Below are 121,896 nucleotides of genomic sequence, written 5' to 3' on the forward strand. Positions count from 1 at the left end.
CATTTTGGTAAAAGCATTCAGAGATAAAGATATGTCACACTTATAAAGTACACACATACATACCTAGAGATCTCACACCTTCATTTAAAAACTTAGTCATGAATTAGGTATTAGTATAAAGCAGTTTGTAAAACAACGACAGAAACAAAAAAGTTGGAATAAGTTCTGTTTCCTCCGTTGAGTTTAAAAGACCTCTTCATTCCTCCACCCCTCTTTCTTTGTCCAGATTTAGGTTCTACTAATTAATCTAAAGTTGTAATCTATGGCTTTCTTATCTCTCCTTGCTATTCTTTGGAACTCAGCATTCAAATGGGTATATCTTTCCTTTTCTCCTTTGCCTTTCACTTCTGTTCTTTTCACAGCTATTTGTAAGGCCTCCTCAGACCACCATTTTGCCTTTTTGCAGTTCTTTTTCTTGGGAATGGTCTTGATCACTCCCTCCTGTATAATGTCATGCATTTCTGTCCATAGTTCTTCAGGCACTCTGTTTATCAGGTCTAATCCCTTGAATCTATTTGTCACTTTCACTGTATAATCATAAGTGATTTGATTTAGGTCATACCTGAATGGTCTACTGGTTTTCCCTACTTTCTTCAATTTAAGTCTGAATTTGGCAATAAGGAGTTCATGATCCGAGCCACAGTCAGCTCCCAGCCTTATTTTTGCTGAATGTATAGAGCTTCTGCATCTCTGGCTGCAAAGAATATAATCAATCTGATTTTGGTATTGACCATCTGGTGATGTCCATGTGGAGAGTCGTCTTTTGTGTTGTTGGAAGAGGGTTTTTGCTATGACCAATGCATTCTCTTGGCAAAACTTTATTAGCCTTTGCCCTGCTTCATTCTGTACTCCAAGGCCAAGTTTGCCTGTTACTCCAGTATTTCTTTACTTCCTACTTTTGCATTCCAGTCCCTTATAATGAAAATGACATCTTTTTTGGGTGTTAGTTCTAGAGGGTCTTGTGGGTATTCATAGAACCATTCAACTTCAGCTTCTTCAGCATTACTGGTCAGGGCAAAGGCTTGGATTACTGTAATATTGAATGGTTTGCCTTCGAAACGAACAGAGATCATTCTGTCATTTTTGAGATTGCATCCAAATATTGCATTTTGGACTCTTTTGTTGACCATGTTGGCTACTCCATTTCTTCTAAGGCATTCTTGCCCACAGTGTAGATATAATGGTCATCTGAGTTAAATTCACCCATTCCAGTCCATTTTAGTTCACCAATTCCTAAAATGTCAATGTTCACTCTTGCCATCTCCTGTTTGACCACTTCCAATTTGCCTTGATTCATGAACCTAACATTCCAGGTTCTTATGCAGTATTACTCTTTACAGCATCAGACTTTACTTCCATCACCCGTCACATCCACAACTGGGTGTTGTTTTTGCTTTGGCTCTGTCTTTTCATTCTTTCTGGATTAATTTCTCCACTCTTCTCCAGTAGCATATGGGGCACCTACTGACCTGGGGAGTTCATTTTTCAGTGTCATACCTTTTTGCCTTTTCATACTGTTCATGGGGTTCTCAAGGCAAGAATAATGAAGTGGTTTGTCATTCCTTCTCCAGTGGACCACATTTTGTCAGAACTCTCTGCCATGACCTGTCTGTCTTGGGTGGCCCTTACAAGGCATGGCTCATAGTTTCCTTGAGCTAGGCAAGGCTGTGGTCTATGTGATCAGATTGGTTAGTTTTCTGTGACTGTGGTTTTCATTCTCTCTACCCTCTGATGGATAAGGATAGATGAATTTAAAACTGCTTTCCTTTTTTTTTTTTTCAAGCTGAAATACAGTTGACATTGAATATTATGTTAGTTTTAGGTATGCTTCATAGTTATTTGACATTTTCATACATTATGAAATTATCACCATGATAAGTCTAGTAACTATCTTTCCTCTTACAGTATTATTGACCATATTCCTTATCCCCCTGGCTTGTACACTTTATAAATGGACCTCTTATTCCCCTTTACCTATTTCCTCCACCAAGTACCAAAGCATCCAAGTACTGCTTTTTGGACTCTTCTGTTGACTATGATGGCTACTCCATTTCTTATAAGAGATTCTTGCCCACATTAGTAGATATAATGGTCATCTGAATTAAATACACCTATTCCAGTTCAAGAAAATTAGAGATTCCAAGGGAACATTTCATGCAAAGATGGGCACAATAAAGAGAAATGGTATGAACCTAACAAGCAGAAGATGTTAAGAAGAGGTGGCAAGAATACGATAAAGATCTTCAGAACGCAGATAACCATGATGGTGTGATCACTCATGTAGAGCCAGACATCCTGGAATGAGAAGTCAAGTGGGCCTTAGGAAGCATCACTACAAACAAAGCTAGGGAGGTGATGGAATTCCAGTTGAGCTATTTCATATCCTAAAAGATGATGCTGTGAAAATGCTGCACTCGATATGTCAGCAAATTTGGAAAACTCAGCAGTGGCCGCAGGACTGGAAAAGGTCAGATTGCATTCCAATCCCAAAGAAAGGCAATGCCAAAGAATGCTCAAACTACCGCACAATTGCACTCATCTCACACACTAGCAAAGTAATGCTCAAAATTCTCCGAGCCAGGCTTCAACAGTAAGTGAACCGTGAACTTGCAGATGTTCAAGCTGGATTTAGAAAAGGCAGAGGAACCAGAGATCAAATTGCTAACACCTGTTGGACCATCGAAAAAGCAAGAGAGTTCCAGAAAAACACCTCAGTTCAGTCCAGTCGCTCAGTCGTGTCCGACTCTTTGCAGCCCCATGGACTGCAGCACGCCAGGCTTCCCATCCATCACCAACTCCCAGAGTTTACTCAAACTCATGTCCATTGAGTTGGTGATGACATCCAACCATCTCATCCTCTGTCATCCCCTTCTCCTCCTGCCTTCAATCTTTTCCAGCATCAGCGTCTTTTCAGATGAGTGAAAAGTGGCCAAAGTATTGGAGTTTCAGCTTCAACATCAGTGGCCAAAGTATTGGAGTTTCAGCTTCAACATCAGTCCTTCCAGTGAATATTCAGGACTGATTTCCTTTAGGATGGACTGGTTGGATCTCCTTGCAGTCCAAGGGTTTCTCTCAAGAGTCTTATCCAACACCACAGTTCAAAAGCATCAATTCTTTGGCACTCAGATTTCTTTATAGTCCAACTCTCACATCCATACATGACTACTGGAAAAACCTTGACTAGACATACCTTTGTTGACAAAGTAATGTTTCTGCTTTTTAATATGCTGTCTAGGTTGGTCAAGTTGAATGGTTCTATGAAGACCTACAAGACCTTTTAGAACTAACACCCCCCAAAAATGTCCTTTTCATTGTAGGGGATTGGAATACAAAAGTAGGAAGTCAGGAAACACCTGGAGTAACAGGCAAATTTGGCCTTGGAGTACAGAATGAAGCAGGGCAAAGACTAATAGAGTTTTGCCAAGAAAATGCACTAGTCATAACAAACACCCTCTTCCAACAACACAAGAGAAGACTCTACACATGGACATCACCAGATGGTCAACACCGAAATCAGATCGATTACATTCTTTGCAGCCAAAGATGGAGAAGCTCTATACAGTCAACAAAAACGACCAGGAGCTGACTGTGGCTCAGATCATGAACTCCTTATTACCAAATTCAGACTTAAATTGAAGAAAGTAGGGAAAACCACTAGACTATTTAGGTACGACCTAAATCAAATCCCTTATGATTATACAGTGGAAGTGAGAAATAGATCTAAGGGCCTAGATCTGATCGATAGAGTGCCTGATGAATTATGGAATGAGGTTCATGACATTGTACAGGAGACAGGGATCAAAACCATCCCCATGGAAAAGAAATGCAAAAAAGCAAAATGGCTGTCTGGGGAGGCCTTACAAATAGCTGTGAAAAGAAGAGAAGCAAAAAGCAAAGGATAAAAGGAAAGATATAAACATCTGATTGCAGAGTTCCGAAGAATAGCAAGAAGAGATAAGAAAGCCTTCTTCAGCAATCAATGCAAAGAAATAGAGGAAAACAACAGAATGGGAAAGACTAGAGATCTCTTCAAGAAAATCAGAGATACCAAGGGAACATTTCATGCAAAGATAGGCTCGATAAAGGACAGAAATGGTATGGACCTAACAGAAGCAGAAGATATTAAGAAGAGGTGGCAAGAATACACAGAAGAACTGTACAAAAAAGATCTTCAAGACCCAGATAATCACGATGGTGTGATCCCTGACCTAGAGCCAGACATCCTGGAATGTGAAGTCAAGTGGGCCTTAGGAAGCATCACTATGAACAAAGCTAGTGAAGGTTATGGAATTCCAGTTGAGCTATTCAAAATCCTGAAAGATGATGCTGTGAAAGTGCTGCACTCAATATGCCAGCAAATTTGGAAAAGTCAGCAGTGGCCACAGGACTGGAAAATGTCAGTTTTCATTCCAATCCCAAAGAAAGGCAATGCCAAAGAATGCTCAAACTACCGCACAATTGCACTCATCTCACTTGCTAGGAAAGTAATGCTCAAAATTCTCCAAGCCAGGCTTCAGCAATATGTGAACCGTGAACTTCGTGATGTTCAAGCTGGTTTTAGAAAAGGCAGAGGAACCAGAGATCAAATTTCCAACATCCACTGGATCATGGAAAAAGCAAGAGAGTTCCAGAAAAACATCTATTTCTGCTTTATTGCTTATGCCAAAGCCTTTGACTGTGTAGATCACAATAAACTGTGGAGAATTTTCAAGCGATGGGAATACCTGACCACCTGACCGGCCTCCTGAGAGATCTGTGTGCAGGTCAAGAAGCAACAGTTAGAACTGGACATGGAACAATGGACTGGTTCCATATTGGGAAAGAAGTATATCAAGGCTGTATATTGTCACTCTGCTTATTTAACTTATATGCAGAGCACATCATGAGGAATGCTGGATTGGATGAAGCACAACTGGAATCAAGATCACTGGGAAGAATATCAGTAACTTCAGATATGCAGAAGACACCACCCTTATGGAAGAAAGCTAAGAACTAAAGAGCTCTTGTTGAAAGTGAAAGAAGAGAGTGAAAAAGTTGGCTTAAAACTCAACATTCAGAAAACTAAAATCATGGCATCTGGTCTCATCACTTCATGGCAAATAGGTAGGGAAACAGTGGAAACAGTGACAGACTGTATTTTGGAGGGCTCCAAAATCACTGCAGATGGTGACTGCAGCCTTGAAATGAAAAGACACTTGCTGTTTGAAAGTAAGTTATGACCAACCTAGATAGCATATTAGAAAGCAGAGACATTACTTTGCCAACAGAGGTCCATCTAGTCAAGGCTATGGTTTTTCCAGTGTTCATGTACAGATGTGAGAGTTGGACTATAAAGAAAGCTGAGCACTGAAGAATTGATGCTTTTGAGCTTTAGTGTTGGAGAAGACTCTTGAGAGTCCCTTGGAAAGCAGAGAGATCCAACCAGTCCATCCTAAAGGAAATCAGTCCTGAATATTCATTGGAAGGACTGTTGCTGAAGCTTTGGCCACCTGATGGGAAGAACTGTCTCATTAGAAAAGACCCTGATTCTTGGAAAGATTGAAGGCAGGCAGAGAAGGGGAAAACAGAGGATGAGATGTTTGGATGGCATCATCGACTCAATGGGCATGAATTTGAGTAAACTCTGGGAAGTGATGGACATGGAGGCCTGGAGTGCTGCAGTCCATGGAGTTGCAAAGAGTCAGACTAGACTGAGCAACTGAATTGAACTGAATCTCTGGCTTTGTGGAGTGTGTTTGCATTTCAAGAACAGGATAGGGTGATAACTTTAAGCCTTTTCCTAGGAATGTTTTTGTTCCTTCAGGATCAGAATTTTAAAAAGATATTTTATCAAGGTAGCTTCTTTAATGGCATATGCAAAAAATCCCAGTATTTAAATGTCAAAAGTTACCTTCCCATCTTGGCCATTTTAGGGTAAGATTTCTTGCAGTTCTCAAGTAAGTACTTGCAAATATTGGCTCCATACCAATTGGCTCCATGTTCATGAATCAACTGGAATTCCAGTAGGTCACTGCCTGTCTGAGAGACGATAGGCTTTAGAAACCAAATTTCCCATTTTCTTTTGGCTTTATTTTAGCATACAATGCAAATCTTTCCAATTTCTTAGCCCCTATATTAACAAATAAGGTGGTGAGACATAGACAAGACAGATAGGGCCAAAAATAAAACTAGAAGCCAGAACCCCAGGATATTAACCCAGGTTTAGGTTATCTCAGTACCTAAAACATTTTGTATTGTATCTATTAGTGTGGGCCTCTATCCCGTGATTCTGCCGAATTCCCACCAGCAGGACCTCTAACCCATGATTTAGACAATTTAGGCATAGGTAATTTTTAATGGGGCTTCCCTGGTAATTTTTAGTGAACTTACTCACCCAAAAGTGTCTTCCAGACCCAGAAACTATTTCTTAGTTGCAGAGCAAAATTATGTGCCAAAGGTCAATGGCCCCATGCCCAGGGAAGTCCAGGGAGTGGTCCCTGGACCCAATGGACTAGGCAGCTGCTTGGGCTTATCCAGCTGTTGGGCTCATTGAGCTTGCTTGCTCGATACCAGAAAGCCACTAATAAACCATCAGCAAAAAGTCCATCTGCACTTACCTCCTAACTGACTACCAAATTTGTTACAGAATTAGGTTTATTTGCCTGATACATAGGAAACCAAACACTAAGATGCTGAGGTTTGTAACAGAGACTAAATCTCAGAGCTGGGAAAATAAATCTCAAATCCAGCTTCCTGAAAGTATGGGGCTTCAGATGTTTATGGGATAAAGAAGTAGGGTGGTCTTGCATAGGAAAAGGTGATCAGAGGTGTGGAAAAGGTGAGGTAACTGGTATTCTGTATAGATGTATCTGAGTTACATTCTTCATGGGATACATGTTCATAAATGGAGGCAGTTTAGCATGATCATATGGTTGTTTGTGGCCTTTTGAAGTCAAAAGGTCACCCACTGGACACTTTTACATGTGTAGTTTTAGGGTTGGTGGTCCTAAATAGTCAAGCTGGCTCAAATTGGACAAGAGCTGACTCTTAAGTTCCTAAGCTATGTGAAACTTGAAGAGTATCCATTCTGCAAGAAATAATTAAGGAGACTTGCTCATTGAAGGCAGGCTATTAAGCAGAGAGTTTTTAAAAATAAGATGTTCCCTTATCTGCTGATCTGTAAGACAAGCTTAAGAATTTCTGTTACTCACCAGTTTCTGGTAATCTTATGGTGCATAGTTTCAGGGTGGTTTTTTTTTTTTTTTTTTTTAACCCTACGGGACATGGTTTCAATTTCAATTCTTAGATGTTTACCACAATCAGTTGTGTGGCTCAAAATGTGATCACTGTTGATAAATGCTCCATTTTCATTGGAAAAGAATATACATACTGCAAATATTAAGTACTTCTGCTGCTGCTGCTAAGTCGCTTCAGTCGTGTCCGAATCTGTGCGACCCCATAGACGGCAGCCCAGCAGGCTTGCCCATCCCTGGGATTCCCCAGGCAAGAACACTGGAGTGGGTTGCCATTTCCTTCTCCAATGCATGAAAATGAAAAGTGAAAGTGAAGTCGCTCAGTCGTGTCCGACACTAGCGACCCCATGGACTGCAGCTTACCAGTCTCCTCCATCCATGAGATTTTCTAGGCAAAAGTACTGGAGTGGGGTACCATTGCCTTCTCCGAATATTAAGTACAGTATTCTATAAATGGTAAAACTAGCTTATTAGTAGAGTTGTTAAATGTTCAGAATTCTTACAGAATTTTTGTCTGCTTATTATATCCTTTATTGAGAGAAGTGTGCTAAATCTCCCAGTATTATTGTGAACTTGGGTATATTTCCTCTAGAGGCTAGGTGATTGGATGCATATATATGAAAAATGATTTTTTTAAAAATCATTTTTCATCATTATGTCCTTCTTTGTCTCTACTAATGTTTCTTTCCCTCAAGGTTTTTTGCTATGCTGGTAAACCAGTGAGATATATGATGTCATTTGTCCCCAGTTCTCACCCTTTAGTTACAGCCTTTTCTCCATACCCTTTACCAGTCAAGTTTACATTTGCTTCCTACCATAAGTTGATATGCTTTGCTTTTGACTTTGACATGAAGTTATCCCTTAGAGCAAAAGATTGAATTTGGCTTGTACCTTGGGACTTGTTCTCTTGGACAAGTTTCATCACCATTAGAATATACTCAGGCCACCTGGAGCAGAGTTGTCTGGTCATATTAGCTGAGGCCAGTCTAGACAAGCAGGATGAATAGTCAGTCAACTCAAATGTATGAGCAATAAATTCTTACGGTTGTATATGGCTGGGGTTTTTGTCCTTGATTGGTACATGACATTGTCCTGGTGATGAAGCACTGATACATATACAAGTTTTATGTTTTTTTTTTTTTTTTAATCTCCTATCTCAACAAACCAAGCTCTTTTAAAGTATATATGATTATTGTTCTTTTAATCCAGTTAGACTGTTGTTGTTGTTATTTGGAGCTTTTACTTCATTACATTAAATGGCATTACTGATAACCTTTAGGTTTAAATCTGGCATTTATTATTTTTAGGTTTAAATTTGGCATTTGCTTCACTTATGACTTAATTTTATCTCCTTTGTTGGATTATTATATTATGTCAGTTCAGCTCAATCATTCAGTCATGTCTGACTCTTTGCAACCCCATGGACTGCAGCACGCCAGGCTTCCCTGTCCACCAACATCTCCCAAAGCTTGCTCAAACTCATGTCCATTGAGTCGGTGATGCCATCCAACATCTCATCTTCTGTCGTCCCCTTCTCTTGCCTTCAGTCTTTCCCAGCATAAGGGTCTTTTCCAATGAGTCAGTTCTTTGCATCAGGTGGCCAGACCTTTTTGACGTTTATAATGTATATCTTTAATGCCTGCAATGCGGGAGACCCAGGTTCGATCCCTGGGTTGGAAAGATCTCCTGGAAAAGGAAATGGCAACCCACTCAAGTACTCTTACCTGGAAAATCCCATGGACAGAGGAGCCTGGTAGGCTACAGTCCATGGGGTCGCAAAGAGTCAGACACGACTGAGCAAATTCGCTTTCACTTTTAACTTATCCAAGTCTACCTTCAAGTAACATTATACCACTTCACATGTAGTAGAGAACTGTACAACAAACAGTACACTTTCATTTCCTTACTTCTGGCCTTTGAAGTATTACTGTCATACTTTTTTTTTAAATTTAATTTTATTTTTAAACTTTACAATATTGTATTAGTTTTGCCAAATATCAAAATGAATCCGCCACAGGTATACCTGTGTTCCCCATCCTGAACCCTCCTCTCTCCTCCCTCCCCATACCCTCCCTCTGGGTCGTCCCAGTGCACCAGCCCCAAGCATCCAGTATCGTGCATCGAACCTGGACTGGCGACTCGTTTCATACATGATATTTTACATGTTTCAATGCCATTCTCCCAAATCTCCCCACCCTCTCCCTCTCCCACAGAGTCCATAAGACTGATCTATACATCAGTGTCTCTTTTGCTGTCTCGTACACAGGGTTATTGTTACCATCTTTCTAAATTCCATATATATGCGTTAGTATACTGTACTGGTGTTTTTCTTTCTGGCTTACTTCACTCTGTATAATAGGCTCCAGTTTCATCCACCTCATTAGAACTGATTCAAATGTATTCTTTTTAATGGCTGAGTAATACTCCATTGTGTATATGTACCACAGCTTTCTTATCCATTCATCTGCTGATGGGCATCTAGGTTGCTTCCATGTCCTGGCTATTATAAACAGTGCTGCGATGAACATTGGGGTACACGTGTCTCTTTCCCTTTGACAAAATTCAACATCCGTTTATGATCAAAACTCTCCAGAAAGCAGGAATAGAAGGAACATACATTTTATTTCTACAGTTGTTTTAAGCTGAAGGATTCATTGTTTATACTTTTTCCTTCAAACATTGTTATCTTCTAAATAGATTTTATAAATAAAATCATTTTTGTATACTACTTATATATTAAATACTTCCAGTGCACCCCATTCCTTTCTTTTTTTTTAAATTTAAATTTATTTATTTTAATTGGAGGCTAATTACTTTACAGTATTTTATTGGTTCTGCCACACATCAACATGAATCTGCCATGGGTGTACATGCGTTCCCCATCCTGAACCCCCCTCCCACCTCCTTCCCCATACCATCCCTCCGGGTCATCCCAGTGCACCAGCCCCAAGGATCCTGTATCAAACCTGGACTGGTGATTCATTTCTTGTATGATATTATACATGTTTCCATGAGGTGGATGAAACTGGAGCCCTTTCCTTTCTTTAAATGTGCATTTCCATCTGGTATCTTTTTCATTCTTACTGAAAGACTTTCTTTAACTACTGGAAGTCTTCCTTAAAGACTTTAGTTGAAAGTCTTTAAGACTTTCTATTTCTTTTAATAGAAGTTACCTGTCTTTCTACTTTTGAATAGCTGAAAAGATATTTATTTCACTATCTTTTTTAGAACTGTTTTTGCAGAGTGCTAAATTCTGTTTAAACATTTTATAAAAATGTTTATAAAAGAATTTTATAAAAGAATTTCTTCAGTTCTTTAAATATGTTACTCTACTGTTTTCTGGATTCACTTTTTTTTTTTTTTTTAAGAACTCATTTTTTTTTTTTCTTGAAAGAATGTACAAGAGTCATTCTTTGAGATTTTCTTTTTATCAGTGTTTTTAAGCATCTTGATTCGGATGTATTTTATTTTTTGTATGTGCCTTTTCTATGGGGTTTGTGGTGCTTCTTGGTCTGTGGGTTTATAATTTTCTTCAATTTTGGAAGATAGTAATTTGCTCTTCAAATATTTTTTGTCCCTTACTTTGTCCCTCCTCTCTTTCAGCAACTCCAGTCACATTTATATTAGAATGCTTAAAGTTGTTCTGCAAGTCACAGTGTCTCTTCTTTTTTTCAAATTCTCAAGCTTCTAATCTTTTTTCTACAGTCCCCTCTTAATCTTAGCAGTGCATTTTTCATCTCACATGTTATATCTTTCATTTCTAGAAGTTCAGTCTACATCTTTTTAAAGAATTATTTTTCAAAGAATAAGTATTATAAATATAAGTGAAATAAATAACACTTGTTGAAATTTGCAAAAAAATATTATGTATTTCCTTCAAATATACACCTTCTTCTGCTGTCTTGAACATGGGATACAATTGTAATGACACTTTAATGTCCTTGCCTACTAAGTCTGTCATTTGAGATGTTTCTGAGTTGTTGTTGATTGATTTTTTTCTTATTTATGGATTGTGAATTTTTGCTTTTTTATTTTTTACATTATTTATTTATTTTTGGCTCTACTGGGTCTTTGTTGTTGCCTGGGCTTTTCTATAGTTGTGACAAGCAGGGGCTACTCTCTTGTTGCAGCATGCATGTTTCTCACTCTCTCTCTCCTTTTTTTTTTTTTTTTTTTTTTTGTGGTGGCCTCTCTTGTTGCAAAAAATGGACTGTAGGTTGTGTGGGCTTCACTGCTTGTGGCTCCTGGACTCTAGAGCACTGGTTCAATAGTTGTGGCATACAGGCTTTGTTGCTTGATGGCATGTGGGATCTTCCTGGTTCAGGGATCAAACCCATATCACCTGTAATAGCAGGTGGATTCTTTACACTGAGCCAGCGTGGAAGCCTCTATCAGGAAAAATCCTGATAATTTTCATTGGGTGCTAGGCATTGTGAATTTTGCTTTGTTGTCTGCATTTTATATTAAAAAAGTATTCTTGATCTTGTTCCGTAACTTATGTAACCTGGAAATATTTTCATTATTTTGAAACTTACCTTTAAGGTTGTCTGGTTAGACCATAGCAGCCTTTAATGTAGGCTTAATTTTTTTCCCCACCACCCAGGCAATACCCATCTGAGTATGCTACGTGGTGCTGTAGGTATTACAAGGTTTTGCTTCTCTGGTGGCAATAACAACTCTTCTCAGAGTTGGTACTGTGACCCTTTGGAGATTTTCTCATCACCTCCTTTTCTGCAGTTCTCTCCCTGTCCTCAGATAATTTCTTTGCAAGTGTGTATTGATTAGTATACAGCCAGAGACTCTGGAGACACCCAGGAGGTACCCTTATTTCCACCAATTCCCATTTCTTTCTGCTCATTTCTAGAATATTGCCAGACTTCACTATATTCTCACACCCTGTGCTTCATCCTGGAAGCTCAATAGAGATTGTAAATGGAGCATTAAAACACGTACTTCCTGTTTCCCCTCTCAAGGATTGCTGTCCTTCACTGTCTACTATATACTATATGAAACATTTTGTTACATATTTTGCCTAGTTTTTAAATCACTTAATGTGAGAGTATTACCCTAGGCCCTCTTACGTCATTTTAACCTGAAGTGGACGTTCAGACTATTTGCTTTTTGCTACAACACTGGAGTGCCTTTCCGAAAAAACAAAATGGAGCACAAAGAAAGATTCCAGGGGCAGAGATAATTGCCTGGGATAAGATCTCTAAGACTATTTTTGTTTCATTAAAGGAAAGTGAAAGTGAAGTTGCTCAGTCATGTCCAGCTCTTTGCAACCACATGGACTGTAGCCTAACCACACTCCTCTGTCCATGGAATTATCCAGGCAAGAGTATTGGAGTGGGTTTCCATTTTCTTCTCCAGGTGGTCTTCCCAACCCAGGGATCAAACCCGGATCTCCCACATTGTAGGCAGATACTTTACCATATAAGCCACCAGGGAAGCCATGTTTCATTAAAAATTTTCCCCAAATCCATACATTCTCTGAAAGTTCATATGTCTGAGAGCCTTATCTGAGCACAGAAGGATGAGAAAATGCAGTACTGATGTCTAGATGTCCTTAATATCTGGTTATTGTTGTTTTGCTGGTAAGAAAGCCCTTGTTAGTGAAATGCCATCTCCAACTTCTTGAAACATCATTAAAATAAGGGGAAGCGCCCTTCTTTGTTCTTTTCTTCTTGGTAGTTGGATTGGAATGATAGACACACCTTTAGCAGCCATTTTGTACCCTGAGGAGCCATGTGTTGTAGTGGAATAGCAAACTGAAAGATGTCTGGGTTCTAAAGACATTGTAAAGCAACATACCAAATAATTTCTTCTTTAAACCTTTGAATTTTTTTTGTTGGCAAAAGCAAAAATAAACTTATTTCAGCCATTGCTATTCTGAATATTCCATAATTCTTGATTGAAGCTCACTCTAGAAAAGCCACATGTGGGAGGAAAAAGAAGGGGCAGATACTTGTGTGTCTGAGGAACTCATTAGTCAAGGGTGATATTTTTTCATATACTTCAACCATGTCTCTAAGATCTCAGGTTATATCAAGATCATTGTTGTTGTTTTTCAGTTGCTAGGTTGTGTCTGACTCTTTGTGACCCCAGGGACTGCAGCACGCCAGGCTTCTCTGTCCTTCACTATCTCCTGGAGTTGGCTCAAGTCATGTCCTTTGAGTTGGTGATGCCATCCAACCATCTTGTCCTCTGTTGCCCAGTTCTCCTTCTGCCCTCTAACTTTCCCAACATCAGGGTCTGTTTGAATGACTCGGCTTTTCACATCAGGTGGCCAAAGTATTGGAGCTCCAGCTTCAGGATCAGTCCTTCCAATGAATAGTTTAGGATTGGCTGGTTTGATCTCCTTTCAATCAAGGGACTCTCAAGAGTCTTCTCCAGCACCACAGTTTGAAATCATCAATTCTTCCTTGCTCAGCCTTTGTTATGGTCCAGCTATCACATCCGTACATGACTACTGGAAAAACTGTAGCTTTGACCGTATGGACCTTTGTCAGCAAAGTGATGTCTCTGCTTTTTAATAGACTGTCTAGGTTGGTCATAGCTTTCTTTCCAAGGTGGAAGTGTGTTAATTTCATGGCTGCAGTCACTGTCCCTGGTGATTTTGGAGCCCAAGAAAATAAAATCTGTCACCATTTCCACTTTTCCCCCTTCTGTTTGCCGTGGAGTGATGGGATTAGGTGCCATGATTTTAATTTTCCGACTGTTGAGTTTTAAGCCAGTGTTTTCACTCTCCTCTTTCAAGAGGCTCTTTAGTTCCTCTTAACTTTCTGCCATTAGTATGGTAACATCTGCGTATCTGAGGTTGTTGATATTTCTTCTGGCAATCTTGATTCCAGCTTGTATTTCATCCAGCCTGGCATTTCTCATGATGTACTCTGCATATAAACTAAATAAACAGGGTGACAATATGCAGCCTTAATGTACTCCTTTCAAGAGCATACTACTGTTTTAATAACACATTCATATATATTATCTAGTTTGAATTTTTTCAGCATCTATTAGTTAGCTAGGGTAGAGAACATGGTACCATTATAACAGTGAAAAAGCTAAACTTTTAATGGTGCAGTATCTGCAATAAATACTCACCTAGTTAGTAGGAAAGATAGGATGAAACTCTGCTCTTCTACATCAAATCCAGTTCATCTTCCTAGATTATGATCTTTTGAAAGATCTCTCCATTACAGATGGAATTTTCTGTAGAATAGTGGGGGTATGAAACATGAAGAAGCTACTGGATTCTGACTATTTTATTTACCATTTCAGCAAAAGGGTGAACCATGGATGATATTAACAGGACTGAGACTGGAAATGAAGAGACAGGAAGATGGAAAAACTTTAATTCTTGGATTAAATACTACTTCAACTATGAATGCTATATGACTTTCCTTAATGGCTGCTACAGTTGCAAATGGGAAGCCCGACAGAAGAAAAAAGCTAGACGTCCACTCTGCTGCTGCTCTTTGGTATATGAATCGGGAGGGAGACGGACCACACTTTCTTAGATATGGGAAAGTGTGTATTCTCTCCTTGAGAGAAGTGCTATATAGTGTGCATGTCTCTGTGTGTGTATGTCTACATACACAGTCATGCATCATGTTTAATGGGTCAAAGATAACTTTATTTAGAAGGTGTAAAATGATCAGAATTAGATAGGGAAAGAATGGAGGATTGCAGAAGAAATGATATTGGAGGAGTCAAAGGGCTTAGTATATTTTAGGTGGAGTGGAGGATATGAATGGAGAAGTGATGGGAAGTGAATGTAGAGAGAGAATGGAACAGATGTTGTGTGGTTTTAAGAATTTGACGTCTGCCATGTAGGAAATAGTCCCTAAATTAAGGTCGGGGTAAAAAAGAATCCCTAAAGATTTTAAGCTTCTAATGTTGCCCATGCTGTGTTTTGGAATGGTTTCATATGGAAGATGCAAAAAGAGGTACAAGAGTAACGCAGATGTCTTTGCCTTCAAAGAGAAAGCAACAGCAATATTCAAGGTAAAGCTGATGGTGTCCTGGATTAGCATAGTAATGGCAAAAGCGGAGAAGAGCAAATCAATTGAACAGATACTTATTACTTAAGGATGATGTACTAAGTGATAAGAGAGCTATACAGAAGGACATAGAGTGAAAGAAGGGAGGCTTCCTGGGAAGGATGCCATTGGAAGAGGAAGTGTGGTATAATGGAAAAAATCCCTGAACCAGAGCCTGAGACAATGTTTTAGTCCTTGTTCCATCTCTGCCCTTGGGCTGGTTTTGTGCTATCTCTGAGACCTTCTACAGATAGGGAATTAAACTACATAATTCTCAAAGTCCTTAGATAATTCTCAAAGCCCTATTTCTGCTCAGGAGAAGGAGTCTAGCATACAGCAAAAGAGAAAATTCCTTGTGTTCTAGGGAAAGACTGCCTGGATTAAACTTATGGCTTCATCACTGACTATCTCCAAACTAGAGCTTAACTACTGTGGGACCTTGGGCCAGTTGCCTAACATTCCAGGGATTGGTTCCTCACTTGAATAATAGAGATGGTAGCAACAGTAACCACCAATTGGGTTTGTTGTGAGGAGAGAAGTGTTATGTGGAAACTTAAAACTGGGCTCAACACAATACTTAAAACTGGGCTCAGCACACAATTAGCACTCAATAAATGTTAGCTATCATTTTGCTGTTCTTGGAGTCACTGACTTGTGAAGTCATCTTCCACTTATAGGAATGATGGTGTAGGGGATTCTAGGTGGAGGAATTCAGGTGGTCAGAAGTCCAGAGATAGAGAAATATAGTGGTGTTTAGGGAAACATGAATTTCCAGTGTTGAATTTATGAGCAGATAAGGTGATAAATGGTAAGTGATTAGGTCAGAAAGGAATGTTTTAATAAAATTTTGAGGCATCTTTGTGTCAAGTTAAAATGTTTGAACTTTGTTCTGTAAACAGTAGGGAGCCTTTGAACATTTTTGAGCAAGTGTGGCAACAGTGAGAATCAAAATAAGGAAATTTGTTTATGCAACAAGAACAAGTTCATTGAATGTGCTCCACAGTGAGTAAGACCACTAAGGCTTCTGGACTTCCTTGGCTTGTACTGTAGTGGGATGAGTTAGGTAAAAAACAGTAATGAAGAAAGATGGTTTCATATAGTGATAAGAGCTTTGAAGATAATACATAGGAAAATGGGAGCATGGTTGAGAAGACTGCTTTGAAGCAATGTCATGTGAACAATCTCTTAAATGTAAAAATCAAATCAGCCTTGTATACACGTGGGGGCAGAAATATTCCAGGCAGAGGAACCAGGAAGTGCAAAACTCTTAGGAATTAAGGAGCCTCCTGATGAGGGTGAAAGAGGAGAATGAAAAAGCTGGCTTAAAACTCAACATTCAAAAAAAGAAGATTATGGCATGTGGTCCCATCACTTCGTGGCAAATAGATGGGGGAAAAATGGAAACAGTGACAGACTTGATTTTCTTGGGTTCCAAAATTACTGCAGATGGTGACTGCAACCTTGAAATTAAAAAGCACCTGCTCCTTGGAAAAAAAAGCTATGACAAACCTACACAGTATATTAAAAAAGCGGAGACATCTCTTTGCCGACAAAGGTCTGTATAGTCAAAACTGTTTTTCCAGTAGTCTTGGATGGATGTGAGATTTGGACCATAAAGATGGCTGGGCACTGAAGAATTGATACTTCTGAACTGTGGTACTGGAGAAGACTCTTGAGAGTCCCTTGGACAGCAGGGAAATCAAACCAGTCAATCCTAAAGGAAATCAACCTTGAATATTCATTAGAGGGACTTATGCTGATGCTCCGATACTTGGTCACCTGATGCAAAGACCCAAGTAAATGCAAAAGACCCTGGTGTTGGGAAAGATTGAGGGCAGGAGGAGAAGGGAACAACAGAGGATGAGATGGTTGGATGGCATCATCAACTTGATGGACTTGAGTTTGCACAAACTCCAGGAGATAGTGAAGCACAGGGAAGCCTGGTGTACTGCAGTCCAAGAAGTCACAAAGAGTAGGACATGACTGAGCAACTGAACAACAAAGGAACAGATCTGATCGTGTTCTAGAAACATAAAGAAGACCAGTATGTCTGGAGTTCAATAATGGAGTTAGTATGTAGAATGGGATGAGGTCAGGGATGGGCAAGACTTGATCATGTAAGACCTTTGGGCCATGGCAGGCAGTTGGGATGATATTCTTGTACAGTGGGCTGCTCTGGGAGGGTTGTAAGTAGGGGAGTGACTATGTGATACATATTTTTAGAAGTCCACACATGATTTGTGTAGAAGGTGAGTATAATCCGAGTCAAAACCTGTTCTCTTCATATTTTTACTTCAGAAGTGGTGGTTTAGTGCCTTGTTACCTATAATATCTCTCACCATTTTGAAGAACTCTGTTTTCCATTTTGTTTCCTTATTCTCAGTGCTCACAATAACTGTATAATTTGTACAGGGCAGGGATTATTCTATACATTTTTAATAGTTTGGATGCAGTGTCCCAATGAGGCAAGATTTCTCATTCTTCTGGTACAGTCATAGTCCTGGGAAGAGTTTGACAGTGTATTGTTCGGCTAGTCTGTGATACAATTTTCAGTGCAGGGGTTGTCTTCAAGGTTCAGTTTGTATACGTTTGCAGAAAGATCATTTCCATCTTGGTTTTGAGCTCACAGATCCAGGCTGTTTCCCTGCTTGGTTGTATGACCTTGAGTCATTTAACCTAACCTCTCTGAGTTTTAACTCTTTATTCTACAAAATGAGATCAACAATACCTAACTCGTATATGAGAATTAAAGTAAATGTAAGTAATTTGTGAAGTCCCTAGCATTATAGCTACTGGAAAAAAAATGATTTATTCCCTAATCTAATGCTCTTCTCCCCCAAATGTGGGTAGATAAGTGACTATTCATTAGTGAACTGATGAATAATGAATGAATGAATTACTCAGTGAATGAACATACATTTGGTACATGGAGAGGTAGATGAATCAACAGATGATTGTTGAGAGACCATGATTGGAAATACATAGAAGTGTAATGAAATTTCCTTTTCCTCAAAGAAGAAACTGTGACATCAGATATAAACATATACACACAAAACTTCAGTTCAGGATAATGTTATAAATAAAGTTTTGTAAAATTCCATAGGGTTAAAAGAATACAGTGGTCTCTCCAGTCAGGGGAGGGTAATGCTACACTATAACTATGTAGACCTTTGAGGAGTATAAACAGATGTTGCAGAAGTACCATAAATAAATGGAGTTAAATAAGATTTCCTTCTGTCTCTTCCCAGAGAGAGCGATTATTTTACCCATGGCTGATTATGTCATTTTGCTTGTCTGTGCTTTTATTTTTCACATGGATAGAAACTTCAAATGAATTCAATGGCTTTGACTGGTGAGTTTCACTTTTTGTATTTTCATTTGTGTAAGGCTCTTTGGCATAATTACCACATGGATCTTACTTCAGGCTGAAAAGATCTGGTGACATAAGAGGGAGGGTGGACAAAGTTGGATTTTCTGCATCTTGTGGATGGGAGGCCTGACTCTGGGGAAGGGTAAGCATGCTCAGCACCCTTAGCTACTATACTTCCCTTCCACCTGTGCTCACTCTCACTCTTAGACCAAATCTGGCTCAGGGGGAAGCTTTCTCTGTGCTCCCAGTGTCCCCAGTCCTTCTATTCAGATGACCCTCTGATACCTTGTTCCTCAACTTCTTGATCTGGGTTACCGATGCCTACACTAGTTGGTCTTCATGATCTCTGTCCATGAACCCTGATATCTGTCTTACCTCCAGCCTCTTACTCTTTCTCTGTCCTTACAGGGCTTCCTGAAACTCTAAAAACAGGTATGATGTGTGATCTGAGCACCCTTCTGGCCCAACTCTTACTCCAAGACAACTCTCAGTTCTTCCAGCTTCTCTAGCCTTGATTGTTATATATCTTACCCATTATTTGGTGTTTGATGGGGAAAGGAGTCTGTTTAAGTATGAGGCTTTTTAAAAATGTAATTTATTGTTTTTGTTCAGTTGCTAAGTCATGTCTGATTCTTTGTGACCCCATGGACTGCAGCATGCCAGGATTCCCTGTCCTTCACTATATCTCAGAGTTTGCTCAAACTCATGTCCACTGAGTCAGTGATACCATCCAACCATCTCATCCCCTGTCACTCATTTCTCCTCCTACCCTCAACCTTTCCCAGCATCAGAGTTTTTTTTCAATGAGTTGACTCTTCGCATCAGGTTGTCAAAGTATTAGAGCTTCAACATAAATCCTTCCATTGAATATTCAGGGTTGATTTCCTTTAGGATATCTGGTTTGAGCTCCTTGTTTTCCAGGGGACTCTCAAGATTCTTCTCCAACACCACAGTTCAAAAGCATCAATTCTTTGGTGCTCAGCCTTATTTATTGTCCAACTCTCAAATCCATACATGACTGCTGGAAAAACCCTAGCTCTGACTATATGGATCTTTGTCTGTGAAGTGATGTCTCTGCTTTTTAATATACTGTCTAGGTTTGTCATGACAATTCTTCCAAGAAGCTAGTATCTTTTAATTTCATGGTTGTAGTCACTATCCACATTGATTTTGGAACCCAAGAAAATGAAATCTGACACAAATTTCCACATTTTCCTCATCTATTTGCCAAGAAGTGATAAGACCAGATGCCATGATCTTCATTTTTTGAACGTTGAGTTTTAAGCCAGCTTTTTCACTCTCCTCTTTTGCCCTCATCAAGAGACTCTTTAGTTCCTCTTCACTTTTTGCCATTAAAATGGTCATCTGCATATCTGAGGTTGTTGATATTTTTCCCAGCAATCTTGATTCTTGGGTCTGTTTAAGGCTGTTTTTTGCTGCTGTTGTTTTTTTTTTTTTGGCGTTTCTTTTGGTTAGTCTTGTTAAAGGTTTGTCATTTTGCTTATCTTTTTGAAAAACTAAATTTTAGTTTTGTTGATTTTGTCATTGTTTTCCTGTTCTTTATTTCACTTATTTACCAAGTGAATTGACCCTTGAATGGAGCAAAGGCATTGACAAAAGATGGAAGACATTGCTGCGCAGCCAGAACTGTATGCTATCAATCTTACTCCTAGTTTTCTCCTAGAAGAACTTTTAATAATTTACCAGATTTCTTGTCATTGGGGAAGAAGAAATACTTTTATGGGATTCCTGGACACTGACTGTGAACTTTCTGAAATGTATAACTGGAGATATAAAATCTTGCTATGATTCCTTAGTAAGAGTAGGAACTTTTGAGTATTAGGTGGTCAATAGAATTCTGGTTCAGACCCATATCTTCTTTGGGCATAGTGGGTCCCTAGACCACCCTGTGGTTATTTCTCTAGTTCTGCAATGCATACTCCAATAAACATACTCAAAATCATTCATAATCCCCACAGCAATGCTCCATCATCAAATAGATGTCAATATAAGAGTGAGCTCCCCCTGATCCTAAAGCCACAGTACATTTCATAGGTAGTTCCATGGCTACCATGGCAAATTACCACAAATTGAGTGATACCAAAGAATACCATTTCTTATCTCACAGTTTTGTTGGTCAGAAGTGAGGTATGACCTGAGTACTCAAGGTGCTTAGCTGGCCTGTGCTTTTAACTGGGGCTCTGAGTGAGACTCACTCCCAGGTTTATTTAAGTTGTTGGCAGAATCCAGTTTCTTCTGGTTGTTGAAATGAAGTGCTCATTCATTAGTGATTGTCAGATGGGGGTTCTCAGCTTCTAGCTTGTGACCTTCTCTATCTTCAAATCTAACAGTGGTGTTTTAGCTCCTTCTCATGCTTCAGATTTCTCTGATTTCTCCTTTCTCATGTCTCTGACATCCTTTTCTGCCTTCTTTACTTATTTTAAGAGCTCATGTGACTACACTGGATTCAATCTGATAATCCAGAATAATCTTTCTACTTTAAAGGCAGCTGAATAGTAACCTTAATTGAAAATGTTCCTCTTATAGTCTAACATAACATCATCACTAGTGACACCAGAGGACAAAGATATATATATTATGTGTATATATATATATATATATATATATATATATATTTCCCAGACCCTGATGCAGGGAAAGATTGAAGGCAGAAGAAGAGGGGGACAAGAGGATGAGGTGGTTGGATGGCATCACCAACTCAATGGACATGAATTGGGCAAACTCCAGGAGATAGTGAAGGATAGAGAGGCCTGGCATGTTGCAGTCTGTGGGGTTGCAAGAGCTGGACATGACTTAGAGACTGAACAACAACCTACAGATGTATGTGTGTATATATACACACATATATATGTATTTAAATGATATATATATATGAATAAAATATATAACATATATATAACATATATAACATATATGATATATAAGGATATATATATATGAATTTTTTCTTATCCCATTTCTCTGGCATTGAAAATAAGATGTGTGACTAGTAGTTAATCTTATATACTAGTACTTAAATTACAGGCATAAACATCATCCAGTGATCAACTGTCAGAGCATATGTAACAACCTTTTCTAGCATTTTCTGTGATAGCATAAGGTCTAATCCCAACAGTGAATACTTCTCTGAATCATCCCAGAACAATCCAATATTTTTAATCATTTTGAAAATTCTTAGGCTTTACCTTGGAGAAGGAAATGGCACCCCACTCCAGTACTCTTGCCTGGAAAATCCCATGGACAGGGGAGCCTGGTGGGCTGCCGTCTATGGGGTTGCACAGAGTTGGACACGACTGAGCGCCTTCACTTTCATGCATTGGAGAAGGAAATGGCAACCCACTCCAGTGTTCTTGCCTGGAGAATCCTAAGGACAGGGGAGCCTGGTAGGCTGCCGTCTATGGGGTCGCACAGAGTTGGACATGACTGAGGCAACTTAGCAGCAGCAGGCTTTATCTTTCATTTTTCTTTTTAAACTATTTTTAAAGTATCTGCTTATTTATTTTTGGCTTTGTTGAGTCTTTGTTGCTGCATGTGGGCTTTTTTCTAGTTGTGATGAGCAGGGGCTACTCACAGTAGTTTCAGTGCACAGACTTCTCATTGTGGTGCTTCTCTTATTGTGGAACATAGACTCTAGGATGTGTGGGTTTTAATAGTTGCAGCATGTGGGCTCAGTAGTGTGGCTCATGGGCTTAGCTGCCCCATCGCCTGTGGGATCTTCCTGGATAAAGTGTTGAACCCGTGTCTTCTGCATTGGCAGGTGGATCTTTACCACTGAGCCACCAGCAAAGCCTTCATCCCATTTTCAACTGCTTCTCCTTTTGAAACGTTAGTTTCATGTGTGTTAGGCCTTTTCTCTTCTTCCCATAAGTGTCATATTCTTTCTTCTGTACTTTTCATGTTTTTTGTGTGTCTCTGTTTCCTTCTTGATATTTGTCTCCTGACTTGGTTTTTTGCTAAACAAATTATTTTGGCTGTGTTTTACCTGATATTAAATTTGTTTACTGCATTCTTAATTTTTGTTGCTGTATTTTCCTTTGTAGAATTCTTAATTGGTTCTCTTTTTAATAGGTCTCTGTGTTTTGTCGCTCAGTCCAACTCTTTGTGACCCCATGAACTCTAGCCCGCCAGGCTCCTCTGTCCATGGGATCCTCCAGGCAAGAATATTGAAGTGGGTTGCCATGCCCTCCTCCAGGGGATCTTCTCAACCCAGGGATCGAACCCAGGTCTCCCACATTGCAGGTCTCCCACAATTTTTCCTTTGCCAGCAGTACTCAGCAGGTAGATGGGACCTTCACCTGTTTGGTGGGAGAATTTGGAAATGACCTAATATTAAATATTTACATGTGAATGAAAATAGATAAGAAGGCCATTATGTTGATGAGGGGAGAAAATAATGTGGCTAGAGAAATTATTAGAAAATATAGAGGTACTATTGAAGGCAAAACCAAACTTTTCTTTCTCATTTGGAATATAAAGTCAATATTGCTGCTGGATAAGTCATGTAATTAATTCTTTGGCTGTCTTTAGACTGCTTTATGTCTATCCTACATGTTTTTTTCCCCCTGTATTTCATTTTTTGATTATTACTCTGCTTGTATATAAACATTCTATTCTTGTTATATGGATATGAGTCCTTTATCTCTCTGAAGATCTTGAATATATTTTTTATTGTTCTTTTCTGATTGTTATCTTAATTATATTTTTGTGCAAGTTATTGTATTAGTTGGCATTATTAGGTTAATTTGGTAACATCACTTACACATTTTCTGATTCCTGGCTGTGAGATCATATTTTACAGGATACTCTTCCCAGTGTCTTGATCTGGGATCAGCCTTGCTAGGTTGACTGCTTGTCTAACTTTTTCTCTTGGCATGTCTTCTAACCCCTGACCAAAGAGAATTTTTTCTTATATTTAATGTAGTAATATGTTCAATAATCTATATTTTATATCATTAAAACATAATTTCTCTAGGTCTCATAAGGAGAGGAAATAATTTCTGTTATCTTGAAATGAAAAATCTAAATTCTATGACATATAATATTTAGAGTAATTATAACATTGTTTAACTTAAATCAGTTTATTAGCAATTTTAACTTATAAACTACTTTAGTAACAAGGAGGACTATAAATCTCTTACACAAGATATAGATGTTAATATAGTAGCTTGTTATTATGTAAGAGAACATATTTATAAGGACAAGGAATCTGCAAAATTGGCATGTATTAGCTATATGAAGGCAGTGAACTTATGGATGACTTTTTCTCTTTTGATATTCCATAATTTCTGCATTTTATTGTTTTTTTTAAAGAGTATATATATTTTTTGAGTCTTTATTCTAAATAACTTTAAAAAGCATACAAGTTGTACAGAATAATATTAATGTACCTGATTGTAGAGCAAAATTAAAACTTCTCAACTAAATACCTGCAAAGGGTAACTGTTCCCAAATTGCTCCTCTTCTTATTCCCCTGTTTTCTTATGCCTCATCTAGTCCAGTCTTATCCCCTATCCTTGGCAGAGGTACTACTAACTTCTTTATTTTAGAAATTGAAACACATTTTTGCAGGGTTGTTTTCCTAGGTACAGGAGTCTGGTTCTTTTGGTCCATTGTCTTGCTGAGTTTCCTTGGGATCCTGGCTGCCTACACAACATTGCTACTGGTGAGTAATGTTTCCCATTTTCCCCCCTCCCTTCCTGAGTAGTCTCATGAGGTGCTCTGTCTGTGGTATGGTTCCCAATTGGTGCTGGGAGCCCTCAGATCACTCTTCGCAGAGTCTGGGTTTTCATCAGCCATTAGGCAGGAGGGATAGAGGGGTAAAAAGGCTTGTGCTGTTAGAGGGTGTGTCTTTTCACTTTGATCCTTTGAAAGGGCGGCAGAACATCCTTTTTCTCTTTCTGTGTTTCATGGCTTATTTTCTGATTCATTCAGTGTTGTCATTTTAGACACCTGCATCTTCACATGGCAATACACTTATTCATTGGACTACTCATTTCATAGCCCATTTCTTGAGGATCTTTCTGGACCTTACAAATTATCTAGTGAGTTAAACCTGTTCTGCTTTTCAAATGCTAATCCCCTAATCTGGTGCAAATTACATTTTAGCAAATGTATTTAGGTAATAGAGACCCTGCCTGTTTCCTGACATAGTAGTGTTGTGTAGTGTGGAAAATTCACACCAGATAGAGTAGTGTCATGTAATGTGAGAAATGTAGGCCAGGCAGCAGAGGAGTCTTCAGAACTGGAAAGCTTATGGGAGACTAACTTTTAGGTAACTAGAGTTTTTCAGTGCCCACTTACACATAGGACATGTATATCTTTCTCTGGTTTCATAATTTCTTGTCTCCACTGATTTCCTCTCTGATACTAAAGAACCCAACTCGCACAAGAGTTGACATTTGCATTAATTTTTCTTTCAGCAAAATATATTATATGAGTGATAAGTGCTTAGGTTACAGAGATCAAAAACGTTTGGTTTCTGTTTTCATACAGGGCACTTCAGAGATAAGTTTGAGAAATAAAGTTACAGTTGTCCTTAATTCAATGAGTATAGAATCTAGCAGGGAACTAGGACATAGACACCACTCCAGTACTCTTGCTTGGAAAATCCCATGGGTGGAGGAGCCTGGTAGGCTGCAGTCCGTGGGGTCGCTGAGGGTTGGACACGACTGAGCGACTTCACTTTTACTTTTCACTTTCATGCATTGGAGAAGGAAATGGCAACCCACTCCAGTGTTCTTGCCTGGAGAATCCCAGGGACGGGGGAGCCTGGTGGGCTACCGTCTATGGGGTCGCACAGAGTCAGACACGACTGAAGTGACTTAGCAGCAGCAGCAGCAGCAGGACATAGACAAAAGTAAGTAACAAAGAGCATTATAATTGTCATTCAGTTCAGTTCACTTCAGTCGCTCAGTTGTGTCCGACTCTTTGCAACCCCATGAATCATAGCACGCCAGGCCTCCCTGTCCATCACCAACTCCCGGAGTTCACTCAGACTCATGTCCATCGAGTCGGTGATGCCATCCAGCCATCTCATCCTTTGTCGTCCCCTTTTCCTCCTGCCCCTAATCCCTCCCAGCATCAGGGTCTTTTCCAATGAGTCAACTCTTCACATGAGGTGGCCAAAGTATTGGAGTTTCAGCTTCAGCATCAGTCCTTCCAATGAACACCCAGGACTGATCTCCTTTACGATGGACTGGTTGGATCTCCTTGCAGTCCAAGGGACTCTCAAGAGTCTTCTCCAACACCACAGTTCAAAAGCATCAATTCTTCGGCTCTCAGCCTTCTTCACAGTCCAACTCTCACATCCATACATGACCACTGAAAAAACCATAACCTTGACTAGACGGACCTTTGTTGGCAAAGTAATGTCTCTGCTTTTCAATATGCTATCTAGGTTACTCATAGCTTTCCTTCCAAGGAGTAAGCATCTTTTAATTTCATGGCTGCAATCACCATCTGAAGTGATTTTGGAGCCCTAAAAAAATCAAGTCTGACACTGTTTCCACCGTTTCCCCATCTATCTGCCATGAAGTGATGGGACCAGATGCCATGATCTTCATTTTCTGAATGTTGAGCTTTAAGCCAACTTTTTCACTCTCCTCTTTCACTTTCATCAAGAGGCTTTTTAGTTCTTCTTCACTTTCTGCCATAAGGGTGGTGTCATCTGCATATCTGAGGTTATTGATATTTCTCTCGGCAATCTTGATTCCAGCTTGTGCTTCTTCTGGCGCAGCGTTTCTCATGATATACTCTGCATGTAAGTTAAATAAGCAGGGTGACAATATACAACCTTGACGTACTCCTTTTCCTATTTGGAACCAGTCTGTTGTTCCATGTCCAGTTCTAACTGTTGCTTCCTGAACTGCATATAGGTTTCTCAAGAGGCAAGTCAGGTGGTCTGGTATTCCCATCTCTTTCAGAATTTTCCACAGTTTATGTGATCCATACAGTCAAAGGCTTTGCCATTAGAGGGTCCTAAATAAAGTTCTACCTGGATACTGAGAAGGAAGAGTTAACTTCCAGCCAGGAAGATTAAGTGAGGCTTCTTGGAAGAGGTGGCACAGGAGGGGGATCTTGAAGAGATGTTAGATTTAGAGGTGTTTACGGGGATGGAGGAAAAAAGTTCCAGAACATGGGGGTATCATGACAAAGTCAGGAAAACAGACATACATAGTTTGACTAGATAAGATGGAGGAATCAGTGATGGTGGTGGTTTAGTCGCTAAGTTGTGTTTGACTCTGGCAACCCCATGGACTGTAGCCTGCCAGGCTCCTTTGTCCATCGGGTTCTCCAGGCAATAATACTGGAGTAGGTTGCCATTTCCTTCTCCAGAAGAATCAGTACTGTTAACATATAAGATGTAATGAAGAATAATGTGGAATATGGATAAAGCGATAGGATTTTCAAAGATTTTGGAAGGCCTGAAAAATAGGCCAAGACATTTAGCATAAATCAGATTTCTAGTTAGGATAATCATTCTCAAAGTCACTGTATGGAGGATGTAAGTAGACAGAGATTAGTAAGAAACTTTTTAATGAGGAAGATGTGGATGAATGATGTGCTTGGGTCCACCAAACTATACTTCACTCATACACAATAAACATAAAATGGTATAGGTAACTTCTAAGATGGACTTGCAGTGTCTAGTAAGCTATGTATTTTAACAAGCTTCTACTCTATCCTACCTCTTTTTGGATATAGTGGTAGCAACAGAGGATACCAGGTTTCTATTTCTTTATCTTTCAGTTATTTGTAACCTTAACCAAGTCACATAACTCTTCTAATTCTCAGTTTCTTTTCTTTCAATTGAGAGTGATAATAATATTTAATAAAGTGGTATTTTATAGGGCCTACAAGTGAAAGTGTTAGTTCTTTAGTCATGTTCAACTCTTTGCAACCCCATGGACTGTAGCCCTCCAGGCACCTCTGTCCATTGGGATTCTCCAGGCAAGAATACTGGAGTGTATTGCCTCGTCCTCCTCCAGGGCCTCTTCTCAACCCAGGGATTGAACCCACGTCTCCCACATTGCAGGCAGGTTCTTTACTGTCTGCGCCACTAGGGAAGCCCAAGGTCTTGTCTGGGACCTAAACTCAGGACGTCTTGTGCTGGAGGCAAGAACCATACTCCACAGATCAACCAGCTCGCCTGTATTGTACATTGGTAAAGTACAAATAAAATCATATCCATAAAATTATTTTGATAAAAAGGTGAGTGCCTTATGCACTCAAACTCTCTTTAATATCCTTAGCATCTAAAGACTCCAGTTTTCAGTCTCCATCTGCACACTGACTTGATGATTGCATAGATTTGGATTCAAATCTAATTAAGATTTATTGACTAATACCAATGTTAACAACTGTGGTTAACAATTGTAACAATGGCACTGGTTCCTCAAAGAAGAGCCTTTTTTTTTTTTTTTTAACATTTCAGTATTATTATTATTTTATTGTTGGCACATTTATAGGAGAAACTTGATTAGATGAGAAGAGGAAGCAAAATTTAAGGAAATTCAATGAGACTATCAAAGAGCTGGCCCCTCATTCTTATTACTAGTTCTGCATAATACTAGGAATAAGCTCCATCACAGGGAAAAGAAGTTGGTAGGAACTCTGGAAGAATATCAGTGTGGTGATTGTTACAAATTTGCAGAGAAGATAATAAACTCTCTCTGGGTTGCTGGTGAAAGTTACAAGTAGGAGGTCACATGGAGCACTGTTTGAAGGGTTGGTCGCATGGAAAGGGAGAGCTTTTTAGGCAGAGGAATAGTGTGACAAACCCTTGATGCTGAAAAGGGCAGGTGTAGCGAGAAGTGAATGTAATGCTGGATTGAAAGGAATGTTGAGTTAACAACAGTGTTTTGGGTACCATCATGGTGATTTCATTTCAAATTATTCTCCTCTTTTTTTGTTGTTGTTGTTTCAGATACTTGGATTTTTGTTGTGTTGGGAAAAACAGCGACTGTACCTGCACTGGTATCATAAGGTAGGACATCTGAATCTTCAAATAGGAGACCTGAGACCAGCACTAAATGTGCCTCTTTGGCACTAAGTATTTAATACAGAGCTTCACTTTCTTTGTCTCCTTTAGAAAAAAGAAATCTGCTTACACTATTTCAACTGAAATGATTCAGTTTCTAACAGGTGGAACTGGCTTACTGACCATGATGAACCCAAACTTTATTTTTTCTCACTACTCTGTGTTAAACTTACTATGTGTGTTTGTTATTCCCATCCCCATAAAATCTTGAGCAAGCTCCATTAATTTCCCAGTCCTTCATTGTTACAAGGGCATTCCATTTCAATTATTAAATATTTCAGTTCATTGTAATGAATTCCAACTTTATGAGACATTTCTCTTACTCTATTTCACATGACCCAGGCCTGGAAACCAACAGTGGTGAAGAGAACATGATTGTCCTTTTACCTTTCTTCCAGAGTAAGGCTCAGGGAAAGGAGAGATAGGGTAAAGAACACAGTCCCACAGGGAGGGTTTTGGTTCCATTAGGACCAAGAAATCGCAATTTTTGGCTCTTTACCGCATGGATTTTTCCATGTGTGTTTTCAGAGACCCTTCTGCTGAGATCTTGACTGCAACTCTAGGTGGATTCAATGCCTGTATTCCTGTACCCTCTAAAATTTCTCTGCTGATGTCCTTTTTATTCTCCCTGAGTTTGGAGCCCTTTAAAAATACACAAGAAAGTACAAAGGATCTGTTTTTGTTTTGAGGAGACAGACATTACTGACCCAGCATCTGAAGACATGCAGCTCTTTTCCATCATTGCCTCCCTTGTCTTGTTTTGCTATGGGCTTGAGCATCTCCAGCACAGCCTCTTGGTATTTATAGACTTTTTCAGGCATGGTTTTCCTTGTATTTCCTCAAATCCAGAAACATGTCAAACCCCCTGAGTGGTCCCCTTAAATATCCTCTTACTCAAAAGGAAAGTATGAATTGAAAGTATACATTTAAGGTTAGAAAGAATGGAAATTGAAGTAATAAGATCATGCAGGGAAAGAGGAAATTGAAGGATGAACATATAGGTGTTACTGAGATTCCCATAGGTTTTGGAGTTTGGATATCATGAGCAATTTGTTGCTACAAAGGGTCCCTGTGGGTTAAACCATTCTGATTACTATTCCAGAAACCATGCTTACCTTGCCTCTGGCAGTGAGCGCTGCTACTTGGCCTCTGCCACAGCAGAATCTCATCATTGCCTTTGAACTCAGGAAGCCAGTTTTTGTGGCAGCATCTCTCACCTTTATCCAGGCATAAAGCATGGCCGCTATGGTGCTTTTCAAGGATGCTGACACTCTACTCACCAATGTGTTTCTCAGTGTCCTCTGAGACCGCCTGTAGGGCACAATATGGAGTGGGTTAGCTGACCATAGGTGATAGCATTCCAACAACATTTTCTCTTTAAGAATTATTCTCAGTTTGTTGTAATCCATACAGTCAAAGGCTGTGCCATAGTCAATGAAGTGGAAGAGATGGGAATACTAGACCACCTTATCTGACCCCTGAGAAACCTGAGTGCAGGTCAAGAAGCAACAGTTATAACTGGAAGTGGAACAACAGACTGGTTCAAAATTGGGAAAGGAGTACATCAAGACTGTATATTGTCACCTTGCTTATTTAACTTATATGCAAAGTACATAATGCAAAATGCTGGGCTGGATGAATCAAGCTGAAATCAAGATTGCTGGGAGAAATATCAACAACCTCAGATATGCAGATGATATCACTTCAATGATAAAAAGTGAAGAGGAACTAAAGAGCTTCTTGATGAAGGCAAAAGAGAGTGAAAAACCTGGCTTAAAACTCAACATTCGAAAAATGAAGAACATGGCTTCTGGTCCCATCACTGCATGGCAAATAGATGGGGAAACAGTGGAAACAGGCAGATTTTATTTTCTTGGGCTCCAAAATCACTGTGGATGGTGACTGCAGCCACAAAATTAAAAGATGCTTGCTCCTTGGAAGGAAAGCTGTGACAAACCTAGACAGCATGTTAAAAAGCAGAGGTATCACTTTGCTGACTAAGGTCCATATAGTCAAAGCTATGGAACAACAGACTGGTTCCAAATAGGAAAAGGAGTACGTGAAGGCTGTATATTGTCACCCTGTTTATTTAACTTATATGCAGAGTACATCATGAGAAACGCTGGACTGGAAGAAACACAAGCTGGAATCAAGATTGCCGGGAGAAATATCAATAACCTCAGATATGCAGATGACGCTACCCTTATGGCAGAAAGTAAAGAGGAACTCAAAAGCCTCTTGATGAAGGTGAAAGTGGAGAGTGAAAAAGTTGGCTTAACGCTCAACATTCAGAAAACGAAGATCATGGCATCCGGTCCCATCACTTCATGGGAAATAGATGAGGAAACAGTGGAAACAGTGTCAGACTTTATTTTTCTGGGCTGCAAAATCACTGCAGATGGTGACTGCAGCCATGAAATTAAAAGACGCTTACTCCTTGGAAGGAAAGTTATGACCAACCTAGATAGCATATTCAAAAGCAGAGACATTACTTTGCCAACAAAGGTTCGTCTAGTCAAGGCAATGTTTTTCCTGTGGTCATGTATGGATGTGAGAGTTGGACTGTGAAGAAGGCTGAGGGCCGAAGAATTGATGCTTTTGAACTGTGGTGTTGGAGAAGACTCTTGAGAGTCCCTTGGACTGCAAGGAGATCCAACCAGTCCATTCTAAAGGAGATCAGCCCTGGGATTTCTTTGGAAGGAATGATGCTAAAGCTGAAACTCCAGTACTTTGGCCACCTCATGCGAAGAGTTGACTCATTGGAAAAGACTCTGATGCTGAGAGGGATTGGGGGCAAGAGGAGAAGGGGATGACAGAGGATGAGATGGCTGGATGGCATCACTGACTCGATGGACATGAGTCTGGGTGAACTCCGGGAGTTGGTGATGGACAGGGAGGCCTGGCATGCTGCGATTCATGGGGTTGCAAAGAGTTGGACACGACTGAGCGGCTGATCTGATCTGATCTGATGGTTTTTCCAGTAGTCATATATGGATGTGAGAGTTGGACCATAAACAAAGCTGAGTTCTGAAGAATTGATGCCTTTGAATTGTGGTGTTGGAGAAGACTCGGGAGTCTCTTGGACAGCACGGAGAGCAAACCAGTCAATCCCAAGAAATCAACCCTGAATATTCTTTGGAAGGACTGATAGTTAACCTGAAGCTCCATATTTTGGCCACCTGATATGAAGAGCTGACTCTTTGGAAATGACCCTTATACTGGGAACTATTAAAGGCATACAGAGAGGGTGGCAGCAGAGGATGAGATGGTTGGATGGCATCACTGACTCAATGGACGTGAGTTTGAACAAACTCCTCGAGATAGAGAAGGATAGAGACAAGTCTGGTGTGCTGCATTCCATGCGGTTACAAAGTTTTGGACATGACTTAGTGACTGAGTAACATCAACAACGATAACCTTTTGTCAATAAATTATTGGGTTTTTTCTTCCATACTTTTTTTAAAAGGGAACAATGTTAAAAAAATTTTTTTTAATTTACACCACATTAACAAATTGAAAGATAAAAACCATATGATTATCTCACCATATGATTATCTCAGTAGATGCAGAGAAGCCTTTGACAAAATTCAACATCCATTTATGATAAAAACCCTCCAGAAAGCAGAAATAGAAGGAACATACCCAAACATAATAAAAGCTATATATGACAAACCCACAGCAAACATTATCCTCAATGGTGAAAAATTGAAAGCATTTCCCCTAATGTCAGGAACAAGACAAGGGTGCCCACTCTCACCACTACTATTGAACACAGTTTTGGAAGTTTTGGCCATAGCGATCAGAGCAGAAAAAGAAATAAAAATAATCCAGATTGGAAAAGAAGAAGTAAAACTCTCACTGTTTGCAGATGACATGATCCTCTACATAGAAAACCCTGAAGACTCCACCAGAAAATTACTAGAGCTAACCAATGAATATAGTAAAGTTGCAGGATATAAAATTAACACACAGAAACCCCTTGCATTCCTATATACTAACAATGAGAAAACAGAAAGAGAAATTAAGGAAACAATTCCATTCACTATTGCAACAAAAATAATAAAATACTTAGGAATATATCTACCTAAAGAAACAAAAGACCTATATATAGAAAACTATAGAACACTGGTGAAAAAATCAAAGAGGACACAAATAGATGGAGAAATATACCATGTTCATGCACTGGAAGAATCAATATAGTGAAAATGAGTATAATACCCAAAGCAATCTATAGATTCAATGCAATCCCTATCAAGCTACCAACAGTATTTTTCAGAGAACTAGAACAAATAATTTCACAATTTGTATGGAAATACAAAAAAGCCTTGAATAGCCAAAGCAATCTTGAAAAAGAAGAATGGAACTGGAGGAATCAGCCTGCCTGACTTCAGGCTCTACTACAAAGCCACAGTCATCAAGACAGTATGGTACTGGCACAAAGACAAAAATAAATTTAATTTTCTTTCTTTATTATTTTTGGCTCCACTGAGTCTTATTTGCTGTACACTGGCTTTATCTAGTTGTGGCAAGCAGGGGCTACTCTTCGTTGTTGTACACAGACTTCTCATTGAGAGTGGCTTCTGTTTTTGTGGAGCACAGACTCTAGGCACATAGGCTTAACTAGTTGCACCACATGGACTCTGAACTTGTGGCTTATGGGCTATAGAGCATTGGTTAGTAGTTGTGGCTCACTGGCTCTAGAACACTGATTTATTAGTTGTGGCACATGAACTTAGTTGCTCTGTGACATGTGGAATCTTTCTGGATGAAGCACTGAACCCATGTCCCCCTGCATTGGTAGGCAGATTCTCATCCACTGTGCTGCATTAAGTTTCCTTTCTTTCATACAATACAGAGAAATTGCTGGCATCCCAGTTTATTAAACATGGGTTACTATTGAGTGAAGTTTTCAAATAAACAATTAGAGATGAATAATACCTGGATACTTATATATTGATCTTATATATAACTATAATATATACACAATAATATATAACTATATATATATACACACACTTTATATATTGAACTTAGAATTGCTGGTTACTGCACAGTGAGTGGAAGTTGCTCAGTCGTGTCTGACTCTTTGCGACCCTGTGGACTGTATATGTATAGCCCATGGATTTTTCTAGGCTAGAATACTGGAGTGGGTAGCCTTTCCCTTCTCCAGGGGATCTTCCTAACCCAGGGATCGAACCCAGGTCTCCTGCATTGCAGATGGATTCTTTACCAGCTGAGCCACAAGGGAAGCCTGTATCAATAAATTCAGCCTGATTTAATATTATGTTCCTTTCTCCTTGTATAGTGAGCACCTCAAGAATTCATTACCACACAAAGGGTTTTTTGATCAATATATTTAACGAAGCCTTCATCTCTCAAGGTATTCTGTGATCTAATTCCAGTTATGAATCCATAGCCAATGAGAAGTGGTGGAGCTGGGTATTAGAAGAGTTGGAATACTCTTCGAAGATGACTAACTTGGTTGGGCCTTTAAACCCTTGGCTTTCAAATCTCCCTGGCAAGGGAATTTCTTTAGGGCTTGGAGTTTCAATGTGCAAAGAACAAACCTAGATGGAAAGAACACCAGGTCTATAGTGCATTGTCTTCCACCTAGGCATGCTCAGAGAGCAATGAATGACCTCAATCAAAACTTTTTAAGTAGCAAATAACCCAACCATCTTATAAATGTACTGAAGATTTTAATTAGCCAAAAGATAATGGTGAGTCCTTATCTATGAAAATTTCTAGCAGCTTCTAATCTGTATATCTAGGTTGCTTATAATAAATAAACCTGGAAGTTATAGATTTATAGGGTGAGAGACATGGCTGGCTGGAGTTGTATAGTTAATGGAATATATAAGAAAAGGATGCACATTTCAGGCAGATGCTTTAACTTCTGAGCCATCGGGGAAGCCCAAGAAAAGGATGCACCATAATGCAAAAGACTTCTTCTGTAGAAAAATGTTTTCTCATACTTTGCTCAAAACACTCCTCACACTTTAAGTCCCAGACCAGAGCATGTATCCTAATACAGGAAAGGAAAGACTTTTTCATGCATAGCTGCTTTTGAAAGTCAGATTTATCCAAAAGAAACTGTTTGTACCTTATAATTGTCAGTTGCCTTAAATCATAGTAAAGCTTGGTGTTGAGTAAGATCACAGAATCACATGAGATTCATGTGAGTCTGATTTGTCTATTAAATGTTTGTGTTATGAGGCATTTGGTCTGCTAACAGTGTTTTTTTTTTTTTTTTCAGATTTTCACATCTGTTTGTGTCTTTGTATAGAAGAGATTGGACTATAGGTTATTTTCCCTGTAATTGTCTTGTTCAGTTTGAGTACCAATGTTTTTGTTAGCTTCAAAAAACAAGTTAGAGAGAATTCCCTCTTATTCTCAGGAAGAATTGGTTAAAATTGAAATATTTCTTCCTTTGTTGTTGTTCAGTTGCAACCCCATGGACTGCCACACACCAGGCTTCCCTGTCTTTTACTATCTCCCAGAATTTGCTCAAACTCATCTTGATTGAGTCAGTTAGGCCATCCAACAATCTCATCCTCTGTAGCCAAATTCTCCTCTGACCTCAATCTTTCCCAGCATCAGAGTATTTTCCAATGAGTTGACTCTTTGTATTAGGTGACCAAAGTATCGGACCTTCAGCTTCGGCATCAGTCCTTCCAAAGAATATTCAGGGTTGATTTCCTTGAGGATTGACTGGTTTGATTTCCTTGCTGTTCAAGGGGCTCTCAAGAGTCCTTTCCAGTACCACAGTTGAAAAGCATCAATACTTGGTCCTCAGCCTTGTTTATGGTCCAACTCTCATATCCATATATGACTACTGGAAAAACCATAGCTTTAGCTAGACAGACCTTTGTCAACAAAGTGATGCCTCTGCTTTTTATAGGTTTGTCATAGCTTTCCTTCCAAGGAGCAAGTGTCTTTTGATTTGGTGGCTGCAGTCACCATCTGCAGTAATTTTGGAGCCCAGGAAAGTAAAGTCTGTCACTGTTTCCTCCCCCCCCCCGTCTATTTGGCATGAAGTGATGGGACCAGATGCCAAGAAGTTAGTTTTTTGAATGCTGAGTTTTAAGCCTACTTTTTCAATCTCCTCTTTCACTCTCTTCAAGAGGCTCTATAGTTTGTCTTGGCTTTCTTCTATTAGAGTTGTGTCATCTGTGTATCTGAGGTTGTTCATATTTCTCCCTGCAACCTTGACTCCAGCTTGAGCTTCATCAAGCCTGGCATTTTGCATGATGTACTCTGCACATAAGTTAAATAAGCAGGGTGACAATATACAGTGTTGACGTACTCCTTTCCCAGTTTGGAACCAGTCTGTTGTTCCATGTCCAGTTCTAACTGCTGCTTCTCGACCTGCATACAGGTTTCTCAGGAGGCAGGTAAGGTGGTCTGGTATTCCCATCTCTTTAAAAATTTTCCACAGTTAGTTATAATCCACACAGTCAAAGGCTTTAGTGTAGTCAATGAAGCAGAAGTAGATGTTTTTCTGGAATTCCCTTGCTTTTTCTATGATCCAAGAGATGTTGGCAATTTGATCTCTGCTTCCTCTGCCTTTTCTAAATCCAGCTTGTACATCTGGAAGTTCTCAGGTCACATACTGTTGAAGCCTAGCTAAAAGGATTTTGAGCTTTACCTTGCTAGCATGTGAAATGAGTGCAGTTGTGCGGTAGTTTGAGTATTCGTTTGCATTGCCCTTTTTTGAGATTGGAATGAAAACTGACTTTTTCTAGTCCTGTGCCACTGCTGTGTTTTCCAAATTTGCTGGCATATTGATTGTAGCACTTTAACAACATCATCTTTCAGGATTTGAAATAGCTCAGCTGGAATTTTGAAAATTAACCATTTAAGTTAGCAAGGCCTGGAATTATTTTGTGAGGTTTGATCATGAATTCAGTTGCTTTCATAGGTACAGAAGTCTCTAGAAGGCACCACAGATGTAGGAAAACTACATTTGAAGGGGAACAAGTTAAAATTGTGTCTTCTTGGTTTCAGTGTTCTTTCAATATAAAATGAATAGTAAATTTTTAAAATCTGTCCCCGTATTCTTTTTAATGGCTGAGTAATACTCCATTGTGTATATATACCACAGCTTTCTTATCCATTCATCAGCTGATGGACATCTAGGTTGCTTCCATGTCCTGGCTATTATAAACAGTGCTGTGATGAACACTGGGGTACACGTGTCTCTTTCAATTCTGGTTTCCTCAGTGTATATGCCCAGCAGTGGGATTTCTGGGTCAGCAGTTCAGTTCAGTTCAGTCACTCAGTCGTGTCCGACTCTTTGTGACCCCATGAATCGCAACACACCAGGCCTCCCTGTTCATCACCAACTCCCGGAGTTCACCCAGACTCACATCCATTGAGTCAGTGATGCCACCCAGCCATCTCATCCTCTGTTGTCCCCTTCTCCTCCTGCCCCCAATCCCTCCCAGCATCAGAGTCTTTTCCAATGAGTCAACTCTTCGCATGAGGTGGCCAAAGTACTGGAGTTTCAGCTTTAGCATCATTCCTTCCAAGGAAATCCCAGGGCTGATCTCCTTCAGAATGGACTGGTTGGATCTCCTTGCAGTCCAAGGGACTCTCAAGAGTCTTCTCCAACACCACAGTTCAAAAGCATCAATTCTTCGGCCCTCAGCCTTCTTCACAGTCCAACTCTCACATCCATACATGACCACAGGAAAAACCATAGCCTTGAGTAGACAGACCTTTATTGGCAAGTAATGTCTCTGCTTTTGAATATGCTATCTAGGTTGGTCATAACTTTCCTTCCAAGGAGTAAGCGTCTTTTAATTTCATGGCTGCAATCACCATCTGCAGTGATTTTGCAGCCCAGAAAAATAAAGTCTGACACTGTTTCCACTGTTTCCCCATCTATTTCCCATGAAGTGATGGGACTGGATGCTCGTTTTCTGAATGTTGAGCGTTAAGCCAACTTTTTCACTCTCCACTTTCACCTTCATCAAGAGGCTTTTGAGTTCCTCTTCACTTTCTGCCATAAGGGTGGTGTCATCTGCATATCTGAGGTTATTGATATTTCTCCCGGCAATCTTGATTCCAGCTTGTGTTTCTTCCAGTCCAGCGTTTCTCATGATGTACTCTGCATAGAAGTTAAATAAACAGGGTGACAATATACAGCCTTCACGTACTCCTTTTTTCCTATTTGGAACCAGTCTGTTGTTCCATGTCCAGTTCTAACTGTTGCTTCCTGACCTGCATACAAATTTCTCAAGAGGCATGGCAGGTGGTCTGGTATTCCCATATCTTTCGGAATTTTCCACAGTTTATTGTGAGCCACACAGTCAAAGGCTTTGTCATAGTCAATAAAGCAGAAATAGATGTTTTTCTGGAACTCTCTTGCTTTTTTCATGACCCAGCAGATGTTGGGAATTTGATCTCTGGTTCCTCTGCCTTTTATAAATCCAGCTTGAACATCTGGAAGTTCATGGTTCACATATTGCTGAAGCCTGGCTTGGAGAATTTTGAGCATTACTTTACTAGCGTGTGAGATGAGTGCAATTGTGCAGTAGTTTGAGCATTCTTTGGCATTGCCTTTCTTTGGGATTGGAAGGAAAACTGACCTTTTCCAGTCCTGAGGCCACTGCTGAGTTTTCCAAATTTGCTGGCATATTGAATGCAGCACTTTCACAGCATCATCTTTCAGGATTTGAAAGAGCTTAACTGGAATTCCATCACCTCCACTAGCTTTGTTCGTAGTGATGCTTTCTAAGGCCCACTGGACTTCACATTCCAGGATGTCTGGCTCTAGGTGAGTGATCACACCATCGTGATTATCTGGGTTGTGCAGATCTTTTTTGTATAGTTCTTCTGTGTATTCTTGCCACCTCTTCTTAATATCTTCTGCTTCTGTTAGGTCCATACAATTTCTGTCGTTTATGGAGCCCATCTTTGCATGAAATGTTCCCTTGGTATCTCTAATTTTCTTGAAGAGATCTCTAGTCCTTCCCATTCTGTTGTTTTCCTCTATTTCTTTGCATTGATTGCTGAAAAAGGCTTTATTATCTCTTCTTGCTATTCTTTGGAACTCTGCATTCAGATGCTTATATCTTTCCTTTTCTCCTTTGCTTTTCGTTTCTCTTCTTTTCACAGCTATTTGTAAGGCTTCCCCAGACAGCCATTTTGCTTTTTTGCATTTCTTTTCCATAGGGATGGTCTTGATCCCTGTCTTCTGTACATTGTCACGAACCCCATTCCATAGTTCATCAGGCACTCTATCAGATCTAGGCCCTTAAATCTATTTCTCACTTCCACTGTATAATCAGAAGGGATTTGATTTAGGTCATACCTGAATGGTCTAGTGGTTTTCCCTACTTTCTTTAATTTAAGTCTGAATTTGGCAATAAGGAGTTCATGGTCTGAGCCACAGTCACCTCCTGGTCTTGTTTTTGCTGACTGTATAGAGCTTCTCCATCTTTGGCTGCAAAGAATATAATCAATCTGACTTCAATATTGACCATCTGGTGATGTCCATGTGGGGAGTCATCTCCTGTGTGTTGGAAGAGGGTGTTTGCTATGACCAGTGCATTTTCTTGGCATAACTCTATTAGTCTTTGCCCTGCTTCATTCTGTATTCCAAGGCCAAATTTGCCTGTTAGTCCAGGTGTTTCTTGACTTCCTACTTTTGCATTCCAGTCCCCTATAATGAAAAGGACATCTTTTTTGGGTGCTAGTTCTAAAAGATCTTGTAGGTCTTCATAGAACTGTTCAACTTCAGCTTCTTCAGCATTACTGTTGGGGCATAGATTTGGATTACTGTGATATTGAATGGTTTGCCTTGGAAACGAACAGAGATCATTCTGTCGTTTTTGAGATTGCATCCAAGTACTGCATTTCAGACTCTTTTGTTGACCATGGTGGCTACTCCATTTCTTCTGAGGGATTCCTGCCTGCAGTAGTAGATATAATGGTCATCTGAGTTAAATTCACCCATTCCAGTCCACTTTAGTTCTCTGATTCCTAGAATGTCGACATTCAGTCTTGCCATCTCTTGTTTGACCACTTCCAATTTGCCTTGATTCATGGACCTGACATTCCAGGTTCCTATGCAATATTGCTGTTTACAGCATCAGACCTTGCTTCTATCATCAGTCACATCCACAGCTGGGTATTGTTTCTGCTTTGGCTCCATCCCTTCATTCTTTCTGGAGTTATTTCTCCACTCTTCTCCAGTAGCATATTGGGCACCTACTGACCTGGGGAGTTCCTCTTTCAGTATCCTATCATTTTGCCTTTTCATACTGTTCATGGGGTTCTCAAGGCAAGAATACTGAAGTGGCTTGCCATTCCCTTCTTGTGGACCACATACTGTCAGATCTCTCCACCATTACCTGCCCGTCTTGGGTTGCCCCATGGGCATGGCTTAGTTTCATTGAGTTAGACAAGGCTGTGGTCCTAGTGTGATTAGATTGACTAGTTTTCTGTGAGTATGGTTTCAGTGTGTCTGCCCTCTGATGCCCTCTTGCAACAACTACCATCTTACTTGGGTTTCTCTTACCCTGGGCGTGGGGTATCTTTTCACGGCTGTTCCAGCAACGCGCAGCCGCTGCTCCTTACCTTGGACGAGGGGTATCTCCTCACTGCCGCCCTTCCTGACCTTCAACGTGGGATAGCTCCTTTAGGCCCTCCTGCGCCCGAGCAGCCACGGCTCCTTGGATGTGGGGTTGGTCCTCCCTGCCACCGCCCCTGGCCTCGGGCGTGTGGTTACTCCTCCCTGCTGCCATCCCTGGCCTCAGGCGTGGGGGCGTGGAGTAGCTCCTAAGGCAGTTCTATTTCCAGTATTTTAAGGAATCTCCACACTGTTCTCCATAGTGCCTGTACTAGTTTACATTCCCACCAGCAGTGTAAGAGGGTTCCCTTTTCTGCACACCCTCTCCAGCATTTATTGCTTATAGACTTTTGGATTGCAGCCATTCTGACTGGTGTGAAATGGTACCTCATTGTGGTTTTGATTTGCATTTCTCTGATAATGAGTGATGTTGAGCATCTTTTCATGTGTTTGTTAGCCATCTGTATGTCTTCTTTGGAGAAATGTCTATTTAGTTCTTTGGCCCATTTTTTGATTGGGTTGTTTATTTTTCTGGAATTGAGCTGTAGGAGTTGCTTGTATATTTTTGAGATTAGTTGTTTGTCAGTTGCTTCATTTGCTATTATTTTCTCCCATTCTGAAGGCTGTCTTCTCACCTTGCTTATAGTTTCCTTTGTTGTGCAGACATTAAAAAGAATACATTTGAATCAGTTCCAATGAGGTGGATTAAACTGGAGCCTATTATACAGAGTGAAGTAAGCTAGAAAGAAAAACACCAATACAGTATACTAATGCTTATATATGGAATTTAGAAAGTTGGTAACCATAACCCTGTATGTGAGACAGCAAAAGAGACACAGATGTATAGAACAGTCTTTTGGACTCTGTGGGAGAGGGAGGGGGGGATGATTTGGAAGAATGGCATTGAAACATGTATAATATCATATAAGAAATGAATCTCCAGTCCAGGTTCGATGCAGGATACAGGAAGCTTGGGGCTGGTGCACTGGGATGACCCAGAGGGATGGGATGGGGAGGGAGGTGGGAGGGGGGTTCAGGATTGGGAACACGTGTACACCCGTGAAGGATTCATGTTGATGCATGGCAAAACCAATACAATATTGTAAAGTAATTAGCCTCTAATTAAAATAAATACATTTAAATTAAAAAAAGTCACCATGTAGAAAAGTAAGAAACTGCATTAGAGATCAGAATATTTAATATTAAGTCCTATGATTATTCAGTGTGGTATTAAACTTGGTTTAAAATATCAAAAAAAAAAAAAAAAAGAAAGAAAGAAAGATGGTAACAATAACCCTGTATGCGAGACAGCAAAAGAGATACAGATGTATACAACAGTCTTTTGGACTCTGTGGGAGAGGGCGAGGTGGGATGATTTGGGAGAATGGCATTGAAACATGTATAATATTATATATGAAATGAGTCGCCAGTCCAGGTTCGATGCATGATACTGGATGCTTGGGGCTGGTGCACTGGGATGACCCAGAGGGATGGGATGGGGAGGGAGGAGGGAGCGGGTTTCAGGATGGGGAACACGTGTATACCTGTGGCGGATTCATGTTGATGTATGACAAAACCAATACAATATTGTAAAGTAATTAACCTCCAATTAAAATAAATAAATTTATATTAAAAAAATAAAATCTGTCCAACAGATATTTGCTGAATAATTACTATGTCAGGCAGTGAGACTGTCTCTTAAAGGCAGTGAGAATATGATCTTACCCAAATATTGTCCTTGACTTCATAAGCTTATAGTCTATTAGAGAAAAACATATATTGAAAAAGCAATTGCAAATACTGTTGACTTGTGGTTATATTGAGTCACTTTAAGTGGTATTGAATATTTAAAATGGCCATTGTTGAAACTTGGTGAGATATGCCAAGCAGTATTGAAGACCCAGCTGAGGTGGAAAAAATTAATTAGTAAAGACATCAGACCATATAGCTGTATAATTTTTTTCCAGCCATGCTACATAACTTAGACTTGGCAGCAATAAGATTAAATCCAAGTAGTACTGGAGGTCTCAGGGGTGGTTAGATTAAGGAGATGAGGAATAAGGTCACTGAAACTGTGAGAACAAATACGTTTCTCAAGGACAGTTATGATCAAAGCCTACTGCATGGAAGTCAGAACATTCTTTTTGTTTCCCCAGATCCTGGTTCTGATAATGATTCCGTTTTTCTCACTTTTGTTATGGATTTTATTAACTTACTGGAAAGACAGGTGGCTTACCATCGGGCTGTCACTTCAGGTAGGCACCATACTTAGTTGTAGCCCTGTCTGTCCAGATGAGTTCAGGCTGACTTTTCAATTTCCTCACAGGTCTTAGCTCCCTACATACACCTGAGCAGCATATCTGTGATGGTTTTGCTTTCATGGCCTGTGGCCTTCTACTTGATCCATTTGGAAGGAGAAGGTATGTCCTGTGGGTGGAACCTTCCTTGATTCTTCCAGCTCTGGCTTTAACTTCTGTACTTTACTCAGCAGAACAAGCAAAACACCACTGAATCTTTTTGAAACTCATTTATCTTGTTATTCAAGCATGCTCCTTGTGATCAAACTCACAACCCTACATGGTCTGTCATAACATCCTGTCATAGCATTTCCCAGGCTAAGCAGTCCATCTTCTAAAGAGACATTCTCCTTTTAGAAAAATTAGTATTTTCTCTCATTAACTTTGAGGGAATAGATTGGAGTAGTTTTAGGGAGGGTAGAGGGTGTTTTATTTTTATTTGGCCAGTGATGGTACACGTCATAGTTCTTTTAGTTTGTATTCAGATATTACTATTTTCAACTCAAGAACCAGGTGCAGATATCCCCTGGATACATCTTAGTCCTTCAAAGCAGTCCATGGTGAGTCTCTGTCACATCTGAGGACTTCCACAGAAGCAGAAATCTGCCTCTGCCACTGCTTTTCTCTTCATTCTTTGTCCTAATATCATGGAAGCAAATAAGAATCAGAGCTGTACATGAAGCTGTTTTGAGAATGGAGTTAACTCTCAGCACCCTTACTGAGAAACCAGGAGAACCTGCTTCTGTCTATATCTCTTTTTATTATTACTGGTTAAACAAGGAGTGCTTGCTTCCTGACGTGTCCAAGGATGCAGGAAAGAGAAAAACAGGATTGGTAGTGTTGCCATTATGTATGTGTGTATGTGTATGTGTCTGGTGAATTTTAGGAAATGTTTCTGGGGGCAGGAACTTTAAGGGGACAATAATGAACTCTTTTCTTTTTTATTTCCTGAATTTTAGCTAGAATGAGACGTTACCGGATTACAAGTAATGAAAGAAGAAGAAATACATGCTGTAGTATGCTCACGAAATTGAGAGGTTAGAGCTGGAGAGCTAGATTTGAAAGTGACATGGATGGTAATTTTAAAATGTACAAATAGGTTAGATCCTCAAAGGTATAAAATAGTAAATGTTGAGGTATTGCCAGTGATAACAGGTATTGTGATTAGTCTGTGTGTTTGTGTATGTGTGTGTGTTTAAGAGAGGAGTGGGGGAGAGAGAGAGATACAGCTATTTATTGAGGGTCTATGATGAGTCAATAGTGTCATATCAATTGCATGAGGTAATACTAGTAGTAGAATAGCTCCATTTTTCAGAATGAAGAAAATGAATACCCAGAGAGGTTAAACAATAAGTCTGAGTCACAAAATTAGAAAGGAGTAAAGCCTGCTTTGTATTTGGATTTCTTTCAACTAGTATCCCTTCCACTATTCCTCTCTGCCATCAATACCTGGGCATTTTAGGCTGATCTTTAAGGGCTTGAGAGCTTTCTCAGAACCAATCAAACTCCTCCTCTTTCTGAGAAGCTGCTCCTTAACATTCCCTCTCCTTCCTGCCTCCTGTACAATTTATTCCCTTGTTAATTTGTATTTGTAAGTTTTTGTTGTTGTTCAGTTGCCAAGTCATGTCCGATTTTTTGTGACCTCATGGACTGTAGCACGCCAGGCCTCCCTGTCCGTCACCATCTCCTCGAGTTCACCCAAGTTCATGTCCATTGAATTGGTGATGCCATCCAACCATCTCATCCTTGGTCTCCCCCATCTCCTCCTGTCCTCATCCTTTCCCAGTAACAAGGTCTTTTTCAGTGAGTCGGCTCTTTGCATCAGGTGGCCAAAGTATTGGAGCTTCAGCATAAATCCTTCCAACCAATATTCAGGGTTGATTTCCTTTAGTATTGATTGTTTTGATCTCCTTACTGTCCAAGGGACTCTCAGGAGTCTTCTTCAGCACCACAATTCGCAAACAAATTCTTCAGTGTTCAGCCTTCTTTATTGTCCAATTGTCACATCTTGACTATTGGAAAGACCATATTTTTGACTATATGGACCTTTGTCAGCAAAGTAATGTCTTTGCTTTTAATATGCTGTCTAGGTTTGTTATAAAGCCTTCCTTCCAAGAAGCAAGTGTCTTTTAATTTCATGGCTGCAGTCAGCATCCCCAGTGATTTTGGAGCCCAAGAAGAGAAAATCTGTCACAACTTTCACTTTTCCCCATGAAGTGATATGACCAGATGCCATGATCTTAGTTCTTTTAATGTTGAGTTTTAAGCCAGCTTTTTCACTCTTCTCTTTCACCCTCACCAAGCAGCTGTTTAGTTTGTCTTCACTTTTTCCTATTAGAGTGGTATCATCTAAATATTTGAGATTGTTAATGTTATTCCCAACAGTCTTGATTCCAGTTTGTAACTCATCCAGCCTGGCATTTTGCATGATATACTCTGCATATAAGTTAAATAAACAAGGTGACAGTATATAGCTTTGTTGTACTCCTTTCCAATTTGGAACCAGTCCTTGTTCAATGTAAGGTTCTAACTGTTGCTTCCTGACTTGCATACAGGTTTCTTAGGAGATAGGTAAGATGGTCTGGTATTTCCATCTCTTTAAGAATTTTCAAGAGTTTGTTCCAATCCACACAGTCAAAGACTTTCTTGTAGTCAATGAGGCAGCAGTGGATGTTTTTCTGGAATTTCCTTGGTTTCTCTGTGATCCAACAGATGTTGGCAATTTGATCTCTGGTTCCACTGCTTTTTCAAAACCCTGCTTGTTCATCTGGAAGTTCTTGATTCAAGTACTACTGAAACCTTGCTTGAAGGATTTTGAGCATAACCTTACTAGCATGGAAAGTGAGCGTCCAGTAGTTTGAACATCCTTTAGCACGATCCTTCTTTGGAATTTGGATGAACACTTACCTTTTCTAGTCCTGTGGCCATTGCTGGGTTTTCTAAATTTGCTGATATATTGAGTGCAACACTTTAACACCATCATCTTTTAGTATTTTAATTAGCTCAGCTGGAATTCCTTCATTTCCATTAGCTTTATTGGTAGTAATGCTTCCTGAAGCCCATTTGACTTCACACTCCAAGAGGCATTTGCAATAATTTTAACTTAATAATCATGCTTGTATTTGGGTAGCCTTTTGCTTTCAAATAATTGAAATGTGGGGGACCTGAGAGAAATAGTAAATCTGTGAGTTCACAGAGTCAGTGAACCCATGGATTCATTATTTACTATAACTATTTAGGGGGGATACTTATTTGCTTGGGATGGTTCTCCATTCCTCTTTTCTTTTTCATCACTTTTTCATTCCAACTTTTTCAGCTCTACAAGTGGCTGTTGGAGTGCCATTTTTTTAAATCCTTTTATGTCTCTATGTGGTGCCATTTGGGACTTACTCTCCCTGCCTTCAGGAGAAGGAGAAATTGGCACCTAAGCCAAACTTCTTTGGACATAGAGGTGCACCCATGGTAAGTCTGAGCTAGATGGATGTGGGTGTGCATGGGTGTGGATGAGACAAGGGCAGATCAGATCCTAAGAAACCCCTGGAGAAATAAAGAGGTTGGCTTGAGATGACAAGATAAGTAATTAATTGTAGAGGTTGGACTTAATTCTCCTAATTCTCAGTCCATTTCTCTTTATTATGTCCAGTGACATTGTCTCAGATGAGCAGAATTCCCAAACCAGATTCAGAAGAGTATAATGTAGGCAGGTTCTTAGAACATAGAACCAAGAGAACCAAACTCTGCTTCCTAAAGTCCTTTCATTACTGTGCCCCTTTCCTTGGGATTTCCCTGGTAGCTCAGACGGTAAAGCATCTGCCTGCAATGCAGGAGACCTGGGTTCGATCCCTGGGTCAGGAAGACCCCCTGGAGAAGAAAATGGCCACCCACTCCAGTATTCTTGCCTGGAAAATTCCATGGGCAGAGGAGCCTGGTAGGCTAGAGTCTATGGGATCGCAAAGAGTTGGACACGACTGAGCGACTTCACTTCACTTCACTTCACTTTTTCCTATGCTAAAATGGATGTTGGCAGAAATGACTGTGAGATTAAAGGCCTGATGTCCTTTTCTTCCACAGCTGGGGCCTGAGAATACCATAATGTCCTTTGAGAAAGCTGTTGAATATGGGGCCCATGGACTGGAGAGTGATGTACAAATAAGGTAGGAAAGAAGGGACCAGAGTGGGAGGAGAAAAGACCAGTGGATGACTCCAGCCTGGCCCAAGCTGTAGAGAGGGCAAGCCCTGGGAGTTCCTCCCTTATTCTCCTGGCACATCTGCACATAACACAATACACGAATCACTTCTCCTTTACAAACCACATCTCTGCATCTCTACATTCTCAATCACAGGCTTATAAATCACACACTCTATATAGTCTCCACACATAGCTCAAATCTATCCTCCCTGCAAACATGCTTGCAGCTTACCTCTGTGCCCTACCTTAGCATTCTAACTAACATTTCCTAAGCATCGCCTGTATTCCTACTATATCCTTCTTCTGAGTGCTAGTGAGAGGCAGATGAGTGAGACAGAGTCGTGCCTAAGAGCTGTTTGCAACTGGTGAAGGAGACATGGCATGTTTACAAATAAACACAGTATAGGACCATTTGTGGTGAGTGCCTTTCAGAGCCAGGGAAAAAAAAATGAAGTCACTCAGTCATGTCTGACTGTGACCAGGCTCCTCTGTCCATGGGATTTTCCAGGCAAGAGTACTGGAGTGGGTTGCCATTTCCTTCTCCAGAGTATCTTCCCGACTCAGGGATTGAACTCAGGTCTCCCTCATTGTAAGCAGACACTTTTACCATCTGAGCCACCAGGGAAGTCTCTGGAAGCCTTCCAGAGAAGAGTAAGGCAAATGCAATGGGACCTCAGTGGAGGAGGAAGAGGCCACCTCTTTTGTGAAAAATGATCTGTGTGCTCAGAACAGTGTTTGGGTTGAGCCTTGAAGGAAAAATAGTATTTTTCCCAAGCAGAGATGGAGAACGAGAATATTCTGGGCAGAGGCAACAGCTTAGTCAAAGACATCCAAAGGAGGAATAGCAAGTTTGTAGATCCGTGAGCTGGTCTGTATGAATGCCAAAAGTAGTCCACTTTGGGGACGTGAGGGGCCTATGTGAGGGTGAAGGTATGGCTGCAAGGCTTGCTGAGACTGGATCACAGAGATCCCTAAATGTGTACTGGGCAGCCATGGTAGGTTTTAGAGAACACATTAGCTTATTGTTTTAGAAGGACTTATTTGAGAATCTGTGAGGGAGAATCATCATGGCTTTGGGCAGTAGGCTCTAGCAATGTCCAAGGGACAACAAAGGAAGACTTGGATCCTATCAGGGACGAGGACAAATCCCATGCTTTTCTGTAGAATGTATGTCCTTGGGCAGCCGAAAGTAGAGACAAACCGTCGGATGGTTATATTAGAGAATGTGGCATGCATTACTCCCTTCCCAGCCTTCTGTGAGGCAAACAGAAAAGAAATGAACATCCTATTTCACAGTGAAGAACTGTGGTTTGAGCCTGAATTCAAAGAAGATAAATGTATTGCTGAGGACAGAAGGCTAGAATGTACATGATAAAGCCAGAATTCGAACTAGATTTCCTGACCCCAGACTAGGGTTCTTATCAATGGTGACAACTATTCCATGCAGAATATTTGAATCAGGATTGAAACTGAATGCTCTTTCAGAGCTTCCCTTTCATTGTGCAAGTTCCTCATGGTCATGGCCTATTGTGGTAATGGTGCTGAGACAGTGAGCTCCTGGCACACTGTCCTTTTCTCTTCTGTGACTTTAACTTCATTGTAGATGATCTTCCCAACTGCTCAGTTTCTCTGTTGACATCTTCATTTCCCATGACCACCATCCACATATCTCCACCATCCACATTGATGGCTACAGTCTATACTCATCATTAATAAATATTGCCTATCAGTCATAGTCTAGTCAGGACATGAATACCACAAAAGTATCTAGAACAGGAAAAATCATATTATAATTACTAAGTAGTAAAAATGGCTACTGAAAAGTGGGACATAGGACTCTGGGGAGTGCACAAATTGCAACTACTACTGTGTATTCCACCATATTCTCTCCATTAATTACCAAAAAAATTAAAAAAAATTAGATACTGGACAAAATTCACAAAGCAACTAACAGAAGACTGAACGGTGAAGAATAGAATGTGGACTGGGTTGGTTCATAAGACCAAAGGAACTTCATAATAGGGAGCGAGTTTCCACTTGCTAATTTCTGTTTCTCCTCATGTATCCTGACATGAGCTCTGAAGAAAGCTGACCTGGAAACACCTATAGCTGCAGACAGAAAAAAGCTCCACAAAAATCTGTTATATCTAGCCCAATAACTGGTAGAAGGGTCATCCAATATGATATAAATGATTTGCTCATACCAGTCCTACTCAGGGGAACACCACACAGAAACCACTCCCCACCCTGTTGCAGCTTGTGGCTGTGGCTCTGGAGACTACGAGCGGATCCCTGCAACTATTTCTGTCCTGATGTAAGCGGTGGTACCCATTTCCTTTCTTCTTCAGCTATAGAGTGAGCAGAGAATTACTGAGAAAAGTTTTCCAGAAAAGAAGATTTTTTTTATTGTAAAATATTCTTAACATAAAATTTACCACTTAAACTATTTTTAGGGTACAGTTTAATGGCATTAAGTACCCCCACCTTCTTTTAACCATCACCACATAGATCTCTAGCACTTTTCATCTTCTCAGACTAAAACTATTTGTTAGATGTTAATAATAATTCCACCCAAGCCTTTGCAACTATCATTCTTTTTTATCTTTCTATGTGTTTGACTGTTCTGTGAAATCGTGCAGTATTTGTTATTTTGTGTTAAGCTCATTTCACATTAGCATGATGTCAGTATAGCTCATTTCACTTAAGCATGTCAAGATTCACCTATATTGTAGCATCTGTCAGAATTTCCTTCCTTTTAAAAGTTCTCTTAAAAAGCACATAACAAAATTTGCCATCATATCTATCTTTTAAGTGTACAAGTTAGTAGTATCAAATATATTCACATTGTTTTGAAACAAATCTATAGAACTTGTTCATCTTGCAAATCTGAAACTTGATACCTGTTAAATAACAATTCCACCTTTCCTTCTGCCCTCAGCCCCTGCTTACCACCATTCTACTTTTCGCTCCTATGAATCTGACTACTTAAATAACACCCATAGTGGAATCATACAGTATTTGTCTTTTCGTGACTATCTTGTTTGATTTAGCATAATGTCCTCAGATTTCATCTATATTGTGGCATGTGACAGGATTTCCTTCCCTTTTTAGATTGAATGATATCCCACTATGTATAGATATCACATTTTGCTTCTTCATTTATCCTCTGATAGACATTTGGCTTGCTTCTGCCTCTTGACTGTTTTGAAAAATGCTGCTATGAACATTAGAGTACAAGTATATTTTCAAGAACTTGTTTTCAGTGCTTTTAAGTGTGTACCCCAAAGTGGAATTACTGTATCACGTGGTAAATCTATGTTTAGTTTTCTGAGGAATTGCCATGCTAGAGAAAGGGAATTTAAAAACCTGTTCATAACATTCTGGGCAGATCTTTGTATAACCTATGCATGAAACCACACAGACACAACACAGCAGAAGGCTTGAGAATCAATTGGAACACTATCTGTGTTGTAGATTGACTTCTGCAGAGCCTTTGAAAACTAACTTGGCGTTAAAACTGTATCTTACGAATGTGGTCCAGGACATGTTTTCTGAACCTAGACATCTTGAATCTCTGTTAAAATAGATTTTAATGAGATTTCAAATCTCCAAATACTCAAAATGCTCAGGATACAATCCAGAGTTTTCCATACCAGGATCTAGAAAAAACTCAGCTTCAGTGAGGAAAGGTAATCAATCAATAGACGCCAACAGCAGGAGAAACAGATGTTGGAATTATTCCTAAGAATTTTAAAGCAGCTATCATAAAATGTCTCCAGCAAACAGTTGTGAACACTTGTTAATTTAAAAAGTAGAAGGTGTTAGCAGAGAAAGAGAAGTAAAGAAGAATCAAATGGAAATGAAAAATTCTTTAGACAAAAGATAATGATGTTAAAATTTACTCCTATGCATACATCAAATCATGCTGTACACCTAAAAATAATACAATGCTATATGTCAGTTATAGCTCAATAAAACAAGGGTAAGGAAAACAATTTGGAACATGAGGAATAAAATAAAGCAAAGGAAAGGGTAAAAAATACATAGGTGGGGACTGCTCTGGTGGTCTAGTGGTTAAGGAGCCACTTGCCACTGCAGGGGACACAGTTTGATCCCTGGTCTGAGAAGACCACAGAAACTGTGGAAAACTAAGCCTGCGCACCAGAACTATTGAGTCCACATGCTACAACTAATGAACTATACATGCCTAGAGCTTGTGCTCTGGAACAACAGACTCCGCCACAATGAGAAGCATGCCCACCACAAAGAAAAGTAAGCCCACTCCTGAAACTAGAGAAAGCCTGTGTGCAGCAACTGAGACCCAGCCCAGCCAAAATAATAAATGTATTTTTAAAAAGATAAATATTAATAGGTGATTCTTCTATTCCAGAGTTTAAAAATTGTATTCAGTGGTTAAAGAGAAAAGTGATAATATTGTTTCATGTATGGGTCTCAATATATTTTTAGATATTTAAGACATGTATATTGTAATGGGAGGAGGATGGGTAAAGGGACCTAAAAAGTATTCAGTTTTCTACACAATACTTGAAGTGGTAGACTAGTAGAATGTGATCTATGGGGCATATTTGGAATCTTTGGGGCAACAACAAAATTATACAGAGATACACAGATGACCCTTGAACAACAGGAGATTGAAGTGCTCTTCAACTCATTACATTCACTCAGTCATGTCCGACTCTTTGGAACCCATAGACTGCAGCACGCCAGGCTTCCCTGTCCATCACCAACTCCAGGAGCTTGCTCAAACTCATGTCCATCAAATCCATCTTATCCTCTGTTGTCCCCTTTTCCTCCTGCCTTCAGTCTTTCTCAGCATCAGGGTCTTTTCCAGTGAGTCAGTTCTTCCCATCAGGTGACCAAAGTATTGGAGTTTCAGCTTCAGCATTAGTCCTTCCAATGAATATTCAGGACTGATTTCATTTAGGATTTACAGGTTTGATCTCCTTGCAGTCCAAGGGACTCTCAAGAGTCTTCTATAACACCACAGTTCAAAAACATAGGTTCCTTGGTGGTCAACTTTCTTTATGGTCCAACTCTCACATCCATAGATGACTACTGGAAAAACCATAGCTTTGATGGACCTTTGTCAGCAAAGTGATGTCTCTGCTTTATAATATGCTGTCTAGGTTTGGCACAGCTTTTCTTGGAAAAGAAAAGCTTTTCTTCACAGCTCCTTGGAAAAGCTCCACAGCTTTTAATTTCCTGGCTTCAGTCACATTCCACAGTGATTTTGAGCCCAAGATATTCTTTAATATGCTGTCTAGGTTTGGCACAGCTTTTCTTCCAAGGAGCAAGAAAAGCTCCTTAGAAAATCTCCACAGCTTTTAATTTCCTGGCTTCAGTCACATTCCACAGTGATTTTGAGCCCAAGAAAATAAAGTCTCTCACTGTTTCCATTGTTTCCCCATCTATTTGCCATGGAGTGATGGGACCAGATGCCATGATCTTTGTTTTTTGAGTTTTAAGCCAACTTTTTCACTCTCCTCTTCTACTTTCATCAAGAGGCTCTTTAGTTCTTTGCTTTCTGCCATAAGGGTGCTGTCATATGCATATCTGAGATTATTGATATTTATCCTGGCAATCATGATTCCAGCTTGTGTTTCATCCAGCTTGGCATTTCACATAATGTACTCTGCATATAAGTTAAATAATCAGGGTGATAATATACAGCCTTCACATAGTCCTTCCTCAACTTGTAACCAGTTTGTTGTTCCATGTCTGGCTTTAACTTGCTTCTTGACCTGCTTACAGATTTCTCAGCAGTCAGGTAAGGTGGTACAGAATGAAGCAGGGAAAAGGCTAATAGAGCTTTGCCAAGAGAATGCACTGGTCATAGCAAACACCCTCTTCCAACACACAGGAGATGACTCCCCACATGGACATCACCAGATGGTCAATATTGAAGTCAGATTGATTATATTCTTTGCAGCCAAAGATGGAGAAGCTCTATACAGTCAGCAAAAACAAGACTTGGAGCTGACTGTGGCTCAGATCATGAACTCTTTATTGTGAAATTCAGACTTAAATTGAAGAAAGTAGGGAAACCCAGTAGACCATTCAGGGATGACCTAAATCAAATCATGTATGATTATACAGTGGAATTGACAAATAGATTCAAGGTATTAGATCTGATAGAACTATGCCTGAAGAACTATGGACAGAGGTTCGTGACATTGCACAGGAAGGACTGATCAAGATCATCCACAAGAAAAAGAAATGGAAGAAGGGAAAATGGTTGTCTGAGGAAGCCTTACAAATAGCTGAGAAAAGAAGAGAAGCTACAGGCAAAGAAGAAAAGGAAAGATATATCCATTTGAATGCAGAGTTCCAAAGAATAGCAAGGAAAGATAAGAAAGCCTTCCTTAGTGATCAATGCAAAGAAATAGAGGAAAATAACAGAATGGGAAAGACGAGAGACCTCTTCAGGAAAATTAGAGATACCAAGGGAACATTTCATGCAAAGATGGGCACAATAAAGGACAGAATTGGTATGGACCTACCAGAAGCAGAAGTTATTAAGAAAAGGTGGCAAAAATACACAGAAGAACTATACAGAAAACATCTTTATGACCCAGATAACCATGATGGTATGGTCACTCGCCTAGAGCCAGACATCCTGGAATGTGAAGTCAAGTGGACCTCAGGAAACGTCACTATGAACAAAGCTAGTGGAGGTGATGGAATTCCAGTTGAGCTATTTCAAATCCTAAAAGATGATGCTGTTGAAGTGCTGCACTCAATATGCCAGCAAATTTGGAAAACTCAGCAGTGTCCATAGGACTGGTAAGGGTCAGTTTTCATTCCAATCCCAAAGAAAGGCAATGACAAAGAATGTTCAAACTAATGCACAGTTGCACTCATCTCACACACTAGCAAAGTAATGCTCAAAATTCTCCAAGCGAGGCTTCAACAGTACCCGAACCGAGAACTTCCAGATGAACAAGCTGGATTTAGAAAAGGCAGAGGAACCAGAGATCAAATTGCTAACATCCGTTGGTTCATTGAAAAAGCAAGGGAGTTCCAGAAAAACATCTACTTCTGCTTTATTGACTATGCCAAAGCCTTTGACTGTGTGGATCATAACAAACTGTGGAAAATTCTTTAAGAGATGGGCATACCAGGCCACCTTACCTGCCTCCTGAGAAATCTGTATGCAAGTCAAGAAGCAGCAGTTAGAACTGGACATGGAACAACAGACTGGTTCCAAATAGGTAAAGGAGTAAATCAAGGCTGTATATTCTCACCCCACTCATTTAAATTATATGCAGAGTACATCATGCAAAATGCCGAGCTGGATGAGACACAAGCTGGAATCAAGATTGCCAGGAAAGATATCAATAACCTCAGATACACAGATGACACCACCCTTACGGCAGAAAGCAAAGAAGAACTAAAGAGCCTCTTGATGAAAGTGAAAGAGGACAGTGAAAAAGTTGGCTTTAAACTCAACACTCGTATTTTGATTTCTTTTTTGATTTCTTCTGTGATTTGTTGGTTATTCAGCAGCGTGTTTTTCAGCCTCCATATGTTGGAATTTTTAATAGTTTTTCTCCTGTAGTTGAGATCTAATCTTACTGCATTGTGGTCTGAGAAGTTGCTTGGAATGATTTCAATTTTTTTAAATTTACCAAGGCTAGATTTATGGCCCAGGATGTGATCTATCCTGGAGAAAGTTCCGAGTGCACTTGAGAAAAAGGTGAAATTTATTGTTTTGGGATGAAATGCCCTATAGATATCAGAAACAAATGAAAATGAAAACACAACAACCCAAAACCTGTGGGACACCATAAAAGCAGTGCTAAGGGGAAGGTTCATAGCAATACAGGCATATCTCAAGAAACATGAAAAAGTTCAAATAAATAACCTAACTCTACACCTAAAGCAATTAGAAAAGGAAGAAATGAAGTACATCAGGGTTAGTAGAAGGAAAGAAATCTTAAAAATTAGGGCAGAAATAAATGCAAAGGAAACAAAAGACACCATAGCAAAAATCAACAAAGCCAAAAGCTGGTTCTTTGAGAGGATAAATAAAATTAACAAACCATTAGCCAGACTCATCAAGAAACAAGGGGAGAAAAATCAAATCAATAAAATTAGAAATGAAAGTGGAGAGATCACAACAGACAACACAGGAATACAAAGGATCATAAGAGACTACTATCAGCAATTTTATGCCAATAAAATGGACAACGTGGAAGAAATGGACAAATTCTTAGAAAAGTACAACTTTCCAAAACTGAACCAGGAAGAAATAGAAAATCTTAACAGACCCATCACAAGCACGGTAATTGAAACTGTAATCAGAAATCTTCCAGCAAACAAAAGCCCAGGTCCAGAAAGCTTCACAGCTGAATTCTACCAAAAATTTAGAGAAGAGCTAACACCTATCCTACTCAAACTCTTCCAGAAAGTTGCAGAGGAAGGTAAACTTCCAAACACATTTTATGAGGCCACCATCACCCTAATACCAAAACCTGACAAAGATCCCACAAAAAAAGAAAACTACAGGCCAATATCACTGATGAACATAGATGCAAAAATCCATAACAAAATTCTAGCAATCAGAATCCAACAACACATTAAAAAGATCATACATCTTGACTAAGTGGGCTTTATCCCAGGGATGCAAGTATTCTTCAATATCCGGAAATCAATCAATGTAATACACCACATTAACAAATTGAAAAATAAAAGCCATATGATTATCTCAATAGATGCAGAGAAAGCCTTTGACAAAATTCAACATCCATTTATGATAAAAACCCTCCAGAAAGCAGGAATAGAAGGAACATACCTCAACATCATCAAAGCTATATATGACAAACCCACAGCAAACTTTATCCTCAATGGTGAAAAATTGAAAGCATTTCCCCTAACGTCAGGAACAAGACAAGGGTGGCCACTCTCACCACTACTATTGAACATAGTTTTGGAAGTTTTGGCCACAGCCATCAGAGCAGAAAAAAAAAAATAAAAGGAATCCAGATTGGAAAAGAAGAAGTAAAACTCTCACTGTTTGCAGATGGCATGATCTTCTACATAGAAAACCCTGAAGACTCCACCAGAAAATTACTAGAGCTAATCAATGAATATAGTAAAGTTGCAGGATATAAAATTAACACATGGAAACCCCTTGCATTCCTATACACTAACAATGAGAAAACAGAAAGAGAAATTAAGGAAACAATTCCATTCACCACTGCAACGAAAAGAATAAAGTACTTAGGAATATATCTACCTAGAGAAACAAAAGACCTATATATAGAAAACTATAAAACACTGGTGAAAGAAATCAAAGAGGACACAAATAGATGAAGAAATATACCATATTCATGGATCAGAAGAATCAAAGTAGTGAAAATGAGTATACTACCCAAAGCAATCTATAGATTCAATGCAATCCCTATCAAGCTACCAATGGTATTTTTCACAAAGCTAGAACAAATAATTTCACAATTTGTATGAAAATACAAAAAACCTCAAATAGCCAAAGCAATCTTGAGAAAGAAGAATGGAACTGGAGGAATCAACCTGCCTGACTTCAGGCTCTACTACAAAGCCACAGTCATCAAGACTGTATGGTACTGGCACAAAGACAGAAATACAGATCAATGGAGCAAAATAGCAAGCCCAGAGATAAATCCACGCACCTATGGACACCTTATCTTTGACAAAAGAGCAAGAATATACAATGGAGAGAAGACAATCTCTTTAACAAGTGGTACTGGGAAAACTGGTCAACCACTTGTAAAAGAATGAAACTAGAACACTTTCTAATACCATACACAAAAATAAACTCAAAATGGATTAAAGATCTAAACATAAGAACAGAAACTATTAAATTCCTAGAGGAAAACATAGGCAAAACACTCTCCAACATAAATCATAGCAGGATCCTCTATGACCCACTTCCCAGAATATTGGAAATAAAAGCAAAAATAAACCAAATGGGACCTAATTAAACTTAAAAGCTTCTGCACAACAAAGGAAACTATAAGCAAGGTTTAAAGACAGCCTTCAGAATGGGAGAAAATCATAGCAAATGAAGCAACTGACAAACAGCTAATCTCAAAAATATACAAGCAACTCCTACAGTTCAATTTTAGAAAAGTAAACGACCCAGTCAAAAAATGGGCCAAAGAACTAAATAGACATTTCTCCAAAGAAGACATACAGATGGCTAACAAACACATGAAAAGATGCTCAACATCACTCATTATCAGAGAAATGCAAATCAGAACCACAATGAGGTACCATTTCACGCCAGTCAGAATGGCTGGGATCAAAAAGTCTGTAAGTAATAAATGCTGGAGAGGGTGTGGAGAAAAGGGAACCCTCTTACACTATTGGTGGGAATGCAAACTAGTACAGCCACTATGGAGAACAGTGTGGAGATTCCTTAAAAAACTGGAAATAGAACTGCCATACGACCCAGCAGTCCCACTGCTGGGCATACACACTGAGGAAACCAGATTTGAAAAAGACATGTGTACCCCAGTGTTCATCGCAACACTGTTTATAATAGCCAGGACATGGAAGCAACCTAGAAGTCCATCAGCAGACGAATGGATAAGAAAGCTGTGGTACATATACACAATGGAGTATTACTCAGCCATTTAAAAGAGTACATTTGAATCAGTTCTAATGAGGATGAAACTGGAGTCTATTATACAGAGTGAAGTAAGCCAGAAAGAAAAACACCAATACAGTATAATAACACTTATATATAAAATTTAAAAAGATGGTAATGATAACCCTGTATGTGAGACAGCAAAATAGACACAGATCTATAGAACAGTCTTTTGGACTCTATGGGAGAGAGTGAGGGTGGGATGATTTGGAAGAATGGCATTGAAACATGTGTATTATCATATGTGAAATGAATCGCCAGTCCAGGTTCAAAGCATGATACAGGATGCTCAGGGCTGGTGCACTGGGATGACCCAGAGGGATGGGATGGGGAGGGAGGTGGGAGGGATGTTTAGGATGGGGAACACATGTACACCTGTAGTGAATTCATGTCAATGTATGGCAAAATCAATATAATATTGTAAAGTAATAGCTACCAATTGTAATAAATAAATTTATATTTAAAAAGAAAATACAGAAAAATTCAACATTCAGAAGCGTAAGGTCACGGCATCCGGTCCCATCACTTCATAGCAAATAGATGGGGAAATAATGGACACTGTGACAGACTTTATTTTTTGGGGCTCCAAAATCACTGGAGATGGTGACTGCAGCCATGAAATTAAAAGATGCTTGCTCCTTGGAAGAAAAGCTATGACTATCCTAGAGAGCATATTAAAAAGCAGAGATATTACTTTGCCAACAAAGGTCCATCTAGTCAAAGCTATGGTTTTTCCAGTAGTCATCTATGGATGTGAGAGTTGGACTATAAAGAAAACTGAGTGCCAAAGAATTGATGATTTTGAACTGTGGTGTTGGAGAAGACTCTGAGAGTCCCTTGGACTGCAAGGAGATCCAACCAGTCCATCCTAAAGGAAATCAGTCTTGAATATTCATTGGAAGGACTGATGCTGAAGCTGAAACTCTAATACTTTGGTCACCTGATGTGAAAAACTGACTCACTGAAAAAGACCCTGATGCTGGGAAAGATTGAAGGTGGGAGGAGAAGGGGACGACAGAGGATGAGATGGTTGGATGGCATCACTGACTGGATGGACATGAGTTTGAGTTAATTCCAGGAGTTTGTGATGGACAGGGAGGCCTGGAATGCTGCAGTCCGTGGGGTTGCTAGAGTCAGACAGGACTGAGCGACTGAACTGAACTGGTCATGTGGCCCCAGGGAGCACAGGGCCTTACCTCATCACTATCCTAGTCACCTTACTGTCAGGTCATTACTTTTTTCTTCATTCGAAAAATCCCTGGATGGGGAGCTACACTTTCACCGTAAATAATATGATATTTACAAACCCCCCAAAGAGATCCCTAGGGCAGAAAAATACTGATATCATGTAAATTATTGGCACTTCATCCTTTGTTGTGATATGGGAGGGAGTAAGGAACCTTAGTTAGACTTCTTACCTTGATGGGCTTTCTGAGAACCCTGTCTGTCAAGTTGACTGTATTCTGCCAATTCTCGCATTTTCCTTTTCTCCCCATGCCTACAGTTTTGATGGGGTGCCTTTTCTCATGCATGACTATGACTTGACAAGAACAACCAATATAAAGGAGGTCTTGCCAGATGCTGCCCGTAAACACCCTTCCTTGTTTCAATGGAGTTTCCTGACGACTCTGAATGCAGGCAAATGGTTTTCAGATGCATGGGTAAGATGCATTTCCCAGGTCAAAAAACTGAATCCTTTGTTATGCATGGTCACACACTCTCCTAGAAATAAATACACTATGCACAGTATAATTTTGATGCCCTCGTGAGGTGGTACTACCTGAGAGAATTGGAGAAGTTCATGCAAAGGTATCATTTGATCTGAAAGAAGATTATTGCTGAGGGGAACTATGGGCAATAATGGTGGTTTGTTTCATATATTACAGTAGACTGGAGCAAGAAGATATGTAGTGTGTGTGTGTGTGTGTTCATGAAAGAAAGAGGAAAGGAAGGGTGAAGGGAAGGAGAGAGAGACAAAAGGAGAGGTACAGAGGAGACGGGATATACACTGGAAAAAGAATCAGAAAAACGTTATGAGGAGAATATAGCAGTGTGTAAATAAGACAGTTTAGAATTATCCTGAATATTTTAAAGTGGGTAAAAAATCAAGCCTGTATTTTCAAGATAGTTTAAGAAAAAACAACTGACATTTTCCAGGTTATCATATGTTTACAGGGAATCCATGCAACCTAGGTTTTACCAATCAGATATACTCATTTTGAGTCTTTGATTTTGACAACAAATATCTGAGCAGGACAGACAGCAGACATTCGTATTGCTAGCACCTATGACAACAGAGCTACAATACTTGGGGGTCAGCTGTGGTAATAGCTCTCTTATTACATAATTGTGTAATTAGGAAAATAAATCTTCAGATAATTTTGTTTATGTTCTAGGTGGAATGGAATTTTATTTATGTTACATGTTAATCCTGAAGATTGATTTGATCCTTTTTCATGTTAAAAAAGTGACAAGTTAAGACTTAGGTAAAGAGAGAATTATCCACCTCAAATTCATTCTGTTAACAAGTATTACTATAAGGGACAGCTAAATGTTGGTTTATAATGACTGTATCACCTCAGAATACTTATTCTTATATGAGTATATAGCCTACAAACGCTGTTTGCATGTGTAAAATAGTGGTATCCATCTGATATTCCAGGTTTCTGTGTGTGTGTAGGCTCTGTATATAAATCTCATCATACATAAATAAATAGAACATACAGACTTGAGAGGCTTCTTTAGTATGTATAATGTATATAGGCTTAGTTTGCCATATAGCAAACTCTTCTCTTGTAACTTAGCTGGTAAAGAATCCACCCACAATGTGAGAGACCTGGGTTCAATCCCTGGGTTAGGAAGATTTCCTGGAGAAGGGAAAGGCTGCCCCTGGAGAATTCCATGGACTGTATAGACCATGGTTCGCAAAGAGTCGGACATGACTGAGCGACTTTCACTTTCACTAGTTTGCCATAGGTAATATTTTAACAAACATGTATTCCAAATGAAAAGGTCATTATTAATCTGATGTGTAATGTATGTTTTGTGAAAGTCTTATTGTAAGTGATGAAATTGGATATGTTGTTATAAAGTTTTGTTTATTTTATAGGATTAATAGTTTTATTTTAGCTTGTTTAGATGGTAAGTTTACAGTGTTTAGTTTTTCAATTATTCTGGTTACTGAAGGGTATCTGAAAGCTTGACTTCAAATCTGATTATCTAGGAGGCTTTAATTTTAGGTTTCATAGTAGATCTTTCTTTGATTCCATGTTGTGCAGGCAGGAAATCAAAGTGGTGTTGGCACATGATTTAAAAGATTTGGATGTTTGGATAATTTTTCGTAGTAAAGAAATTGGTTTTGTTTGTGAAGGTTTTTCTGGGTGCTCTTTTTGGTTGGGTATAGTTATGGATTGATGGTAGTGGTGAGTTGATTATTATTTGTCAGTATAATTACTATTCTTGAGATTACTTGTGAAAATTAAATACCTAATCTGATCTATAATGAAATAAAAATAGATACTGAAGTTCTGAGAGTTGTCCCTGGAAGCTCAGCTGAGTTCCTATTTTTTAGTAAAACCAACCTTTGTGTGGAACATTTTCATATCCTTTTGTGAAAGTATAAATCTCAAGATTACAGAGGAATTACTTGAGAAATTTATCTCATGCATAAAGATAATGAACCAGGTACAAGTTTTATTTAGCACATTAATATGGGAACAAACAGGATGACGAAACCCAGTCAATAGAAAAGTGAGAAACCAACATGCAAAATTCTCAGTGCAACAAAGAAATGCTAAGAATTGCATAAGTTGGATACAAGTCTAGTGTATTATTTCAGTTAATACACTCTGTGACAATAAAAATTTTAGAGTTTTCTTCTCTATGAAAACTCATTTGCATCTCTACTAGAAAAAAATCCTGTCCTATTTTATCAGTTTTCTAGAAGTCAACATCTAACTTTACATCGTACATCAGTTCAGTTCAGTTCAGTTGCTCAGTCATGTCTGACTCTTCGCAACCCCATGAACTGCAGCATGCCAGGCCTGCCTGTCCATCACCAACTCCCAGAGTTTACTCAGAGTCATGTCCATTGAGTTGGTGATGCCATTCAACCATCTCATCCTCTGTCGTCCCCTTCTCCTCCTGCCTTCAATCTTTCCCAGCATCAGGGTCTTTTCCAATGAGTCAGTTCTGTGCATCAGGTGGCCAAAGTATTGGACATAGCAATTCAAAGAAAGGTACATTCCCATAAGAGTCAGATGATCTTTAGGTGTGCTTGTTAAACAGTGTGCTACAATGATACTGGAGGATTCAATGATGAACTTATGCTTCATTTCTGAGTTTTGAATAATTTAGGTTCCCTCTTGTGCTCATAAATAACCTCTGTAGATTATTTAGAGGAGGGTCTTATTGTGATTTTGTGTTATTTAACCTTATTAATTTGCATCCAGTGCAGTTTAAAGGATCAGTTAATACACATAAGGTTTATTGTTGTATAATCAGCAAATCTTGATTCAGATTGTGTTAAATAACTATTAAGCTTAATAAATTAGGTTCTGTCTAGAGCATGTATAGGGAATCTAGAATTTAATTTTAAATAGTCCCTACTGTTCCAGACTCTTATTCTTACTACGACTTGAGAAGTTCACTTGAATCAGGTTTCACACATATAGCTACAAATGTGGGCAAATTTCTCTCTCCTATTCCTGGTAATCAGTGATCTTTCTTCCTACTGTAATGCTGGGATAGAGTGCAACAAGGGACACCAAACTGTTTGCCTAGGAAAGCTGTAGGCTTTGATTCCAAATACCAATTATGCATGTGTCCTTAGTAGGGACTGGTGGCTTGTTCTTTCATATTGAATGACATGTATTCTCAAATATGATCCTTCAGTTATGACCTTGATGACACAATCAATTTTTCCAATGTGTCCAACTGGGAATTTCCAACTCCCAGTGTAAAGGAGTACATATTTTCAGCTTTTGCAAAAGACTGCATTGCCATGAAACATAGTGGCTCAGTAAAAACAAATTTTACCTGAATTCAGAGGGGTGGTGAGAACAAGTTACTAAATAAAAGAATGTTTGGCACAAGTGTAATAGGAAAAAAGTCAGAAGAGAATGGGTTTTCTCATACACCCATGAAGAAGTAGAATGTTTAAAAGAGTACTAACAGGGAATCCCCACCTGGTGGTACAGTAGTTAGAACTCAGCACTTTCACTGCTGAGGGCCTGGGTTCAATCCCTAGTCAGGGAACAAAGATCCCACAAGTCACACGATGTGGCCAAATAAGAAGAAATGAGTACCAACAATTTCCAAAAAGAAAAGAGGAATATGCATGATTAGATTGCCCTCATCAGTTTGTTCAATCTGGTGTAGGTAATGTCCTACTATATCTAGGGTTATCAATGTACTTCTGCGGAGTTATCTGCTCCTCTCTAAAATTTAATCTTGGAAATTCTGACTCCAGTCCACTGATCAGTTGGATTGGTATCTAATTGAGATGCAGTGTCAGCTTACACTAGGAAAGCTGTTTCCACGAGTTTCTTCCTTGCATATCAGTAGACAAGAGAGTATCTGTAAGGTCCTCTCAAACATGATTTTGAGGTTAACTTTTCCTATTTCTGTTCTGTATCATGTAGGAAAAACCTTCAGATGAACATGGGTATGAAGCAGAAATCACATGATAATTAAAATTAATTTGATTATTATATGATAGTAAATAGCAGTGTCAGAAAGGAGAATACAATAGTCTACTAATAGGCTATAATGCATAACTGTTTTCAAAAGATTTGGTCTGTTTCTCTTTCCCTTAAGTGTAAGAACATGTTGTGACTTCTGTTTTGGTTCAGTGGTTAAGACTTCATGCTTCCAATACAGGGGACACAGGTTCAGTCACTGGTCAAGGAACTAAGATCCTGCATTCCTCTCAGCACCCCCACCCACCCAAAAAGGAAGATCATATTCTGGGCATTGAACAGTTCTCCTGGTACTTCCAATCCATTCTTTATTACATTAAAAAAATTATCCATCTCTGAAATGTATTTCTATTATCATTTTACCTGCACAGTATTAACTAGGAATTTAAAATTTCCCTTTTTAACAACTCCTCCCATATTGAGGGCTTAATGCACAATGTTGAGCTATATATGAAGCATGGACATTTCTACTTCTAGCCATGACTATTTGCAGGTACTGGTTGTTTTCTCTTGCCTTAAACAACTAGAAAACTAAACCAAAGAGCTTAAATAGTCATTCTCAGATATTGGACAGCAATCAGTGCAGAACTGTGATCCATGAGAGAAGGGAATACTAGGAGAGCCTTATAATTGCCCTTGTGTTTCACTTGGATGTACTTTCCAGGTCTTATAGCAGGAGGACCCTAAGCAAAGCATAGCTGTCTTGTGGATTTGAGGAGAAAGAGATTGGATTTTTGGGAGATCAGAGTGTCTGGAATTTTGAGGGATGAAGTTCAAAAGTGAGAAAGCTTTCCAGAGAAAGGCCTCTAGAAATCTGCATGGGACTGGCTTGAGTATGTTGTTATCTATGAGACACAGAAGTAGGGTGACGTTCTACAAGGCTGGGCAAAGTACTAATAGGGAGCTTTTATTTGAACCATTCTAAGAACATATGGTTTTGAGAGCTGGACTGTAAAGAAGGCAGAACACCAAAGAAAATCTAATACAGTTATGTTAAGTTTAAAAATAAAATAAAATTAAAAATAAAATAAAATAAAAAAAAAAAAAAAAAAAAAAAAGAATTGATGCCTTTGAACTATGGTGCTGGAGAAGACTCCAGCAAGGAGATCAAACCAGTCGATCTTAAGGGAGATCTACCCTGAATATTCACTGGAATGACTGATGCTGAAGCTGAAGCTCCAGTATATTGGTCATCTGATGTGAATAGATGACTCATTGGAAAAGTCCCTGATATTGGGAAAGATCGAGGGCAGAAGGAGAAGAGGGCGTCAGAGGACGAGATGGCTGATGGCATCACCGATGCAATGAACATGAATTTGGGCAAACTCTGGGAGACAGTGAGGGATAGGGAGTCCTGATGTGCCTCAGTCCATGAGGTTGCAAAGAATCAGACACAACTAGGCGATTGAACTACAACAACAACAATGTCATCAAGAGCTCACATCCATTGCCAACATTGATTGGATCATAGAAGAAGCTAGAGAATTCCAGAAAAGCATCTAATTCTGCCTCATTAACTACGCTAAAGCCTTTGTGTGGAATAAAACAAACTGTGGAAAATTCTTAAAGAGATAGGAATATCAGACCACTTTATCTGCCTCCTGAGAAACCTGTATGCAGGTCAAAAAGCAACCGTTAGAACCGGCCATGGAACAATGGGCTGGTTCCAAATTGGGAAGAGAGTACATCAAGGCTGTATATTGTCACTCTGCTTATTTAACTTACATGCAAAATCATGTGAAATGCCGGGCTGGATGAATCACAAGCTGGAATCAAGGTTGCAGGGAGAAGTATCAATAACCTCAGATAGCAGATGATACCACCCTTATGACAGAAAGTGAAGAGGAACTGAAGAGCCTTTTGATGAAAGTGAAAGAGGAAAGTGAAAAAGCTGGCTTAAAACTCAACATTCAAAAAACGAAGATGGTGGTATCTGGTTCCATCACTTCATGGCAAACAGATGGAGAAACAATGGAAAGAGTGTAAGCATCTTTTAATTTCATGGCTGTAGTCACCGTCCACAGTGATTTTGGAGCCCAAGAAAATAAAGCCAGGCATGCTTCAGTCTATGGGGTGACAAAGAGTTGGACACGACTGAGTGACTGAACAAGAGCTCACATGTGTCTGGAAGATGCTCAAGTTCTAACTAGCCATATTAGAAGATAGACTTTTTTGGACATATGGGAACTTCAGTAAAAACCCCAGAAAGGTCACACCATAATAACAAGCCTAAACCAGCTCTAAATTAAAGGCTATTTTAGACCCACTTAAAAAAAAGTCCGATTGATTTGTTCATAATATACCCCCCCGCCCCAGCCCAAAGAAAAATAAAAAGCACTTCCCTTGTAGCTCAGTTGGTAAAGAATCTGCCTGCACTGCAGGAGACCCATGTTTAATCTCTGGGTTGGGAAGATCCCCAGTAGAAGGAAATACCAACCCACTCCAGTATTCTTGCCTGGAGAATCCCATGGACAAAGGAACCTGGCAGGATACAGTTCATGGGGTCCTAAGAGTCAGATACAACTTAGCGACTAAATCACCACCACCAAAAACAACAACAACAACAACAACAACAAAACAAACTGGAAGAGACAACAATACTTAGACATCTAACAGTGTAACAGTTACAGTGTACAAGATCCAGTAATAAAATTACTGTGTGTACAAAGAAGGTTGAAAATGTGGCTTAAAGCCAGGGAAAAACTACACATAAAGATCCAGAAAAAAAAAAGCTGATAGAATTAAGAGAAAGGGAGTTTTCAAAAGCTATTCCAAGCAAGTCTATCAAGGATTTAAAGAAAAATAACGTAATGAGAGAGATGTAAGATATAAAAATAACTGAATAGAATTTCTAGAACTGAAAGCCTATGCCATCTGAAATTCTTCAGTATTTGTTGATAGTTTGTGTATTTTGAATAATGGCTCTATATCACTAAGGTGGTTGAATGAATGGATATAGAGTTATTCATAAGATTTTTTATTATCCTTGTAATGACTTTGGGATCAATGGTTATATTTCCATTTTTTAATTCCTGATTTTCATAATTTGTAATTGTCTCTCCTCCCCTGCCCTAGAGATCTATGGATTGTATTGATCTTATTAGAGATACAGTATGTGGTTTTGTTGATTTCTGCTCAGATCTTTGTGTTTTCTTTCTTTTGTTTGCTTTGGGTTTGCTTTTAGGTTTTATGTAGTTTGCAAAAGGGTCAATTTTAGGTTACTTTAGTTATTTTTTCTTTCCATTATAAGCATTTAATACTATACATTTACCTCTAATACCACCTTAGCTGTATCATAGATTTTGATGTGTTGTATTTTAATTTTTATTTTGAAATATTTAAAAATTTCCCTTAAGTTTTCTTTCTTGTTATTGTTCAGTTGCTAAGTCCTGTCTGCTCTTTGGGACCCATGGACAGTAGCCTGCCAGGCTACTCTGTCCATGGAATTTCCCAGGCAAGAATACTGAAGTGAATTTCCATTTCCTTCTCCAGGAGTCTTCCCAACCCGGGGATTGAATTTACATCTCCTGCATTGGCAGGTGAATCCTTTACTGCTGAACCACCAGGGAAGCCTGACCCATGGTTTATTTAGAAATTTTCTTTTCAAATTTCCAGATGCTTTCAGATTTTCTAGTTATCTCACTATTGATTTCTAGTTTAATGCTGTTCTGGTCTGATTACATACTTTGTATGTTTTCATATTTATTGAAGTTCATTTATGTTTCAGAATATGACCTGTTATATTGTTACAAATGCACGTGAAAGGACTATGTATTCTGCCATTAAATGAGTTGTAAAATAGCAAATAAAATGTGTCAATCCATCTTCCAATTTATTCATCCCAGCCCATAACCATAAGTTTATTTTCCACATATGTAACTCCACTTCAGTTTTGTAGATAAATTCATTTGCAGGCTTTTTTTTTTTTTAACACATATAAGGAAATCCAACAAGTCCATCTTAAAGGATATCAGTCCTGAGTGTTTATTGGTAGGACTAATTTTGAAGCTGGAACTCCAATACTTTGGCCACCTGATGCAAAGACCGGTCTCATTTGAAAAGACCCTGATGCTGAGAAAGATTGAGGGCAGGAAGAGAAGGGGACGACAGAGGATGAGATGTTTGGATGGCATCATTGACTCAATGGACATGGATTTGGGTGGACTCTGGGAGTTGGTAATGGACAGGGAGACCTGGCGTGCTGCGGTTCATGGGGTCACAAAAAGTTGGACACAACTGAGTGACAACTGAACTAAACTGAAGCAATATCATATATTTATCTTTCTCTCTCTGATTTACTTCCCTCAGTATGACAGTCTCTGGGTCTGTCTATGTTGCTGCACCTGGCATTATTTTGTTCTATTTTGTAGCTGAGTAGTAGTCCATTGTATATATGTACCACATCTTCTTTATCCATTCCTGTTTGGGGACATTTAGGTTGCTTCTGGGTGCTGAATATTGTACACAGAGCTGCAATGAACACTGGGGTGAGTGTGTCCTTTCAGGCCATATTTTTCCCTATATATATGCCCAGCTATCATATGGTAGCTCTGTTTTCATTTTTTAAGGAACCTCCATTCCGTTGTCCATAGTGGCTGTACCAGTTTACATTCTACATTCCCACCAACAGTCTAGGAGTGTGCCCTTTTCTCTACATGCTTTCCAGCATTTTTTGTTTTGTGCATTTTTTGATGATGGCCATTCTGACCAGTGTGAAGTGATACCTCATTCAAGTTTTGGTTTGCATTTCTCCATTAATTAGTGATGTTGAGCATCTTTTCATGTGCTTTTTAACAATCCATATGTCTTTGGAGAGATGTCTGTTTAGATCTGCTACCCATTTTCTGATTGAGTTGTTTGTTCTTTTGATATGGAACTGCATGAGCTGTTTGTATATTTTGGAGATAAATACCATGTTGGTTGCTTCATTTGTAAATATTTTCTTTTTCGGAGGGTTTCTTTTCATTTTGTTTGTGCTTTTGTTTTCTGTGCCAAACATTTAAGTTTAATTAGGTCCCTTTTGTTTATTTTTGTGTTTACTTTTGTTATTCTAGGAGGTAGATCAGAAAAGATCTTGCTGGGACTTCTCTGGCAGTCCAGTGGTTAAGACTGTGCAAGCCATTTACTTGCCCTTGTGGCTCAGCTGGTAAAGAATCTGCCTGCAATGTGGGAGACCTGGGTTTGATCCCTAGGTTGGGAAGATCCCCTGGAGAAGGGAAAGGCTACCCTCCACTATTCTGGCCTGGAGAATCCCATGGACTGTGTAGTCCATGGGGTCACAAAGAGTCAAACATGACCGAGCGACTTTCACTTCACTTCTTCACTTCATGTTTAATAATACATGTAAATTTCTTTTTAATGATACCTTTAGAGCTGGCATAAATCATCTTGCTTTTTAAAGGTGCACTTTTGGGAGGCTTTCACATCATTAACAACTTTGGTGACTTCATGATGCACTGTTACTCCAGAAGCCATAGTGCCTGTGGCTGAGGCTGTGGTGGAGGCTCCCAGAAATCATCTTAATTTTCTTTAGTTGGTTGGTTTTTGATAACTTTTCATGATTCATAATCTCTCATTACATTATGTCTCTTCCTTAGCCAACATCAGCCCAAAAGTTGGTTTGGGTTTTTCCATAAGCTGCTGCTGCTGCTGAGTCACTTCAGTCGTGTCCGACTCTGTGCGACCCCATAGACGGCAGCCCACCAGGCTCCCCCATCCCTGGGATTCTCCAGGCAAGAACACTAGAGTGGGTTGCCACTTCCTTCTCCAATGCATGAAAGTGAAAAGTGAAAGTGAAATCGCTCAGTCGTTTCCAACCCTCAGCAACCCCATGGCCTGCAGCCTACCAGGCTCCTCCGTCCATGGGATTCTCCAGGCAAGAGTACTGGAGTGGGGTGCCATTGCCTTCTATGAAGTTTTTGCCCAACCTTATACCATGGCCTAGATCAGGAGCTGACAAGCTGCAGTCTACTGTCTAAATTCAGCCCAGTGGCCGTTCTGCATGGCCTGAGAGCTGTGTATGGTCTTTGAATTTTTAAATCACTGGAAAAAATCAGAAGAATAATGTTTCATGATGAGTACAGCTCACATAAAACTCAAGTTTTTAGTGTCAGTAAATAAATTTTTGTTGAAACACAGCCATGCTTATTCACTTATGAATTGTCTATGGCTGTTTCTGCACTGTAATAGTTCAGCAGTTGAGACAGAGCTGTGTCTCACACAAAGGAAAAAAATATTTGACACTTGTCTCTTGACACATAAGTTTGCTGAACCCTTGATAAGGAACTGTTTGTGTTTTATAGAGCTAAATTTCTCCTTAGAAGATTTGTGAATAGAATTATAAATTCAGTCTTAGAATTTCAATGTGGATTACTGCATAGACTTAAGATCTTGGTTTAAGACTTAAGAAACGGTAGGATGACCCTTCAATAAAACCTGAAACATAACTTTTTTGTTGATTTTGGTCTGATCAGGGCAGTCAGTGTTGATGATCTTCATAAGCTAGTATAAGGACACAAAGAAAGTAAATATAGAATCAGAGAGAGTACATTTGGAAAAAACTGGTTAATAGCTCACAGAAACTGAATGAATTTATATCCTCCAACTGTCTGAGTTTGGGAATTTTTTTGAAAAATAAATGAAATAGATACATTGGTCGGACTGATATGAGGTATAATCAATCCTTGTTGTATTAAGTCTGGCATTATAGTTGGGTTAGATCTTCCTTAAATTCATCACTAGGAAGATTTTAGGCAAAAGTTATCAACACAGATAATGTGAACTCTTACAGGTTTGACTCTAATTATTCCTGCTCTTTTCCCCTCAGGAATTCTGTTGCCATGACCATTTATTTACTTTTTGAATCAATATACTAGTGTCCATACTGATAGTCAAATAATATTCAGTAGAATTTTCTGTAACTCCTGATACTAATTTTTCTGTGGTGCTTTTATTCTGGCTATTCTTTTGCAAAGAAGATTCCTAGCATAAAAATTTTAGGAAAGGGCTGCAGAGAACAAAGAGGTGTTATGACAGTGGTCTCAAAGTAAAAGTTGTAGGTTGGTTCACGGAAAAGGACTTAATATTGTTAAAAATTCCCACCATTTGAGCGGTTTTAAGCTCTAAGTAATCTGATTTTTTACCATAGTGGGATGAATAGTAAAGGTAGTGGCCCTTGTTTCAATAAAAAATGATATTGCTGTTTATATTTTTGGCTAGTTCTCCTCAGGATTCCCTGGTGGCTCATACAGTAAAGCATCTGTCTACAATGCGGGAGACCTGGGTTCGAGCCCTGGGTTGGGAAGATCCCCTGGAGAAGGAAATGGCAACCCACTCCAGTACTATTGCCTGGAAAATCCCATGGAGAGAGGAGCCTGGTAGGCTATAGTCTATGGGGTCGCAAAGAGTTGGACACGACTGAGCAACTTCACTTCACTTCCTCAGGATTACCTGTTGAGTGGTAGTATTTCCTTCTAAATGGAGTCATTGAGAAGATTTTGCATAATTGTCCTTTTTTTTAAAAAAAATGAAGTATAATTGACTTAGAATATTATATTAGTTTCAGATGGAGGACATAGTAATTTGATATTTTTATGCTTTACAAAATGATCACAATAAGTCTGTTTACCCTCTCACCATAAAAATTATTACAATATTATTGACTATATTCCCTATGCTTTATAACCTCCTTATTATTTTTATTTTATAACTGGAAGTTTGTACCTTTGAATCTCATCTGTTTTATTCATCCTCCCTTCCCTCTGGCAACTACTAGTTTATTCTTTACGTCTGTGATGCTGTTTGATTTTGTTATGTTTGCATGTTTTGGTTTTTCGATTGCATATAAAAATGAAACTTCAAGCTTGTAGAATAGCTTGAGAAGGACAGGTGTTAACTCTTTTCTTAAAATTAGGTATAATCCACCTGTTAAACTGGCTGGCAGGAGCTGGAGTATTGTTGTTGGGAATTTTAGGTTACCAGTTTCGTTACTAGTAATTGTTTTGTTCATGCTTTCTATTTCTTCCATATTCAGTCTTGAGAGATTGTACCTTGCTAAGAATTTATCTATTTCTTATAGGTTGTCCATTTTTTGGCATATGTTTATTTGCAGTTATTTCTTGCAGTCCTTTGTATTTCTGTGGTGTCAGTTGTAGCTCCTCTTTCATTTCTTATTTTATTTAATTGGGCCATTCCTCACTTTTCCTGATTATTCTGGCTAAAGTTTTATGAATTTTGTTTATCTTTGCAAAGAACCAGCTCTTAGGCTCATTGATCTATTCTTTAGTTGTTTTAGTCTTCATTTTGTATATTTATGCTTTGATCTTCATTGTGTCTTTTGTTGACTAACACTGGATTTTGTTTTTTCACTTTGTACTTTCCTTTAGGTGCATATTTTCAGATTTTCTTTTTTCACCTGAGGTAGACTTGTATCACTGTAGACATCCCTCTTAGAATTGCCTTTTCTGCATCCAATAGATTTTTGGATCTCGGGGTTTCCATTTGTCTCCAGCTACTAAAAAAAAATTTTTTTTTCTGACATGTTGATCACTCATTGACTGTTCAATAGCATATTGTTTAGCTTCCATGTGTTTGTGTTTTTAAAATTAATTTTTATCAGAGTATAGTTGCTTTACCCTGTTGTTTCAACTGTATAGCAAAGTTTATCAGCTATACATATACATATATTCCCTCTTATTTGGATTTCCTTCCCATTTGTCACCATAGAGCACTGAATGGGGTTCCCTTAGCTATACAGTAGGTTCTCCTTAGTTATATATTTTATACGTAGTACCAATTGTGTGTATATGTCAATCCCAACTTCCCAATTCATCCCATACATCCCCTTTTCCCCTTTGGTGTTCAAACATTTGTTCTCCGTATCTGTATCTCTATTTCAGTTTTGCAAATAAAATAATTATACCATTTTTATATTCCACATATATGCTAATGTTCATATATGATATTTGTTTTTATCTTTCTGACTGACTTCTAGATACATCCACATCTCTACAAATGACCCAATTTTGTTCCTTTTTACAGCTGAGTAATATTCCATTGTATATATGTATCCTATCTTTATCCATTCTTCTGTTGATCAACAGTAGAGGACCCTTGGACTGGAGAGTCTTATGTGGGGCCCAGACCCCATGATTCTGGGGAGAATATTCTGCAGTTTTGATTATCCTTCCTTTTGTGGATTGCCTCCCTGACATATGGGTCTTAACTGTATAACGTCTCTAGATTCCTTTTTTATATCTGTAATTGTGGAAATGTTCTCTGCTAGTTTTTTTTAAGTGTATTTATTTTTGGCTGTGCTGGATCCTCCTTGTTGTGTTCTGACTTTCTCTAGTTGCAGTGAGTGGGAGCTACTTTACATTGTGGTATCCACGCTTCCCCTTGTCGTGGCTTCCTTTGTTGCTGAGCACAGGCTCTAGCTGCACAAGCTTCTGTAGTTGCAGCACTCAGGCCTCAGTAGTTGTGGCACAGGGGTTCCTTAGCTGTGGCTTGTGGGCCCTAGAGCGTGGGCTCCAGTAGTTGTGACACACGGTCTTAGTTGCTCCACGGCATGTGGAAGCTCTCTGGACTAGAGATTGAACCCATGTCTCCTGCATTGGCAGGTGGATTTCTATCCACTGTACCACCACAAGTCTTTAGGTTGATCTCATAGATGCTTGTTCTGCCCGTGGTTGTAGTCCTGGTGTGTCCGTGGGAGAAGGTGAGTGGAGGGTTTTTCTACTCTGCCATACTGGCCACAACTCTAATTGTCCTGTTTCTTAACAAATTGATAAGTTGGATCATCCAGCAGCCCTTCTACTTGTAATTTCTCTACGCACAGATATAGAGAACTGAGAACCATTTAATACCGTTTTTTACTTCAGAAACAAGGTGTTTTGTGGAGAATTTGTCTTTATTTTTAGCTTGTTACTTACTAGAGCCTTTAAAATGTTCAGTCATAGGCTAGAGATAGTCTAAATTGGCTTTTTCCCATTCCAGTGTATTTTTCTGAGTATTTTAAGGTGAGGCCTGATTTACCTAAGCTATTAGATTACCCATATTACTATTTAAAACTACTGGAATCTAGTTTTAAGCCCTCCTGTTAATCTTGATAGTTTTTGCTATTTAAATGTTTTTTTGTTCAAGTTGTCCTTAAGGGAAAGGCTTCATGAATATCCTTGTATAATGGATTTCCTATTCCCTTTGCCATTTGGGGGCATTTTAGAAATTAAGCACAAATGAGTTATTTAAATCTGTTTTTGATCTTTCCCGTCCAGTTTTTTCCACTGTTTTCCCCACATGAAGGTCTAGCAGTTAAGTGAATCATTTAGTTGAGAACTGGTAGAGTCTAGGGAAATCTTGAGTTATGAAGCAAATTCCTATATTTATGAGGATTAAGAAAAGAATTATTGACTCAGCTCAGATCTCGACCATGGTTTAATTCAATACTGATGATCTGCCTTGTTGGTATTATGAAATATGATTCTTTCTTTCTTGAGAAAAAAGTGAGAAAGGGCAGCTTTCTTAGGGTGTTATGGGAACGAGAAGAAATACAGAGGGTAGAGTAAGAATGATGGAGAAGGCTATGGCACCCCACTCCAGTACATTTGCCTAGAAAATCCCATGGACGGAGGAGCCTGGTAGGCTGCAGTCCATGGGGTTGCTAGAGTCAGACATGACTGAGCAACTTCACTTTCACTTTTCACTTTTATGCATTGGAGAAGGAAATGACAACCCACTCCAGTGTTCTTGCCTGGAGAATCCCAGGGACGGGGGAGCCTGGTGGGCTGCTGTCTATGGGGTCGCACAGAGTCGGACACGACTGAAGCAACTTAGCAGCAGCAGCAGCAGCAGAGTAAGAATGAAGATTAAGTTGTGTTGAGATAAAGGAAGAATACTTTAGTCTTGAGAAAATGTGAGGTAGCTAATGCTTCCTTCTGAAAAATAGCCATCTATCACCAACTTTACCAACAAGTGATCTAAAATTGGCAAATAATGGTAAAAGTAGCCATCTACTAAGTTTAATATAGACTATATATATATATATATATATATGGACTGAGGTGTAAGATAAAATGCTGTGTCTTAAAAAAGCTGACAGTTCCTGCTGTGAGAAAGTTACACTGAGTAGAAGTAGAAAAGTGAGGGGACTGTTGTGAATTGTACAGTATTCTGTATACCAGACATTCTCCTAGACCCAGAAAATATTTTACTGTATTTAATCATCAAAATAATCATAAGAAATACATAGATTATTCCTCCCCTTTCCCATTTTATAGTTCGAACAATAAAGACTTTGAGAATATAAATGGTTTTACCAAGGTTAGAAAGCAAGAAGCATATGAAGCCAAGATTTGAATTCGGTTTAAGACGTATGCAAATAAGTAAGTATAGAGAACAGGATTAAAAAGGCATAAAATTAGTCATTGGAGTTTCATGCCATCAAAGTCTCTTTAGTTCAGAAATATTTCAGGACGTTTTCATGAGGAGGTAGCATTTGAACTAAGCTGTGCAAGTAGAGAACAGGTTTGTAACAGGTGAATGTGGCAAGGGAGGCAGATGTATGATAGAGGTGGGTTTGAATCCAATTCAGTCTGAAGCTAAAGCGTATTTCTTTTTTTTCATTGCCCATAACTAGAACAGTGAGAGAGAATGTGGGAGACCATTGAAACTAAAAATGAATTGCATTACCTTGAGTTTTAAAAAAGTTTGAAAATGGAGCTATAGAAAATAATAGGAAGAACCTTTAGTGCAAATACAACAGGTTCTAAGATATGCAATAAATAATTGCAAATACCATCACTTCCAATGGAAATTACATTTAATTTCTCTTCTTGGCAACTCTTATCTCAGGACCAGTATTTCAGAAGTCCTGGCGGGTTGAATGGTAATGGATCAACATGGAGGTAGGGCTGGGTGTGGGGCTAAACACAGGAGAATTGGAAAATGCTTTTGATAGGAGCCAATGTTTTCTCTGATGTACTTATTTTTAGATCAAACCATTTTTTCGTATGAAACCCTTATCAGAGGATGATAAGGAAAGAGCAAGAAATCAGAGGATTGCTAAACTAACTGATTTATTGGCAATTGCACAGAAGGAAAAAAAATTGGTGATATTTGATCTTAATTCTCCTCCTTCAAGACATCCTTCCAGATCATCATATATCCGCCTTGTAGTAAGAGTGATCCTTGACTCTAAGATTGAGCAACATCTGGTATGTCTATCTCAATATTTATGATAGAGGTTGGGAGGTGGATTGCTTGTCCCAAGAGCATAGCATTTGAACCTGGCCTACCTTGTAGATCTTTCCTGGGATCCTTAAATAATTCTGCTCTCTATAGAAATGGGAGTTGGTTGCTTATACAGCTACATGTGGCAATCTAAGAATGACCCAGTTAAATTTACATCATTGGGGAAAACATTGAGGCTGTTTGCTGTTCCAAACCAAATGAAATGTCACCAGTGTGTTAAAAGGGAATGTGTATGATTGCTACACAATGTGACCTTCACCATCATCAACATACATCTATTAGAAAGGGCCTGGGCATGGAACACTAAGGCTTTGAGGATTTGGTTTTCATTAGTAATATAGAAAGGACATCTGGTTCTTATTTGAGCAGAGATTTTTTCATCATGTTTCTCAGAACTTGCTGCATTTTGGCAGCTAATCATTCCAAATGTCTTAAAATTTCAAAATATGGAACAATGCTATGAGTGAAACAAGTATGTATCTTTGCAAACAGAACTATTTCTACAGATGAGTCATAATAGCATCCTCTGTTAGCAGGATATGACTCTGCTCAAAGATGATTTTTAGCATCATCAGCCAGAGGAGATGTTTATAAGTCTGACTTTTAATCCACACCTACCAACTCCTCATCCACTTTGGCTAGTATGATATCACCATGGACCCTTGGTCCCATGATGTTAACTGGGAAAACTCAGCTCCGGAACAACCTTGGTGAAAGCCTCATTATAGGAGTTCGTTAAATGTTGTATGGCAGAAACCAACACAACAATCTAAAGCAATTATCTTCCAATTTAAAGCAAATTGTAAAAAAGTTCATTAGACAATATTAAGTCAGGTTGACTCTTTCACCAAAGGCTGGAATCTCTCTGCTCCCTGTAAAATGTACACATGCTGGAATGGGTCTCCTCCCATTCTACATGGGGCTATTTGTGTCTAGACTGCTGATTATCCACTGAAAGACGTCCTATTTCTCCTTATAGATTGCTTGGTTACCAGGTTCTGAGAGAAGGTATATCAAGAGCAAAGCTCCTGGTTTTCAGCACGTGGGCACATTTTATACCCTTCAGGAACTTGCGGATGAAAATATCACTAGAATAAATGTTGACTATAAGAGGTTGTACTACAATGGATTGAGGTAACTGATCATACCTCTTTTGGCATGTATTGCCTTACTTGCACAAAATCTGCATCCCAGCCAAGGTACTTAGGTTCCTCCTCAGGGCATCTGTGTGCGGTTATCTGTTTGGAATCCCGTATTTTCCTCCTTCTGCCCCTCCCATCCTCTGCCAACAAACATTTATCAATGATGGGTTCTCTTCCTGGGACCATCTTCAGCCCCTTATCCTTGTGCTCCAATCTCTTATCATTGTTGCTCTTTTTCTTTTTATATAATGTTATCAGTGAAAGTCAGAGCTCAAAAAGTTGATGATTTCCTCTGCCATTACTAGATAGATCACAGTACCTTATAAATGGCTTTGTGATACAGATATCTAGATCTCTTATAGGAATAACCCAGGGCATAATTAAATCATTATTTCAAAAACCATAAAATTGGCAGACGAATGGATAAGAAAGCTGTGGTACATATACACAATGAAATATCACTCAGCTATTATAAAGAATGCATTTGAATCAGTTCTAATGAGGTGGATGAGACTGGAGCCTATTATACAGGGTGAAGTAAGTCAGAAAGAAAAACACCAATACAGTATATTAACGCATACATATGTAATTTAGAAAGATGGTAATGATGACCCTATATGTGAGACAGCAAGAGAGACACGATGTAAAGAACAGACTCTTGGACTCTGTGGGAGAAGGCAAGGGTGGGATGATTTGAGAGAATAGCATTGAAACACATGTATTATCATATGTGAAATAGATTGCCAGTCCAGGTTCGATGCATGAGACAGGGCTGGTGCACTGGAATGACCCTGAGGGATGGGATGGGGAGGGAGGTGGGAGGGGTTCAGAATAAGGAATGCATGTTCACCCTTGGTGGATTCATCTCAATGTATGGCAAAAACCATTACAATATTGTAAAGTAATTAGCCTCCAATTAAAATAAATAAATTTAAAAAAATAAATAAAAGGGAAAAAACAACTTAAAACATCCTAGTATGAGAATAAAGTAAAATCATTTTCATACCACATTTATAAATATATAATTAGGGACAGATTTTCTGAATTAAAAGCACCTGGGAATGAAATGGTAACCTTTTTCAGACTCAACTGTTATTAGTCACTGCTCATGTTAATCCCTATACCCTTTCTATTAGATTTTAAAATAATTTTTCAGATAATTCTAAATGCTTCCAAGACACAGCTTCCTTGGAGATACAGATGTATATGTACATAGGCATCAGTTAAGAGATGTAGATATCACCAATGCTGTAGTTATAGATGTATATCCAAAATCTCTTGGGGTTAGTAGGAGTTCCCATAGGTACCTTTTTATATTTGAAGCCATGAACTTGGCTGCTGGATGCACTTGTGTTACTTTTCCTGGCTCTTTGACCATAGAGGAATTGATCAAAAATATGTCATTTTTTTTTCTTTCAACATTAGAAAATTATATTATGTATATGTATTTCTGTCTCTTTTTACTTATTTTCATATAGGAAATGTTTCTAGTTGAATTTTTTCTCATAATTATTATTTAGATTACTAGTAGTTGAAATTAATTATAATAGCTTCCATTTATTGAGCTTTTATTATGTGTCAAGTGGTTGGTAGACCACAGACTCGTTTTCAAATCCTGGCCTACCCATCAGACAAGTAATGACCACACTTATGACTTAGACAAGTTTCTGCAAAGTGTTATCCCCATAACAAATTTTTTTTTCTTTTTCTTTTCTTTTATTTTATAACTTTACAATGTTGTATTGGTTTTGCCATATATCAAAATGAATCCACCACAGGTATACATGTGTCCCCCATCCTGAACCCTCCTCCCTCCTCCCTCCCCATATCAATCCTCTGGGTCATACCAGTGCAATCAGAATCCAACAAAACAAAATTTTTATAATCAAACAGGGTATTTTCTAGAGTTTCTTTCTGAAGGATCTCACCCCTTATTCCTGTCTTGACTAATTAGTTCATTCCTGTGAATGGTTCTGAGAAGCAGCGTGTCCTTGGAGAAGTTTCTCTTTTTGTTTTGTTGTGGTTGAAGGTGGGTTGGACCAATAGGAGACACTACTAACTTTGGAGAGTGTTCAGTTGTGTTGCTCAGGACTCTTCCTCCACATTGTAGGATATTTAGCATCCAGTGATGTTACTGCATCATTGTGACAATCTCAAATGCCCTAGATATTTCCACATGTCATCTGAGAAAATGATTATTGCTCCCATTGAGAACCATAGGCTAGATGAATGTGTCCAGGTGCATGTTCAACTTCAGCCCAGGATTTTGTGATTATTTAAGGAGATGCAAATGCTGTCCCAACACTCAGTTGATGCTATTTTTGTGATATGTCTTTGTGCTGAGGGTACACTATTTCTGACTGCCCGACTGGCATGCCACGTGGACAGCTCCTGCTTACCAGTTCCTAAGAGTGAAGTTATGCCTGAGTGTTGGGACAGCATATCTTCACTCTTAGGAACTGGTAAGCAGGAGCTGTCCAAGTGGCATGCCAGTCGGGCAGTCAGAAATGGTGTACCCTCAGCACAAAGACATATCACAAAAATAGCATCAAAAAGCTCAAGTTTCCACATGTGACTTCTTGCATAGCCAGCAAAAGGATAAGAGTATTAGTCCAATTTGAGAACACACTTAGATTGAAAATAAAAGCCATATCTCATTTGAACTAACCTGTATCTCACTATTGAAAGATTTTGAGACCTGCGACTTGTTTGTTGCTGCTGTAGGGCAAGCCTGCCAACCTCAAGGCTAGGTACTTGAAGTCAGCAGCCATAAGCAGTAGAAATACTGAAACTGAATAGTGCTATTTCTGATGACTCAGTGACTTATTTCACTATCTAAACTTTACATGGTTTAATATGACACTTTGGAAGTTACTTGTTTTGAAAAATTGTCTATAATGAATCTTGTTTTTGAACATCAAAAAAGAAAAGCAGTTTAATTTAGCTCAGCAGATATTTCCCCAATAGTAATATGTATATAGACCAGTTAACTAGTTTTAGTGAAAAGTCAACACAAGCAAGATATGATTCTTTTTGTAAGGAAACCCATATATTCTAGTAGAGGAGTATAAGGGTTTTTAAAATATAACTACACTACAGGGTGGATCATGATTATTCATGAACCAGACTATTCCGAGCACTTCTCCTCAAGAAACACTGAATTTTAAGAAATTCAGCAGTTGTACCTTGTTAGTTGTATACTGTTTAAATCCAAATATTTATTCCAATCACATTTCCAATGCAGTATCTGTGTTCATTTTGATCAGACCACTAATGCAAGACATTGTGACCTTGCCATTTTGACTGAGAATGCTTTAAATACATTGTATTTAATGTAAGCATACAAAGATGTCCTCTGATTTATTTCTGATGTGGGAATTTTAAATGTTTTTAAAATTTTTAATTTTGAAAACTAATTTGTTGAGATGAAATTCCCATAAAATTAACCAATTTAAAGTAAAAATTCAGTAGAATTTAGTACATTCAGAATGTTGTTCAGCTGTCACCTGTAGGTCCAGTACATTTAGTATTAGACATTTTTATTTTCCCATTTTTGGTCAGTCTTGCTAGAGGTTTATGAATTGTACTAACCATTTCAAAAACCAAATTGTAGCTTCATTAGCTATATTCTGTTGCAAATTTTCTTTCATATTTCATTGACTGCTGTTATCTTTATTTTATTTTTTATATTTCCTTTAGGTTTACTTTGCTCTTCTTTTATTAGTTTCTTTAGGTAGAAAATTAGGCGTTTGATTCTAAATTTTCTCTAGAATAAACATTTAAAGCTATAAATTACCGTACAAGCATTACTCACATTCCACAACATCCAATTTAAAATATTTAAAAAGTGTTTTATTTCCCACTTGACTCATAGATTACTTAGTAATGAACTGCTGACCTTTTAAAAATGTATTATGCATCTATCCTTAGTGTTATTTGCTTTTGACTTAAATTCATTGTGTGTGTGTGTGTGTGTGTGTGTGTGTTTGTTAGTCATGCAGTTGTGTCTGACTCTTTGTGACCCATGGACTGTAGCCCGCCAGGCTCCTCTGTCCATGGGATTTTCCAGGCAGGAATACTGGAGTGGGTTGCCATTTCCTTCTCTAAATTCATTGTGACCAAAGAACAAGTCTCTATGACTTCAATACTTTAAATGTATTTAAACTGGTCTCCTTGCCTACTAAATCATTTGTCTTGATGAATTGCCCATGTCCACCTAAAAATGATGAGCTCTCTTCTCTTCTTGGATGTGGTATTCTGTAAATATTGGTCAGTTTAATTTGGTTGACAGCCTTTTTAAACATTTTATACTGTATTTTCCCCTTCTTTTTCTAATACTTTGTTTGTCGCAGATCAAACTCCCACACAACATAGAACTTACCTACTATGAAGCTTTATTATTAATTTCAAAGGTGCAGCAGTCAATCAAGAGGTTTAGAGAAAGTAAGGAAAGGTCAGTCACTGATTTCAGCTTTGCAGGCTTTTTCTTTTATTGGATTCATACTCTATGGCCTACAGTAATAGATAAGAGCTCCAAGTGAGTTTTTGCAGAGCTGTTTCACTTAGAGGGGAGCATTTGTGTTACAGAACATCTACATTTAGTATTCCCAAAGAGATATGTAGTTTATGTGACCTTCTCCAGGGAGCCATTCCTCATAAATCCACATTCTATAATTACTTACAAAATATATAATAAACATTCAACTAGGAAATCCTTTTTAAAAATATTCTAAAAAAATAAATAAAAATATTCTATGCATAAGGCCTGTCTTCACAGTAAATATTATTCTATTTATAAAAGAAGTAGCTATCATATCGACAAGATTAGACCATTGTCACCTGCCTTCGTACTTCTTTTATTATTATTATTTTAAATTTTATGTAACTTTACAATATGGTATTGGTTTTGCCATATATCAAAATGAATCTGCCACAGGTATACATGTGTTCCCCATCCTGAACCCTCCTCCCTCCTCCCTCCCCATACCATCCCTCTGGGATGTCCCAGCGCACCAGCCCCAAGCATCCAGTATCGTGCATCGAACCTGGACTGGCAACTCGTTTCATATATAATATTATACATATTTCAATGCCATTCTCCCAAATCATCCCACCCTCTCCCTCTCCCACAGAGTCCAAAAGACTGTTCTATAGATCAGTGTCTCTTTTGCTGTCTCGTACACAGGGTTATTGTTACTATCTTTCTAAATTCCGTATATATGCATTAGTATACTGTATTGGTGTTTTTCTTTCTGGCTTACTTCACTCTGTATAATAGGCTCCAGTTTCATCCACCTCATTAGAACTGATTCAAATGTATTCTTTTTAATGGCTGAGTAATACTCCATTGTGTATATGTACCACAGCTTTCTTATCCATTCATCTGCTGAGGGACATCTAGGTTGCTTCCATGTCCTGGCTATTATAAACAGTGCTGGGATGAACATTGGGGTACACGTGTCTCTTTCAATTCTGGTTTCCTTGGTGTGTATGCCCAGCAGTGGGGTCTGCCTCACCAGAGAAATTAAGGGCTCCAAATGCCTCATCTGTCAATTATGGAGAGAGGGGTATTGATATCTCCCACTCTGGTTGCTGATTTATGTTACTTCTCACTTTAGCTCTGTTTATTGTTATTGTTATTACGGTTGTTGTTTGGCTTCTTATATTTTAAACACTTTAAAAAAATACATTTAAATTTAGAATTGTTAGATCTTCTTGGTGAATTCACCCTTTCATTATGAAATATCCATGGTCTCTGGTTATAATTTTTGTCTAAATATTGCTTTTATTAATATTGCTACATTTTCTTATAGTTACTGTTTGTGTTTGTTTTTATTTTTGTCCTTTGTCTTTCAACTGCTTTGCATATTTATGTTTAAAGTGCATCTTTTATAAACAGATTATTGGTTCTTGCTTTTATATTTATGAGGATAATGTCTATTTTTTTTTAACTTTTTTTTAAAATTTTATTTTATTTTATTTATTTATTTATTTATTTTTAAATTTTATTTTATTTTTAAACTTTACATAACTGTATTAGTTTTGCCAAACATCAAAATGAATCCGCCACAGGTATACATGTAGTCCCCATCCTGAACCCTCCTCCCCCCTCCCTCCCCATACCCTCCCTCTGGGTCGTCCCAGTGCACCAGCCCCAAGCATCCAGTATCGTGCATCGAACCTGGACTGGCGACTCGTTTCATACATGATATTTTACATGTTTCAATGCCATTCTCCCAAATCTTCCCACCCTCTCCCTCTCCCACAGAGTCCATAAGACTGTTCTATACATCAGTGTCTCTTTTGCTGTCTTGTACACAGGGTTATTGTTACCATCTTTCTAAATTCCATATATATGTGTTAGTATACTGTATTGGTGTTTTTCTTTCTGGCTTACTTCACTCTGTATAATAGGCTCCAGTTTCATCCACCTCATTAGAACTGATTCAAATGTATTCTTTTTAATGGCTATTTTTTAATGAGAATCGTTGGTCCATTAATATTTAGTTTACCTGGTATATTTGGGTTTACATTATAATTAAGACCATTTTTTCCTATGTATCCTCTCTATTCTTGGTGAGTTGTTTTGGTTGTTCTTTCCTATGTTTTAATTTCTTAGTTAATTTCTAATTCTTTAGTGTTCTTTTCTGTCTCCTCCATAGGCTTTTATGTTTCTGAATTATTTTTTAGTGGTTGCTCTAGGGATTATAATAATTATTATAATCTACTGTAAATTAATATTATTCTATAATATAAAATACAAAATATTAAAGCCTTAAGACAACACAGTTCTATTTACTACCTTCTGCCCTTTGTGCTCTTCTTGTTATAATACTTTTGATATAAAACCCAGAGTTGTTGTTGTTGTTTAGTCACGCCATCATGTCTGACTCTTAGTGACCCCATGGACTGCAGCATGCCAGGCTTCCCTGTCCTTCACCATTTCCTGGTGCTTGCTCAAACTCATGTTCATTGAGTTGGTGATGCCATCCAACCATCTTGTCCTCTGTTGTCCCCTTCTCCTCCTGCCTTCAATCTTTCCCAGCATCAGGGTCTTTTATAATGAATCAACTCTTCATATCAGGTGGCCAAAGCGCTGGAGTATCAGCTTCAGCATCAATACTTCCAATGAATATTCAGGGTTGATTTCCTTTAGGACTGACTGGTTTGATCTCCTTGCAGTCCAAGGGACCCTCAAGAGTCTTCTCCAACACTACCAGTTCGAAAGCATCAATTCTTCAGCGCTCCAGCCTTCTGTATGGTCCAACTCTCACATCCATACGTGACTGCTGGAAAAACCAAACCCAGAGTACCTTTGTATTGTATTTTAAAAAATAGTCTATAGTATTTTTTAAACTTTTTATTTTGAAATGATTGCATGTTAACATGTAGGAAATAATACAAAATGATGATGTGATGATGTGTTACTCCATTGGTAAAACTTGTAATAGTATGATATCGAAACTAAGCTCTTGATATTGATAAAACCCACCAATCTTACTCAAATTTCCCAAGTTTTACTTACATTCATTTTATGTGTGTTTTGTATCTATAGTTCTGTGCAGTTTTATCATATATATGTTTGTGGATCTTAACAGCACAACCAAGATAGACTGGTTTAATCACCAGAAGTATTACTTTTTTTTTCTAGCACAATTTTAATTAGCATTGCTCATTATGAGAAATGGTAAAGTACCAGTCATTATAATTGCAAGTGTTGACAATTATTCAAAGTCATTAACATCTCAAGACCTAAGATAATACAGACTTACTGAATTTTAAAGATATGGAGGTAAGGTAGGGAGAAGTTGCTAGGAATACCTTCAGTTTTGCATAGGCTCAGCAAACATACCCCATGAATGATCATTTCTAGTTTTTTGGAGAGGTGAAGAGAGATTCTTAAGATACCACTAGCCTGGCCTCCTTCCTTATTAGCCACAGTGCTATAGGAAGTTGCTTCTAAACATGTAAATGTCAATGTTTCACTCAAACACCCTGAGGATTCCCCTATAGGAAAGAGTTCAATCTCCTTAGCCTTGGATTCAAAGCTCTTAATTTCTAGCTCCAGTTTTTCTTTTCTTTTAATTTTTTTTACAAGTGTGTGTGTGTATGTGTGTATGTTTTAATTTATTTAATTGGAGGCTAATTACTTTACAGTATTGTAGTGGGTTTTGCCATACATTGACATGAATCGGCAATGGGTGTACATGTGTTCCCCATCCTGAACCCCCCTCCCGTATCCCTCCCCATCCCACCCCTCTGGGTCATCCCAGTGCACCATCCCTAAGCACTCTGTCTCATGCATCGAACCTCGACTGGAATCACCAGAAGTATTACTTTTGTTGCCCTTTGATAACCACACTCCCCTTCCTTCCATCTGCATCTACTCACCTCAAACTCTAACCCCTCTCAATGACTAATTTCTTCTGCACTTCTATAATCCTGTCGTTTTAAGAAAGTCATATAGAAGAATCACAGAGTATGCAACCTGTTGTGATTGGCCTTTTTTCCATTCAGTATAATTCCCTTTGACATTCATCCAGATTGTTGCATGCATCTACAGTTTTTTCAGTTTCATTGATGGATAATATTCCATTGTATGAATGTACTAATATTTGTATAATTATTCATCAACTGAAAGATATCTGATTGTTTCCATTTATTATAGATAAATGTTATGAACATTTGAGTATAGGTTTTCATGAGAACATGATTTTTTTTTAATTTAATTTTATTTTTAAACTTTACATAATTGTATTAGTTTTGCCAAATATCAAAATGAATCCACCACAGGTATACATGTATTCCCCATCCTGAACCCTCCTCCCTCCTCCCTCCCCATTCCATCCCTCTAGGTCGTCCCAGTGCACCAGCCCCAAGCATCCAGTATCGTGCATCGAACCTGGACTGGCAACTCGTTTCATACATGATATTTTACATGTTTCAATGCCATTCTCCCAAATCTTCCCACCCTCTCCCTCTCTCACAGAGTCCATATACACAATGGAGTATTACTCAGCCATTAAAAAGAATACATTTGAATCAGTTCTAATGAGGTGGATGAAACTGGAGCCTATTATACAGAGTGAAGTAAGCCAGAAAGAAAAACACTGATACAGTATACTAAAGCATATATATGGAATTTAGAAAGATGGTAACAATAACCCTGTGTACGAGACAGCAAAAGAGACACTGATGTATAGAACAGTCTTATGGACTCTGAGAACATGATTTTTTAACTGTCTATAACTCACTCAGATTCCCCATTCTTTAAAAAGTGTCTTCATTGTGTTAAAATGCATATAAAACTTACTTTTGCAATTATTTTTAATATAAAATACTGTGGTTTTAATGTACATTCACTGTGTTATACAACAATCACCACCATCTACCTTCCTAACACTTTCATCTTGTAAACTCAAATTCTCATTAAACAATGAACCTTCATCAATCCCTCAACAGAGTGTTTCTGTTTGTGATTTGATTCATGTAAGTGGAATCACATATTTGTCTAAGACTAACTTATTTCACTTAGGATGAAGTTCTCAAGGTTCATCCATGGTGAATTCATTCATTATAGGATTTCATTCCTTTTTAAGGCTGAATAATAGTCTATTATATGTATGTACCACAGTTTTCTTATCCATCATTAGCTGATGGACATTTGGGTTGCTTGAACATCTTAGCTCTTGTGAAAGAGGCAGCTTGGAACATGGGTATATGAATAGCCCTTCAAGACCCTGCTTTCAATTCTTTTGGGTATTTACCAGAAAGTAGAGTTGCTGGATTGTATGCATTATTTTTTTAATTTTTTGAGTAAACACCATACTGTTTTCCACAGTGGCTGTAAAAACAGGACACAAATGTTCCAAGTTTTCCATGTTAACACATCCTTACTGATTTCTGGTTTTTTGATGTAGCCATCCTAATGGTTTGGTATTTGTTATTCTTGGAATGTTTGATAAAATTTACCAGTGTAGTCTTTGGGTCCAGGAATTTTCTTTGTTTGGAGAGTTTTGGTTAATGATTCAATTTCTTTACCCATTGTAGGTCTATTTGCCTTTTCTTATTCTTTACTGCTTTCTTTTCTGATTCAGTCTTGGTAGGTTTTATGTTTCTAGGAATTTGTCCATTTCATTGAGTTTATCTAGTTTGTTGGGATATGATTCCTTATAGTACTCTCTTATAACCCTCATATTTCTGTTAAATTGGTGGTAATTTTCCCACTTTAATTTCTGACTTCAGTAATTTGAGTCTTTTCTCTTTTTCATGTTTGTATATCAAGTTAAAAGCTTATCAATTTTATTGATATATTCAGAGAATTACCTTGGGTTTCATTGATTTTTCTCTGTTGGTTTTCTGTTCTTCATTTTGTTTATTTCTGTTTTGATCTTTATTATTTTCTTCGTTTTGCTTTTTCCATTTTCTTAAATTTTAAAGTTAGGTTTTTAATTTGAGATCTTTCTTTTTTTTTTTTTTAAATGTTCGCATTTAGATATACATTTTCCCCCATGCACTACTTTTGCTACATCCCATGGATTTTGTTTTTATTTTCATCACATATCCAAATATTTTATAGTTTGCCTAGGGATTACTTTTTTGATCCACTGGTTTCTTGAAAGTGTATTAAGTTCCACAAACATGTAAATTTTTTTTTTTGTTGTTGTTATTGACTTCTAACTTTGTCCTGTTACCTATCTTTTTAAGTCTATTGAGATTTTGTGGCCAAACATCTGGTCTGTCCTGAAAATGTCCCATGTGTACTTGAGAAGTTTGTGCATCCTATTGTTGGGTGGAGCATTTTGCATATGTCTGTTAGGTACAGTAAGTTTCTTGTATTGATTGAGTCCTCTGTTTCCCTATTTATCTTCTGTCTGGTTGTTCTGTCTGTTAGTAAGAGTGGGGTATTAAAATCTCCAACTATTATAATACAGTTTCAATTCTGTCAGTGTTTGCTTTATAAATTTTGCTTGTCTGTATTATGTGCATAAATGTTTATAATTATTATGTTTTCTTGCTGTATTGAAACTTTTATTAATGTTCAAAAAATACAAAAAAAGAAAAAATTGTAAATCTATACAATGTAATATTACTCAGTCATAAAAAGGTACAAAATTGGGTTGTTTGTAGAAATGTGGATGGTCCTAGAGTCTGTCATACAGAGTGAAATAAGTCAGAAGGAGAAAAACAAATATCACATATTAATGCATATATATGGAATCCAGTAAAAGGGCAGAGATGAACCTATTTGCAAGGCAGGAATAGAGACGCAGACATAGAGAACAGACATGTGGACACTAAAGGGGGGAAAGGTGGGAATGCGAGGGTGGGATGAACTGGAAGGTTAGGATTGACATATATATACTACCATGGAAATAATAGCTAGTGGGAACCTGCATAGAATAGGGAGCTCAGGTGTATGCTCAGTGATCACCTAGACGGGTGGGTGTGTGGGATAAGAGGAAGGTCTAAGAGAGAGGAAATATATGTATGCCAATAGTTGATTGACTTTGTTGTACAGCAGATCTAAAATTGAGTCTCTTGTAAACACCATGAAATGTGGTTTTATGCATTCTGTCAATCTCTGTTTGATTGGCGAGTTTAATCCATTTCCATTTAAAGTAATTACTGATAAGAGGGGCTGTTGTCATGTTACTTCTGTCATGTCTGTAAATATTTGTTATTTTCTTTCTGTCATCTGTTTTAATTTGTTATTTTTATATACTTTATAATCTTTTACCCCTTATTTCCTGCCTTACTGTTTTATTTTGTGTTTAGCTATTTTTGTAGTGAAACATTTAAATCCTTTTCTCATTTCCTTTTTTATATAAGAAAATGAAGTTGCTCAGTCATGTCCAACTCTTTGCGACCCCATGGACTGTAGCCTACCAGGTTCCTCCATCCATGGGATTTTCCAGGCAAGAGTACTGGAGTGGGTTGCCATTTCCTTTCCCAGGGGATCTTCCCGACCCAGGGATCAAACCCAGGTCTCCAGCATTGCAGGCAGATGCTTTACCCTCTGAGCCACCAGGAAAGCCCTCAGTCTTTTTTTATATATTATATACCTAATTTTCCAATGGTTACCATGGGAATTGCAGTTACCATGCAATATGACACTGTGATTGAATTTATACCAGCTTAAATTCAATGATATGCAATAGCTCTTGTCCTTCACAGGTCCAGTCCTACTCCTTTTGCTTGTTGATGTCAGAAAACTTCATCTTTTTTCATTGTGTTCCCCTAAATATAAAATAATAATACTTCTAAATGTAGTAGTTTCTCAAATGATATTGAAAACAACATGTGGAGTGATAACCAGAGTTTAAAAATACTAGCTTTTAGACTAATGATTTTGTTTTTTTCCCTTTAAGTGTTTCAGCCTTAAATTATGTGAAAAATAAAGACATATTTAAGTCATATTTACAGACCATTTTTACAGTAATGCTAGATTTTAAATTTGCCCATGTATTTACTTTTACTGAAATCCTTATGTTACCATACAACATTGATTTACTATCTCATGACTTTATTTTACCTTGGCAGACTCCCTTGAATTTCTCTTAGAGGGTTAGTCTAGTGGCCATGAATTCCCTCAGCTTTCATTTGGGAATGTCTTAATTTCCACCTCTTACTGAGTCCAAGCTCATGCTTTTCGCTCCACAACAAGCCAGTAAATTGAGACGGTTTGTTGGGGGCAAGTATTAACAACTTTGTTCAGAAAACTGGCAGACTGAGAAGATGTCTAGTATCTCACAGAAACATCTCACCAACTTAGAACTTAGACTTCATTTACACTACAAGTGGAGGGGTTGTGGTTGGTTGGTGCAAACTTCTTGGTGTATGAATCCTCTGTTCTTGCAGGTGTCCATGTAGTCAGATCATGATTTCCTTGGGGGTGGGGGTAAAGAACTCTGTCTCTTTTTTGGAGGGGGCATTTCATGAATGCCATCTATTGTCTTAAAGCAGGTTCGGGTAGGATTCTCATCTCAATCTGTTCTGGTGAAAAAGTTATTTGAGCATTTCATATACAAAGGAAATCTCAACTCAAAAGGATTGGTTACTCTGGCATATATTAGAAGCTGTGTTTCAGGATGAGGTCCCTTAGTAGGCATTCTGGAGTTTGTAAGAAGGAATGATTTTGTACTTCTTTAGAGACTTTTGTGACTGAAATGGAACGAGATGTTTTCTGTGCCACCCCGGTGTTTACCATAAAGTAGTATGTTTACCATAAAGTAGTATGTTTACCATAAAGTAGTACCCTTGTCTATCAGAAAGTCAATCAGATCATGCCCCACTCTCAGTTTTACCTTGGGCTCCTGTGAGGAAGTTGTAATTGGGTGCCTCGAGTCCAAGAGATAATCTGAGCCTCTTCATTCATCATCATCTCTTTCTGCCATATGAAAGATTCCTATATTTATTTGTTTTGTTTTTAGTGTTTTAGTCCAGGGTAATCATTTTTTCCACTGTCCTTCCTCCTTACAGTAAGTGTATTGTTCCTTCCTCAGTGGTGGCTTACCTCTATTCATGTTACTTGTCTTCTGGGAATCAAATGCTGCTGCCAGAAAAGTGGCATTCTGTTTGCATCTTCTTATTTCTGTTATTGTTTCCTGTTGTTGAATACTTTAAAAGCAGCATCTACCAACTGAGAAAGGTTCATTCCAAATGCATCATCTCATGTCTGCAGTTTTCTCATATTTTACATTTCTAGCACTTTAAAGACCCCAGGATCTGCCTTGGGCTTGATAAATTCATTGAAAAAATTCAGAGGCATCTTTATTTGGTTTTTACTGAATTAAAAATAATTTATTAAAACCAGCCTGCTGGCTGTTTGCATTTAGGCCCTCACAGGATAATGGCATAGGGGAAATTGGCTTGAGCAGGGAGTGGCTCCTGGTCCAAACTTGTTGTCCTAACAGGTCTAAGATGGCAATACCAGGCTAGGTCTCTGTGCTCCGGGACCTCATACAGGATTTTCTAATTGATCCCTATAAGGTGTGGGAGCCAGTTCGAACATTTCCTGCCCAGCATTGGGAACTGGCTCTGGCTGTATAGGAAAGTAATGAAATAATAAGACAGATATATTCACATAGCAGCCAGAGTGGCTGGCACAAGTGGCTCAGGCAGGGGTGAAGGTTTTAAACAACCTATCCTCACTCTAGTTCCCTTTCTTCTTTAATTTTCCCTGATGTAATAGCACAAATATTTGCACATAGGGCATTTCATCATTCTTCCCCATAGTCTTTACAAAATAGCTCTAATTGCAGAGTTGTATAGTCTTTTTGAGTGTTTTACTATAAAATAAAAAATAGCAATTGATCTCCTCTTAACCGTTTTGCTTTGGCATAAACCTATCAGCCGAATTCTGGGCTGAGACTTTCAGTTTTAAGAACAAAGTGGGAATTTTCTCTTCTCCCTGGGAATGTCCCACTCTCAGACACAAACAGACAAGTTTTTTTGTGTGTGTGTGTGTTCCTTTCTTCCATTTGACATCAGTAAAAGTTTTAAATATCACAGACTGATTTGACTGTAAATGAAGAAATGGTTCCAAAACAAAGTGAAACAAAAACTCAAAGACAAACAGAGAATTCTAAATAAACCCTTAAGTTTGGTCTTGGGGTTTTACATATACCAGTGACACAGGCTGGAGAAGTGAAAGGCAACCCACTCCAGCATTCTTGCCTGGAGAATTCCATGGACACAGGAGCCTGGTGGGCTACAGTTCATGGTGTTGCAAATAGTTGGATAAAACTGAGTGACTCACTTTCAATGACATAGGAGACCACAGATGATGCAATTAACAAGCAAAGGTGGCAGTACATGGTACACAGGGTCTCAAGATAACCAGATAAATCCCATTGGAGTTCCAGACAGGTACTGTGAGCACACATTGTTACAATAGAATATTCTCTTTTTCTTAGTCATGGGTTTGTAACTGTAATCAGACCACTCCCCAGAGGACTTTCTTTAGCAATAGTGGTTTTAAAGACAGAAATATAAGACAAACAAACAAATGGCACACACAGATGCTTTCATTCAAAGAAACAGATAAACCAGTTCAAAAATTGTATAAAAATCAGCAACTGTTTCCTCTCTCCAACAGGATATCCTACTCAAATAAAAAAAATGGACTTATTCCTGAGAAGAAAAGCCCCAAACAGAGAGGAATAAAGTTTTTGGTTTATACACAGCAATGACTTACCTGTTGACTTCCAGATACCAAGTGCTTATTCCAACTGCCAAATGCTGTGATAGCTGGGGCCACTTCGGGGGAATTTTGTAGGGAAGATCTTCAGCATATGTGGTCCCACCAGTTGCTAGGGCCTTATCCAATAATTTCTAAGTTGGGGATAGCTGGCCATGAGCAGCAGGGATCCTCTATAAATTCACCAAAATTCATTATATCCAAGCTCATACTGCTTTCTACATGACAGTTGCTGGGTCAAGGAGTAGCAATTTTATTTGGAAAGCCAGCAGACTGAGAATATGGTGAATGAGTGTCCCAAAGCACCATCTTATCCAAGTTAGAATTTGGGCTTTTTATGTTCTAAAAGGAGAGAAGATGTGGTTGGTTGTTGGAACTTCTTGGTAGCCTTTGTTGTTGCACCTGTCTATGTAGGTCACATCACAATGTTCCTGAAGACCTCCAACAAGATAAGTGCTATTCTGTGTTCCACAATCTCCATGTAAATGGAAAAGTGTTACACTTGAATAAGTCATAGCCTTGAGAATGAACTGTGCTATATATATCAGGTCATAGGCAACATTTTTGCCTTGTCACCAGAGCAATAGAGCATGCAATTTAACTTGCATATTAGAATAAACAGATCTAATATGGAGTCAGATTTGTTTTTTCCTATAACACTCCTTATTTTTAAAAGACAGGCTTTGCTGGATATAAGCGTCTTGGTTGACAGGTTTTTCTTTTAACACTTAGACTATGTGGATCCACTACCTTCTGTCTTCCAAAATTTCTGATGAGAAATCTGCTCAGGATGTTATTGAGGATCCTTGTATGTAACAAGGTGCTTTCAAGAGTCTTTTCTTTGCCTTTGGCTTTTGAAAGTTTGGTTATAATATGTCATAGGGTGGATCTCTTTGAGTTCATCTTAGTGTACCCTAGATACACCTAGATTCAAATGTTTCATCAGAGCACAGATCTCCAATAATTGGAGGATAGTTACCTTTTGGCCCATCTTGGCTTCCGTAAGCTGTGTGCAGGTTGCTCTAGGAACATGGGCACAGCTGCCTGTGATAGGGCTGAGAATGCAGAGTGGATAATTGAGACTGTGCTACTTACTGAAATTGACCAATGTTAACCATAACTTATAAAACTTCCCTGAAAGTTGCAAGACTTCAATAAACCCCATAGAGCCAAATCAGTTACATTTGGTAGATTTTGCCAGTGCAATTATTGTTTAGATGGGGGCAAGTTCCTGGTGTTTCTTTTTCTGCCATCTTCCCAGAATTGCCTGCTGTGAATATAAGTTGTTACCTCTGTGGGATAAATGCCCAAGAATGCAATCCTGGGGTATGATAGTTTGACAAGTTTTATAAGGAACTTTATAAGTTTCATATAGTTTATGAGAAACTGCCAAACATGTTCAGAGGGCCTATACCATTTTATGTTCCCACCAGCAATGTATGATGATCCAGAGGTTCTCCATCCTTGCTAGTTTAGGGCATTGTGATTTATTTTTAAATGTAGTCATTCTGTTATGTGTGTAGTGGTATCTCATTGTGGTTTTAATTTTCATTCCCTGGTGAGTAATGATATTGAACATCTTCTCATGTGCCAAGTTGCTATGGTCTATCCTCTTCAGCGAAATGTCTTATCATACCATTTTTAACTGAACTGCTTGATTTTTTATTGTTAAATTTTGAGAGTTCTTTAGTATAGTTCTTTGTTGGATATTTGGTTTGCAAATATTTTGTCCCAGTCTGTTTCAGGAGTGTACCATCTCCTTAACAGTCTTCCATAAAGCAAAAGTTTTAACATTTTGATTAGGCTTACCTTTTCAATTTTCTCTTTTATGGATGGTATGAGTCATGCTTTTAATGTCAAGTCTAAGAACTCTTTGTCTAACCCTTAGATCTCAAAGATTTCTGTTTTTTTCCCAAAAGTTTTATGGTTTTACATTGTGTACTTAACTCTGTGATCCATCTTTAGTCAATTTTTATATGAATTATGCGGTGTGGGTCAAAGTTTTTTGTTTGTTTGGTTTTTTTTTGCCTTTGCCTATACAATTGCTCTAGTACCATTTGTTGAAAAAAAACTTTTATTTCATTGATTTAATTTTGCACCTTTAACTGATCATTTTGACGTGTTTGTGTGGGTCTGTTTATGGCTTTTAAATTGTTGTTCAGTTGCTCAGTTGTGTCCAACTCTTTGTGATTTTAAATTATGTTCCATTAATCTCTATTTCTTTTCTAAGGCCACAGTATTTTGATTACTGTAGCTAAATAGCTTTAATATTGGGTAGAGTGATTCTTTCTCACTTTATTCTTTTTTAGTATCATTTTAGTTAATTTTGGGCTGTGCCTTACTATATACACTTCAGAATCAGCTGGACTAATTGTCCAAAAATCCTTTCTAGTATTTTCATAGGAATTGCATTAAGCTTGCAGATCACTGTGAGAATTGACATCTTTACAATGTTGAGTCTTCCGATTTATAAACACATATGTCTCTTCAATTTTTAAATCGTCTTTGATGATTTTCATCAGTTCTTTGTAGTTTATGGCTTACAGGTTTTGCTAAGTTAGTACCTAAGTATTTACTTTTCTTTGGAGTAATTGTTTATTGTATTGTTTCAATTTCTATATAGAAATGGAATGATTTTTTGTATTGGTGTCAAAAAGTTTTGAAAAGTAGATTTTTATTACTATTTCCTTATTTCTATTAAAAACTCTTTTAGGTGATCTGTAGAATTGTCTTAGAGATAATTCTAACATACTAGGTAACTAATTGCAAGCACTCCTGCAAATGTAGTAGTATGATTTTTTATCTTACAATTTATACACTGAGCCTAAGAACCTGCCAAGCTAGTATATGACAAAACTGCACTCACACCCAGGCTTCTACAGAGCTGTTTAGAATATACTGTACCATCTCAGGGTTAAAACAAAAAATTTTGAAGGGATTTATATTGTATATTTTGTGAGAAGTTTTCTCTGAAGATTACAACCTGATTAGAATTACTAGATGGTCTTCTACTTAATTTCTTTCCATATCTATAGATACTGTGTGCATATCTACTGACATTTAGTGCACAGGGAAATTTGGGTTCCATTTCTCTCAGTGCTTTTGAAAATTCTTTTAAAAATTCCCAGAGGGATGGTATGGGGAGGGAGGTGGGAGGGGGGTTCAAGATTGGGAACACGTGTATACCCGTGGCAGATTCATGTTGATGTATGGCAAAACCAATACAATATTGTAAAGTAATTAGCCTCTAATTAAAATAAATAAATTTAAATTAAAAAAATTTGAAATGTAAGTATTTACCAGATATGTATTCATTTATTTATTCATTCAGTTAACTATTTATGAAGCAGGTACTGAATATATGGAAATTAATAAGACAGAATCTCTGCTTTAATATGCTTACAGTCAAGTAAAGAAGACTGATAGGAAAGCAGGTAGAGTAGAGAGTGGTAGGTTCTCTGAAGGAAGTAAATATATTTGCTTCACAGTAGTATGTGGAGCTCACTCATCCCAGCTCATTGGAGCCAAAGAGGTTTGCAAACCTGTTTTAACAGTGGTGGTTGAAATTGGGCTAAGGCTTCCCAGCTGGTACTAGTGGTAAAAATCCAGCCTACCAATGCAGGAGACATAAGAGGCGTGGGTTCAATCCCTGGGTTGGGAAGATCCCTTGGAGGAGGGCATGGAAACTCCATTATTCTTGCCTGGAGAATCCCATGGACAGAGGAGCCTGGTGGGCTCAAGTCTGTAGGGTCGCAAAGAATTGGACACAACTGAAGTGACTTAGCATGCACTCATACATAGGAATATTTATACCATGGAAATTGGCTAATTCTAGTAGGGCTTTCCTTCCTCCCATTTTTTCCTCCATCTTTTCTTCACTCTGCACCCCACTTCCTTCCTTCCTTCCTCTTTTCTTCCTTTCTTTCTTTTCCCCTTAGGACATGCATACTACCGTTGATTGAGGAGGAAAGGTATTAAATGCAGTTCTGTGTCTCACTGTAACATGAGCTCATTCTACATGTCATGTCATAAGTTGTCCCATGCCCAACTAATTCTGGTGATTTAAGCTGCAGTCTTTCACAAATATTGTGGCTGTTTACCTTTTAGATGATAAAAACAAGACTAAATCTAAATCTCCTGTGGGTTCCTTTTCTTCCCAGAGAATATAAAGCAGCTAACATCAGCATCAACTTATACATCGTCAATGAACCTTGGCTCTTCTCATTGGTCTGGTGCCACAGTATTCACTCCGTGACCACAGACAACATTGAAGTCCTGAATGAGATGAATCAGCCTTACTACTTCATGGTGAGCTGGTTGTTCAGATTATTCTTCCTAGACTGATACAATAGGAGTCTCTGTCCCCCACCTTACCCCTACATTGCCCACTGTGCAGTCCCCAGGGCAGCTACTTAAGAGCAGAAACAATATGTGACATTGGAGATATGGCATTGTTCCTTCTCTCACCCAGATCCTTCTGTTATTCTCAGGGAGAAATTACTGTTGGTATAAATAATTGGCTGTTTATTGAATCCCCATAATGTGCCTTTCTTGGATACTGTAATTCAACCCTCTGAGCTAGCCACTAGGAGTAATGCACGGGAATCTGAAGTTTGAAGCTTCACATGATGCAGGATTCACAATGTCTGACTCCAGTGTGTTGATACTGCATCCCCACCTGCAGGCAGAGCCACAGTGACAGTGGCCTGAGGTGTGGGGATTCAAGTGTACTTGAATTCCAAAGTGAGAACTGTGGGTCCTGACCAAAATGCTTTTGAGGAGTGTGAGTGTCCATCACCTAGCTTGATTTCCCCTTCTGTCCTGCTTCTGCTTATGATCAGAGGCAAGGGGACCCGAACACCTGAGTTACACTTCTAGCTGAATCCCATCACTTATTATCTATGAAGGGAACCCCAGCTAACCAATTAACTGCTACAGAGCCCATTTTTCTTATCAGTGTGTAAATAGGATGACTGCATCAGTCACAATAGGCAACAACCGAAAACAGCTTAATTTCTCTTTTCTGACTTTTTAAACTGCTCTGTGAGCTAGGCTTTTCCTTACCCTGAATGAGATTTCTCTCAGATCCCATAGTTTTTCTAGTCATTCTTAGATAATCTTTCAACTGTTTAGTCACCAAAAAGCCTCAATTCAGGATCAAAATGTGTAGTTCAGAATAATAACTCAAACTCTAAACTGCCTTGAAAATTAAAGCTTTAGGCAGAGAAACCTAAATGAGAAGACTGAATATTTTTGGTTGCCTTCTCCATACTTCCTACCTTACTGGCCCCCTTATTTTTCTGACTTGTTCAGGGTCAGGAGCAGGTGCAAGGTAGTTAGGGCAAAGGGCAGTCTTGTAGGGCTGGTATTTCATTGAGGTCCTCTGGTGGCAGTGTAAAATTGCCTACCCCTTCTTTATTGGCAGCTTGGGGAGGTTTCTACAGATGATCCTCAAGGAAACCTAGGATGGCAGGTCCTTTGGCACAAGTGAAGCCTCTTCACTTGTCTTTCCGCATATTAGCCCTCTTCTTGTATGTACTGTATACTTTTCTAATGTTTTTGATTTTTAAAACTGCAGTGTAAACTTGTTCATTATATAAAATTCAGTTATTACAAAAATGTAAATTAGAAAGCAGTGCACCCTTCATAATCCTATCCCCTAAATCAGTAATGGCTTAAAATTGTCCCTTCAGATATATTAAATAAAACTTTTTACTTCAATACTTGGATTGATAATATTTAAATTTATAATAAATTCATGTGTTTCAAAATCAGAGTGTAAAAGGATGTAAGTAAATAACTTCTTTCTAAAAGAAGGACGTTTAAAGGACTGAAGTTAACTTTGGTCAAGGAGGTGGGACCAGCACCCCAAAGGCTTTCCTAAGCAGCCCATACTCTGGGTCAGAATACGCAGATTCAGATCTCGGGTCTACCACTTATTATCTCGGAAATGTTATCTAACGTGCTGGGCCTCAGATTGTTTATTTGTAAATTGAAGATAAAACTAGTACAATAGAAGCAGTTTTATCCAACACACATGGGTCTGCTTAATGGTCTGTTTGTTGAAAAAAGTTATAACAGGACATCATGAAATTAGTTATATATAGTCTATTACCATTTTATTATGTTTAAAAAGCATACCTAATATTTAGTGGCTTAAAATTAACAAATGTTTGTCTGTCACATTCTGTATGATGGCTGAGTTGTTTCTCCAGCCTGAGACAGCTTGACTGGACTAGGTGTTCTAGGATGGCCTCATCCACATGTCTAGGTTCCTACCTGGGATGACTGTGGTTTCTTCATTTGGTCACTCATCCTCAAGGAGGCCAGCTTGTGCATGTTCACCTGCTGGCACTGGATTTCCAGCAGCAAGAGAGGTCAAGCACCGTGCACATGCTTTCTCAAGGGTCTCCCAGTGTGATGTTTGTAAATGTACCATTGGCCAAAGAAAATCACATGGTTAAGTTCAGATTCAAGGTGGGTCAGGGGGAAAAACAGACTTTACCCTCTTAATGGAAAGTGACAGTGTAGTCATGTTTCATATAGGCCTGCATTTTGAATCAAATAATGTGGCCATTTTTATAAACAATCTACCACAAAAACAAACTCAGAATGGATTAAAGATGTAAGACCAGATACTTTAAAACCCTTAGAGGAAAGCATACAACACTCTACCCTGTAGGACTCTTATCCAAATTCATTGGAGAAAAAAAACTTTATAGAAAAGCAAAAGCTAAGAGAATTCAGCACCAGCAGACCAGCATTGCAACAAGCACTAAAGGAACTTCTCTAAGCAGAAATGAAAAAGCCACAAATAGAGACAGAAGAAATTACAGAGAGACTCACCAGTAAAGCCAAACATACAGTAAAGATAGGAAATCATCTGTGCACCAAAGTAGGACATAAAAACCATCAATTGTGAGGAAAGCACAAATGGAGGATATTGGAAATGCGTGTGAAATTAAAAGACCTTAAAACAATCTGGTTTATATATAGACTGCTATGTCAAAACCCCATGGTTACCACAAGCCAAAAATCTACAGTACATACACACACACAAAATAGAAAAAGAATCCAAACGCAATACTAAAGTTAGTCATTAAATCACAGGAGAAAAAAAGAAGTAAAAAGACCTGTAAAAACAAACCCAAAACGATTAAGAAAATTGTAATAGGAAAATACATATCCATAATCACCTTAAATGTAAATGGATTAAATACTCCTATCAAAAGACAAACACTGGCTGAATGGATACTAAAATAAGACCCATATATATGATGTTTATATGAAACCCACTTCAGACCCAGGGATATATATAACCTGAAAGTGAAGGGATGAAAAAGATATTCCATGTAAATGGAACTCAAAAGAAAATTGGAATAGCAACACTCATATCAGACAAAATAGACTTTATAAAGTAGAGACTGTTATAAGGGGCAAAGAAGGACACTACATAACAATCAAAGGAACAATCCAAGAAGAAGGTATAACAATTTTAAATATATACGCACCCAAATATAAGCACCTTAATACATAGGGCAAACAATAACAACCATTAAGTGAGAAATTGACAGGAACACAATAATAGTGGGGGACTTTAATATTTCACTTACACCAACGGGCTGATCTTCCAGACAGAAAAATTGATAAGGAAACACAAGCCTTAAATTACACATTAGACCAGATATTAACTAATATTTATAGAGCATTCCATCCCACTGTAACACAATGCACATTGTCCTTAAGTGCACATGGAACATTCTCCAGGATTGACCATATGCTGGGCCACAAAGTGAGTCTTGGTAAATTTAAGAATATTGAAGTTATATCAAGTATCTTTTCTGATCACAATACTATGATACTAGAAATCAACTACAAGGGAAAAAATGTGAAAAACCAAAAACACATGGAGGCTAAACAATATGTTACTAAACAACCAATAGATCACTGAAGAAGTGAAAGAACTAAAAAGATACCTAGAGATAAATGAAAATGAAAATACAATGATCCAAAACCTATGTGACATAGCAAAAGCAGTTCTAAGAGGCAAGTTCATAGCAATACAAACTTACCTCAGGAAACAAGAAAACTGACAAATAAATTAACATTACATCTAAAGCAAGTAGAGAAAGAGAAACAAAGAAAACCCGGAGTTAGCAGAAGGAAAGAAATCATAAGATCAGAGTAGAAATAAATGATAAAGAGATGAATAAAATGATAGGAGCAATCAATGAAAAATACAAGCTGTTTTTCTTTTTAAAAGATAAAAATTGGTAAACCTTTACCCAGATTCATCAAGCAAAAGGGGAGGGGGCACAATCAATAAAATTAGAAATGAAACCGTAGAAGTTACAACTAACACCAAAGAAATACAAAGGATCATAAGAGACTAACACAGGCAACTGCGTGCCAATAAATTGGACAACCTGAAAGAAATGGACAGATTCTTAGCAAGGTATGATCTCTCAGGACTGAACAAGGAAGAAATAGAAAATATCAACATACCAATAACAAAGAAAGGCAATGCCAAAGAATGGTTAAACTACTGCAAAATTGCACTCATCTCACACTCTAAAGTAATGCTCAAAATTCTCCAAGCCAGACTTCAGTAATACATGAACCGTGAACCTCCAGATGTTCAAGTTGGTTTTAGAAAAGGCAGAGGAACCAGAGATCAAATTGCCAACATCTGCTGGATCATGGAAAAAGGAAGAGAGTTCCAGAAGAACATCTATTTCTGCTTTATTGACTATGCCAAAGCCTTTGACTGTGTGGATCACAATAAACTGTGGAAAATTCTTAAAGAGATGGGAATACCAGACCACCTGACCTGCCTCTTGAGAAACCTATATGCAGATCAGGACGCAACAGTTAGAACTGGACACGGAACAACAGACTGATTCCAAATAGGAAAAGGAGTACATCAAGGCTGTATATTGTCACCCTGTTTATTTAACTTATATGCAGAGTACATCATGAGAAATGCCAGGTTGTATGAAGTGCAAGCTGGAATCAAGATTGCCAGGAGAAATACCAATAACCTCAGATATGCAGATGACACCACCCTTATGGCAGAAAGTGAAGAGGAACTCAAAAGCCTGTTGATGAAAGTGAAAGAAGAGAGTGAAAAAGTTGGCTTAAAGCTCAACATTCAGAAAACGAAGATCATGGCATCTGGTCCCATCACTTCATGGGAAATAGATGGGGAAACAGTGGAAACAGTGTCAGACTTTATTTTTTGGGGCTCCAAAATCACTGCAGATGGTGACTGCAGCCATGAAATTAAAAGATACTTACTCCTTGGAAGGAAAGTTATGAGCAACCTAGATAGCATATTCAAAAGCAGAGACATTACTTTGCCAACAAAGGTCCGTCTAGTCAAGCTATGGTTTTTCCAGTGGTCATGTATGGATGTGAGAGTTGGACTGTGAAGAAAGCTCAACGCCGAAGAATTGATGCTTTTGAACTGTGGTGTTGGAGAAGACTCTTGAGAGTCCCTTGGACTGCAAGGAGATCCAGCCAGTCCATTCTGAAGGAGATCAGTCCTGGGTGTTTTTTGGAAGTAATGATACTAAAGCTGAAACTCCAATACTCTGGCCACCTCATGTGAAGAATTGACTCATTAGAAAATACTCTGATGCTGGGAGGGATTGGGGGCAGGAGGAGAAGGGGCCGACAGAGGATGAGATGGTGGATAGCATCACCGACTCGATGGACATGAGTTTGGGTGAACTCCGGGAGTTGGTGGTGGACAGGGAGCCCTGGCGTGCTGCAGTTCATGGGGTCGCAAAGAGTCGGACACGACTGAGCGACTGAACTGAACTGAACCAATCACAAGCACTGAAACTGAAACTGTGATTAAATGCTCCTAACAGGCGAATTCTACTAAGCATTTAGAGAAGATTTACCACATGTTCTGAAACTATTCCAAAAAAAATTGGCAGAAGAATGAAAACTCACTAACTCATTCTATGAGGCCACCATCATCCTCATGCTAAAACCAAAGATACCACAAAAGAAGAAAATTACAGGCCAGTATCACTGATGAACATAGACACAAAAGTCCTCAACACAATACTACCAAACTGAATCCAACAACGCATTAAAAGGATCATACACCATTATCCAGTGGAATTTATCCCAGGGATGCAGGAATTTATCAATACCTACAAATCAATCAGTGTAATATACCACATCAACAAACTGAAAAATAAAAACCATATGATAATCTCAATAGATGCAGAAAAACTTTGGAAAAAATTCAGCACCTATTTATGATAAAAACTTTCCAGAAAATGGGCATAGAGAGAACATACTTCTACAAAATAAGGGCAATATTTGACAAACCTACAAATAACATCATAAATCAACAGTGAGAAACTGAAAACATTTCCTTTAAGGTTAGTAACAAGAAAAGGATGTCCATTCTCACCACTTTTATTCAGCATAGTTTTTGGAAGTCCTACCTATGGCAATCAGAGAAGAAAAAGAAATAAAGGGAATCCAGACTTGAAGAACCTAAACTGTCATTGTTTGTGAATGACATGATATATACATAGAAAATCCTAAAGATGCTCCCAGAAAACCACTAGAGCTCATCAATGAATCTGGTAAAGTTGCAGGTTACAAAATTGAAGACACAAATGGTTAGAAAGATATGCCACGTTCATGGATTGAAAGAATCAATATCGCTGGAACAGCTATACTACCTAAGACAATCTACAGATTCAGTGCAATCCCTATCAAATTATCAATGAAATTTTTCACAGAACTAGAACAGAAAATCTTAAAATTTTTATGGATACAAAAAGTATCTTGAATAGCTAAGCAATATTGAGAAAGAAAAATGGAGCTGGAAGGATCAGGATCCCTGACTTTGGCCTATATTAAAAAGCTACAGTCATCAAAACAGTATGGTAGTGGCACAAGGATAGAATTATAGATAAATGGGACAGGATATAAAGCCCAGAAATAAATCCATGCACCTGTGGCCAATTAATTGATGACAAAGGAGGTAAGACTATACAATGGAGAAAAGACGATTTCTTCAATAAATGAGGCTTGGAAAACTGGATGCCATCATGTTGAAAAGAAATGAAACTAGATCATTCACCTTTTGACATAGCCTCAAAGTCTTTCTTTTGAGAGCATTCAGCTGATTGAATTTTGTATTTTGTCACTTGTATGTGCTTCCCAGTGCACCAGCTGTGACTTCTAAGTTTAGTTTCCTTGATGTACAAGAACTTCAGTTCATTTGGAGAATGAGGAATCTGCAGATTTTTATAATCCTCCCACTCCTCAGTTGCAGTTTATTTTTAAAAAACCTCTTCTGTCATCATCGAGTTTTTCAAAGCATTGACTTGTTTTTTTGGAAAATGTTGTACTTTTAAAACTCTGATCATACAGATTTCATATAACATTAATTAAACTCCTTCCCAGGTGGTTCAGTGGTAAAGAATCTGCCAGCCAATGCAGAAGACACAAGTTGGATCCCTGGATTGGGAAGATTTCTTGGAGAAGGAAATGGAAACTCCAGTTCCAGTACTGGAAAAGGCAACTCCAGTATTGTTGCCTGGGAAATCCCAAGGATGGAGGAGCCTGGGGGGCTGCACTACATGGGGTTACAAAAGAGTCAGACATGACATAGCGACTAAAACAGCAACAATAATTACACTGTACATTTATAACAAGTACAGGTGTTCTAAGTCATATGGATTTAAGAACAACTGATTCTTAGCGACTGTACAGCTGATCTGGTGGGCAGCATGCAGCAGGCCAAGGCCTCAGTCAGTCACTTGCCTGTTGGGGGTTAGGAGCCTTGGCTTAGTAGAAGTTGGTTAAGAGATTTTATTATGCCTGCCTAGTGGATCTGTTGTGAGAATTAGCTGTGAAAATATACCTCACGTGCATAGAATACTACCTTAGCTCCTGTAAATGCTCATTAATATTAATTGTTGTTCTCATCATTAACTTGATCGTTCGTATTATTGTTGTTCTTGTTATCTTTATTAATCAGACCAAGCAAAGACCTTGAATTAGGATGGAAATGACATAAGAAAGATAAAAATGCCAGACCTAGTACCATCAAGTAGTATTGGAGGTGGAAAAATGAAGGTAGAAAGGAAGGATCAAACCAGGGAATTAAAAAATTTATTCAGTAGAACCTAGATAATGGAGCTGTGAAATGGGTGATGTAGGCAATAAGCCTAGAGAAGTGGGCATGTTAGTTAAGAATGATAATTTCAACATTTTTATTTGAAGCATGATTTAGAAGAATATTTCCTAAATGCTGGTTCACAGACTGGTTGCTTGTTTCTGGGAGCTTGTTAAAGATGCAGAAATTCTGATTCCTGAGTCACTAATGAGGCCCAGGAAGCTGTCTTATGAAAGGCTGCGGCTCAGGTAGATTTGGATGCACGGCCAGGTTTGGGAAGCTGTGCCGTGAACACGTAGCAGACTGGAAGCCAAGGAACTTGGGCTGTAGTCCTGGGTCCAGAGAAGACTTGCTCTGTGACATCTCTGTGACTCCCTCAGACCTCTGTTGAGGGTCCAGGGAAATGAGGTGTGTGAAGTGTTTTAGCCCTTGTAGAGCCCTCGACACGTAAAGCAGGGATTACATGTTAGGTTAGCAGCAGGTATTCTCTGTGTTTGACTTCAATCCCAGCAATCAAGGTTCCTCTCCCTACTCTGCCCCCTCTCCATTCCTGCTCAAGCAAGGGACTTGATCCACATGATCTACAATGTTCTCCAACTGTAAATACCTAAAACTGTTTTCTGTTTTGCAGACACCAAATTTCTACCTGTTCTTGTGGATTTTCATGGATATTCTTTCTGCAGTCTTCATTGTTTCCATATTTCATTTTCATTGGTAAGTATACATTTGTAATTTTGTATAATTTTTTCCCAAAATAAGATATAAATGGTTTTGTACCTTGCGAAATTTATGAAAAAAGTTACACTCTTCCCATAATCCCACGTGACAAATCCTCAGGGAGACAGGGTTTTAAAGGTTTTATCTTCCAAACCTCCTGTTTCTGCTCATACTGCCTGCAGCTCCACACACCCCTTCTACCTCCTCGATGTGAGACCATATTCTAAGGATATGGACTTTCACTAAAGCTTAATCAAAGCTTTTTTTTGTTTTTGACTATATATCCCTTGTGGATCAGTTGGGAGAGGACAAGAGTTGAAGGTTGTTCAGAACAAGTGTCCCACCTTCCACAGAATGGGACACAGCAGGGTGCTGTGTAAAGAGCAAGCTCACACTCCAGGAAGCCAGGGTTTTAGCCCTGGCTTTTCCTGTAGTTGCTCGATGACCCTGGGAAAATCATTGCCCCTTTCCAGACCATAGTCTTTTTTATCTGCCCAATCAAATGACATTTGAGAATTCTTGAAGGGAAAAATGCATCAAGATCGTTAAGGTTCAGGATGGGAGAGAGAACATCTGGTCGAAGAATTTTAGCTAGAAGAAAGCATGGTCTTTTAGATCTCATCATGCCCATTGTTTCCTCATTTGAGTTATCCTTTAAAGGAGGAAACTTTATACCCTCTGCCCAAGGTACCATTTGACTGGTAATGTTCTTTTCTGGCCACTACCTGTGTTATTGTTGCTTTGGAAGAGGTCTGCGAGGCTCATGGACACTCTGCTTCCTTCTAGGTGGAGAGAGAGCCAGAGTGAAAAACTTCGCCAGGGTATCACCAGTTACACAGGTGAAGTCAGAGGCCTAGCCCCCTCTCATCTCTTCATTCCTTCCCATTGCCTCCATGAGGCAGGGCTTGCCTTTAATATTTCTGACAAGAGTTGAAGGAGTCTAAAGTTAGAGGGTGGGAACCACTGAGAAGCTGGGCAAAAAACAGGATGTGCACAGACTCTGTTAGGCCCTTGAGATCACAATACATTGTGGACTTTATCCTCTAAGCAGTGAGACTCCTTGGAAGATTTTGAACGTGGTTGTATATTTGCTTGCTTTGTCATATATTCATTCATCACACAGTTATAGAATACCGACTTTGTGCCAGGCAATGTGAGACTGAAGTACCTGAAAGCTTTGTATATGGAGGGTGTCTCGAGAACAGAGGATCTGAGGAACAGAGGCTCTCTGTCCACAGAGAGCAGTGAGGAAGCAGGAAAAGGTATAGCAGCAGTTGACATCTTTGGTTCAGCCATCTAGTTCCAGGACAGAGAAGCTGACATGCTTCTCAGGGCTGAATGTGCTTTATGTGGCTTCAGTTGTGATGTATGTTGGAAGGTGGAAGGAGAAAATTGCCAAGATCCTGGAATTCTGGACTAGAGTCTGCTGCTGCTGCTGCTAAGTCACTTCAGTCATGTCCGACTCTATGTGACCCCAGAGACGGCAGCCCCCCAGGCTCCCCCATCCCTGGGATTCTCCAGGCAAGAACACTGGAGTGGGTTGCCATTTCCTGCTCCAATGCATGAAAGTGAAAAGTGAAAGTGAAGTCGCTCAGTCGTGTCTGACTCTTAGCGACCCCATGGACTGCAGCCTACCAGGCTCCCCTGTCCCTGAGATTTTCCAGGCAAGAGTATTGGAGTGGGATGCCATTGCCTTCTCCGGGACTAGAGTCTAGACTCTGCATATAAACATGAGGAAATGGCAAGTGAGTTTCAGACAAGGGAGCAGTATGCTTAGTCACTTGTGTAAAGGGATAGAATAGCAAAATAACTTATTAATCAGCAGAATAACTCAGGACTGAGTAAGTGGGATAGGTCCAGTAAGGGAAGGGAAGCTAGTTTATATTTCAGGAGGTTGTGAGGATAATCACACAGTGAGTTACTGGCTTGGGAAGCCAGTGCAATGTTAAAGGGAAAACCAGTGAGGAGGCAGAGGACTGTGCAGTGCATGATGCAGTTTCCTCCCATTGCTCTTGGAGTCTTTAAGTAAAGTTGATACAGTCAAAAATGATTGATTAATTTCTTGTGAACAGTTGTGAAGATGATGAGATGCTTTGTATCAGCTATCAGTCTTCAACACATACATAACTTAGACTTTCAGGAATGTATCCACAGTTCAGTTCAGTCACTCAGTCCTGTCCGACTCTTTGTGACCCCATGAACTGCAGCACGCCAGGCCTCCCTGTCCATCACCAACTCCCAGAGTCCACCCAAACTCATGTCCATCTAGTCGGTGATTCCATCCAGCTATCTCATCCTTTGTAGTCCCCTTCTCCTCCTGCCCTCAATCTTTCCCAGCATCAGGGACTATAAAAAATAAGAAATTTGAAGAGTAATGGTCTTTTGTATAGTAAAACTGAAGGCTTAAATCAAGCCACCCAAATTTATTAAGATATAGAGTAATCTCCAGTGACTCTGAGTTTTATGGATTTTAAGAAGGTCACTCTGTAGGCTGTTAAGGAGACTGAAGGCTGTGTTCCAGCTGCCTTATGATATTCAGAAGTTATATCAGTAAAGTAGGGCTTCCAAAACAAAATACCATAGACTGAGTGCCTTAAACAACAGAAGTTGATTTTTCTCACATTTCTGGAGGCTGGAGGTGCAGGATCAATGTGTCAGCAGGTTTGGTTTTTCTGAGGCCTCTCTAATTGACTTGCTGGTAGACTCTTTGTTGCTGTATCACCACACAGCCCTTCCTCTGTGCACACACAAACCCCCAATGTCCTCTGTGTCTCCAAGTTTTCTCTCTGATCAGACTGGATCAGGACTCACCATAATGGCCTCATTTTAATCATGACTTTAAAGGCTTTATCTCCTAAATTAGTCCTATATTGAAGTTCTGTGGTTAGCGCTTCAACATATGAGTTTGTGTGGTACACAGTTCAGCCCATAATAGTAATCTAATCAAGAAATAAAGAGAATATGGAATTGGTGTGGAAAGCATGGATGAGATAGAAGTTCTGAAGGAAAGTTCAAAGAACCATTTAAATTTGAATGAAGAAAGGTGGGTATCATGCCTTAGAAAATAAATTAACTTGACAACTACTTCCCACCATATTTAAATGAGAATAAGAAAATAAGGTGAGTAGATAATAAACTAAGAATCTTTCATGTTTTTAATTTTTAGTTGCTTATTTACAGAAACCAGTTTTGCCTAATCTAAATAAATATATAGAAAGACCATTTGAGTACCTAAAAGAGACAACTGAAAGGCAAAGGATGAAGTTTAGTATCAGGGAATGAACAAGGATGACTGGAAAGAAGCCAAAACCACAACCTAGAGCCATCAGTTCAGTTCAATTACTCAGTTGTGTCCGACACTTTGTGACCCCATGGACTGAAGCACACCAAGCTTCCCTGTCCATCACCAACTCCCAAAGCTTGCTCAAACTCAGGTCCATTGAGTCGGTGATGCCATCCAACCATCTCATCCTCTGTAATCCCCTTCTCCTCCTGCCTTCAATCTTTCCCAGCATCAAGGTCTTTTCCAAGAGTCAGTTCTTCACATCAGGTAGCCAGTGTATAGAAGTTTCAGCTTTAGCATCAGTCCTTCCAAAGACAGCCTGGAGCCATGCAGGGTGGGAAGACCAGGCCTTGCATACTAAGCTTAGTGTCACATTTTGCACCATGACTACCTTTTAGATCAACATGTGCTGCTGCACCTGCTGCTGCTACCTTTAATATATATGCGCGCACACACACACACACGCACATCTTTAGGATATATTTTTCAGCCCTTCAAAGAAGTTGATCCTTTATCTTTTGTCTCATATAGTTTCTTACAAAAAGTCATTCAAAAAAGAAATCTTCCATTATTTTAATCATTGTTCCTCTACTTATAATATTTTATCTTGTCTCATACAGTTTCTTATGAAAAGTCATCCAAAAAAGAAATCTTCCTTTATTTTAATCATTGTTCCTTTGCTTGTAATATGTCCTTTTTAAGGCTGTTTCTTTTATTATTTTTTTCAGTAATTTGATTATGATTTACCTCAGTGTATATTAGTGTGTCTATCTGCTTAGGGTTTGCTGAACATCTTAAATCAGTAACAGTATAAATTTTCAGCCTGTATTTTTCAGATATCTTTCTGCTATTACCTTCTTTTTGGGTTTCCAATTACATAGATATTAGATGGTGTCATATTGTCTCATAAGTTACCAAGACTGTTTATTTTTATTTTTAGCCTATTAATTTCTATGCTTTATCTTGGGTATATTCTATCAAAGTTTGGGTTGTTTTTGATCACTGGGTAACAAATTACCACAAATCTATCAGTGTAAAGCAACACAAATTTATCATCTCCCAGTTTGTGGGCCAGGGGTCCAGGCATGGGTTTTCTAGGTCTACTGCATATCTCACCAGGCTCTCATGAAGATCTTGGCTTGGGCTGCAGTCTCATCTGAGACTTAAGAGTCCTCTTCCAAGCTCATTGATTGTTGGCAGAATTTAGTTCCTTACAGTTGCAAGAACTGAAGTCAGTCGTGTTTTCTTAATCACTCTTGACTGAGCTTTTCTCTGAGATCTAGATATTCCATTCAGGTCTTAGTCATAAGGCTTTCTTACATCATAGCATCTTCTTCACACCCAGTATGAGAATATCTCTTGTAGCAGATGTATTCAGGAGAAAGAGAACAAAGGTAAAAAATAATACACAAAATAAATAGAAAACAAATTGAAATATGGTAGTCATAAATTCAACCATTTTATTAAGTTCAGTTAACATAAATGTACAAAATACTCAAAGTAGTAGTGGAGATTGTAATATTGGATAGAATTAAGCAAGACCCAACCATATGCAATTCATAAAAGAAATGCTTCAAATATAAAAACACAGATTAATAGTGAAAGGACAGAAAATTAAAATAAAATCAGAAGGGAGAAAAATGAAAAAAGATAGGATGGAAAATAATATGCCATACAAAAAGCAAGTATGAAAATAATATCTGAAAGATAAACTTTAAAACATGGAGCCTTACTTGAAATGAAGATTTCTTAAGAAAGAAAAGGTCAGTGTATCAAGAAGGCCCTATAATTATATAGTTAGTAACAGAGCTTCAAAACACATTAAACAAAAATAGAAAGAAATAGAAAAATCATAGTTAAAGATTTTGACATTCCTCTCTTAGTACCTGAAAGAACAACTAAATTCATCAAAAAGTAAAATCAGAAAGGATATAGAAGTCTGAACACTTCCAGCTAACCTGACCTAGTTGACAGAAAATATTATATTCAACAACTGCAGAATGTACAATATTTTGAAATGTAAATGGCGTAGTTGCAAAATAGACCATATGGCAAGCCATAAAGCAGATCTGGAAGATGGAGCTGATTTGCCCAACACACAGATGCAAACATACTGAATTAATTAAAATGAGACAGAGGAATATGTTCCAAACAAAAGAACAAGACAAAACCCCAGAAAAATAACTAAATGAAACAGAGATGAGCAATCTACCTGATAGAGTTAAAAATAATGGTCATAAACATATGCTTATTGAACTTTGGAGAAAAATGGATGGACATAGTGCAAACTTCAACATAAAATACAAGAAAATACCAAACAGAAGTAATAACTGAACCAAAAAATACATTAGAAGGGCTCAGCAGCAGAACAAATGAGGAAGTAGAACGAATCAGTGAGCTGGAAGACAAAACAATGGAACTCACCCAGACAGAGCAGCAAAATGAAAAAAGAACTTTAAAAAGGAAAGATACATTATGGGACTGTTAGGACAGCATCCAGTGTGATAACATTCACATTATAGTGCCCTCAGAAGGAAAAGAGAAAGAGAAAATGCCCCCAAAATTAACTGAAGAAACAGTGGCTGAAAATGTCCTTAATGTGGGGAAGGAAAAAGACATCCAGATCCAGAAAACCACAGAGTTCCAAATAAGATGATCTCAAAAAGACACATACCAAGACACATTAAAGTTAAAATGGTAAATTTAAGGATAAAGAGAGAATCCTAAAAGGAGAACACAAAAACCAATTTGTAATCAAGGGAAACAACATAAGGTCATCAGATTTTTTAGCAGAAAATTTACAAGCCAGATAGGAAAGGTGTGATATATTAAAAGTGTTGAAAGGAAAAAACTTCCAAACAAGAACTCTCTACCCAGCAAGGTTACCATTCAGAATTGAAGGAGATATCAAGAGTTTCCCAGATAAGCAAAAGCTAGAAGAGTTCATCACTACTAGACCAGTTCTACAAGAAATTATAAGGGAATTCTTTAAGTTGGAAGCATACAAAAGTAAAAATATCACTGGAATATGTTTATGTATAATAAAGGTAGTGGAGGAAATTGATGTATTTCTAAACTTTTTATTGATCAAGAGATTAATCACAAGGGAAATTGGAAGCTATTTTAAAGTGTAATGCATATACACAAGCAAAAGTTGTGTGGTACAACTTAAGCCATAACTTAGACGGAAATTAGTAACTTTAACTTTTAGAAGGAAGCCTGGCTTAATAGTGATTAAGAGTCTACTGTAGCAATCTAAAAAATGGAGTTATTTTCACCAAGTAAAAGAAATGAAATGGTAAAGATAGCAGAAACAGTAAAATAGAAATGATACAAACTATAGAGAATATTCAAAAAGTGAAAAGTTAGTTCTTCGAAAAGATTAATAAAATTGATAAACGCTTAGTAAGGGGAAAAAGGAAGAGACAGACTGATTGCCAGTATAGTGAATGATTAATGAGAGATTATCTCTCCAGATCCTAGACATAAAAAGGAAAATCATAGAACATTTTTAAGCCATTAAATTTAAATGAGGTAAACAAATTCCTTCAAATGATTCAATTTTCCAGAACTGAAAAAAGAAATAGAAATTTTATAACCTATCAGAATCTTTCAGAATCAAATCCATGTATCAAAAACCTCACAACAAAGGAAAGTCCAGGCCTGATAAGCTTCACTGGTTAAGTGAATATTTAAGAAATAATACCAATTTTATACCGACTCACTAAAAAAACAAGTGCATTTCTTAGCTGACTTTTTATGGTCAGAAATAATCTCATGTAAAAAATATCTGACAAAGACAGTGCAACATCTAAATGTATAGATCAATTCATTCACCAAATTAGCCATAAAACAATATATTAGCAGATTGAATCCATCAGTATAAAAAAAGGATAAAACATCTGGAGCAAGTGAGATTTATTGCAGTGGTACAAGTTGGATATGTAATTTGCAGGTTAATCAATCTATCATCTAATCAGAATAGACTAGAAATAAAGTATATTTGACAAAAATCCACATCTATTTATGATCAAGATCTGAGTAGCCTAGTTATCAAATGAAATGTCCTCAATCTGATGAAAGATACTTAAAAATAAAACCTCAGCCAGTATGATTGTTAATGGTGAAGCAGGATTTTCTATATAAGATTAGTAATAAGGCGAGGCTGTCTGCTCTCACTGCTTTTACTTGGCATTGTACTGAAGATCCTAGCTAGTTTCAGTTAGTTCAGTCACTCAGTCGTGTCTGACTATTTGTGACCCCATTGACTGCAGCACACCAGGCTTCCCTGTCCATCACAACTCCTGGAGCTTGCTCAAACTCACGTCCATTTAGTAAGATAGCCAGTTTAGTATATATAAATTATATACTAAATATATATATAAAGATAAATAACAGGCATAAATGAAGAAATAAAACTCCTAATTTGCATATATGATTATATACAGTAAAAAATTAGAAAGAGTCAAATGACAAACCTACTACAACTGGTGACTTAAGCAATAGCTCAGGAATGTTGTTGTTCAGGCTCTAAGTCATGTCTGACTCTTTGCAACCCCGTGGATTACAGCATGCCAGGCTTCCCTGTCCTTCACTATCTCCCAAAGTTTGCTCAAACTCACGTCCATTGAGTCAGTGATGCCATTCAGCCCTCTCATCCTCTTTCATCCCTTTTCCTCTTGCCCTCAGTCTTTCCCAGCATCAGGGTCTTTTCCAATGTGTTGGCTCTTCACATCAGGTAGCCACAATTTTGGAGCTTCAGCTTCAGCATCAGTCCTTCCAATGAATCAGTTCAGTTCAGTTCAGTCTCTCAGTCATATCTGACTCTTTGCAACCCCATGGACTGCAGCACGCCAGGCTTCCCTGTCCATCACCAACTCCTGGAGCTTGCTCAAACTTATGTCCATCGAGTCAGTGATGCCATCTAACCATCTCATCCTCTGTCATCCCCTTCTCCTCCTGCCTTGAATCTTTCCCAGCATCAGGATCTTTTCCAATGAGTCAGTTCTTTGCATCAAGTAGCCAAAGTATTGGAGCTTCAGCTTCACCATCAGTCCTTCCAATGAGTATTCAGGACTGATTTCTTTTAGTATTGACTAGTTTGATCTCCTTGCAGTCCAAGGGACTCTCAATAGTCTTCTCTAGTATCACAGTTCAAAAGCATCAGTTCTTCAGCACTCAGCTTTTACAGTCCAACTCTCACATCCATATATGACTACTGGAAAAACCATGAATATTCAGAATTAATTTTCATCAGGATTGAATTTGGTTTGATCTTGCTGCCCAAAGGATTCTCTATAGAACCTTCTCCAGGACCACAACTTGAAAGCATCAGATCTTTGGCACTCAGCCTTCTTTATGGTCCCACTCTCATATCCATACATGACTACTGGAAAAACCAAGCTTTTTTTTTTTTTTATCTTTGTCAACAAAGTTATGTCCTGCTTTTTAATATGCTGTCTAGGTTTTTTCCCAACGTAGCAAGCATCTTTTAATTTCATGGCTGCAGTCACTGTCCGCAGTGATTTTTGAGCCCAAGAAAATAAAATCTGTCACTGTATCCACTTTTTCCCCACGTGTTTGCCTTGAAGTGATGGGACCAGATGCCATCAGTTTTTTAAATGTTGATACAAGGTCAATATAGAAAAATCAACTGTATGTTTATATATCATCAGTGACTACTTTAAAAATTGAAATAGCATCATCTACAACAGCATAAAAACATAAATAGGAATTTTAGGAAAATATTGTAAGCCCTTGCAAAGAAGATAGATGATTGGTCACTGAAAACTACAAAAGTCTAGTGAGAAAAAGAAGACCCAGATAAATGGAGCAACATAACACATTCACGAATATGAAAACCTAATATCATAGATATTGGATGTCATGGAATTGAAGTACAAATTCAATTCAGGTGCATTAAAAATCCCCTTCAGCCTGTGAAGCTAAAATTAAGCTCCTGTGTGCAACTGTTTTTTCAAGAGTGAAATTACACACTGGGGGAAAAATAACTGGATTTTCTTCTTCGGATTCTCACTGTCTTCTAGATTTCATGTCCACAGTTCCTCCTTATATTGTAAATTCTTAGATAATTTTAAGATATTTTCTTCATTTTATACATGATCCAGTTTTTAATTTGTCTTTGATGAGAGTCCATTTCCTAGCTGCATTATGAAAAAAAGTCTCCATCATCTATTTTTTCTATCAGTTGGTTAGAAAAAAAACTGAAACTATTTTCTGAGCAATTACTGTGTGATAGACACTCCTGAGCACTATACATGGGGTGGCAAGCAAGGCAAAGTCTCTATTCGTAAAAAGCTCCCATTCTAATAGAGGATGTATTCAGTTTTTTGTTTACACTGCTTCAGAATCAGTGGTTGGGAAATACATGAACCTTAAACAAATGTTGATTTCACCCTTCTGAGGTGAGTTAGAGCCTCACCCAATAGACTCTTAAACTTAAGCACCTTGTTGTACAGATGTAGCGAAGTCTGCCCAAAGGCTGGGTAGGGAGAAAACTAAGGGGCAAGATTCTAAAGTGGTAAGTGAGGAGCTGACATTTTAAAGATGACTAGGATTTTACCACATTACTAGCAAAGATTGGAGAATCGACTTTGGAGGAATCTATGTTGTTTTCTTTTCTATCCCACAGAAGCTTTAAGTGCAAGCCTCCAAAATGAAGTAGTAGAAATTATGGATATCCCTGCACCTTTTCCAGAGAGGGAAAGGGAACCTCCAAGTTCTAAAGCTGTTGTACAAGAGGTTGTCAATGAAACCACTATACCAACCGTGCATCCCACAGATGACGTTGGACAACCAGTGCCCACTGAGCCAGCCTTTGAACCCATCCAAGAACCCACTTCGGAAGCCAACAGAGAGGCCACCCTCCAAACTGTATTGCCTACCTTGGAGGCAAATGAACCAATGGTTCCCTCTGTGGAGAAGCCTCCTCCTGAAACATAACCTGAAAAGCCCCCCACTATTGACTCCCCTCAATAATCCTCTTTTATGATGGTTTCCACCACACCCAGCATATCCTTCTCCCCCTTTTGGGCTGTCTTCAAAGAATAATTAGCCACAACTTGCCTCCTTCTCCTTTTTCTCCCTCTCTGTGCCCAGGGTGACCTGATGGTAGAGAGATCAGGAAAGAGGTGCGGAAGAGCCAGGGAGGCTCTCAGGAAAACCACTCTGGTCTCGCCTTTCCTCTCCAGGGGATGAGCAGAGGAGAAAGAGTGTGGTCCTGGAGTTTGAGTTGGTTGTTTTGTGGGTGTCAAATGATCTGTCTCATCCTAACCCTTCATGATATTCCTACAGCTAAAGGAGTGGCTGTGGTGAACATCAGCCTATAAATAAAGGCAGCCTCTGAGGAGCTAAGAAGGAAATAGATACAATCTTTGGGGCCCTCTGTGGTCACTCAGGCTGACAAAGTCAAGGGAGGAGTGCCAGAGTGATGCCGTGCAGAGTCAGAGAAGGAGAGGTGGCATGGATATGAGCAGGGGCAAAGATCTCACCCCACTCACACATCCTGTTGTACAGTGTGCATGGGGTGCTTCCTCATAGCTTGTCGCTGGCTGATTCTCCAGTGGGGTGATGGGCATATTCCCATGCCCACCCAGTGGCTTTTGACCTTGAAGGGAAACTCGACCTGAGAACCCTGCATTAGAAGCAGGAAGTTGTGTTCCACTGTGTGACCATCATCTACTCACCCTCCTTGTCCAGGGCTCATGTTCCCGTGTATATGGTAATGGGCAGGGGCAGACACCACAGCACCTTCCCTGGGCTGACTGTGGAGTCCTGTAAACAATGATGAGGCAGGGCTGCCTCAGATGGCCGCATTGTCATCCCAGAAAGCAGGGCTGTGTGGTTTGGGGACTTTATTTCAGCAACACCCCCTCCCCTCCCACACAGGTATCTGGAGACCAGGAATAGCACTCCCTGTGGAGTGGTTTGTCACCTACATGCAGGTGACCCCAGATGCTTGTGCATTTGAGGACAAGTGAGCTAGGCTGGCTGTGCTGAAGTATCAGGGGCCTTGAGGACAGATCCCTAGCATGCCAGAGGCAAGAGGATTCTCCCCTGTCATCTCTCCAGGCACTCAGCCTAGTCAAAGCCCAGAGGGATGCCCCACCCCCATATCACACCTTCCCTGTCTGAAGACCCCATCCGAGAACTGCCCAGAACTGAAGTTGTTCAGTCATGTGCAACTCTTTGCAATCCCATGGACTGTAGCTTACCAGACTCCTCCATCCATGCAATGTTCTAGGCAAGAGTACTGGAGTGGGTTGCCATTTCCTTCTCCAGTTCAGTCACTCAGTCGTGTCCGACTCTTTGTGACCCCATGAACCGCAGCACGCCAGGCCTCCCTGTCCATCACCAACTCCTGGAGTCCACCCAAACCCATGTCCATTGAGTCTGTGATGCCATCCAACCATCTCATCCTCTGTCGTCCCCTTCTCCTGCCCTCAATTTTTCCCAGCATCAGGGTCTTTTCCAATGAGTCAGCTCTTCCCATCAGGTGGCCAAAGTATTGGAGTTACAGCTTCAACATCAGTCCTTCCAATGAACACCCAGGACTGATCTCCTTTAGGATGGACTGATCTCCTTTAGGATGGACTGGTTGGATCTCCTTGCAGTCCAAGGGACTGTCAAGAGTGTTCTCCAACACCACAGTTCAAAAGCATCAGTTCTTAAGTGCTCAGCTTTCTTTATAGTCCAACTTTCACACCCATACATGACCACTGGAAAGACCATAGCCCTGACTAGACAGGCCTTTGTTGACAAAGTAATGTCTCTGCTTTTTAATATGCTGTCTAGGTTGGTCATAACTTTCCTTCCAAGGAGCAAGCGTCTTTTACTTTCGTGGCTGCAATCACCATCTGCAGTGATTTTTGGAGCCGAGAAAAAATCAGCCACTGTTCCACTGTTTCCCCATCTATTTCCCATGAAGTGATGGGACCGGATGCCATGATCTTCGTTTTCTGAATGTTGAGCTTTAAGCCAACTTTTTCACTCTCCTCTTTCACTTTCATCAAGAGGCTCTTTAGTTCTTCTTCACTTTCTGCCATAAAGGTAGTGTCATCTGCATATCTGAGGTTATTGATATCCTCATATCCTGGAAATCTTGATTCCAGCTTGTGCTTCCTCCAGCCTAGCATTTCTCATGATGTACTCTGCATATAAGTTAAATAAGCAGGGTAACAATATACAGCCTTGACGTACTCCTTTTCCTATTTGGAACCAGTCTGTTGTTCCATGTCCAGTTCTAACTGTTGCTTCCCGACCTGCATATAGGTTTCTCAAGTGGCAGGTCAGGTGGTCTGGTCTGCCCATCTCTTTCAGAATTTTCCACAGTTTATTGTGATCCACACAGTCAAAGGCTTTGGCATAGTCAATAAAGCAGAAATAGATGTTTTTCTGGAATTCTCTTGCTTTTTCGATGATCCAGCAGATGTTGGCAATTTGATCTCTGGTTCCTCTGCCTTTTCTAAAACCAGCTTGAACATCTGGAAATTCATGGTTCACATATTGCTGAAGCCTGGCTTGGAGAATTTTGAGCATTACTTTACTAGAGTGTGAGATGAGTCCAATTGTGCAGTAGTTTAGGGATCTTCGAAACTTGCTTGTTCGATCCTGGTCACAAAGTAATATTTTACAGGCACCCACTGGACATAAGGATTTAATCCAAGGCAGCCTGGTTCCTGGGGTTCTTGGTGGCTTTTTGATTGACCAAAGAGACATTTCTGGAAGGATGTAAGGGCCATTCTGGATCTACTGGCCCTACAGGTAAGGCACAGAAGCTGGTTCCCCCTCTGGATCTCCAGCCAACCATACGTAGGTCTCCACCTCCCAGGCTGACATCCAGCATTGCCCTGCCCATCCTGCCCTGGTCCCAACCCATCCCTTTAAGCACCTTTCAAGCACATTGTGGGCTTAGGCACCCCTATCTCAAATCCCAGACTAGCTTGATCCTGTATCCACAGACCATGGATAGAGTTATACGAGCCACTCCCCCATAGGGCCTTGTCCTGGTGCCACACACTGCTCCCTCTCCTTTCCCCCTCAAAAGAGACCTGGGGCCAGAAGATAAAGCACATGGTATATGCCTGAGGTCATCAGGGGAGATCTGAACAGGGGTCATCACTCACACTGTAATATATAAAAGCAGTCTGTCTCCCTACCCTAGCCGAGGCTCCAGGACTTTGGTCAATTAAGCCAGTCCCTTAGGTTTCAGGATAATCTTGGTTTGAGTGTTCCCAGCATGGAGAACTAGGTTGTCCTCTTGGTTACATTTCCAGGCCATGTACACAAAGTGAAAGGAGGTCACATGGTAGGACTAGACTGAGTTACAAATGACATCTGAGGAGCACAGGCTCTTACAGTGGTGAGGTCACAGCAAGCCAGGAGTAGAACCAACCAGGTGCTTCAGGGTGAATGGAGGGAGTTCTGCCTCCTGGCAAGGCCACCTCACTGGAAGAAGGATCAGAGGCCACAGTGATACTGTCATGGTGGCCAGCCAGCCCAGCCTCCTGGGCTACCTGCCTGGGTAGTTAAAGTCTTCCTCGCTGATGGTCCTGAGCCAGCTGCTGCCTAGAGAGCAGGCACGGGGCCAGAGCCACCTTCCCACTGTTCCCTCGCCACTCCTGGGGCCTCACTGTTTGTTCATGGCTGTGAGCATCTGGCTAATATAGGGAGTTGGGAGGTCATCCATCTTGTAGCCCTGAAAACAACAGCAAGAAGATAAACAGAGCACTGAGAGGGACACGGCCGTCCACTCAGACCCAGAACACAGACAGCTCCCAGGAAACTGCAGTGGACAGAAGCCTGGACAAAGACAAATCCTGCCCCCCACCCCCCGGGCTCAGCCTCCCCAGCCAGATGGCTGAAGGTATGGATTCATCCGTCCAGACATCTAGGGTTCTAAGTTATCATGACCCCACTTCAAGGTGCTAGTTTGTGGGTCCCTCAAATTCTGGATGCCTATCTCCAGGAGTGATCGTAAAGGCTGTACCTGTTGAGCTCAGTTCAGGAGACCTCATTGCTAAAGTCTCTGCTGTTGACCTCAGTGGCCAGGAAGGTTGGCCCATGTAGCCAAGGGGAAGATGGTAGTCATTTTCCCTTCACCAACAGCCCCAGTTGTGCCCTCCTGTGTCAATGGTAGGACCCTGCCTCCTGGCCCTCTTTGTAGGAGTTGCTCAGGCTCTCACATATGAGCATCTGTTACCCCAGCACAGCCTGCTACCCTGACCAGTGTTGGCAGTGAGCAATCTGGAAGGAAGAAGTGGATGGTAGTGTCTGATGATGTTTAAAGACCAAGAACTAAAGAGTTAATTTGATTTAGTAGCAAGGGCTTTGTTAGTAACTCAGAGAGTGGTTTGGATGGAGAGATGAGAGGCAAGGAATAAGACAAAGCAAATATGGACAGCCTCTCAAGATGTGTGGCCAGGAGGGTGGATGATGTGAGGATGATTGTGCCTGCAAGGTCTTTCAGGATTTGAGTCTGAGGTCCTTTGTTAGAAATACAGACAGAGAATTCCACTCCACTTTCTCTTCCCTGTCACTGCTCACCTTGATTTTGGGATTGATGAATTGATACACTTGTTAATGACAATTAAGAGCATCTCAGGGTAGAGGAGATTAAGATGGCAGAGTGGGAGAATGCTCATGAAAACAAAGTTACAAATATGTATGGAGCAGCAATTCTCTCCAAGTTCACCGGAGGACAAGCCAAACACTTGTTCTACAGCTAAGTCTATAAAGAAAGATACAATCAGGAATGAATGAGAAGCGACCAGGTCAAGAGCCACCCCTTTAGCAGGAGACACAGAAGAGGAGTGCAGTAGCATAGGCTCAGGGGTCCTCCCTGGGGAACAAGGGGGTCAAGCCATGAAATAGGCACCTCAGCCCTGGGCTCAGACAGAGATGCTGAGTCTCCTTAGCTGTTTTGAAAAGCAGTGGGTCTTACACAGAGTTATAACAAACTGAGACTCTGCTCTTGAAGACTGCATGCACAGTCTTGCTTACTCCTGGTTATAGCATGGTGCCAGTGGATGGAACCTCTGGGACTCTGGTTGGCTTGATAGGACTGCTCCAGAGCTCACCCCAGCTCGCACCAGGCTCCTGCTTCTGGCTCTCTTGCTCCACATTAAGTTGGAGGCTGTCACTGCCTGTGGAACAATACACATTTAGAGGGGACAGAGGGACCCTGTCCTGCCTCTGATCAGGGCAGAAACAGCCATTATCACCTCATGCATCCCTGCCCACACTCTCAGAAATGAGCGTGGCTAGCTCCAGGGTGGAGGCCATCATAACTGAGCAAGCATCTCTATGTATACTGGAAGGGGCCAGGACCAGCTCAGCTAGCCAACTCCTCTGGCCCTGAATCAACTTCTAACCAACTTCTAACCAAGCAAGTTGTACACCAGGCAAATGGTGAGTGAAACTAGCACAGTAGTGCAGTCCTAGGCCCCGGACATGTACCAGACCAATGCCTGGACCTCTGCAATCTCTGGAGAAACCAGGCTCCCTCAGGGCTCCTGTTGTAGCCACGCCTGATAGGGTGATGATGGTCACTCAGCATACGAGCAGGCCAAGGTTGCAACTGGCTCTGGATCTAGCCCCTCCAGCTCCAGCCCTATCTCCAACCAAGGTGGTGGCTGCCAAGCATACCTGGGGGAAGACACAGCCCATGCTTACTTCAGATCCAGCTCTTCCACTGACGCTACTGGGTACACACAGACTACATGGGACACTCCGACACAAGGACATGGCTTCAAGACTTGGATGGGTAACTCTTTCACCTAATTTCACAGACACAAAGTTTAGGAATATGTTTCAAATTAAAGGACAACAAAAAACTGGACAAATTATTGAACAGAATACCCCTTAAAGAGTTAAGAGTGATAATGCTAATGGAACTAGGAAAAAAATAGATGAACACAGTAAGAATTTTAACAAAGAACCAGAAAATTTAAAAAAGAACTAGTAAGAGCTGAAAAATACAATAGCAAAAAATACAATAGAAGGAATTAACTGTAGATTAAGTGATACTGAAGAACACAAGCAATCTAGAAGATAGTAATGAAAATTACCTAATCAGAAGAGTAAAAACAAAAACATTTTTTAAAATGACAGTAGTTTTAAGGGACTTGTGAGATATCAAGCAAACTAATATTCAGAGAGTTCTGATTGAGATGGCAGAGGAGTGGGACATGTAGCTCACGTTGTCATAAGTAGATCACAAATATGATTCTCACAGAACATCTGTGGGGTGCTGGCAGAAGACCTGAGACTTCCCAACAGGCAAGTCTGGGTAGGGCCAAAGAAAAATGAGAGAAAGGAATTGGGATGGGACCTGGGCCCCTGGGAGGGAATTGTGAAAAAGGAAAACTTCTTGCACCCTGGGAAGTCCCCTCAGTGGCAGAGACACCAGCCAGGACAAGTTGAGGAGCTTTGGCGTCTCAGAGGAGAACGCAGCAAGTGGATTACAGAGGGCAGAGCGGAGGGAGAGCTGCACAGATGGGCAGGGCTACTGTCTGGGACTCCAAATCCTGAGATGCTCCCCCACGGGGGTAGATGGGGGCTGACTGCTGAGGCTCAGACTCCAGAGGTCAGACCTGGGGGCAGAGCTGGGGTTGGCTGCAGGGAAACAGCCCAAGGGAGCTAGGGTGTGATGCACCATAAACAAGGACGTATAGGAAGAAGCCTGGGCCCACCAGGGAGGCAAGCCAGCATTGCTGGGAGGTGCATGAGGAGAGGGGTGGAGCCACACTAGGACCTTTTCTCCAGACCTGTACTCTCAGCCCACAGGGCACCGCCCAAATGAGCCCTAGGGATGGGCATGAGTTGCCACTGCCACCTCAGACTGCAGAGGTGGGTGCACACTACCACTGCTCCTGAGGGCCCCACAACTGTGCCAACCCCTGTCACCACCTCCCCAGGAGGGCACATAGGCTGAATAACTGTATATTCTTTCAAGGGGATAATGACCAGCACACACTAAGGAAAGAGAAGGCAAGCATCTGAACCAAAACAGTCTCT

The 121,896-nt window shown here is 39.2% G+C and overlaps 1 protein-coding gene across 1 annotated transcript; it reads left to right on the forward strand.

Annotated features, from left to right (window-relative positions):
* Nucleotides 1–57,058: 57,058 nt before the first annotated feature.
* On the forward strand, nucleotides 57,059–114,822 carry LOC102406725 (glycerophosphodiester phosphodiesterase domain-containing protein 4). Its single transcript, XM_044943958.1, has 8 exons — nucleotides 57,059–57,079; nucleotides 58,826–59,077; nucleotides 75,103–75,324; nucleotides 76,341–76,495; nucleotides 95,866–96,013; nucleotides 104,491–104,573; nucleotides 105,363–105,427; nucleotides 114,512–114,822. The coding sequence occupies exons 1-8, from the start codon at nucleotides 57,059–57,061 to the stop codon at nucleotides 114,820–114,822; spliced, it is 1,257 nt and encodes a 418-aa protein (XP_044799893.1).
* The last annotated feature ends 7,074 nt before the right edge of the window (nucleotides 114,823–121,896 follow it).

Source organism: Bubalus bubalis, chromosome 5 (genome assembly GCF_019923935.1).
Source record: "Bubalus bubalis isolate 160015118507 breed Murrah chromosome 5, NDDB_SH_1, whole genome shotgun sequence".
In the NCBI taxonomy this organism is placed as follows: Eukaryota; Metazoa; Chordata; class Mammalia; order Artiodactyla; family Bovidae; genus Bubalus; species Bubalus bubalis.

Coding starts and splice junctions, on each gene's coding strand:
- LOC102406725 (XM_044943958.1), top strand. CDS start 57,059: ATGGCTGGGATCAAAAAGTCT. Junction 75,325..76,340: donor CTAAGATTGAGCAACATCTG/GTATGTCTATCT, acceptor TTCTCCTTATAG/ATTGCTTGGTTACCAGGTTC. Junction 96,014..104,490: donor ATCAGCCTTACTACTTCATG/GTGAGCTGGTTG, acceptor TCTGTTTTGCAG/ACACCAAATTTCTACCTGTT.